Consider the following 144,179-nt stretch of genomic DNA (forward strand, 5'->3'; position numbering starts at 1 on the left):
ATCCTTCACAATAGTCACAAACAATATAAAATACCTTGGTGTGACTCTAACCAAGCAAATGAAATATCTGTATGACAAGAACTTTAAGTCTTTGAAGATAGAAATCAACGAAGACTTCAGAAGATAGAAAGAGCTCCCATGCTCATGGATTGGCAGTATCAATATAATAAAAATGTCCATCTTGTCAAAAGCAACCTACAGATTCAGTGCAATCCCTATCAAAATTCCAACTCAATTCTTCATAGAGTTAGAAAGCAATTTGCAAATTCATTTGGAATAACAAAAAAATAACCTTCTGGGGGAATCACCATCCTTGACCTCAAACATTAGAGTTACTCATAATAAGAATTGTATGATATTGGTATAGAGTTGGGCAGGTAAATCAATGGAATAGAATGGAAGACCCATAAATGAACCCACACACCTATGATCACTTGAAAGGAGCTAAAAACATGCAATGGAAAAAAGACAGCATTTTCAACAAATGATGCTGGTTAACCGGCAGTTAGCATGTAGATGAATGCAATTCATTTTTATCTCCTTGTACAAAGCTGAAGTTCAAGTGGAGCAAAGACCTTCACATAAAACCAGGTACACTGAAACTAATAGAAGAGAAAGTGGGGAAGAGTTTAGAACACATAGACACAGGGGAGAAGCTCCTGAACAGAACACCAATGTCTTATGCTCTAAGATTAAGAATTAACAAATGGGCCCTCATAAAATTGCAAAGCTCCTGTAAGGCAAAGGACACTATCAATAGGACAAAACTGCAACCAACAAATTTGGAAAAGGTTTTTTACTAATCCTACACTAGTAAGATAGAGAGCTGATATCTAATATATGCAAAGAACTCAGGAAGTTAGACTCCAGAGAACCAAATAAGGTTATTAAAAATTGGGGTAGCGAGCTAAACAAAGACTTCTCAACTGAGAAATATATCAAATGGCCAAGAAGCACCTAAAGAAATGTTCAACATCCATAGTCATCAGGGAAATGAAAATCAAAACATCCTGAAGATTCCACCTCACACCAGTCAGAATGGCTAAGATCAAAAACTTAGGTGACAGCAGATGCTGGCAAGAATGTGGAGAAAGAGGAACACTTCTCCATTGTTGGTGACATTGCAAGCTGGCACAACCACTCTGGAAATCAATCTGGCGGTTCCTCAGAAAACTGGACATAGGATTACCTGAGGACCCAGCTACTCCACTCCTGGGCATATACCCAAAAGTCTCTCCAACATATAACAAGGACTCATGATCCACTATGTTCATAGCAGCCTTATTTATAACAGCCAGAAGCTGAAAAGAACCCAGATGTTTTTCAACAGAGGAATGGATACAGCTATTAAAAACAATGACTACAGGAAATTCTTAGGCAAATGGATGGAACTAGAAAATATCATCCTAGTGAGGTAACCCCGACACAACACATTTGTTATGCACTCACTGGTAAGTGGATATTAGTGCAAAAGCTCAAAACACTCAAGATACAGTTCACAGAATATAAAGAAGTAACACAAAAATGTAGATACTTCAGTCCTTCTTAAAAGAGGGAACAAAATACTCACAGAAGGAAATACAGGGACTAACAGCGGCTCAGAGAGTGAAAGACAGTCCATCCAGAGACCGCCCCACCTGAGGATCTATTCCATATGCAGCCACCAAACCCAGTCACTATTGCTCACAGGAGCCCCATATGGATTTCTCCTGAGAGGCTCTGCCAAAGCCTTACTGATTCAGAGGAGGATGCTTGCAGCTAACTATCAGAGTGACACAGGGACCCCAATGGAGGAGTTAGAGAATGGACTGAAAGAGCTGAAGGGTCTGCAACTCCATAGGAAGAACAACAACATCAACCAACCAGACTCCCCAGAGCTCCCAGGGACTAAACCACCAACCAAATAGTATATATGGAGGGACCCATGGCTCCAGCTGCATATGTAGCAGAGGATGGCATTATCTGGCATCAATAAGAGAAGTCCTTGGTCCTGTGCAGGCTTGTTTTCTCCTTGTGGGGAAATGCCAGGGTAGAAAGGTGGGAATGGGTGGGTGGGAGGGGGAGCATCCTCATAAAAGCAGGGAGAGGAGATATGGGAGAGCGGGAACATGGAAATGAGATAACATTTGAAATGTAAACATATAAAATATCCAATAAAAGGGGGGAAAAGGCTGAACTGTAAAAAAGATTAAAGAATAAAAAAATATTTTTTTAAAAAACTTTTTACTACAGGATTGTGCATGTTAACCATTTTGCCACTAGAGGGGAGTATTGTTTCACATCAACTAAGGCCGATAGCAATAGAACCAACAGGGAAACAACCAGGAGAACCTACAAGTTTCTTATCTCCAAGGTGAAAGGCTAAAAGGTAGGTAATTCTGGCTGGGGAAAAAATGCCTAGTGAAGGGGAGGGTTTCTGAAACTTTGTTAAGAGATCAACCATCTTTGTCAATACAAATTCCCATGGGCATTCTCAGTAAGCATTAGGGTCCCGGAGAAATGACCTATAGAATAGAAAGCTAACCACTCAAAGAAAGACCTGATTTGGGATTCCTAACACCTGAATAAAATCAACCTGGCTGCTGGGCTGGAGTGTGCTAGGCCAGACCAGGCAGTGGAAGATACTCCATGCTGAAGTCTGACCTCAATGTAAATATGCTCTGACTCACACACACACACAGTGGGGTGGAAATAGAGAGGGAGACGATAATATAAATAAGTCAGTTATTAATAAATATAACATTTTTGATATAACTAGAGTGTCGTATTTTCTTTGATGTGTAAGTTCCAAAAATGCTCTTAAAATTTAAATATGTCATTACACTGGAATGTCACTCAGGGAAAATGTGAATTTTGTATGGTACGTTAGCCTGTATGCTTACTTGGTTTTCCACTTTTACTCTGACATTATCCTGGAAAAGTATTTTACCAATATAAGTTTGGAATTAGTCCAAAGTAAATAAGGCAATAATTTGAGAAAGACTTAAGACACAAGATCAACCTTATTCTTTCCCATCTGTGGGTATCATTATATATATTATAATATATATCGTTTAATATATATTAAATGAAACAAATTCAATTGACAGCCAAACATGAGAAGAAATCAGCATTGCGATTCACGTAGATACTAACTTGTCAGATTTCACCTTTTCTCTTTTCTCGGATGTCGTGTAACCAGAAGACTGTTGAGCACTTTACAGAGTCCCAGAGCTGGAGAGGCAGGCCTAGGGGGCGCGGAGCCAGGTGATCCCGGCCGACACCGCCCTCTGCCTGCCCACTCGCGGCACCGCCCCTCCAGCTCCAAGGCGCGGGAGGAGCCTTGCGCGGCGTCGGGCGACGCCTGTCCAGTCCCCGCAGCCTAGCGCGGGAGGCGGCGGGCGATGGAGAGCAGAGCCCCGGCCCCCGCCGTCCCACAGCGCGCTCAGCTGCTGCCCTGCAGCTGAGCCTGGAGGCTCCATCCCTGTGCGCCCTACCGCCGCCCCGTCACTATGGCCGGCGCCTGGACACCGGAGCACTCCGCCGAAGCGCACGGCAACCTGTCAAGTACTGCGGACGACTGCGGCTCCGTTTCCGTGGCCTTCCCCATCACCATGATGGTCACTGGCTTCGTGGGCAACGCGCTGGCCATGTTGCTCGTGTCTCGCAGCTACCGGCGCCGCGAGAGCAAACGCAAAAAGTCTTTCCTGCTGTGCATTGGTTGGCTGGCGCTCACCGACTTGGTGGGGCAGCTCCTGACCAGCCCGGTGGTTATCCTCGTGTACTTGTCTCAGCGTCGCTGGGAGCAGCTGGACCCGTCGGGGCGCCTGTGCACCTTCTTCGGACTGGCCATGACAGTGTTTGGGCTGTCCTCGCTCTTGGTGGCCAGCGCCATGGCCGTGGAGCGCGCCCTGGCCATCCGCGCGCCACACTGGTACGCCAGCCACATGAAGACTCGCGCCACGCGCGCCGTACTGCTGGGCGTGTGGCTGTCGGTGCTCGCCTTCGCGCTGCTGCCCGTGCTGGGCGTGGGCCGCTACAGTGTGCAGTGGCCGGGCACGTGGTGCTTCATCAGCACCGGGCCGGCGGGCAACGAGACCGACCATGCGCGCGAGCCGGGCAGCGTGGCCTTTGCCTCTGCCTTCGCCTGCCTGGGCTTGCTGGCTCTGGTGGTGACCTTTGCCTGCAACCTGGCGACCATCAAAGCCCTAGTGTCCCGCTGCCGGGCCAAAGCCGCCGCCTCGCAGTCCAGCGCCCAGTGGGGCAGGATCACCACAGAGACCGCCATCCAGCTCATGGGGATCATGTGTGTGCTGTCCGTCTGCTGGTCGCCGCTACTGGTAAGTAGTTGGTAGAGTGGGGACATTTGTAGCGAGCCGTGAATGGAGGGAGACTTTCTGGAAGTGACTAGCACCCGGAATTCCTGTCGCTCCTGACGCCCCGGGTTGCAGCCTCCGGCCAAGCGCCTCAGCTGCTTGCAGAGCTTGCAAGAACCAGTCGGGTCCGCCAGGGCTTGCCAGGCACTTGTGAAGGTGCGACCAGTTTGGGCACAGAGGTGGGCAGACGCGGCTCAAGCCAGTGCAGACTGACGTTTACCCCTTGAGTTATGAATGGAGACGTGAGGACAACTCTGGCCCAACCTGTGTTTTAGTTTTAATCCGGCTGAGACAGTTCGGTACCTGAGAGCCAGGCAGGTCCACGCTCCTAAGGTTTCAGCTGCGCAGCCACCCATTTCTCCGCTACCAACGCCTGTCGCTCTGTGCCAGTGCTAAAGGTTCTCAGGTAGTTACCGTCTGCGGGGAGGGGCGGGAACGCACAGTTGCCGCAGTCCCTTGGAAGCCGGTAGGTTGTGTGTACACCGAAGTGGAGGACTCTGCAGTAACCCCCCCCCCCCACAATAACACCATCACCCTTTGGCGAGCGATCACTGGGATCCTGTGCCACCCCACCCCCCACCCCACTTCCCCCGCCATGCTTATGGAGGGAGTCGCAGGTCTATGCAATTCCAGAGACAGGAGGTTTCTTGGTTCTCGGTTCCCCATACTATCCTTCACAGAACTACCCAGAGGAAACCATGCTTCCGCATGGCTCCCTATCCCCAACTCTCACATGGTGTTTTTGAGGTTTTTCTTCTGTGGCACTTGTAGCTAGAAACTTCTGTGGATAAGTGTGGTTTGCTAATTCGAGAAGAATGGATGCTTGCTTAGGACTCACACAGCCTGGCTTAATGTGCAGAGCGGCATCTCCACGGTGCAGCACAGTTATTGGCCAATCATAGTAGACATGATTCTCTCCCTCTCCCTCTTCCTCTCCCTTTCTCCACCGTCCTGTCCCCGAATCTGACCAGCCTTAGAGATCCCTGTGGTGACTGGCCTGGGGTTGTACAGATAGAACAGCGCTGCTGGGACCTAACTGCCCACAAGTGACTGAGTGGTCACTGTTCTCTAGTAGCTGGAGCACAGACTGATGTCATCACCATGTTTACCAGAACCAGCACCAATTTTAGACATTTACTGCTGTGGTTGAGGAATGGGGTGTAGGTGGCCAAGCAGAAATGAAGCTCTCAGAATAAACACTTCACTGAACCAGCATGGCCTTAGAGGCAAACAGTGTCCCAACATAGCACAACTCACAGGAGTCCCTCCCTTGGATCCAGAGCATAGAGAGATGCCCGTAAAACACAAGAATGGGATGGCTTGGATGATCCCAACTTGTCACATTTTAGCTAACACGTTATACACTCATTTCTCATAAAACAAAATGAATTCAACATGGGATTGTATCAGAGGAGAAATTCAGTCTCAAAACGGGCATGTTTGTTTATTTCTGCATGTGCGTATGTATGTAAGCTGTACATTCCTGTGTGTGTTTGGGATGGAAAAAAGAGAGCACACACATGGAGATGTGTATACACACTGTTGAGTGCCTTTGCATGTTGTGCCTAGAGGCTGAGATTAAATGTCTTTTTTGATCATGTTTCACCTTATGTATGAGGCAAGTTCTCTCAGTGAAACCTCGAGCTCTTTTATTGCATTAGTTAAGCTGGCTGGCTTGCTCCTGGGTTCTCCTTCTCTGCTTCCCATTCATTCTGATTACAGGGTTACCTTGGCTACCACACTTAACTATCTAGGTGCTAGTGATCCAAACGCTGGGCCTCATATAACAAGTGCTTTACTGACAGAGCCTTCTTCCCAGTCTTGGAATAGGCATATTTTTTAAAAAATGGTTGCAATTTCTTTGATGTACCATCAAAATACACATCAGCACATTGTCAGAAAGATCTGCAGCACAAACTTGATGTCTTCATTAGAAAGACATGAACAGAGCCCCATTTTTGGTAGTTAAGGAGGTTACAAGAACCCCATGACCTATGTTTTTCCCTGTAAATGTCAACATGAGAAATTGTCTTTGCACACTTTCTAACTGTGAGTAAAAAACTTTGCACACTTTCTAACTCCTGCTGTCTTTGGAGGAGTTAGCATAGAATACTGATTTAGAATTCATACTCTGCTTGGCTGTTAATGTATCTTGTTTTGAAGTCTCTCTGATAATAATTGTTACTGTTATTTAAAAAAAAAAAAAGTTGTTCTTTTACACCTGTAAGAAGAGGACAGATACTTGTTCCACCTCACAGACTAAAGCACAGCTGCTGTCTTCCACCACACTGGTTCCCAGGCAGCACTGCAAGATGTGAAGCTGTCAAGGCAATGAAATCTGTGAGAAGTGTCCTGCGGGGCAGCCAGGCATTGTTTAGTCCATGTTAGGTATCAAATTACCGTATAGTTGGCATCAGCCAATTGAGTCAGTAACCCACTGACTTATGATTTTTTTTTTCTTTTACCTTTTATGAGCCATGCTCAGCAGATAGTCAAGTTACTTAGTTCCTTGACTTAATCATCAGATTCCAAGACACAGGAGCCTTTAGGATGCTGCTCAGACAAGGGCAGGAAGACCTTTTGTGTTTGTGTAGCCTGGTGATCCAAAGGATGGATGTAACTGATATTCTGTAGCCACTAAGGAACAGTAAACTCAAAGCTATGGATACTATGAAAGAGGGGGGTCTGATGAGCAAGACTGTTCATCTTCAGCCTGGCACAGCAGCCCTCTTGGTGCTCAAATCCTGAGTGAGCCATATCCCTGCTCATTGTCCACACATCCTCACAAGGGATACTTTGGTGGAGATGTATTTTTAAGTAGTGTTTGCTTTAATAAGATGCACAATGTAGGTAGGCTTGATAGATTATTTTAGGGGACAATATAATTGTACAACATGTTATTGTATTGTCTAGCCCCTGATTATCCCTGCCTGTAACTCCTGCCTTGTTTAGGATGGTGCTCAAAGAGAAAGTAACATACAAATATGCACCACAGGAAGATTTGGCTGTAACTTGTTTTATGAGATGAGAGCATTTAGAATTTGTTACATATGTAGTTTATTTCAATACAATATACTGCCTGGTTCTCTCATTCCTCCCTCTGCTTTTTCTTTTCTTATTGTGAGCACTACTGATAGAACTGAAGGCCATGTGCTAGAATTTGAACTCTAGATAGACAAAAGCAGGCTAAGAGGAGCTGGAGAGACAGCTCAGCAGTCAAGAGCACACTGGCTGCTCTTGCAGAGGACCTGGGTTTGCTTTCCAGTACCTGCATGACAGCTCTGAACGGTAACTCCAGTGCCAAGAGATGCAACATTTTCTTTGGACATGAGCACCAGGCATGCACATCCTACACAGACATACATGCACACAAAACACACATACACATAAGAAAAAAGATATTTTTTAGGAGCAGTAGGACTTCCATACTGTGGGTGAAAAGACCACGATAGGCTAGAAGCCATGCTATTAACTCTCAGGCGAAAGACCCCCTGAAGGAGATTCCACGGCACCGCCCAACCTCATGGCTGACGTCAGCATATCCAGAAGTCCAGCCAGTGAGAACAGTGTGCACAGTGAATCAGAGGGATGCGCGTGACATCTCTCAGACCCAACTTTAGTTTAGTTTAGTCCCCTCACAACAGGATGGCAGGAAGCAGAACCTTCTGTATGAACACTGAGAGGACAGATCGATAGCAGGCTCTGGTGTGTGGATGTATACAGACTGGAAAATGGCGAGGCTAGCTGCCAGTTTATTTCTACGTCCCTTTGCTGTTAGGATAGAGTGAGTGGGAAGACTGGTTAGGGAAGGGAAGAGTCTGTCACCTTGATGGAATACTATGTGCCTTTGCAGGGCTTCATAGCTGCCCCTCAACTAGCTGAGTCCTCGAAGGCTGTCGGCAACACCAGTGAACCAGAAACTCAAGCCTGGGCTTGCATCTCACTAGAGCCCAGGACGTCTACCTCTGACTTTACTTTCAGTTTTGGTTGTGGTTTGCTTGCTGGAGGCAGGGAATTCAAGCCTTAACCACAGCATAAGAAGCCATGTGCCCTCTGATGTGCTGTGCACAGAGATGGCTCTTCTCCGGGGATGGTGCTCTCAGGGTGCTTTCATTTGGGAGAACCACCGTCTGGTGCATCGGCTTTTGAGAATTCGGACAAGGGAGGTTGGTCTCTGTCGTGCACTGACTGGACTGAGTACAGAAGTGCGAATGTATTATATGAATGAAACAGCCGGAGGCCAATGGAACCTAAAGACTAATCAGATAAATCATAACTAAAAGATGCAGACATTTAAATTTGGGGTTTGTGAGAATTCAGATAATTCACTGCTTCTTGAGCACTTGAGGGAGTCAGATGGTTACAGAATAGCAGAACTGTGAGCCACTGTCCTTTCTCATTGAAAGGTTGCAAAGGTTAATCGCACAGGACAAACCCTCAGAAACATGCACAGCAAACATTTATAACAGCTTGTGGCTGCCTTGTAGTGCTGCAGGGTATTGTAGAATCTTCTAGAGCTTAGCTTCTCTCCAATCACCCTTCAGGACAGAAGGAAACCATCCGTACTCTCAGCAGGTGCAGTGTTTCATAGCCACACAGGGTTCCGGTTTATGTTCCCGTTCTGACTCTGAGGCCCATAGCTGGCCTCTGCATCTCCCACCGTTCCTCATCAGGAGGACTTTCTTCTCACCAGCCGTGACTCTTGAGAGACTCCAGACAGGCTCTTAAACTCCTACTTTCTCTCAGAGATTCAGACTTATATAAATAAAGGTGGGAAGGGTTTTTTCCTGAGTTCTCCTCTTAGTGTTTCACAATAACGCAGGTAAATGCAATAATTCATTCCTTCAAGATGTGGCAGATGGATAACCTACAGCTTCTACAGCAAGGGACTTTTTTTTTTAAGCATGAAACAGGGATTTAAAATGCCAGTCCATTTCACAGGTACGTGCATGTGAAAATAACAGGCATGCAGGCTTGAAGCCTCACTGGATGGCAGTATTCACTTTTATCTGACTTATCGAACTTTTTTTTTTTTTTTTTACAAAACTGAAAAGAGGCAAGACATGTTTTATGGCTTGCTTCACTGGCAAAACAAGCCAGAAAATGTGGTGAAGAGTCTAACATTTCCAAAAACAAGAAAAATCAAGAAAAGCGACAAATTACATGCACACGTGTTCCTCTCTTGGATGTGGTAGTTCATCATCCTTTTTCTCTCTACTCTCATCCCTGGACAACTCTCAGGAGACTCCTTCCTATAAAGCTTCCACTTCCCTCTCTTGCAGGACAGGGGTAGTGGGACACTTGTGAGAGCTGGCGGGTGCCTCATCTGTAGCCAGCATTCCCCACTTCAGCAGTCCTTTTCTAAATAGGAGGTGAGCTTGGGCCTCTACTGCTCCTACATCTTCTTATAGGCAAGGCTTCTTTACACACACAGAGCTGACTTTACTGAGAAGTGTGTGCTGTCTTTCTGTTACCTGGATTTGCCGTAGGCCAGGTTCTTCTGCAGACTTCTATGTATGGAGCCTGAAGGGTTAGCTGTACAAGTATTTACAGACAGCAGGGCCAAAATGAGTCTCTACTACTGACTCAAAACCCAGAATGGAATTTGTAGAAGTCTTAAATCAAACCATGTGTGGGGAGCTTGAATGTTACTGTTTCTCGTGCTCATCAGCACATGGTATTTACTATGAAGTGGAGATACATGGTTTCTGTGGTGAACGCAGATGGTCCCAGTCGATAGCCAGCACTCTCACGGCTGGGTCTCAGCACTTACTCAAAGCCCACACACTGTCTCAGCACGTTGGCAGTTATATGAATTACTAAAAATCTAAAACTGGGGGCAGACAGAAACATCACCATTCACCACCCAATTCTGCAAGAAGAAAGAAAAGTGGTTATTTATTTAGGTAAAAGCCATGTCATAAAACATGGGTCATGTCAGAGTTGAAAACCCATTGTATTCAGCAATTATTGATGGGTGAAAAGTATGTTTTTAAAAAAATACACCCTTTCATGCAGTATAGTGGTGATGCATGCATGTAATTCCAGCATGTGGGAGGCAGAAGTGGGTAGATCTCTGAGTTTGAGGCCAGACTGATCTACAGGGCAAGTTTCAGGACAGCTAGGCTACGCAGAAAAACCTTGTCTTGAAAAAACAAAAACAAAAGAAAATAAATAAGTAAATAATCACCTTATGTTGTTTCTGTAATGTTTCTTAAATGTAAATTTTTTATGATTGTCATTTTTTAATGTGCCTTTCTAAACACTGAACAAACTTCACAGTTAAGGATATTGTTGATACTGGATAAGTCATGAAAACTTGAAGCAAATATCTTGGCTCACACCTGAGATCCAAGCACTTGGGAGCAAGCAAGGGGCTGACTGTGAGTTCCAAAGCCAGTCTGAGCTAAGGGAGGGGGATAAATTAGGCTTTGTCAAAAAATAAAAATAAAATAAAATAACAAAAACCCCACCAGAAGAAAAGAAATAAGAGAAAAAAGGGAAAAAAAGTTGTTTGAGGGGAAAGAATTACCTTTTTCAAGTTGAGAGTGAGAGATTCATTAGGCAAGATGATGGCTTGGTGGGAATTCTCAAAATACCAACTGTCTTTGTGTATGGAATTCTGTGCTAGCTCTTGTTGCCTGCTGCTTTACCTGGGCCAGCCTCCTGGCAGATCAAGGATCCCTCTCCCTCTCCCCCTCCTCTTCCCCCCCCCTTCACCTCCCTCACTTCACCCCCTCCCCCACTGCCCTGCTATACCTTCTAGGACATGGAGCAATAAAGGGGACCCATAAAAGCCTTCATCTGTTTCCTCTGTCACTTCTCGGAAGTCCCTTTATCTTGATGCCCCTGCCTCATCGAATCAGTAAGACTTGTTGGTTCTGACTTCCTGTGTCACTGAACAGATAAGTGTGTCCCTGCTGCAGATCAGTGTGGGTTTCAAGGTGAGGGAGAAGTGCTGAAGCCCACATGTGATAGATATGACTGTTGCCCTGTAATATTTACTGAACACTTACGACCATTGGGATCTCTTTCCTCTCAAGGGTTTTGAAAAACACAAGAATAATGTTTGGCATAGCATTGGTGACTGGGAGGGTGGCAGCAGGGAACCAAGTGATGGAATGTCAAGGTGTGGTGCATCCAAGTTGGATGGAAGTGGGAGGAGCCTTGGCAAGTGGCTGCAGAGTTAGGAATAAAAATTCCCATGGCTCCCTGGGTGTGTTGTCTTCTTGTAAACCAAGGGATTCACATAAAATCCCAGAACTCAGGAAGACCATGTAGTAAAAGCAAAACATCTCTTTGATCTCTCTCTGAAGTATTCTTGGTGAAAATCAAGCTTTGTTTGAATACCTTTCCTTAGAGAGTGTTTGGTACTTTACAAGAATAAGATTAACATTCTTAGGATTGAGCATTGTGCCAGATGGTTTGCACATAGGAATTTCCTAACCCCTTACCACCTTCCTAAGTGGTGGACACCAATAGCTGTAGATCACAGATAACAAGTAAATGAAGCTGAGAGAAAAAGGGCAGGACTAGTGGGGCTGCCTAGAGTCAAGCTGGGAGGCCAAGGGCAGGCTTGGGTGGCCCAGGCCATCCTGGGTTGTTCTTTCTACAAGAAAAATCTCCTTGCCCTATACCAGTTGAATCAGAATCTGCCTCTGCCCTTGGATTTGAATACTATTCCTTTTTCTTTTTATATTGTATATCTCATTTTAAAAAATTGACAGCTCAGTTTCTGCAGCATTTAGACAAGTGATCAGCCAATCAATATGCATTCTAGCACCTGACTGTGGATATGAAATTGCTGCTTCAGGGTAAGTGGATCCCTTCCAGGCATTCCAACACATGAGACAGATATAGAAGAACTTGGATACTTTAATTCAGAGAAAAAAAAAAAAAAAAAAACTTTCCAAAAAAGAAAGAGGAGGAGTCTTAATATTTTTAACATTCGAAGCCCAGGAAAACCAACATCAAATAAGCTGATGATTAAGACAGGTCAAAATATTAAGATTTTGTAGTAATTGCCTCTAAGAATCGAGAAGTACGCACATTATGAGGGTTTTTAGAAAGCATCTCAAGTGTACTTCTCAGTGGCCACCAAAGGCCAAAAGCAAGACTGGTTTGCCATGACCCTTCCCTGTTAGGGTAAACTAATGCTTCCCAATCTCAAAGGAAGAGGAGGAGGGTGTGTATAGTTAGAGTTTAAAGTAACATTCTTCACACTTGGCTCAAATAACCTAAAGACAATTTGGTTGCCACTGAATCATAAGTGTTGACCAGATTTAAAAAAAAAAAAAAAAGGAGAGCATCTCAGGCCTCACTGGTGGGAGGGGTTGAGGGATGGGTTAAAACACTCATCACTTTCTAGGAAGTGGAGTCTGGGAGAGTCCACCCATTCCCATTGTACTATGACCCTAGACAACGATCCTCGGGCCTCCCCTGGAGTATAGAGATGACAGTGTGGGTTAGGTGGGATTAGAAGTTATTTTCACTGAAAGAATCCAAGTCAGTTCAGTCTCACATTGAAGAAGACACCGAAGGTAGTTAAAGAAACCCAATTTAAAACCGTTGGGCAAAGGGTTTCCCCATGTCAAGGGGATCTGGACCTGACTTCAGGTAAAGACTACTGTTTGCTGTTATGTTAGGCAACTGGAGCATTTGACAGTAAGGAGGAAAGACCTGACAATGTGAGGTAGAAAGACTAGCAGTCCAAGAAGCTAGGTCCTTCTGCCACTAGATTGCTGTCCATTTGAGAACTACTCAAGGGAATGCACATTCCAGCTAACCTTTAATACACACCTCTTGGTTACTCTCCCAAACTCCTGCCGGGAAGACAACTGATTCTGGTTGCAACAGGAAAACTGCAAGAATGCTTCACAGTGGAGTTTCCCTCTGAGATAGAGGTGACCCAGACAAGGCCATGGCTTCTCATTTTCTGTCCCTGCAGATGTGGTTTCAGGAGAGTATTACTGTTTCTATTTTCGAAGTACCTGGCTTTATTTTCTCAGGATGTTGACACACACAAAGCTTCAGCACCTGACAATCAGAGTGACCCTTGAAGATCCCCCCCCCCCACCCTGCTTCTTAGTGCTTTCCTGACTGAGCTCATGGCTAGAGGAGCGCTGAGGTTTCCAATTTATAGCAATTCACATTGACTGCATGTGAGTTACTGTGTTACAGCCTGGTAGACCCATCCCATGGAATTATAGCCCGCCCAGTGCATCTCTAGAGAAACTTGAGGTTGTAACAAAACTGATACTATTCTCCCCAGTCATGTACCATAAGAAGCTGGGAACTGTTAACAATGTGTATCTACCATGCTACTGTGAATAAAGCCTAGCAGCTGGAGTGCAGGGGGTGAGGCTTCTTGAATTGAGCTTTCAGGAAAAAATGCCTCTGAAAGTCCTATCTAAGCTGGGACCAGGAAGACCAGGAAGACCAAAGTGTAGAGACTCATCTTTATGGTCAACTTGACTGGATTTAGACTCTTCTAGAAGGCTATACCCAGAGGCTTTATCTCAGGTTGGCAGCTCTATGCTGTGGTCTGGAATCCTGAACTGAATACAAAGGAGGAAGTAATTTGGTCTCCAGCACTCACTTCTTAATGCCTTGAATGCTCCTGTCATGATGTCCATGTTCTTAAACCCGGAGTCAACCTGAACCTGTCCTTCACTTGCTTTTGTTGGGTGTAGTTTGTTACAACAGTAACAAGAGTAACCAGCACAGAGATATTAGCCCTTCAACTCCTCTGGCCCAGAAAGATGACTCTGACCAAACCTACCCACAAATGGCTTTCCTGATGCCCTGAGAGGGAGATGGCTGCTTTGGTTACAGCTCATGGGTGCTAAGTCGATGGGTCTTATTTTGCTTTGCTTTGTTGTTATTTTTGTTTTTATTTTTTTATTTTTTGTTTTTGAGACCTGACTCAAGAATACACAGAGACACACAGCCTAGCAAACTTTACTGACAATGCACTACCCTACCCTAAGACACATAAGATCCAAACGGAGTGTATCTGTAACCAAACATTTGTGGAGGCTCTTGATTGCGTTTGTGATTGAAGTAGCTCTTAGGATCATTCACTTTCTTCCACATGGGGAGTGACACATGAGTTCGTATTCCATACATCACAAATAGGGATTGTCTGACTACAAACAACAGAAGCTTATTGAAAACCACTTTAAGTAAAGACGACAAACTAGGGGCCAGGGCAAATGCCTGGCTTCAGTAAGAGCAGGGCTGTCAGTTGCTCAAGTGGTTGGAGACAGCCTTTTCTGTGTATCTCTGACTCTGGTATCCCTGCCAAGTGTCCAAATCCCCAGTTCAGGCTGCTTCTCAGGAGCCAACCTCAGACATCACTGTTCGGCTTTGCTTACAGCTTCAAGTTGCTAGGGTTATATTTACAGTCTGAAACTGGGGCTTTTAAAATTTTTTTTTCACAGCAACACAATATTTCAGTGACTATATCATCTTGAAGTACCATTTAAACTCTCTCTCTCTATCTGTCTCTCATCCTTCCTCTTCTGTTTTGTTCTTTCACAAGAAATAACTAGAGATGACAACCCCCCCAAAAAAACCCCAAAAATCCAAAAAACCCTCACTACCCTGAACTACCTTCAAAGACTTAATGTGAGTTTTCCAAAGCTATGATGAGGGAGTGTAACTTGAGAATCCTCTGGAAGTGAGTGGAGAGTTTATTCAGAGGCTTCAGGGAGACTCCAAATGCTCAAAGCGGATCATAAAAGTGCCATTGGAAGGACGTCACTAAAGGAGAGAAGTTCTTGATTTTTCCACAAAGGAAAACTTGGTGGTCTCTGCCCCCTTTATAAGTTGGGGGCTGTGCTAAGGCCAATGTTCTGGATGGTAGATTAAAACAAATTACTTAGTAATAGTTGTCTCCTCCAAGATTTGCCTGGATACAGAAGTACATTTCTTAACGTTAACTTTTGTTCTACAAAAGACATGAGGGAAATTCTGAAGCCCTTTCCTCTGGCATCCACTTCAAATTAAATCACGCTATTGGTCAATGTCAGAAAACAGGAACATCTTCTGACTTCTCCCTAGACTTGGCTCTAGCAAGCGAACAGCAGAATCTTGGGACAATGTGAGGTCAGGAATGAGAGAAGCTGGAGGCGAGTCTGCTGTTGGCCATGTAGTTTCATTCATTAGAAATGTTCTCTGCACAGTGCTGATGAACAAGCGTTTCTGAAGATTTGGGGCCGATTGTGTCAACGGGTCAGCTGAAGGTACCCTGCCTCTGTTTTTTAAATGGGGGGAAAAAGAAATTTGAACGCTGTTTATGAAAATAACAGAGTTCTTTTCTCTCACTGAACCCATGCTCAGAAAGATTAGCGTGTCATGTGGCTGTCTGTGGGCTGTGTGTTGGCTGGGGAAATGAAGTAGCAGAGGACAGTAAAGAGAAGCAGCCAGGGAGAAAAGGACTCCTGTGTGCTGAGGGCCTTCTGTCAGGCTTGAGAGAATTGCCCTTCATGGTGTCTGGTTTAACCTTCACAAAGACAAGTGCAGAGTTTCCATTCCCATCGTTTTCAGCCACACTCATGAAGTTTCAGATTACAGACCTTTCTGGAACAGACTTCTAGTAATTGGTAGACCAAAGGCTTTTAGGCACTCCATTTCATCGTCCTTTTTCTTTTTATTAGCTTGCTTAACACTTTCAGATCATTTAGTCAAGAGTACTATTGCAAAATAAAATCCCAAAATCTGTGCTGGCCGGCAAACCAGCATGTGTACAGACTTCTGAGATATCAAACACCTCGTCTATTGGTTGGTATTCTTAAGAATACAAGATTTCCAGGAAAATATTTTGAAGATCCTTGTGGAGGGCAGCCGTGAAATAGTCTGTTAAAAGGTTCCATTTTGCCATGATACCTTGAAATGTAGAGAGACATCTCTGTGTGGCTGTGGCACGACCTTCATCCAGCTTCTGTGTGCTTTAGGCTTGGGACAGTCACACAATGAGGAAGTCTTACTGGGCCAGTGTGTTTCAGCTGGTAGTCTCAAATTTTCTCCTCACAAAAATATTGATAAAGCTGGTTACTGGGGATCCTTTGGTCTGGGAAGGTATCTGTCTGACTGTGGTCAGAATTAGAAAGGCTTCATGACACTTGCACAGCTAGAATTTCATCATCTTCTCTTGTGGAGAAGAGAAACTGCCCAGTGTGATCTCAGTGGCTGCAGCTCGGGATCAGGGCATGATCTTTCACCACTGTCTTAGCTACAGTAAGAAGCTTTTGGATTCTTTAATCAGAGAGCCTTGGCTTTGGCCACACTCATAGCCAAAGCTAGTGCTATGTTCCATGCCTCTCTTGTACACCCACTTCATTCATGAAAAACGTGAGTGCCAAAAATAACTCACACAACTTCACACAGAGACAGATATTCTTTCTCCTCCCAAACTTTTCAAACTATCAGCTGGTTGTTTTTTCCTTCAGTGGGCATGACACTTTTTAAACCTGGGAATGATTGGCAGGCCCTTTCCCCCTACTGCTTAGGTGAAGGTGCATTTACTTTGACAGTGAAGAGAGCACCCCCCCCCCCCCGCTGGCCAGTTCTTGCTTTAGAAGACCTGACCTGTGCATGTTGTCCCCAGTCTGTCTCACTTTGTCCTGCCAACCATACCATGTACAGATGATGAAACAGCTTTTGAGATGTTAAGTCACTTTTCCAGGTCACAAATATAAGAAAAGGGAAACTTAGCCTTCAGATCAAATCTGGCTGACTTTATTGCCTCTGCTATTAGCAGGCAAGCTACATGGTCTCCCTCTGGTCAATATCCCTGTCTTGTTTGGCTCACTGTAAAGTATAAATTGCTTTAGAGTGGGGATCATGCATAATTGATGATATATCTGTGTGGCCACAACAGACCCTACATAAATGATTGTGGAGTAAATGACGGGGGGGGGGTGGTTTGTAATGTACTGAAAGGAGGAAAATTTTGGAATCAAAGATTATCAACAAATCCTCATTCAAAGTTTTATATGTACTGGGTGATTTCTAATATTGGGATCAATCCTGAAACATGGTTGGTAGCAGTGCCTTTATTTCCGTTATCATGACTAAAGAACATGCTTTAAAGCCTCCATTCTGTCAATGGTATTTAGTGAACCAAACTGCGACTTTCATTAGTAACTGCACTTGTCTGTAGTGAATGAATATCCAGATGCCACAAAAAGATTCAGGAACACTTTAACAACAACATTATACAGCTTTTCTGCAGAGCTTGAAATTGTTTCAATTTTGTTACATGTAATAAAGACCCTTAGGAAGACAAAAATACCTTTAGAATAGATAAGAGGGGGAAACAATGTTGCTTTTGTAATTGGACTTAATTAGAAGCAGCAGTGAACAATAGAAAACATCTGTTCCGCTCCTGGAATCCACAGAATGAACAATGAAAAGGGGGCCCGGGAAGGTGCTCTGAGTAACAACAGAGAAACAGAGAAAAGCTCATATGGAACCTGGTGCTGGGAAGACACTGAGATTCACTGAACTCTGCTCTCAGCTCAGCGGAAGTGCTGGTTTATTTAACACATAAAGTACAACACCACATAAAGTCCAGATCAGGGTGTCTCCTGAGCTGGTGAAGCCAAGGGCTGAGCCTGGACATTGGGGACCAAGGCTTGCCTGTTCGTTTTGAAGTTCAATATCTGATTGATCCATGGCTTTCTTGAGGGCAGATGGTAGCTAGCATATGCTTCTCGGTTACCCTCCCCAGCCTCAGGAATCTGTGCTGGAGCAATGGCTCATGGTACAGAAACATGGCTGTGCAAGCTTGGGGAAGCTGAAGTCAGCTCCTCAGAACCCTCTAAAAGGCTGGGTGTGACTGTGTGAACCCAGTGTGAGGGGTGGGGTTGAAAACAGAAAGATGGCTGCTGCTTGCTGGGCAGCAGCCAGACTGAAATCAGGCTTCAGGTTCAGTGAAGGCCACTGAAAAGCTGACATGGAATTAGGATGGAGACTTAGTAAGAAGAAGGGCTCAGAGTTTGTGTGTGGTGGGGAGTTACCAAGGGCAATGGGATGAAGACAGTAAATTGCATGGTGTGCATACATGAACTGTCAAATAATGAATTCAACTATTCTTTAAAGTTTTTAGAAGAAGGGGGGTTCTTTCTTGTTTTCTTTTCCTCTTCATTTTTAGACAGGGTCTCATTATGTATCCCTGACTATCTTGGAGCTTGCTGTATGTACAGACCAAACTGGCCTCCAACTCACAGAGACCTACCTGCCTCTACTTCTTGAGTGCTAGAATTCAAGGCATAGACCACCATAGCCAACCACTTAGAGGACTTGGTTGCTGTGTGTGTGTGTGTGTGTGTGTGTGTGTGTGTGTGTGTGTGTGTGTGTGTATACACACATTTTTTTTTACTACTGTGTCATTCCTGACCTAAACACATTTTTATGGCCAGGATACCAAAAAGCAAAATGTAAAACATCTCAATACACTTTAAAATCAATTACATGCTGAAATTAGCATTCAGGTACATAGAATAAAATGAAATAAAATTAAATATTGTTGAGATCAAATCTCAGGGTTTTTTTTTTTTATTATTTGAAAATGAGTCTAGAGGAAGGCTGAAATGTATAATATGGCCCAGATTTGCTGCTTGAATTCTATTCCTACTCTGTAGTACTGCATTAGGCTGGTGGTTTTGTACTTCCATTATTTTAATGGAGAAACTCCTTCAATAGGTCTCTTTAGACAAGCATAAAATTCTGCTTGAATGAACTCAGATATGTCCACCTCCTCCTTTCCCTGATCCTGCTAAACCATTCCTGAAAATATTAACATTACCACTTACAGTGAATTAACCAAAAGCATTTTCCTTGAGATCATAGAACTGATGATTTTGTAATTGTCTGCTTAAGTTCTGCCTTGGGAGGTTAAGTGCTGTAATGAGAATGGATTTCAGAGTTCATACTTCAAAGGGGGGGGGGCTCAGATGATGAAACGTCTCTGCTTTCTTGGGAACCTGAGGTTCATAGGCAGTCAGAATGTGAGCTTCCTCTCCATGTGCCTCCTTCTGTGACCGAACAAACTGGTATTAATTTCAGTGAGCCAATGAACACAGAGAGACTCACCAAGACAGCAAACACAGATGAAGAATCATTAAAAGTGTCCATCTTCTAGAAACTAAAGCAAGTTTGAGTCTTTCTCAAGTTTCTCGAACCTGGTATACAATTAGTAAGTGCTGACCATAACTTAGTGATGTTTAAAGATTTAGTGATATTGAAAGATGTTTCAAATTTCCTGAAAAACAAATAAGATTTTCCACGAGTACCTGAAGTTTGCTATTCATTATGGAAATATCAAATGTCAGTTGGCTTCTACCTGCCACCCATGTAGTGACCAGAAGGAAATGGTGACAGTGGGAACATGGCAGGGTAGGAGATAATGGCTAGAACAGGACTGTTAAGGTCTTGTCAACCATCGTATGTCATAACCTCTTCTCTCCTCACTGAAGTTCATAAACTAATGGCAATGAAGAGACGTGTGTGCATACAGATAACCAGCATAAGACAGCAACCAGCACGTGAGACTTACCCAAAGTCCGTGACTGAGACTCAGTTCGCCAAATGCTGTATCTGTGAGTGAAATCTGTTACAGAATCAGCATCTTTGAGTGCCGAAAGGACTGTCTTTATTCTAATGTCCCCAAAAAGGCAGGGCACTAAAAAATGTTTGTCAGCAGCTATGATCTGGGTAAGTGGTCAATCGAATTCACAGAGCAAGAGAAGCACTAGAAACTGAGTCCCCATTTAGCATCAAGGAAAACTTAGCCACCAAGACACTTTCCACCTCTTAAGCTGTGGGTCTGACCTTGAAGAGTAACTCAACCCCTGCTTACAGTCAACAGGACTGGAGTTAATATGACCAAAGCTGGTAAATTCCATGAGAGTATGTTTGGTGTTAGGGAAAAGCATGACTTAACATGGTCTGGAAGTTCTGGTGTCCTTGATGACTGTTAGCCAAGCTGGCAGGAAGATTTGCAAGCCAGTTGGATTGTGAGGGTGGGTACTATGGTGTGAACAGCCCTCTAAAATCCATGTTGCCATTGTAACAGCATTTAGGTGGGATTAGAGGGGCTGAGGTCTAAGGTGACCACCATCCCTGGTACCTCAAGTCACTGCAGGCCTGGGTACATCCTGTCCTACTGAGGCTAAACAAGGAGGCTCATTTAGGGGAATGGGATGCACAGGCAGGCAACAAATTCAGGGACGGGCCCAACTTCGGTTAGTTGACCTGCATGAAGACCAAGCTGCACATCTGCTACATATGTGGGAAGGTGACTGGGTTCAGCCCATGCTTGCTGTTTGGTTGGTGGTTCAGTCTCTGGGAGCCTCAAAGCATCAAGGTTAGCTGACTCTGTTGGTTTTTCTGTGGAGTCCCTATTTCCTTGAGCTTTCTCAATCCTCCCCGCAACTCTTCCATAAGACTACCCCCTAATGTTTGAACTCCACCTAGTGTTTGGCTGTAGGTCTCTGCATCTCTTTCCATGGGCTGCTTGATGGAGCTCTCAGAGGACAGTTATGCTAGGTTCCTGTCTGCAAGCATAGCAGAGTATATTATTAATAGTGTCAGAGATTAGTTCTTGCCCATGGGATGGGTCTCAAGTTGGGCCAGGCATTTGTTGGGCAGTCCTTCCATCTCTGCTCCATCTTTGTCCCTGCATGTCTTGTAGACAGGACATATTTTGGGTCAAAGGTTTTGTGAGTAAGTTGCTGTCCTTATCCCTCTACTAGGAGTCCTTCTAGGCTACAGGAGGTGCCTACTTCAGGCTCCATATCCCCCCACCACTAGGAGTCTCAGCTAGAATTATTTCCATAAACTCCCCTGTCTCAGGTCTTTGGCACATCATAGAGATGCCCCTCTCCAAAGATGATTTCCATTCTCTCTTCCCTGCCCTCCCTATACACAATTCCCCTCCCCAATTTCCCTCTCCATCCCCTCTCTTACCCAGTTCCCTTGCTCCACCATCTCCAGTGACTATTTTATTTCCCCCTACTGAGTAGCAGTCAAGCATCTTCCCTTGGGCCCACCTTGTCATTTAGCGTCTTTAGGTCTGTGGGTGGTAGCATGGTTATCCTGTACTTTGTGGCTTATATCCACTTATAGATGAGTACATACATAAATAAATCCCTTTGTGTCTTGGCTACCTCACTCGGGATGATATTTTCTAGTTCCATCCATTTGTCTGCAAAATTAATGATGTCCTTGTTTTTAATGGCTGAGTAGTGTTCCATTTATCATGTAAATGTACCACATTCTCTTTATCTGCTCTTCAGTTGAGAAATATCTAGGTTGTATCCAGTTTCTGGCTATAATGAATAAAGCTGCTATGAACATAGTTGAGCAGGTATCCATGTGGCATGTTGGAGCCTGCTCAACTATGTTCATAGCAGCTTTATTCATTATAGCCTGAATATGCCCAGGTGTATGCCCAGGAGTAGTATGTCTGGGTCTTTAGAGAGAACCATTTCCAATATTCTGAGAAATCACCAAATTGATTTACAAACTGGTTATACAATTTTCACTTCCACCAATGTTCTTGTCAGCATGTACTGTGCCTTGAATTTTTTATCTTAGATATTCTGATGGGTATAAGGTAGAATCTCAGGGTTGTTTTGATTTGCATTTTTCTAAAGACTAAGGACATTGAACATTTCTTTAAGCGTTTCTTGGCCATTAGAGATTCCACTGTTGAGAATTCACTATTTAGCTTTGTACCCCATTTTTAATCGGTTTATTTGGGTTGGTGTCTAACTTCTTAAGTCTTTTATATACTTTGGATATTAGCTTTCTGTAAGATGTAGAGTGAGTGAAGATGTTTTCCCAATCTATAAGTGCCTGTTTTGTTCTATTGACAGTGCCCTTTGCCTTACAGAAATTTTTCAGTTTCATGTGGTCCCATCCCATTTATTAATTGTTGATCTTAATGCCTGAGCTATAAATGATCTCTTCAAGAAGTTATCACCAGTGCCAATGGGTTTAAGTCGATTCCCCGCTTTCTCTTTTATTAGACTTAGTGTATCCAGTTTTAGGTTGAGGTCTTTAATCCATTTAATCTTGAGTTTTGTGTAGGTGGTAGATATGGATCTATTTGCATTCTTCTATATGCAGACTGCCAGTTAGACTAGCACCATTTGTTGAAGGTGCTTTCTTTTTTCTATTGTATGGTTTTGGCTTCTTTGTCACAAATTTAGTGTCCATACGTGTTTGAGTTTATTGCTGGGACTTCGATTTGATTCCATTGACCAACCTGTTTGTTCCTGTACCAATACCATGCAGTTTTTATTATGATTGCTTTGAGGTACAACTTGAAGTCAGGGATGGTGATACCTCCTGAGGTCCTTTTATAGGTCAGGATTGTTTTAGTTATCCTTGTTTATTTCTTTTTCCATATGAAGTTAAAGATTGTTCTTTCAAGGTTTGTAAAAACGTTGTGTTGGAATTTTGATAAGAACTGCATTGAATCCCTATAGATTACTTTTGGTAGATTGGACATTTTCATTATGTTAATCCTACAGATCCACGAGCATGGGAGATCTTTGCATCTTCTGACATCTTCTTCAATTTCTTTCTTCAGAGACTTGAAGTTCTTGACACAGGTCAAAGTTACACCAAGATGTTTTATATTATTTGCATCTATTTGTGAAGGATGTTGTCTCCCTAACTTCTTTCTTAGCCTGTATATCATTTTTATAAAGGAGGAATACTGAGTTATATTGAGTTAATTTTGTATAGAGCTACTTTGCTGAAGGTGTTTATCATCTGTAGGAGTTTTCTGGAAGAATTTTTGGGGTCACTTAATTATACTATCTTATTTGCAAATAGCAATACTTTGATTTATTTCTTTCCAATTTGTATCCCATTTGTTTCCTTATTAGTCAAGCAGGACTTCAATCATTATATTGAAGAGACAGGGAGCCACAAGCCTGTCCAAGGTTTGTCTTGTCTCTGATTTTAGTGGAATTGCTCTAAGTTTCTTACCATTTAATGTGATGTTGGCTATTGGCTTAGTGTATATTGCCTTTATTGTACTTAGGTATATCAATTGTATCTCCGATTTCTCCAAGACTTTTATCACCAAGGGGTGTTGGATTTTCTCAAAGGCTAATGAGATGGACATGTTTTTATTTTCTTTTTCCTCTCACTTTGTTTATATGGTGGATTACATTGATGGACTTTTTGTATATTCAACCACCTCTACACCCCTACAGTTTTATTTTGTGAATATTTTATTGAATATTTTTTCATCAATGTTCATAAGGGAAATTGATCTGAAATTCTCTTTCTTTGTGTAGAGTAGGTATCAGGGTGATTGTGACCTCATAGAATAAGTTTGGTAATTTTCCTTCTTTTTCTTGTTTGTGGAATAGTTTGAGGAGTATTTGTATTAGCTCTTCTTCAATGTCTGGTAGTTTTCTCTGCTAAAGCAATCTGGCGCTGAGCTTTCTGTTGTTGTTGTTGTTGTTGTTGTTGTTGGGAGACTTGTAATGACTGCTTCTATTTCCTTAGGGGTTATACAACTATCTAGATAGTTTATCTGATCGTGATTTAACTTTGGTAAGTGGTATCTTTTTAGAAAAATTACTGGTTTCATTTAGATTTTCCAATTTTGTGGAGTGTAGGCTTTTGGAGTAAGACCTAAGGAGTCTTTAAATTTCCTCACTGTCCATTGTTAGGTGCCCCTTTTTATTTCTGATTTTGTTCATTTATGTTGTGTCTTTCTGCCTTTTGGTTAGTTAGCTAAGGGTTTGCTTATCTTGTTGATTTTCTTAAAGAACCTGTTCTTGGGTTTGTTGATTCCTTGTATTGTTCTCTTTGTTTCTAATTGATTTTAGCCTTGAGTTTGATTATTTCCTGCCTTTTTCTCCTCTTTGGTGTGCTTGCTTCCTTTTGTTCTAGAGTTTTCAGGTGTACTTTTAAATTGTTAGTATGAGAACTCTGTAATCTTTTATGAACTCACTTAGGGCTATGAACTTCCTTTTAGCACTGCTTTCATTGTGTCCCATAAGTGTGGGTATGTTATGCTCTTGTTTATTGAAATCTTAAGTCTTTAATTTCTTTTCTTTACTTTCTCCCTGACCCAGTGGTTATTGAGTAGAGAGTTGTTCAGTTTCCATGAGTTTGTAGGGTTTCTGTTGTTTCTATTGTTGTTGAAATCCATGGTGGTTTGACAGGATGCAAGGCGTTATTTCAATTTTCTTATATCTGTTAGATTTGCTTTGTGACTGAGACTATAGTCAGATTTGGAGACAATTTCATGAGGTTCTGAGAATCTTAGATGACATGATCTGTAGATATCTGTTAGGCTCATTTGATTCATAACCTCTGTTAATGTCATTATTTCTCCATTTAGTTTTCTGTCTGGATGACCTGTCCATTGGTGTGAATGGGGTGTGTTGAAGTTTCCCACTATTAATGTGTGTGGTTTAAGCTTTAGTAATGTTTCTTTCATGAATGTAGATGCCCTTGAATTTGGTGCATAGATGTTCAGAATTGAGATGTTATCTTGGATTTTTTTTTTCTTTGATGAGTATGAAGTGTCATTTGCATTTTTGGATTACTTTTAGTTGAAAGTCTATTTTATTAGATATTAGAATGGCTACTCCAGCTTGATTCTGGGGTCCATTTGCTTGGGAAATCTTTTTCTGTAACTTTACTCTGAGGCAGTGTCTATCTTTGTTGCTGAAGTATATATATATCTCATATACAGCAGAATGACGGGTCCTGTTTTCACATCCTTTCTGTTAACCTGTGTCTTTTTATTGAAAATTGAATCTATTAATGTTGAGAAATATTAATGATCAATATTTGTTAATATCTGTTATTTTAATGTTAATGATAGATTCCCCCCCCGTGTGTGTGTGTGGGTGTGTGTGTATGTGTGTGCATGTATGTGTATGTATATATGGGTGTGTGTTTGTTTTTGTTTTTGTTTTTGTTTTTTTGGTTTGGTTGGCGTTCCTTCTGTAGGGCTGGATTAATAGAAAGATATTGTTTAAATTTGGTTTTGTCATGGAATATCTTGTTTTCTGTCTATGGTGACTGAAAGTTTTGTTGGGTATAGTCTGGGCTGGCTTCTGTTATCTCTTAAAGACTGTAAGACATGTGTCCAGACCCTTCTGGATTTTAAAGTCTCTGTTGAAAAGTCTGGTGTCAATGCTAATAGGTCTGCCTTTATGTGTTGCTTGGACTTTATCCTTTGTGGTTCTTAATTTTTTTTTCTCTGTTCTATACATTTAGTGTTTGGATTATTATGTAGAAGAAGGGTTTTCTTCTTTTGGCCCACTCTATTTGGTGTTTTGTAAGCTTCTTGTATATTTATAGACATCTCTGTCATTAGGTTAGGGAAATTTTCTTCTTTAATTTTGTTGAAAGTATTTCCTTTGCCTTTGAATTGGGAGTCTTTTTCTATTTCTATTGTTCTTAGATTTGGGTTTTTCATAGTGTCCAAAACTTTCTGGAAGATTTGTTTTAGATACTTTTTATCCTTAGCATTTTTTTTTTTGACCAATGTATCAATTTCTTCAACACCTGAGATTCTCTCTTCCATCTTTTGTATTCTGTTAGGAATGCTTGTACCTGAAGTTCCTGTTCTCTTTCCTAGGTTGTCCATGTCCGGGGTTGCCTCTATTTATGTTTTCTTTATTGCTTCTATTTCCAATTTTAGGTATTGAACAGTTTTATTCATTTATTTCTCCTGTTTGATTGTATTTCCCTGTATTTCTTAGTATCTACTCATTTCCTCTTTAACAGCCTCTACCAGTTTGATTGTATTTTTCCCGTATTTCTTTAAGGGATTTTTACTCATTTCCTTTTTAAAGACCTCTGTAATCATCATAACATTAGATTTAGGGTCATTTTCTTGCTATTCAAGTGAGCTAAAATTTTCAGGGCAGTATCATAGCTGGTGCCATATTGCCCTGGCTTTTGTTGATTGTGTTCTTATGCTGGTCTTTAGCCATCTGATTGTTGTATATTTATAGACATCTTTCTTTAGGTTAGGAAATTTTTCTTCTTTGATTTTGTTGAAAGTATTTCCTTTGCCTTTGAATTGTCAGGTCTGGTTGTCCCTGATGGGAGCAGTCTTCTGGGATTGCAGGTAGAGCAGGTTGTTCCTCCAGGCAGCCGGCCTCCAGAGATGGAGGCGTAGCTATGCAAATGAATGCGGATAGGGCAGGACAGAACTTGCAGCTGCTGGGTTTGTCTAGAGGAGCCTGCGGGCAGGGATTTGGAGTAGGGGTCTCGTTTGCTGCTCCCTGATGGTTGGAGGCCTCTGGGGATTGCAGGTATAGGTGTGGACCCGCAGATGGAGTGCAGAGAGAATCTGGAAGACCTCAAGTCTGTATGGCTGGCTGGGGAACCTAGCTGGCAGGGGTTTAGGACTTGAGGGATCTCACCTGGTTGTTCCAGGCAGCTGCAGGCTTCCGGAGCTGCAGGCAGAGCGTGGTCCAGGAAATAGAATGCAGAAGGGGGCAGGATAGAACGCACAGCTGCTGGGTTTGCCCAGAGGGACCCTTGTGGAGAGGAAGATCTGTATTTCATTCTTTAGGCAGGAAATTAGCTTCGCAAATTATAGAGTGTGAAGATTCTCAGGAGAATCTGGAAAATGTCATAATTTTGAAAACTCTGAGAACTCTTGGAAATACTGATCATTGTTGCTGAATCTCAAAGGCTCACATCCGAAAACACTGCGGATGAACAAAGGCTTCTAAAATTAAAATAATCAAATGGGGGAGGGGGAAGCAAGCAGTTTCATAAAATGTTCACAGTGGAAAGAGAAGCAGTGTAACTGGGCTCCGTATCCGACTGTGCCTGGGCTATCGCAGGCTTTCTTTTAACTTTCTAGATAAATTGATGTTTCACACCCTCAAAAATGTGAGGCAGACGTACTCAAGCAAAGCAGGAGGATGAGCTTCCCAGAACTAGGGCTCCTGCTTGCAAAGGTCCAAACACAAGAAAAAGCTGGCAGAAATTTAGACATGTTGAAGCTGCCACTCAGAAGCCAACCTAGAGGGAAATTAACTGGAACTGAGGGACTTAGCAGGTAGGTTTAAATATTCTGAATTCTAGATGGAGGGATTGAGGGCAAAACAAGAAGCTGGCTCTGGAGGGCAAATAGGGCCACAGGTGCTTTGACTTCCGAGAGGGGATTTAAGGCTGTGAACAGCTTATGAAATACCCCTGGAGAATGGGCAAAGGGACACAGAGCGGGTTGTGGGGTACAGTTGAGACCATGAGCGTGGAGGCAACTTTGTATATCTGGAATCCTACAGGATGAAGGTGTCTCAGTGGAGACCACAGCTGTCATTTTGACACACTGCAAAGTTAGATAAGGATGTCCAAGCTGGTAAGAAAGAAGTTTTTGAAAATGTCATGATGAAACCTATTACTTGGTATATTAACTTAAAATGTCAGTAAAAAGGAGTAAGGTGATTGCTGTTCAAACAAGAGGACCTGAGATCAGATCTCCCACACTTACAAAAAGCTGGGTACAGTGGCCTGGGTCTGTACGGAACTCTGGTGCTGGAGTTTCAGGAGGATTCCAGCCCAGTCTGAGCAATTAAAGTAAGAGCAATCTGATCACTAATCTATACCATGGGTATGTGTATCATGCTGTGGCTGAAACAGAGGCTATAGCATTTACCACAAAAAGTTCATTGCCTTTTGTGAATCCTAATGAGTATATTGGTTAAGCCAAGTTTTTTGATAAACTACAAACTGTTTTCCTATTAATCGTTGAATTGCACATATATTGACTGCACAGAATTCAAACCAAAATGATCACATTACGATTTTAGGCAGGATCAAGCATTAATATTTTACCAACAAGTTACTCAATTGTTTTGTATAGCTAAGTCATCTAATGATTTGAAGTGAAACATTTTTATTGTAAGTATAAAAACAATTAGTTTATTGTGGAGAATATAGGAAACAAACAAACAAAAACACAGAAAAGATAACAGAAATTGCCTTAATTCTTTGTCTCTGGTAACTGCTCCTAACATTTTGTGTATACACATAGAAATTTCTTCTTAATACGTTGCAGTATGTCTTCTGTTTCCACACCCTTTGAAATCGTGATTTTAAATGGTAGTGTTAGAATTCATTTACATTATGCATCCAATGAAAACCATTTAGGGCTGGGAGGTGGCTCATGGGTAAAGCACTTGCCTTATGAGCACAAGGACTGGAGTTCAAATTCCCGAAATCTATGAACCAAGCACAGAGGCTTGTGTGTTCAGCCCCAGCACTGCTACAATGAGATGAGAGGCAGAAAAAATAATGTCTGCAAGCTCATTGAAAGGCTGGCCTGGGATACACAGTCAATGAACAAAGAGATCGTATCTGGAACAAGATGGAAGGCAAGTACCAATGCCCAGGGTTGTCCTCTGTACTGTCTGGTTTTGTGTGAACATGACACAAGCTGGAGTTATCACAGAGAAAGGAGCCTCAGCTGAGGAAATTCCTCCATGAGATCCAGCTGTAAGGCATTTTCTCAAGTAGTGATCAAGTGGGAGGGCCCAGCCCATTGTGGGTGGTGCCATCCCTGGGCCAGTGGTCCTGGGTTCTATAAGAAAGCAGGCTGAGCAAGCCAGGGGAAGCAAGCCAGTAAGTGACATCCCTCCATGGCCTCTGCATCAGCCTTTGCCTTCAAGTTCCTGCCCTGAGTGAGTTCCTGACCTTATTTTGGTGATAAACAGCAATGTGGAAGTGTAAGTTGAATAAAGACTTTCCTCCCCAACTTGCTTCTTGGCCATGATATTTTGTGCAGAATACAAACCCTGACTAAGACATCCTCTGATCTCCACATGCATACCATAACACATGTGCACACCCACGTGTGTGAGTGCACACACACATGCTAGTAGTGTCCTGTTTTTATTAATTTATTTATCCATTCACTTTAAATTCCTACTGCAGCCTCCTCTCCTCCTAGTTTCCCCTTCACATGGCCCCTCCCCACAACCTCTCCCCTTCACTTCTGAGAAGGGAGGAGGGGTTCTTCCGTGGGTACCAACCCACCCTGGCACCCTAAGTCACTGAAGGACTAGGCACATCCTCTCCCACCAAGTCCAGACAAGGCAGCCCAGTTAGGGGAATAGAACCCATAGTCAGCCAGTAGAGTCAGGGTCCACACACCATTTTTTGGGGGAACCAGCATGACAACCAAGTTGCACATCTGCTACGTATGTGCAGATGCCCTGGTCCAGCCCTTGTATGCTCTTTGGTTGGTGGTTCAGTCTCTGAGAACCCTTTAGGGTCCAGGTTAGTTGACTCTGTTGATCTTGTGAAGTTCCTGACCCGCCAGGGGTTGCATCCTATTATGTCTGTGTCACATAGGACACTTATACCTAGGCTGGCAGTAAAAAACTGGCACTGTCAATAGTATCTTAAGTCCAGCACTTGAGAGGCAGAGGCAGGTGGATCTCTGAGTTCAAGGCCAGCATAGTCTACAAAATGAGTTCTAGGACAACTGGGACTGTTACATAGAGAAATCCTATCTCAAAAAAAAAAAAAAAAAAAAAAAAAAAAAACCTAGCTAAATAAATAAATGTTATATATTTTTATGTTGATGTCAACAGTATGCATAATTAAACAAACATTTTTTTGATTCTTTTAACACTACTAGGGTGGTAAAATTGAGCAGTTTGGGTTTTAGTTAACTTATATTTGAAGAAATTAAAAAAAAAAAAAAAAAAAAGCCAGAACCTGGAAGCCAGCCCTGAAGTGGCGGCCAAAGAGGAGCATGGCTTACAGGCTCACTCTGGATTCCTGCTTATAGAACCTGCCCTGGTTTCCTTAGAGAATGGGATGGATGTAAGGCAGACAAACCCTTTCCTTCTCAAGCTGGTTTTGGCCAGTGTTTTGTCATAGGAACGAAAAGGCAGCCATGACAGGAGGACACGTTTGTCCCTGCAGGTTCCGTCGCCTGCACTATCCTCTCTCTGACTGTCAAGTGTGTTATAGAAATGTGCCCTACAGAGGGACAGAGCCTGGCTGGGAACACGTGTCCTGTGCAGACTGCAAGTGCATAATTACCCAGCAGTCACAATTGCAAGTTTCCTGCCAGATGAAAAGATGACAATGTGCCTACTTAAGTCATGCTTCTGAGAAGGTGAATTGGGAGATCTAGAGCTAAGTGCTTATCTCTGATGGCAATCAGAACTGGGTCTGATTGAGAAAGGACTCTGACTCTTGGGCAGTGTGTTGGCCTACAGCCTTCAGTTGTACTCCGAAGACCACCTTTCCCAGAGTTTTGTGAATTCCCCAGACACAATCTCCAAACTTCGAAGTCCTCCTTCATGTATTCCAAAGATGGGAAGTTTCCCCTGTGAGGAATGGCCTTTCACTTCATAGCTTCTTCCTTTGTGTTTGTTTTCTGTTCCAAATAGCTTTATGCCATAATTAACCAGGGAAAGTCCAAATACATGGCTGTTCACTGGGCCTTTGGTCCAACTGGTAGTTGGCAAAATCCAGAGAGCAGAGGATGGTCCTGAAGTCATAAGTTGTGCCAAAGCTGGCCAAGAGAGTAAAGACACTGCCAGCCTTGTCTTTGGTGTTTGTGAGCTGTGCGTTATCCTGGGTTTAATCAGATAAGCAAGGGTAGCCTCAGAAACAGCAGTGTGGGACCCAGAGGTGACCAGACGCCTAAGCAGAGAGCAGGGCAGCAGCTTGGAGCAGCTTGAAGTGGTGGCTGCCCTTTCCTAATCCTCCAGAGATCTTCCACCTCATGCAATTACAGACTTGAAAGGGCCCAAACTGGTTTTCAGTCTTATAGAGCAACAAGTTCATCAAAGGATAGGAATTTCCAGTGGAGCAGGTTGAGCCACTGCAGCCCAACAGAGTCCAGAGCAAAATAGATAAAAATTGGCTTATGAAGAAATCTCTCTTAAGGAATTACATTAGGAATGAAGTAAGGATGTATAAACGTCCCATCATGGCGCCTAGGAGCAGCTTGCCAGTCTTAATTTCTGCTACACAAATTTGTTTGTCTGGGTATACTTATCTATCATCTTCAGTGGTACAGTTGCCCAACAACTCAAGGCACTTCTGAACCATGAAGGTATGAAGGTTAGTTCTGAAAACCTTTATGTATTTAAAGTCCACACTTACTGCCAAAAAATAAAATAAAATCCAAGTGAAAACCACTCTTGCTGGCTTATGTTCACACACACAGACACACAGACACACACACACACACACACACACACACACACACACACACACACATGAGTAGGACCATGGGATAAGAGAGAATTTGTTTTCCCTTGAGAATGCTCTAAGACTCACCTGTCTGGTCAGGGAACACTGTTTCTGTTCTGTTCCTGCATATTTTTAGGGCAGAGATTTCTCCTTTCAGCTGATACCCAGTGGAGAGTTGAGAAACCAGAGGTGCTACCTCTTGACTCTTTTGACCAGATCCTATATTATATGTAGCTGCTCAGAAGAAATAGTAATTCAAGATACATACATATGTATGTATGTATACCTTATGTGTTTATATATATATATGTGTGTGTGTGTGTGTGTGTGTGTGTGTGTGTGTATGATTAAAAAGAAAAACAAAATACTTTCTCTACCAGTTTTATATGTCCTTCAAAAGAGAATTGCATTACCAGAAATTCTACCAGAAGTTGTAAAGCCATGCCCAAGGTTTTCTCATAAAGTCTCAACAGCTTAAAAAAAAATTGCAGACTCACACACAAAAATCGGCCTCACAGATTAGCTTCTTAAGTATAAGGAAATCCACAGGCAGATACCAACTTGCATTCTTACTGAAGACGAGATGGTAATCTGAGGCCCTGCTTCCTCTTCTGCAGTCAGTTGGAAGTGGAGCTTCTGGGTGCTGCCTTTAACTCCAGTTATCCAAATGTGTTCCAGCACGTGACTTCTGGGAAGAGCTGGTGTGGCCTCCTGGGTGCCAGCTATTGCTTGGAGAGCTTATCACTCATTTTATAATCACTGCATTGCCAGTGAGAAATTATAGGAAATGACTACCACCAACCAGTGTCACAGGAAACCTGTTAGCCCCATAAAAATAATGTTAAATTATTAGTCTCATAAAATTAATTTATCAAGCAGGTCTTTGCAAAATAGCTAAAATCTCATTTTAATAAATCATTTTTTAAGTAGTCATGACCACAGAGAGTTAAAGAAATGCAGTATTTCATTTTATAAAAAAAGTGAAGATATAAGTGCAAGAGATTTTAAGCAGCATGGTCAGAACAATTCCTGAAAAGCAGCCAGTGGCCAAATACATTTAGCTTTTAGATAATTGAACTTCCCAAGGTTTTGTGAGAAGTATACAGAACCTTTAGAGTTATTGAAAATAAGGGGAAAGAGGATTAATGTGCTTGTTACAAAAACAAATAATTGAAAAGAGCAATTTTAAAGCTTTTAATCAATACACTGAGCTCTTACTTACACACTGCTGAGTAGGATGCATTCAGCTATGTTTGTTGCCAACATAGAAATAGTGGTCACCCGAATGAAGGAGCTAGAGAAAGGACTGGAGTAGCTGAAAGGGTCTGCAACCCCATGGGAAGAACAAAATTATCAACCAACCAAACCTACCACAGTTCCCAGGGACTAAAACACCAACCAGTGAGTTCACATGGAGAGACCCATGGCTCCAGGTGCATATGCAGCAGAGGATGGCATTGTCTGACATCATTGGGAGGAGAGGCCTTGGGTCTAGTGGAAGTTTTCCCAGTGTAGGGGAATGCCAAGGCACTGAGGTGGGAAAGAATAGTTAAGAGAATAAATATCTTCATGGAAGCAATAGGAGGGGGGGAAAGGGATGGGACTGGGGGACGTGGAAAGCATCAGAAATGTAAATGCAGAGAATATCCAATAAAAAAAATTGTGGACATTCGGGCAGGAGTTCATGTTTCACTTTCACTTCATAGTTCTTGATAATGTTCCTAAGAAGGTGAAGACTGCAAGCAAGCTTTACCCCTGAGCAAGAACAGTGTTTTCTTTCCTCACTCTCATTATTGTCTATTGGAGCTCAGTGAGCGGGAGTTATTAATCTTCCACTGCTGCTGGGACAAATTATTAGACACTTGGAACCTCAAAGGTACAGAACTGTTTCGCAGAGCTCTGTAGGTTAGTCTGACTTGGGTGTCTTGGGACTGCAGCCAGTGTATCCAGGAGTCCATGTTATTGCTCTATTTTCTGTGTGCTGTGACTAGAGCAAGTGGTCAGTAAGTGGTTACCCTCAAGCTCTTCCGGACAACAAGGGCCTAAGTCGCTGTTTGGGGCGGGGGGGGGGGGTACTCTGGGACACGCCCTCCAAACAACTCAAAGAGAAGTTCCCTGTACCTGGCACTGTGTTCTTTTTTGGTAACTGTAGCTTCTGAGAGGAGTATTATTCCCCTGCCTCTTATACTTGAGGCTCCACTTATACCCTTTCCTGTATACATATATATTTTAGGAAACTTTCCAAGCATCCTTAGTTTGAGTACCCTACTTCCTGTGCACTGCCTTCCCACCCCTCTTCCTTCAAGTCTTCTCTTCCTGTGTTCCACCCTCCTATCTCTCCATGGCTTCTCTCTAGTTACTGGTATTTAACGGCATTTCATGTTAAACCCACTAATATAAAGATTTAAGATGGCACCCTTATGCAAGAGGAGAGATGCAGCATTTGCCTGTCAGGGCCTGGGCAATCTTACTTGGTGTAAATTTCCCAGTTCTGAGCTCCATCCTACAATTACCTGAAAATTTAGTAACTTCATTTCTCTTCACATTGTGTACATTAAACATTTTCACTATATGCCATCAGTTGATGGACATCTCGACTGCTTTCACTCCTCCTTCTGTTGTCAAGAGAACCGCAATGAATATGGATAAGCAGGTGTCTGTCTTTATAACAGGATACTGAGTCCTTTGGGTATATGCCCAGGATTGGTACAGCTGAGTCCTAAGGTAGATGCATTAATAGCGTCTTGTTTGAAGAATCTTCACACTTATTTCCATGGTGTCTACACTGGTTTCCTTTCCCACCAGCAGTAAGAACTCCTTTTTTTTCTGGGATTCCAGAAAATGCATCTGTTGCCATTTATTTTCTTAATCTTGTCCACGGTAAGATGTAATCTCAAAGTTTTGATTTGCATTTCCATGGTTGATAAGGATGTAGCATACTTCTTGGCCTTTTGTAAACTCCATTTAACTCTAGAGTTGTTTGTTTTTTTGGTGCTTTGTGTATTTTTGAGTTCTATATGTATTCTAGATATCAATCTGCTAAGAGGTGTATAGCTGGCAAAGATCTCTCTCACCACTTTGATCCTTTTCTTCACTGTGCAGATGCCTTTAAGTTCAAACAAATTTGTTTTTTAAATATAAAACAATGTAATACAGCTCAAACCCAAAGATACTCTGATTTGATCCCTGCCAGGAGATATGGCTGGAAAACAGAACAAGTCTTTTTTCACAGCACTTCTGTTTCTGGGAGATCAGAAGACCTGTTTGTGTAATAAAAGCTCTGTAATTCCTAACACTGTAGCTTCAAGTCTGAGCTGAAGTGTTTTAAGACAATGTTGTAGGTCTCACATGGTTCGACAAGACACAAGAGCCAAGGCTGCACTGCAGTACTAAAGCCAGCTCGGGCCTGCACATCTAGATATCTGAGACTCACTCACTTTTGGTCATTACACATGCAACAGCCTTATATTTTTTTTTTTACAACTACTACATTCCATGACATGCCCTCATATGGGGTCACAACCCCACAGTTTAAGATGCTGCACCATAAATGACAGGTGTGTATTTCCAATGTTGTCGTTTCCAAGGGGACTCCATGGTCCAGTTGCTTCTTGAGTCAGTTCCCCACAAAATCTAGTTTTCTGTCTTGTAGATGGCCATCTTTACGGTGTATCTGCACAGTCATGATAAAGATCTGCTATCTCTTACTCTCCTTACAAAGACTCTCATCTCATCTTGAGGGCTTCATCCTCTGGTCTCATCTAAAACTGAGTCTTTGTTAGGGTTCCACTGCTGTGAATAGACACCATGACCAATGCAAGTCTTATAAGGACAACATTTAATTGGGGCTGGCTTACAGGTTCAGAGGTTCAGTCCAGTATCATCAAGGTAGGAGAATGGCAGCATCCAGGCAGGCATGGTGCAGGAGGAACTGAGAGTTCTACATCTTTATATCAAGGCCACTAGGGAAGACTGGTTCCTAGGCAGCTAGAATGAGGGTCTTAAAGCCCACACCCACAGTGACACATCTACTCCAACAAGGCCACACCTCCTAATGGTGCCATGCCCTGGGCCAGGCATATACAAACTGTTACACTGAGTTACCCCAGCTTTGGCACTGTTACAGTGGGTATTAGGGCTTCAGATATAAGCTCTAGAGAACACAAACTTAACTGCACAGCAGGACCAGCCTCAGTGACTGTTACTGTTTCAACTCAAATGAATGAGGAAGGGTGTTGATTAGAATGAGACTGTGGCCATGAACTTAAAGTAAACATTTTTTAGAAGAATGTATTTCAAGAAGTAAAAATTTTAATAATGTTTTAATTAAGACACATTATCCTTGGTGCTAGCTAGTGCCTGTGTGCTAGCCTTGTATGCTGGCTAATTTTGTCAACCTGACATAGGCTAGAGTCATCTGTAAAGAGGAAATCTCAATTAGAAAATGCTTTCCTGAGACTGGGCTGTAGACAAGCAAGCCATAGAGCATGCTTTAAATTAATGATTGTGATGTGGGACGAGGCCCCAGCCCATTGTTATTGCATTATCTCTGGGCTGGTGGTCCTGAGTTCCAGATGAAAACAGACAGAGCAACACTGCAGTAAATATTAAATGGTTTTGGCTTAACCTTCTATCAGCCTCTACAGTCTCACTCCAAGGACACTGCTTTAGTGTGGAGCTCAGTACACAGACTCTGTCACACAGTCTGCAGGCCTCCACACGGTTCCCTTCCCAGGTAGTTCTCTCTGCCTGCCCTGTTGCTTCTGTCCTGGGTGGATATGACTGCCCGACCTGTTTCTTTACCCTACTGCCTGGCACAAACATGACTCCAATGCCCGGTAGCTTTTCAAGCAGGTTTGTATATTTAATTCTCAATCCACAAACCCTCTACACAATAATATTACATCCAATGGACAAAGATACAAACTGTCTATATGAGATAAAATGACCTACAGAAACCCTTAAAAATATTCATATTTACTTATTGCCAATTACAACCACCTGGATCTAGATCCTCTTTCTCCAGCTCCATCTTGATTCCCCTTGAATCTCCTCTGCCTCCTGCCTCCACTTCTGCTTCTCAGCGTTTTCTCACCTATCTCTCTCCTATCCAATTGTGTATCACCTTAACATAAATCTACAGAGCAAGCCAGTAAACATCATGATTGTGTGTGTGTGTGTGTGTGTGTGTGTATGTGTGTGTGTGTGTGTGTGTGTGTGATGTGTATATATTAATGTTGGCTTATGTGTACCGCAGCTCAGATGCAGAGGTCAGAATTCTCTGCATCAGCTCTTGCCTCCAGGTTCTGTCCCTCATTATGTTCGTGTCCTGATTTCCTTCTATGATGAACTATGAGGTGGAAGTATAGGCCAAATAAACTTTCCCACCAAACTTGCTTTTGGTCATGGGGTTTTACCAAAGCATTAGTAACTTGAAGACACCTTGTGAGGACATGACTAGTAGTCACATAGGTCATGAAGGTGAAGTCAGTCCCCTGTCTTTACTTATGTTCATAAATTACTGTCTGGGTCATTCCTGTCTCTCACTGTCATAGAAACAGTGCTGTCAGGGATAACAATGGATACACTTCTGCTCAGAAAGACCCAACTATGTGCTTAGTATAACTGGGGTGAAGAGATGAAGGAAGACTACATTCTTCATGCTTGTACCAGGTTTCACACCCATTCCCACTGTGTTATCCTTGCCCCACCTCTCAGTAACATTTCTGGTGACCACAGTTCTTTGTTTACAATGTTATATGGGTTTAAAATGCTTCTCCCTTCACTGTTGGTGTTTTTCTGATGATTTTGAACATCTAATGATTTTTAACATGTTTTCATATGTTTAAGAACTGTTCCATTTTTCTTCAAATGAAAGAAACAGATATTTACCCACATATACCTATTATATGCCACACGTATGTCACATAGTATTGCATTAATATACATATATATATCCTATAATATAGTCCTTCAAATATAAACACTTGCCAAATGTTTGTCTGCTATCTTCTAAATATTGGTCTAGACTTGAGACACTGGGACTATATGAGTCAGGGAATAGCACCAAATGCCCACCTTTCTGGAGTTTGTTTTAACATGTAAATGGAGATACCCACACCAACACACAAAGGGATAAAAAAAATAACTTGTATGAATTTTTAAAACCTACTTTATGTGAACATTTTTATATCTATTTTATATGAATGCATGTTTTGCCTGCATGTATGTATGTACACCGTGTGTGTGTGTGTGTGTGTGTGTGTGTGTGTGTGTGTGGTATGTAACCTTCAGAGACCAGAAAAGAAGATCCTCTAGAACTAGAGTTACAGACAGTTGTGAGCTACCATGTAGGCGATGAGAACCAAGCTCAAATCTTCTGGAAGGGCAGTCAGCATTCTTAACCTCTGGGCCATCTCTGCAACCACACAACTTGTAGTTTTAGTAAACTTAAGTTTGAATTTGGCTCAGCCATTTCACATCATTAAATTGTGTTTTTTGAAATTGTAAGAAGGAAGTGATAATAGTTCCAACCTTTAAGTGCACTAAATAGCTCCCCACAGTACTCACATTAGAGAAACAAAAAACACTGGGGGGAATCATAATATTGTAGTTTCACATATATTTAATGTGTATTTTTCCCTTCTACATTTTGATTCAATGATAGATTCTAGTTGGAATTACTGGAGTTTATACTTAGTGGGTCTTCATGTCATTATTGCTGAAGTAGGTCTCATTTGGGTGCCAGCCTACTGGTGAATTTCGATAATTTTGGGATGTGTTATATCCAGGCTTCTTACATTTCAAAAGCCAAGAACCAAAATCCCATGTGTTTTACAAAACTGTGTCCCATCAAACTGCCCAAAATATGGGGAAATCCATAGAACAGGCTTAACTCAGAGCAGCCAATGTCTGGACCAGCAGCATTCCGTTCAGCATTCAGTCTGGCCCGGGTGCTCTGCGTGTGTCCTTGTCAAGCTTTGCAACAACTCTTTGTGTTTCTTCCTTAGATAATGATGTTGAAAATGATCTTCAATCAGATGTCGGTTGAGCAATGCAAGACACAGATGGGGAAGGAGAAGGAGTGCAATTCCTTCCTGATTGCAGTGCGCCTGGCTTCGCTGAACCAGATATTGGATCCCTGGGTTTATCTGCTGCTAAGAAAGATCCTTCTTCGGAAGTTCTGCCAGGTAGCAAACGCTGTCTCCAGATGCTCTAGTGATGGACAGAAAGGCCAGGCCATCTCATTGTCTAATGAAGTAGTACAGCCAGGGCCATGAAAGGGAGCACAGCTTTTGCTGCCAATGTCCCTAACCCTTATGGACCAAGGCATCTCTGGTATGCTGCTGTTTATGTGTTGAAATGGAATTTTTGATATAAAGCTAGATGGTCTGAGAAACATAGATAATCCTTTCTGTGCCAAAATCCTGAAACACAAACAAAGGAAAATCTGTTAATAACAGTCTAACATTTTGAGCCTCTGCCAGTGTTAGCTGAATATGGGGACATTTATGTGACAAAACCCTGATAAACGACCCTGAGGGACTTTGGGGAGGGACTTTGGGGTAAGGATGGTTGCTGTCCCAATGTGGGGAGTTGGGGGTATAAACCTTAGGGCGTGGGATGAGGCCACATGATTTGTCCTGTCTGAGGACATTAGTCATGTTCTCTTTCTTCATTGTCTATGTTACTTTTCTGACACCCCCTTTCCATTCAAAATTTAAAGCATCTAATTGAGTTTTTTAAAATGTATAGCATATCCACATATTTATTGTCCTGATGCTATTCAAATATTGTTCAATAGATTATTAGCTCATAACCTTACAATACTTAACTTTGGTTGGGTTGGCACGGAAGTTCATTTGTTAATTAAATAAGATACAACTCCACTTGCTGCAAATAAGACAGTTTATGTCTGCCCCCTGTGTCGGAATGTTCTTCCTTTGAATACATTTTGTGTTCTTAGAAGTCTGGAAGAAAGTCCTAACTGATCTATGAGAGTCATGAACCATATTTCAGAATGCTGCTAAAGGCTGGATTGAGAAGTGAGGGTTAGTCCTGTTCCCAGTGTTCTCTGGTCTTTAAATACCAGAACTTTGATTCTAGAACAAATAGAAATTTAGAAACTAAATAAAGATTTCCCGTAGTTTGGCTTCCTTGTAATAGGAATATTAGTGGTAACTTTTCAGACTTTGCCCTGCCTTTGGGCATTCTCACTGGGCTCTGTGGCTGGGCTTGTTTTTCACACAGCTTACAAGCACACAGGCTTGATGCTTTGGCTTAATGTCTCCTTGTCTCACAGGTAAATTACAATCAGAAGCTTTGGGATTCAAGGGCTTAAAAGATACCCCACAAACATTGTGTTCCCTCAGAACCACCCCAAACACTGACTTTATTCATTGGCACCCTCATTTTGCAAGTTCATTGATAATTAATGTGAAGATTCTGATTTGTACTTTATTGCTTCTTAGTTTCTTCAAAGCTGAAGATTTCTTTCTGCTTCTTATATAATGGCATTTTCTTATTAGCATCAGTTTGGATGAGGGTTGATTGTAATTGTTACATTGTATCTGGTAGATTAACTATGCTTACTAGCCTAAGAAGTTAGGATAATCAATCTAAACAATCAGGTCAAACTGAGTCAAAACATAAGTCTAATTCAGGCACTGTCATCATTTAGGATGGCACCATAACTCGGATGTGAAAATAAAGGCTAGAATAAACCTATACTAACCCTGTTATAAAAATCTCCCTTTCATATGCCTTATAGAGTATAGGATAAAACTCTCCTCCCCCAATACTTAAACAGCTTTACAACAAAGAGGCTTTGCTTTGGGGTGCTCCGAGCCCTCCTGTGATCAGGCAGACATACAGCTGGGTCTGAGCAGTGTAATTCTGTTAGTTCCTCCCACACCTACTGTAGCATCTGGAACATAGGACTTTCCAATAAATGTTGTTCGATGAATGAGTGACTGAGATTCTGCCAACAGTCCTGCTTTGGACACATTTGTTACAGCCTGCCCAACCTGTAAAACAAATGACTTCTTATTTAGCTGAGTAAACGGAAATCTGCCTTTAGAGGCATTTGCTCTGTTGTTTTACAGCATGGTGTCATTTGTGTTCATAATCTAAAGGATATATTTCCAACTGGTAAAGGGAGACACTATAAAAAGAACATTAGTTCTCATCAAGGGTGAAACTTATCCTAGGCTATGAAATCAGTTCCTACCCAGAGATTCTGTGGTAGGAGTGAATGAATCGCTACTATTGAACAAACTTGAAAAGGAGGCAGCAAGGGAAGAAATTGTATGTTTTGTTACCTGAGAAGCCATTGGTCAGTCCAGGAAAATTTGATGAGAAGTAAAAGTCCCCAAAGTCTCAGAGTTGGATGGTAAGAGTTCAGTGGTGTGCTGCGAGGTTCTCTGTACAGGAAGCTTACTTCTGCAGACAGAAGGGGGCATCTCATTTCTGAGTACAATTCACTGGCCTGTATTTTTTTTTCCCAATAATATCTCTTATAGACTATTTAGAAATTTCTCGTGATGAGCCCCAAGTTCCCTCACTTTCCAGTCCTCCCAGATCCACCCACAAAAGAAGATGAAGGACAAAAAATAAGTCCAATTTGTGTTGCCCATATATTCACTGGAACATGATCAGACCCATGGTGGCCAGCCCCTTAAGGAAATCTGAGTCCTTCCCTATATTTACCCCATCAGAAGCCACCAATTGTGGAGAGCTACACTTGAGCACCCTTGTCACAACTTTTAAGAATTCTCTTTGATGGCTTTCTGCCTAGGCTATAACTTTTGGGAGAGAGTGGGGAGGAATGGGATTAGGAGTTGTCACAGAACTCTATGTCCCTCTTAGTCATCACTACCATGGCACTCCAAACAAGCTCTCAAGATCAATTCATTGGTTTTGAAAGTCACTCCCACAGAGCTGGCTTATGTATGCAAAGGAAGAAGGATGCTTACATAAGATTATAGCCCATTCTTGAACTTAAATGTATTCATTAGAGTCCCAGAAAACCACATGGAAAGACCAAGTGACTGAAATATAGAAACACGTGCAAAATTAGCTAGTGTCTATGATTTCAAATAAATTTATATTTCATGTTATCTCATAGATGGGATAGACAATATGTTGTCAAATATAAAGAGTTAACATTTCAAATAAAATGGACTTAGTGACTATCTTAAAAATACGCTTCAGTTGGAGAAACAAAATGTTTTATGGTTACTTTAGAGCCAGGCATAGTGGTGCATGCCACTGGTCCAGACTACAGAGGTGTAGACCAGAAGATCGCCTCAAACTGAGGTCCCCCTAACTTATGTTGTGATTTCCTGCCAGTCAGGCAGCACAGACTGCAGTTCAGAAAATAATCACAACAACAAAACAGTAAGATTTGTCAAATTTGCCTAAAGTTGTATATCAAGACATTTTAAATAAATATGTTTAATCACAATAGGCTTAAACTATTCTGAAATGAAAGGCATACATAGGTTTTTCCATAATTCTTCTTTGTCTCATAAAAGATCTCCTGACAGAGCTACAGAAAAATATTATAGAATGTCCTATAAGTTTGTGATGAGACTAAAAACTCACAGACAGGCTGCAAAGAGGTGGCAGTCCATATGGACTTGAAATTCATTGATTATTAGTCAACAGTTTTCACAGTTTTCATTGATTGGAGGCCCCAGATTACTAACTGGCTTTCAGGTTTCCCCAGCATTAAAAAAAAAAAAAATCATTCAATTATTCAATAGCTCCTTTGGGCTAAGGTCAAACCAGTGATGGGAAGTAGCTCTGCTTAATTTGTTGGGAAGTGTGTTGCCGGTTAACTCCAAAGACACCTGTGTCGAGCCACCTGCAAAGCACCTGTTGCTGCAAATGCTGAAATAACTTAACTAGAATAATTACAGTTTTTATTCACCCAGTCATAGACTGTGACGGACTATCAAAAGATTCGTATTTAATGTTTGTTTTGTGATTTTTTTAAATTAAAATATGTCAGTCTGAATATATGTTTAAAAATTGTACATCTTTGATTAAAACCGGAGAAGTGTTTTTCGAGCTGCAATAAAATGCTGAGGAGAGTTAAGCTATAGCTGACATTTTCACAGTATTACTTATGAAGGTATTACAGAGTTTCCAAGGAAATACTCAGTAACAGCGAGTGAAGGACAAACCAGAGAACTAAGGGAACTTTTTACTTTATGTATCATGCTTTATGATCCCTAAGGTAAGGATCATGTCATAGCCTGTGAACGATTAACTCTCACCAGTATGGTATGACACCATGATCAGAGAACGTTCTCTGCAGAGACAGCTCCGCCACTGACAATATTGCTCCCTGTCTGAGTTCCACTGAGACAAAGAATACTATTTTCAGAGCTTCTCATGGCCAGCTGCATGTTCTAAACATTGACTACCCTGTGTGCTGGCTTTCCACACCCACCTTTGAAACTGATTTACTCCCACTACCTCACCCTGCCTGCCTGTCCTCTCACAGAAAGCAAAAAACAGAAGGATTTGCTGTTGGTGAACCTTGCGTTGATTGTTTCTAGTCAGCTTCAGTGGAACAATTTTATTATAAAGTGAAGAAAGAAAGAAAGGAAGGAAGGAAGGAAGGAAGGAAGGAGGGAGGGAGGGAGGGAGGGAAGGAAGGAAGGAAGGAAAGAAAGAAAGAAAGAAAGAAAGGAAGGAAGGAAGAAAGAAAGAAAGAAAGGAAGGAAGGAAGGAAGGAAGAAAGGAAGGAAGGAGGGAGGGAAGGAAGGAAGGAAGGAAGGAAGGAAAGAAAGAAAGAAAGAAAGGAAAGAAAGAAAGAAAGGAAGAAAGAAAGAAAGGAAGGAAGAAAGAAAGAAAGAAAGGAAGGAAGGAAGGAAGGAAGGAAGGAAGGAGGGAAGGAAGGAAGAAAGAAAGAAAGGAAAGAAAGAAACCTCCCATAAAAATTAGCATTTTCATGCTTTTTAAAAATTTTGGAGAGATTTCTACATCTAATGTCCCCTTTTAATTGTGAAGCTTTGGGTGTTGGTGAGAAATGTTTTAGATTTAAAGTATGTTGATTTTTTAAAGTAAGCATATCTTGGCACAGTATGTTGCCAGGCACCACAACTGAGCAATTGTTTGAAAATAGTTTCCTTGTGTAGTTTTCAGATTCTAAAAATCATTTATTGAGAAGCTACAGGATATTCATGTAATTCAAGATTCTGGGTGTTTTAGAAAGGACAGCTATGTGTGTATGCATGAGATGAGGTGGAGAACATGGTAGGGAAGACTTGGCCATTGCACCCTGTTAAAATCGGCAGACCTTTAAGACAGAATTCGGAAGTGGAGGCAGGGGGGGCTTCATTTAACAGGAGATACTGCTTACCAGGAAGACAAAGAGAGTGGCCAAAAGATAGTAAAGGCATTTACTCAGATAATCACTAAAAGAGGGGGGGGGGAGAGGGAGAGAAAGAGAGAGAGACTTAATCTATTGTTACGTTCAATACTGTAGGCTGCTCACAGCTAACAGACAGGAACCCCACTCTCTGAGTTGGGGTACTGGCTGCATCTGCACTTTAAGCCCCACTGAATTGCTCAGAGCAGGAAGTCCCCCACCTCTCCTCCATGCTGCTTTGTCCCCACATGCTTGGCAATGTAGGAAAGTGTGTTTTACTGCCTTGTGTAAACCTTTATGGGTATTTCTTTTCAGTGTATTGAAATATAACTATCATGTGTTTTATAGGGCGATACTCAATACTATGTAGTCAAAGAATGAATGTATAAGATGTACATCAGAATTCTGACGGCATCCAAGGACAGCTTGTTTGTGTATGTAATAAATGTCTGTTATTTATGTTGTCTGTCAATGAAAAATAAAGCAAATGATATGAAATGTCCCTGTTTTTATTTCCCGATCTCAGGATTGTTTTCTTGTTGGGAATATTTTGTTCGCAATGGTATTAAGCATCTTACTGATCTCCTTGCTGTGTGTGGTCAAATAAAAGCCCAGTGTCCTGCAACAGTCCTGTCCTGTCAGGAACAACTCTATTGCTTTGGTTCCAACTCCTTAACACCATGCAGAAAGTCACTGATCCTCTCCACGGTGGAGAGCCGCTCTGTCTGCATTTTCGCATGCTGCCTTTCTCCAGATTGCTGTTCTCAACACAAAACCTCATTCATACATTAAACTCTCTCCCTGCTCTTGTGGATTCTGGTGTAAACTACCACGAGTGCCTGAGCTATCAGAGGCCTTTGACCAGCAGTCCCTGGTGTTGGATTCTGTGGTGGCGGTGGCCAGACTCCACCCCTCCCCTGCTCTGGAAATTTAGACATATTAAAACTAGTGCGTTGAGCTTCCCTGCCTTTCTCCTAAGAAAAGGCTTTTGGACAAAGTCTCTTTTCTGTTCTTCCCACATGGGAGTTGTAAGGCCAGGATCACACTCTTAATTATGCACAACCTCATTATAGCTAGAGTAAGCATGTCTGACTAGAAATCCTCACCAGTGACAGGGAGCCTTCTGGCCATGGGGTGTGATGTCGCTGTGTGTATGCCCTGGGAAGGCAGAGTCAGTTCTTGGTGATCCGGTGCTTGCTGACAGCTGCTGGGCGAATGCAGTGCAGCCGGCACAGGTGTGGAGTCTGAGCCAGTTCCTCAGCTCTGTTCTCTCTCTGCAACTTTGTTCTCCTGGTTCTATCTCTGGTAGGAGCTTTGGCATTCCCAGTGGAATGGCTGAGCAGGTCAAGGCACCGGCTAAGCTGAATAACCTGGGTTTGGTCCTGGAGATTCACATAATAGAGAGAGGAACTAAGTCCTGGAGGGTGTCCTCAGACCTCTACATGCAGCCCTGGCATGTATGTGCACTCACACAGACAGACAGAAAGACAGACAGGTGAATAGACATATACACATAGACAGGGACACATGTAAACACACACACAGACAGGCACACACATACATAGACAGATACACATACTCATACACACACACACACTAAACAATATGTACTTATTACTTTGAACTTACAATCTAGTGCACTTACACACAGACATATACACAGACACACACAGAGATACACATACAGACACACACATTGACACATAAACACAGAGATCCATACACATACAGAATACACACACAGATGCACACACACACACACAAAAACATCACAACACACTAAACAAATAAATATGTAGTTCACACTTGACACTTATAATCAAGTGCACTTACAATCACACATATACACACACATATACATACATACATACATACATACATACATACATACATGCAGACACACACACATATATATATATACATACATACGTGCAGACACACACACACATATATATACATACATACACGCAGACACACACAGGCTAAGCAGATAATATGTAGTTCATATTTTGCACTTACAACCTACTGCACTTACAATCACACACAGACATATACACAGACACACAGGCTAAACATAATATATAGTTCACACATTGCACTTACAATCACACATAGACATAAACACAGACATACACATACATAGACACATAAAAACAAACACATACACGTAGATACATAAACACGGAAACACATACAAATGCATACACACAGACACACACACAAAGATATTATCACACACACTAAACAAATAAATACGTAGTTTATACTTTATACTTATAATCTACTGCACTTACAGTCACACACAAACATATACACGGACACAAACTTTGCATTTATAACATAGTAGGAGAAAGGGAAATAATTCGATCAGAGATACAAAATCACAGGGATATGTGAGGCACCATGAATTAATGGGCAACATTTTGTTGTGCTTTGGAGAAAGGAAGCTGATAACCTGGAGGGAGGATATTAGAAGACACTTCACCCCATTTCTCCAGAACCTCACAGCTTTCTAACTGCTCTTACAGCTGTCTTAACTTTCCACCCACCTCTCTCTAACTCTTGAGCAGAAGTGACCAGGATACTCGGCTTGGCACTGCAGATACACAGGAAAATAGATAGATAGATAGATAGATAGATAGATAGATAGATAGGTAGGTAGGTAGGTAGGTAGGTAGGTAGGTAGGTAGGTAGGTAGATAGATTAGATAGATTAGATAGATAGATAGATGATAGATGATAGATAGATAGATAGATAGATAGATAGATAGATAGATAGATAGATAGACAGATAGACAGACAGACAGACAAAGAGATAGACATAAATAGAGACAAAGATTAGATAGATATTGATTGAGATATACAGATTTAGACATAGACATAGATAGTGGGCTTGTTACACAGCATCTTAGCCTTTGCTCACTATATACCAGGAATATGTCCTTAATGAGGACAAGAAAAATAGTCCTTAGACTTTGGCAGTAGAAACCTGTGATTTCAGAAAGGGGCCATGAATAGAGGTGCGTCTGTGTCACTGATGTTGGGCCTGCAATATGCGTGTGGCTGCAAACATGCAGCACTGCCTTGTCAATAATGCCTGGGTCACAGCGGCCTGACCAGTTTCCTTAAGCCCATAAGTCTATTCATAGAGGGGGAGGTGCACTCTCAGGAGTATTGTCTTTCTACTGAGGCCCCAACATCTATTCTGGTGTCTCTACAAGGGACTGCTAATGGGAGTCTCTGTGTTTTAATTCTCTGTAATTAAGGACACATTTCCTGGCAGGTGCCTTGTAGAGCTTTTCTTTAAAGGGTCTTTCATCTGTCTGTAGTGTGTGAGATAACCACAGAGCACGCGTTTCCTCCTAAGATGATTTGTATCATAGCCAGTGGATATTGAGAAAATGTCTCCAGATAAACTAACCAGGCTAAATTCCTCAGACACTGAGTTGTTTACCAAATGCTTTGATAGCATGTTTGATCCCCTCCTTGTGCACAGTGTCTACACCTCTCCGTGATGTGTCAGATAAAGTACAGCCCTCGCCCCTACCGACTACCACCACCAAGTTTATCTATGGACTCCCTCGGGAGGTGGTGGACATAGGTTAGGGACTCTTACTGAGTTTTTTCATGAGCCAGGAATTGAGTAAGTCTTCCGGTTTTGTAAAAACACTGGAAGCTGAAGCTGTAAGTCTATAAGTTTACTTCCCAGTAAATAGTCACACTCCTTGACATCTTCCTTCAGACCTATGGGAACAGATAAGGTATGTGACAGGGTAAGGTATGTGACCACACTACTGTCACTTTAAAAACTGTCATTGTATGACAACAAGACATAATGTAACACTTAGGGAGAAGGGATGGTCATTTCTCACTCTAAACAAGACGAAAACCAAATACAGAACTTTGTGCTTTCTAGGCAAGCATTGCACTAAATAGGTAATTCCTCAAACAAGTTTTTTTTTTTTTTTCTATTTTTATTTATATGTTTGTCAGTTTAGTTGGTTGGTTTGGTTTTGGCTAGGATTAAAGGTATGCACCACCACATTCAGTCCACCTGAAATGAGTTTTTAAAACAAAAAATATCCAATAGCTCATTTGTCTTAACACAAAGAGGATTCTTTTGCTTCACTTTGTGCTGAGCCAGCAAGAAAGACTTAAAATAATATTCAGAATTCATAAGAATTTATAAGAGGCGCAGCCCTAACAAACTAATGATTAGACTGTGTCACAAATCTATACCTAGTTCTGCATGAACCAAGACTGTGCATTGCTATTTAAAATGCAGATGCCATCCAGGTGTGGTCGTTGATGCTTTTAATCCCAGCATTCAGGAAGCAGAGGCAGACAGATCCCTATGAAGCCAGCCTTGTCTTCAGAGCAAGTTCTAGGACATCCAGGGCTACACAGAGAAACCCTGTCTTGAAAAAGAAAAAGAAAAAACACAGAAAGATGAAAAATGCAGGTGACCGTGATGACCTAGCAGATCCAGTCTTTGCATAGGAATGCAAGACACACACCATTGCACAGTGTGGTGCTGCCTTCAGAAGTCGGATCATAGTTCTGAGTTTCTCTGGGGAAAAGTATGGAGTGCTTTGTGAAACTGATCTCTGTATTGTTATTGCTTCATAAATGAAGATGGAAATGAAATCTTAGAACCTTCAGAAATCCACAAATTAGAAAATGCTCTCTCATATGGAAATGGCCCATGTTTTTGCATGGCTGTGGGAGGATTTTTACATCACACAGGGATTCTCAAGGTTCAGTGGTTTGGAGAAGATTCACCAAACATCGTTTTTTGGAAAAAAGTTATTGCCTATTGTCACCTATTTATTGGCCATTGGAAGCTTTTTTCTAACATTGTAGTTTTCAGAGCCATGAAGACAGAAGTAATTCATGCTGAAAGTAATTGTTGAAGTGTTAATATATGGCCAAGAGTGATTACTACTTACGTTCTGTACTTTTCTAATTAGGGTTTGCTCATCAACAGGTTTCCCCGTGCCATCTGGTATTCCCAATACAATCTGTTTTGGAGATTGATAATTTAAATGATTCTTAACTACTCTTCAAATAAAGTTTTTTCACACACACAAAAAAAATGCCTTCTAAGTTTTTGAGAGAAGTAAAAGAACCCCAGGCTGGACAGGGAGTTAGAATAGCAAGTCAGTCGGACGTGTTATTTGCTGGTTACTTGTTCTTGATAAACCAACAGATTTTTTTTAACTCAAATTCCAGCCAACCTGACATTATTAGGGCAAGCAAACTCCTAAAGTCTCATACCATGGAGAGCGCTCTCCCGGTGGAGAGCGATACTATGTCAGCCTTCTTCACTAACAGAGCACCATCAGGAAACTAACTTGGCAGTTTTCATCTTGAGCTGTGCAAACAGCGTCTGTTTCAGTGTTAGGCACCCTCACTGACACTGGGTATACTCTTAGGAGTCTGGCCCCTGACCGAGATGGGGCACATGATTTAGGAATAATGCTTTATTTCTTTTGGATTTATTTGTCAAATATGGGCTGGATATAGGTGTGCACCACCTTCATACCAAAAAATTAAGGCTTTCTTGGTCTTTGTCCATTATAACTCAGCTGTGTAGTTTTCGTAAACAGTTTTTCTTCTTCAAATTTTTTAGTAAAAGTATATATTTAAAAAAATACACTCGGAGAAAAGGGAGGATGCTATGTGATAAATATGGTTAAAGTTCTTGATGTACCCGAAATCTTGTTTTAAAGCCCTTCGCTATGTGAAATGAATGTGCCAATAAAATGTTTTAAAAAGTCAAATAATGCCAAAGGCTCATTACAAGACCTGACCACCTTGAACCTGCACCTCCACATTGCCAGGAGACTGCTTCTTGCTTGGCCTCTGTCTCGGCATATTTTCACTCACACATTTCTAACTAATGTATATGTTGCTTGCCTTGTTCCACCATTACTAAATGCCCCATCTGACCTTGGCTCTCTCAGCCTTTATTTTCTCATTGTAAATAGAAAAAAAATTTCAACCCACCCTTTCACCTGTCTTTATTGAATTCCCTGTCCTCTAGACTCACGTCTTAATTATTAAATTATTCATCATTTTGATGACATCTGCTTTCAAAATGGGCTTCGTATTAGGAGAATGTGTCAAGAGCCAAACCCTCAGCAGGGCATGGTGGCGTATGGATATTATCCAGCACTTGTGTGGCTAAGGTAAATAGACTCAAAGTTGAATCCAGTACTGACTGTGAGACTCAGTCACAAAGCAAAACACAGATGAACAGAATTTAGGATTTCTGGAAATCTTTAAGGTGAGCAAACTTGAGACGAGCAGAACCAACAGTGTAGACTTCATTTCACAATCCCCTTATTCACAGGACCTACAGATCCTGTGCCTGTGCTCCAAGGTAGGTCTTGTTATCAAGCTTTGCTGAGGTGCTCAGAGGCTCTCTAGAGGTAAAGCTCCAGCCACAAACATTATATGGAATGTGATCTGGGCTTCACACCTTTTCTCAGCTTAAATATCACCTAATCCTTGAACAAAGAATTATAGCTGTAGGCATTTTCTGAGGCTCCAAGTTCACCTCTGAGGACACCTCAGAAGTTCTGCTTAAGAAAGGCTTTGGCTCTACTGAGACTGAGACATTTTGAGAGGCAGACCCATCTTCAGCAGCTACAAGGAGCCAGCCTTTTCAATCGGATTTCTTAGACCAGTAAACAAGCTTCTCATCAAAAATGGGTATGACCACATGTCTAATCTGGGTGTGTGCACAGTGCTGCACCCAGCCAGGCTCTTCCTTGTCAGATGACTGAGCAGTGGAGGGCAGACAGGCTTCGGGGTGGCGGTGGTTGGCAGAAGTGGCAGACACTTCCTGCCCAGGCCTATGGGTTTTGCAAAAGCTAAAAGCTTATTACAATGTGGTTTATTCAAGATCAACATCTTTCCAGCCCCTTTGTTCTTTGCTTCTCCATTTTTTTTTTTTTTTTTTTTTTTTTTTTTTTTAGCATGGGAGCAGGCTTGCAGCAAAGCTGTTGCCTTTCTTTTACAAAGGGAAAACCTGTAGCTTAAAGGACTGAAGATGGGGAGGCAGAAAGGGGGGGAGGCAGAAAGGGTGGGGGAGGAACCTGCCCGAATTCTGAAACTTGCTTTATCTTCTTTCTGCAAGATGCAGTTTTGGATGCAGACTAGTTGTTTTTGTTTTTGTTTTTTTGTTTTTTTTCTTTAAGAAATAATTCCTAATTCTCTTTTTGGGTTTTTCCTCTCCCATTTCGTAACAGGGAGACTCTACCTTTTAAATCTCCAGTTTTCTCCTCAGTACAATGCTCTTCCAACCCCTGGTCAGACTAAATAGAACAGTAAAAAATGTTCTCTACTGGTTTTCTTTCCCCTCAAGGGAATACAATTTCAACATCCCCAAATTTAAATTCTGCTCTCGTTGCTAAGTGAATTCTAAAGGCAGTCCTCCCAAAGTGCTACTGAGTTGAAAACTGGTGCATATTGGAATCTACATATGATCTAATTTTTAATAATATCTTGAGTATTTCAACATAAATGCAATCCTCAGGCATCTTGGAACCTGGTGAAGTTTATTCAGAATGGTTTTAACACATTTCTTATATTTACTTAAAATTTTGTTTTTACTAGCCTAGAGTTAATTAAACTAAATTAAATGAGTTGCTCAGGGAAAATGAGTGATGATTTCCCCGTACTGGCCAGCTTCTACAAGGTTCACATTGGGTATGGCGTCCAGAAGTCTTCATAATAGTTACCAGTAATCTTAAAATTATATAATTAATGAGCCTCATCTCATAAAAACAGGTTTTAATAGGACAATGGTTAAAAATTGAAGTAGCAAGGAAAGACTGTATCTCATGGTTTCCTTGCAGAAAGAACAGTACTTTGTCTCTCCGAATAAAGTTAACTAAGAGTTAACCTTGTTCCCATTTCCCTACACAACCTTTGGGGAGAGAAGAATATGCTAGAGGCAAGAGGCAAGCTGGATGCCAACTTGGTTGGTGGGAGTCTATGTTTGGAAGGGAAGTGTCTCAGCCAGAGCACCTCCAGGACTATGGGAACATGTGTGTGTGTGGGGGGGAGTCCAGATGTGAGTATTTGAAAGAAACTGTGTATGAGCTAATAAAGGTTTTGTATGAAGCAGTGAGATACTTGAATTTACCTTATAGGGCAGCTGTGATGATTAGAGAAAGCAATGTAAGTCTTTCAAACGAGTGAGGGGACACCATCTGGAGAGAGAATGGCTGTATTAGCCACAGTGCACAAAGTGACAGCTGCAGTGTACTAACCTGAGAAATCCATCATACCACATGGCCATGTGGAGAGAGACTTCCTGACTCCAGAGTTTGTGCCTTGCCACATGTCATGTTGTATTTGAGAGCACGGACCATAAAACCAGCTCTGTTAATTTACTCATTGACTGATCTTAATCAAGTTAATGTCATATTTTCCAATCTTGAGGTTAACTATAAATGGATGTAACAATTTTATATAAGGAAACATTGTAAGCATTTCATGAAACAATGCCAGCATAAGCACTGGATAGAGTTATTTCATTTTTGTAAATTGTTAATATTGAAGAAAGGCTTAGAAGACAAGTAGCCCAGTCTTCAAAGGCTAAGTGTATTCACCAGTGTATAAAATCTGTCCCATCATCCAACTCAGGATAAGAGAGGAAGGAAAGATTTCCATAGGAAGTATGAGAAATTATAGGAAATGGCAAAACAAGCATACCTGGCAGCTTTGTTTTGGTTTTATTTTACCTTACCAGGCTATTGCTGAGTAGCTGAGGCTGACCTAACTGTGACCCTCCCACCTCAGCCTCCTAAGTGGTGGGACTATAAGTATGCACCACGTGCTTGGTTTATAATTAAAGTTTCAACCTGTCTGTGAGATAAGGTACCGTGTAGCAACCCAAAAAAGGTCATTTGAGAAGTGCCTGTATCAGCTTCCTTCGGCAGAGCTGAGGTTGCCTGACCCCCTCTGAGGCAGATCAGTGTGAACTTTTCTCAGCATTAGCTGTACAGACAGGTGTGGTATGCCTGCCACTTCACTGCCCTCCTCTGACAAGGGACACTAGATCCATGAATTCTAGTTTATAGGGATTGTGAGTATTTTGGAGAGGCAAATCTGTTGACACACAGGCCAACATTAAGTAATGTCACATGGAATCAGTTGTGGTTTTTTTCTTCATAAAGTATTTATCACCTTTATTTCCTGTGTAAAATCACCAACAGACCTGTCAAGACCCAGGCAAAGCAATGTATATACAAAGTGTATACATAAGATCCTTTTTGTGTGTTTTTAGTCATGGAGTAATTAGCAAATAGAACTAGCAAAGAGATTTTGGAACATATTGCATTTGAGAAAAACATAAGGTCATTAAATGTGTTTGATTGGGACAGAAACAATCAGATTTCTCTTAGCATTTGGATTCTCAGCAACCCTTTGGTCCTGAAGGCCCCATTTCTGCTATGGTTTCAATGCTGTACAGAAAAGGGATATTTGATGTGTGTGTGTTTGGATTACCAATTGAATACATGATAATTTGGTCGCTTTGGTCTCCACTTATTTTTACTGAACATTGTTAATATAGGGCTCCATCCCTGGGAACTAAACTTTGCCATCATGAATTCCAGATTTAAGATTATATCACACATTCCAGACTTCAGATCACTGGATTCTTTCAAAACAGTCTCAGTTTTTATTAATTTTATTTAGAGCTTTAATATTTTCAACAAAATTTAAGTGCTTTTCATCATAATTACATCACAATTATTCAAGTGTGAAATCTCAACAATGGAGAAAAGCACAGAGCAGAAGAAAATTACTCGAGGCCACTCAGAATGAGCCACCACTGTCCCTTGAAAAGCTGGTCTTTGAAACTCTCTCCTTGAGCCTGACTGTATCCAAGAGACAAGATGGGGTGTCTGTGTATTAAAGGACTGTCACCTGGAATCAGGTGTGTTTCAGTGCTGTGAAAGGTGGGAAGTAGCTACAGAGAGAGTTTCAACTGATATTTAAAAAGAGAGAGAGAGAGAGAGAGAGAGAGAGAGAGAGAGAGAGAGAGAGAGAGAGAAAGAAAGAAAGAAAGAAAGAAAGAAAGAAAGAAAGAAAGAAAGAAAGAAAGAAAAAAGCCAAACAGATGTGGCCCAAGATAGAAGTATGCACTTGAAGACATAGTAAGGTACTAACCTGTCTGAGTTCTGCAATGGCTGGGCTACCAGATGGAAGCTAGGAGGAAATGCAAATACTTCTTAAAGGCTTCTTACAGTCCAGGACTTCAGGATCCCATGAAACAAATAATTTATAGAGTGGCTACCAAGTCTGAACTGGTATGAACAAAAATGGATGTTTTAGAATTTAACAGTTGAACTTAGTGGTGCTTTTCGATAACCCTTTTTCCCCTGAGACACATCTGCTCTATGTGATGCTAGACTAATTGTGCCAGGCTCGTATCACAAAGGTAGTCTAGCGTGGTGGCTATGTTTCAATTAGCCACTTTGTAGTTTCATACAAAAAGGACAGACAAAAATTAAAAAGCCACAGTGATGATTTTGCAGTAGTTAAATGAGAACACCCAGTGATCAACAATATCAGAGACAGATTCTCTTCACGGTGAAATCCCCATAACAATATGCACTTACTCCAACTTAGCTAATTATTTCTTATGATCATTTTATTAGGTGTATTATTCATAGAGTTAATAGAATAAATCCATTGCAAACACCTCTCACCAAATTTTTAGCATAGTATTACCAAGTCTGTGGAGTGATTTTATGTTAGAGAGAGGAGGAGAGGGATAGCGGGGTAGATTTTAAATATAGAAATGAATAAATCATTTGATTTAGCTCTTTGGGGAACTAATACTTTTACATAATCATAGTGGGTTCTGTTTTGTTTTGTTTTGTTTTTGGTTTTGGAGTCATGGTTTTTCTGTGTAGCCCTAGCTGTTCTGAAATTCTCTCTGTAGACCAGGCTGGCTTCAAACACAGAAAGATCTACCTGCATTTGCCTCCAAGTTCTGGGATTAAAGGCTTGGGCCACCATGGCAGCTTGTCTCTCCCCCCCCCCCCCCCAGATCAATAAAATTGTTGTCTTCCTGTGCATGTGTGGGTGTGCTTGTGTCCTGGTGCATCTCTGCAGGACAGGCATCCACACACATGAGCACATGCATACAGAGACCAGAGGTCAGCCTCAACTGTTTTCAGATTGGACATAGGGTCTCTCTTGCTTGACTTGGATCTTGCTGATTTGGCTAGGTTGACCAGATAGGTATCGAGGTGAATCTGCCCTTCTCTACCTCCCCTGTGCTAGCTTTCAAGGTGCATTTCATCCAGCTCTTTCTGGTGAGCCCAGAGATTGAACTGAGATCCTCATACTAAGAGAGGTAAAATGAGCCTCAAGAGGTGTTCTACTTGACTATTCAGTACCTCATTACAGCATAGAATCTGGTGTTGATGCCAGTTTTGTGTTGAAATCTGTGCTGACTTTACAAATTCCATGAAGACAGAATCTCCATGCAGTGTACCATGCACTCCGTGAGGTCACAACATCATCAAAGGAAGCCAAGGGCTACATGTAAAGGGCCTGTTATATTCGCACATGCATCTGAAGGTGGTTCTTTTAATTTAATTTAATTTTTACTTATTTACTTTATATCCCACTCACTGGCCCCCTCCCAGTCACCCCCCTCCTACAATCTTCCTTCCACCCCCCTCCCATCTTCCTCTAAGCAGGTGGAAATCCCCTGGGTATCCCCCTACACCTGGCACTTCAATTTCTGTGCAAAGCTAGGGACTTCTCCCACTGAGGTCAGACAAGGCATCCCAGATAAATGAAAATATCCCACAGACAGGCAGCAGCTTTTGGGATAGTCCCCCATTCAAATTGTTTGGGACCCACATGAAGACCAAGCTGCACATTTGCTATGTGTGTGGGGGGGGGGGACCTAGGTCCAGCCTGTATGTGTTCTTTGGTTGGTGGTTCAGACTCAGAGCCACAAGAGTAGAGGTTAGTTGACTCTGTTGGTCTTCCTATGGAGTTCTTATCCCCTATGGGGCCTGCAATTCTTCCTCCTATTCTTCTATAAGAGTCCCCAAGCTCCATCCAGTGTTTAGCTGTGGGTGTCTGCATCTGTCTGAGTCAGCTGCTGGGTGGAGCCTCTCAGAGGGCAACTGTCTGCTGTCTGCAAGTATAACAGAGTATCATTTAATAGTGTTAGAGACTGCTGCTTGTCCATAAGATGAGTCTCAAGCTGGGATGGTTACTGGTTGGCTGTTTCCTCAGGCTCTGCTTCATCCTCCCATGCCTTCATTTCTGGGTTAAAAATTAGTTGGTGGGTGGCATCTCTATTGCTCCACTGGGGTTCCTGCCTGGCTACAGGACAGAGGCCTCTTCAAGTTCTAAATTTCCAATGTTGTTAGTTATAGTTAAGTTTCCCCCATTGATTCTTGGGCAACTCTCTTATCCCAGGTCTCAGTTTTGCCCTGGAGATGCCCTTATCTCCTCCTCCCATCAGTTGCAGATATCCACTCATTTTATGACCATCTGGCCATGGCATGCCCTTTCCCACATCTGATCCGGAATCTCTCATCCCTATTACTGCTTCCTCCCACTTTCCTCCTTCCATCCTCTTATGACTATTTTATTTCCCCTTCTAAATGAGATCCAAGAATCCTCACTGTGCCTTGCTTTTTGTTTTGCATCTTTGGGTCTGTAGAGTGTAGCATGGTACCTCTATTTTATGGCTGATATCCACTTGTGAATATATACCATGCATTTCTTTTTGGGACTGGGTTACTTCACTTAGAATAATATTCTCCATAAATTCCATCCACTTGGCTATTACAGATAAAGTTGCTGTGAACATAGTTGAGCAAGTATCCTTGTGGGATGTTGGAGTATCTTTTGGGTTATAACCCAGAAGTGATATAGCTGGGTCTTGAGGTAGAACTATAGCCAGATTTTTGAGAAACTGTAAATTGATTTCCAAAGTGGTTGTACAAGTTTGTACTTCCATCAGCAATGGAAGAGTATTTCCCTTGCTGCACAGCCTCACCAGCATGTTTTATCTCTTGAGTTTTTGATCTTAGCCATTCTAATCGATATAACCTTAGAGTTGTCTTGATTTACATTTCCCTGATGACTAAGGAATTTCATCATTTCTTTAAGTGCTTCTCAGCCATTAGAGATTCCTCTGTTGAGAATCCTGTTTAGCCTTCTACCCCATTTTTTAAATTGGGTTATTTGGGTTGTGGTTGTCTAACTTCTTGAGTTCTTTGTAATTTTTGAATATTAGCTCTCTGTCAAATGTAGAGTTGATGAAGATCCTTTCCCAATCTGTAGGCTGCCATTTTGTCTTATTGACAGTGTCCTTTGCCTTATAGAACTATTTGAATTTCATGAGGTCACATTTATTTATTGTTGATCTTAAAACCTGAGACATTTGTGTTCTGTTTAGGAAATTGTCTCCTGTACCATTGCATTCAAGGGTATTTCCCACTTTTTCTTCTATGAGATTTAGTGTATCCAGTTTTATGTTGAGGTCCTTCATCCTTGTGGTAAATACAAATCTATTTTCATTCTTCTACATGTAGACATCTAGTTAGATCAGCACCATTTGTTGAAGATGCTTTCTTTTCCCATTGTATGGTTTTGGCTTCTTTAAAAAAAATTAATTGTCCATAGGTGTGTAGATTTATTTCTAGATCTTCTACTTGATTCCATTGAGGAATGTGTTTGTTTCCGTACCAATACCATGCATTTTTTATTACTATTTCTCTGTAATACTTCTTTAGGTAGGGATGGTGATTCCTCCCAAAGTTCTTTTACTGTTCAGGATTATTTTGGCTATCCTGGGTTTTTTGTTTTTCCATATGAAGTTAAGAGTTGCTCTTCCAACGCATATAAAAATTGTGGTAGACTCTTGATGGGGATTGTATTGAATCTTTAGATTGCTTTTGGTAAGATGGCCATTTTCACTATGCTAATCCTACCTATTCATGAGCATGGGAGATATTTTCATCTTCTGATATCTTCTTCAATTTCTTCCTTCAAAGACTTGAAGTTCCTTTCATAGAGATCTTTCACTTGCTTGGTTAGTGTTACACCAAGATATTTTATATTATTCATGGCTATTGTAAAATATGTTATTTCCTTAATTTCTCTTTCAACCCATTTATCATTGGTATAAAGGAGTGCTACTAATTTCTTTGACTTAATTTTTTATCCAGCCACTTCACTGAGGGTGTTAATCAGCTGTAGGAGTTCTCTAGTAGAATTTTTGGAGTCACTTATGTGTACTATCATATTATCAGCAAATAGCATCTTTGACTTCTTTCTCATTTATATCCCCTTGATCAAGGGGGTTCTTTTTTAAATAAATAAATACACTACTTATTATTAATGCTTTCAGGAATTTGTTCATGCTTACAATGTATTTTGATCATAACCACCTGACTCTTTCTAAATCCTAGATCAATCACCCTCTCCTTCTAGACTTCATATCATATGTGTACATACATACTGTTTAATAGGGATGTGGACTCAGGAACCACTTTTCAGTTCATGCTAGGATATTCACCAGATGAATCTTATACAGGTCCTGTGCAGGCAACCACAGCTGCTGAGAGTTCATGAGAACAATGCTCTAACTCCTATAATCTTTCTCCTCTCTCTTCCCCGATGGTCCCTGAGCCTTGAAGGAGTATATGTATAGATGTCCAGTTGTGGCTCAGGATTCCAGAGACAGTGATTCTGTGCACTCAGAGTTGTGAGTTTCTGTCTTAACTACCATCTACTGCACAAAATGTACACTGATGATGTCTGTGCTGATCTATGGGTAAAGAGGTAACAATTTGATGTTAGGTCTGTTTAGCAGAATAATAATACGGATTCATCCCTGGGGCCTGTGAGCTCCTGAGAAATGGGTTCTCGGGCAGATTTACAGTTTCTGCAGAGAGAGTCATAGATATGACCAGAGTGTATTTGTTTACTCCCATGTATTTGTGCACCTCTGGGCACATCTTACCAGGGAACACATTGTGTAAAGCTATAGGGTGCACATCTGTATAAAGTCACTGCTGATTTTTCCCAGCAGCATTTATAGCGTTGGGTATGAATACAAAGCCTGGTTCTTGATGATATACGCAGTGCAACTAGAGAGGTGTCTGCTCTTGTCTATAAGTTAGAGATAATAACAGATATATTTCCCAAGGTATTCAAAGGAAATGAAATAATATCTGTAGGATTCACAAAAAGACCCTGATCCCTTATAGCCAACAATCACACTAAATAACACCAATGCATCTGTAGAAATGCCTTCATGGTAATTTTAGGAGTAATATTAGTAAATTATGGGCTATGATAGTAATAAAATAGCAGTGTGCTAGTCATTTCTGGTCACAGAACTCATGGCTATTAAGGCATTTAAACATCTGTAATTTTGTTTTATCAGATGTTTTAGGTAGATAGAAAAATTATTTGAATTTTTATAGATAAATTTAGAAGATAATATATCAACCTGTGGGATATATTACAAATATATAAAATTGCTACTTGTCCATTAAGATAAATAAGATATAAAGAAAAATAACACTAAGAGTGGATGCAGTTTTGAGTCACAGTTTGCTCAAATGCCCAGTCCCCATTTGCTAGAGTGAGTGTCTCATCCAACTAAGCCTTGTTTTTCTCATTTGAAAAGCAGAGATTGTAGTTCCCTCAAAAGCCTCTGGTATCTACACTATGCCCCAAACTGGACTGTTTTACTTTATCTAAAGCTAGTAGGAGTTAGGCTTAATCTCCTGTTCCTGGGGTGTCTAGAAGCTAGGATCCCAGCCTCTCTGGAATCCTGGCAAATTGGTTGCTCACATCTCTGTATTGAGTTCCTTAATTCACATGTTCCCCTTAACTGGAGACTTTCTCCTTTTTCATGAAGTCCTAGGTAGGCAATGCTTAGACTACTCGCTTTTTCCTCTTGCCAAATTCAGAGTCAGTGGCTGTGTTCAGTCCCTCAGTTGTGTCTATGATAGTTTCCTTCTACCCCCGTGTGCATTCTGCAGCTGGACCTGCCTCCCCGCCACCTCCCTCTAGCCCCTTGAATAACAAACTACATCTTTAAGTTTGGTGGTCTAGCCTGGCCTGTGTCCTCTCCTCCCCACAACCCCAGCGTCTATATTTATTGGGGCTTTAAAGTAGAAATACTTAGCATCTGTGGAAAAGTTCACTGAGTTGAAGAATCACACATAGTGTTGCACATTAATAGGTACAAGAATATCTGGGGTGCCTAGCAGAAAAAATAATAAGAGTTCATGAAGTTACTATAGTACTAGGAAGAGTCCTAGCCTACTTCAAAAAGCAGTGACTGACTCCCCATGGTGTGGTTGTAGCCCTGAACTTCTTTGCTTCCTGCTCACAGCACCATCGGTGGCAGAAGTTTAGGTTGAATGAGTTCAGATCTCTGAGCACAGCTTCACGTCACGTTTCTGAGGTAAGGTGAGGGGAGAACGTTCCTGTAGAGACTGTGTTCCTAAAGGAGCCTCAGCTGGGAAGCAGGTCGCTGAGAGGAGCATACTCAGGCCAGAAGAGAGGGGTGGCTGTGGTGAGGAAGCCGGCGCCTTTGCTACATCGCCACTGTCCACTGAGCCCTGGACTCAACACCCCTACTCCCTACCCACTTAGCAGTTCAGGTGTAAAGTCAGAGGCTGCGAAATCATTTCCCTTCCTGGAACACTTTATGAAACCACCGTGTGGCAAGGCTGTGAAAGGCAGACACTTCCAAGGTGTTTCCTGTTTCTGTCCATAGTGGGTCATGGATCTTAGTCCTTTATTCATAGATCCAACTCATGCTGGGCTTCATACTGTCTTCCTCTTATTGCTCTGCAAAGCCTGGAAGCCACCAGAACAGGGCTTCTAGTCCCCAGAACCACAGCGTTTCCTACACTCCTTACCCTTGACCTTACACAGGCGCTGAGCCACAGACACACGGCTGCTGCTGTAGCCTAACTGCCCCAAATGTGGATTTCTGTCCAAGAACAGTTCAACTCTTCAGCACGTTGTGAATTCTTCAGAAAGCAGGTCTAACGCAGGGGTCCACTGGCTCTTCAACCATCACGTAGTCTTCAACGTCCTCTGCTGACATATTACTTCACACAGCAGACATCCCTTGTTCCTGTTGGAGTTTTCCCTTTAAGGACAGATCGTGGGGACCTGAGAAAGACAAAGGCACAGCAATGATACCAGAAAGCACTTAAATTCAAGATGTATGTTTCACTATGAAGAAAGGAAGAGTGAAGTTCTTAAAGAATATCTGGTTTGGGGAAGAAAACAATATATCCATTGCCAAGATCCACATCCAGTGTTAGGAGAGGAAAGGATTTAATTTTAGGGGACCTCTGGTATGCCTTTGCTAATAAGGACAAGCAAAGCTAATCCACTATGTAAGGTGAACTTTTAAATTATCCCCTCAGTATCTGAGTGCTAATGGGAAACTGATGAAGAAAATTAAGCAAGTTCCCTTGCTTACAAAAAACTCTCCTGTTTTCTGGGGACTTGAGGTTTTTTCTACTGGACTGCAGTGTGGTGAGGAGGACAGACATTGGGATCTTGCTGTGGGGTGTGTCCATAGATTTCTGCAGCCAGATGGGGCAGGAGAGATCCCCACATCACTGTGCTCAAGCCATCTGTAGGAACTGTGGTGAGCTTATGTTCTTTAGAGTTGAGATTTCCTAAGTTACTTTGCAGAGCTGTGTGTGTGTGTGTGTGTGTGTGTCTGTGTGTGTCTGTGTGTGTCTGTGTGTGTGTGTCTGTGTGTGCACACATGCGTGCACAAAGGCATGGTGTCTGTATATGTACCTATATGCATCTGTGTGTCTCTTTGTGAATGTTCACTTGTCTATGTGTATCTGTATGTGCCTCTGTGTGTCTGTGTACACATCTATGTGTCTTTGCATAAATATGCATGTGTGTGTCTGTATGTATCTGTGTGTGTGCCTGTGTGTGTATATGTCTTTGCATATATATGCCTGTTTGCACATGTGTGTCTATGTGTATCTCTGTGTGTGCCTGTGTATGTGCCTGTGTTTGTGTGTCTCTCTGTGTGTATGGCTGGGTAGATAGAGGGTGGTAAGTGCACTTTAAGTCAGGTGACTTTTATGGTTAAGGTAATCACAAGACAGTTGAGCCACTTAGGCATCTGTTGGATGGGAGCCCTGGAAATCAACCAGAGTTCGCCAAACTGTTTCCCTTTGAGACAGATATTTTTCTTACTTTCACTGTCTGTGGAGCAGAATCACGTCATATTTTATTTTGCTACACGCAAACTCTTCAGGGATAAAGATGTATGTTCCCATCAGCTTCCTATTGACTATCTCTGGGTGGGGCCTATAAATAGTTTCAGTGATTCAGATCCATTCACTAGCAACTGAAGTCACTCCAATATTTTGTAGGTCTAGAGCCTTCTAATAGCAGTTGATAATTATTCAGCGCTACAAAAAGAATTCTGTTCTGTGAGATGCCTGGATTTTTGATCTGGGTTATAGGAAATGTGTTATGTCTGGCATTTAGATTTCAATTGCTGTCACATAGTTCAATCAAGCAGTTTTTCCCCGAAATTAGCCAATATTTTTTCATTGTTTAAAAAGATGATTATATTAGCCAACTGCTCATTGCTAGTCATAACATTACAGTTTAGACAGTCCCACACACACTACTGTTAAGAACTCACAATTCTATAAGTGAAACTTCTCTTCCGAATTATAAAAGTAGGAGTAGAAAGGAAAGAATGGCTGAAAGGTTATTTCTCCGATATGTAAACAAATGCTGTGTAGGTAGCCCAGGGCTGAGCTGGCCATCCCCTGGTCATCAGAGACCAAAGCTATTCCAGCCGTCATTTTCATTCACTGCCACATGGTTCAACACAACTATGTGAGTGCCGGCCATCAGTCTACTTTCTGGTGGGGAAGAGGAAGTAAAGAAAGGCCTACCTCTCCTCCTTAAGACTCTGCAGAAGTCTCATCTGCTTATATATGATGGTCCCGAATTTCAGCACATGACTATTCCTAACACAGAGAGAGCAGGGAATGCAATGTATTCATTGGTATCTAGCTAGTAATAGACTCTTTTACAAGGAAGGGAGAGTAGCTGTTAGTGTTGAGGGGCCTTGTTCTCTGTGTGAGTTATTTGATGTCAGAAACCTGTTTGTACTTCACCTAAGAGTTATAGTTACTGTGACTTTCAGAGTAAGAAATGCCAGGCAATAATGCAGGTTTACTGCATTGTTTTGTATTTAAAACTGAGATTTTTTTTTTTTTTTCTGGCTAAGACTCTAGATCTTCATGCTGGAGCTGATGTTGTGTTAGCCATTTTTTGATAGCTGACCCTATCACTCTAGAGGAATGGGGGTAAGTACACTGAGTTTAGACTCATAATTCTTCAACTCATAGGATGTATATAATACATAGTGGTCATGTACAATTTATAGCAATTTCATTGTTCTTGAGTGAAGATCTTTTAGCTGCCTAGACAGCATCTTATGCAAGATCTGGTCAAGTTGACCTTCACCATAAGGCTGAAGTATTTGTCTCATGCCTAAAGGAGAGCATCTAGTGGAACCCACACATTACCCCAAGTGGGGACAACTTAATATGGGTGTTGAGTGACTGTGGTTGATTATGATGCACAGTGTGAGCCAAGGTGAGTCACTTTGGTACAAATGTTTTGCAGACAACAGCCACCTGCCTGAGGACCTGACACAAACCCTACTCTCCCAACCCCCAGCCAGCATACAGAAGTGCAGAGGTATTAAACAAACCTGTTCTGAACTAGAGATAACAAAGGCTGATCTATCATGAGATCAATGGCTCGCACACATTACCACATCCACGGCAGTTTTTCATCTTCCTTGAGCCTCTCAGCTACTGACTGGTGATAAGGGAGAGCCTACTTCGGTTGCTTGCTTTTTGTCTGAGCTGAATTTCCTGATCTGTTTGACATAGGAAATTGCAAGGAGATTCTCAATCACTCTTGCACGACAAGTTATTAAAAAAGCAGAGCACATACCTTCTGTCAGACTTAATTTGACTTTATATCTACATTCCTAGCTTGTTTGGAATTAGGGCAGCCTTTTACAATTTGTCACTTGAGGCAGTGGTTTGAATTTCTTTCTATTTAATTGGGGAGGGGGGTTGTGTTCACATTTTTATAGTCCTGAATTTTTTTCAGTCTCAATGACATCTTTTTTTCTTTTGTTGTTAACAGGAGTGGGGGGGGTGACATGCATTGCCCACAACTTAGGAATTACTATGTCTGTGACAAGACTACGTTGTAAATGAGTGTGATTTTAAGAATAGGAATTTAAATTTAAAAATGTGTATTTTTAAAGTTTGTTGTGTAGAACACAACATAGCCACTGTGTGTCCTTAATGACTTAGACCCTTTCTTTTTGATCTTGGAGTCCTTGTTCTTGCCTCCCTCCATGCCCTCACACACACACACACACACACACACACACACACACACACACACACACACACAAACACACACGTGTAGTTTGGTGTTGTGGCAGCCATGCTCCGCAGAGGACATCATCCCCTGCCCCTTACTCCATGTTATATCCTCCTCTAAGTATGAGCAGGTCTCTGCAAGCTTTGCTCTGCCACATGGCTGCATTCCCTGTCTTATTTCCATTAGGTTACAATCGCAAAGGGTGTGCATGTGCAAGAGCAGAGAACAGTACAATCAGTATTTTCATACAATATATCCTGATCAAGGTTTCTCCTCCCCCTCCCCCACTCAACTCCATGCCTTTTCTTTTTCTATTTAGATGAACAAGCAAGAAAACAAAACAATTTAAATAGATAAGACAAGTAACACAAAACATAGCTCATAAAAACAAAACATTGAGAAACATAATATAAAAGCAAAATATCAGTAAGACAAAAATAAACAAAAAACAAAAGTCCTATAAGACAAAAAGTACAAAATACCATTGAGTTTAGCCTATTAGCGGTGGTGCACACCTTGAATCCTAGTATTCGGGAAGCAGAGGCAGGTGGATCTCTGTGAGTTTGAGGCCAGCCTGGTGTACAGAGGAAGTTCCAGAGCACCCAGAGCTACACAAAGAAACCCTGGCCTGAAAAAACCAAAACCACAAAACCCACAAACAAACAAAAAGAATGACACTGAGTTCATCTTGTGTTTTTGTGTTGGCCACTTATGGTTGGGCAGAAGGCCAGTTCTTAAGTGTGTTTAATGTACCCAGAGACACTCCATTGGAGAGAATTATTTTTTTCCTTTGCAAGCAGTTATCGATTGGAGATAGGTTTTTGGATTGGCATGGGTGATAGTGATCACTTCCTCCTCTGTACTGGCACCCAATGTGGCCTGAACCCGCACAGGCCCTGTGCGCCACCACAGTCTCTCTATGACTTCATTCACATATCAGTCCCCTGGTGTATGGAAGGCACAATATCCTTAGTGTGATCCATAACTTTTGTCTCTTACAGTCTTTCTGCCTCCTTTTCTGATCTATGAGGAAAAAGTTTGATGAAAACATCCCATTTAGGACGAGTGCTCCAAAGTCTCTCAAATCATCCAGTTGTGAGTCTCTGTATTAATTCCCATCTACTACAGGAGGAAGCCTCTGGTTATCTCTCAGTAAGACATTGATCTATGAGCATAGCAGAATGTCTCTAGAAGTCACCTTATTGCTATGTTTCTTTAGCAGAAAAATAGAATTTGGTGTTAGGGACATTATTTTTAGCAGCCCCAGAAAATATTTTTTAACATATTCTGTATATTTGAATATTTATTTAAAGATATGAGGGTATTTGTGTTATCACCAACACATTTCCAATCTTTGTAATCTGTTCAACTTCTTTCTTAGCTATTTGATAAAAAAGGTATTTTCTTTTAAAAATATTTTTCCATTTATGTGGATGTTATTGATAAGATGTATCCCTGCAAGGTCATATTTTGAAGAACTGGTCCCCACTTGGTGGCCATGTTTTGGAAGACTGTATAGCTTTTGGACCTGGGGCCTACTTTCAGAAGTAGGGCTGTAGGGCTGACTGGAGCAATTCCCAAGCTCTGGCCTGAGTCCTCTACTTTCTGGTTTGTAAAGAAAACTAACCAATAAAGTTGATAGCCAGGCCATTAGTCTCCAGATACTCTCATTGGTCATTTCTCTCATTTTTCTCTTGTTTTTGTGAGAAAAATCTGCTAGAAAGCAGCTCATGGGAGGAAGGATTGATTTGTGCTCATGGTTTATAAGACCTGGTGCATGATGATATGGTGGGAAAGACATATTGCATGTCATAACAGCAGAGCCTGTGGCTGGGACTCCTCACAACTGGGTGAGCCAAGAAGCAGACTGAGAAAACTTAAGATGCCTTCCTCCATGACCTACCTGGGCCAGCTGTGCACTCATCAGCCTCCCAGAACCAATGCTGGAACCAAGGGTTCTATGTCTGAGCCCCAGGGGACATTTTATATCCAAACCATGTCACTACCTTCCAGGCTCAGACTCTCAGGAGAGAAAATCTTGGTCTTGCGTCCTGGTTGTGCTAAAGTAGCTTACACAAACAGCTTAGGCAATACCAGATTTATTTGGGCTCATAATTCAGGGAAATAATCAACCATGGCAGAAAAGTTGTGTCAAAAAGGTGTGAGAAATGTGAGGTCACACTGCATGTAAAGTCAGGGTGCAGAGAAAGTGGTGCTGCTGCTAGCTTGCTTCATTCTGAACATTCATTTCTGGTCCCATAACTGTGAGTGGCTCATGAATGCTATCACTCATAGCAAGATGGTTCTCCTGCCTTAATTTACCCTCGTAGACCTCACAGAGCTTTCTTTGTTCAAACCATCAAATCAGCAATTTGCTCCTTGATTGGCAAGATCACAGGTCATGATTTATGACTTGGGTTTGCATGTCTGAACAGTCTAATTGGACTGTGATGAACAGAAACCTTATACAAACTGTGTGTAGAAAGACCCATGGATATGTCTTCAGCAGAGGTGATAGCTATGGGCATCCCCTTACAGGGGCCTGATTGCAGGCAGGGTAACAAATAGCACATCCAACGTACCTGAAAGGGAGCTCCTGACTCTGGACCCCAGGAACTCTGTCAGTTCTGTTTCAAGCAATTCAGACACACTTGTCCTTCCGATCTAGCCCACAATCATATAGAGTGTCTAATTTCTTCATGTTATAACGAAAAAACACTCCCTAAATAGCAATTTGGGCAGGAAAGAGTTTATTTGGCTCTCACTTCAGGGTCACACTCAGTCCCTGAGAGGTGTCGATGGGACCCACAGAGGAAACACTGCTTGCTGGAAACACAGGAGCCAGAAGTGGGCACTTAGAACAAAGATCAGAGGCAGGAAAGCCATGTTCTGCAGGGACTTGTGTCAACATGATCGTGCAGGGATGATAAAGGAGGAACCGAAAAGTCCTGCGGTTTATGGAAGGAGATTCCCCAGCAGGGGTATGTGTATATGTAATGTGTGTGTGTAGTGTGTGTGTGTGTGTGTGTGTGTGTGTGTGTAGTGTGTGTGTGTGTGTGTGTGTGTGTAGTGTGTGTGTAGTGTGTGTGTAGTGTGTGTGTGTGTGTGTGTGTAGTGTGTGCAGTGTGTGTGTGTGTGTGTGTGTGTGTGTGTGTGTAGTGTGTGCGTGCAGTGCGTGTGTGTGTGTGTGTCTCTCTCTGTGTGTATCTGTCTTTGTTTTTTTCTTCCTTTCTTCTTTCTCCTTTCTTTTAGAATTAATACTAAAGAGATGGCTCAGCATCTAAGAGCACTGCTCTTACAAAGGACGCAGCTTCTGTTTTGGGGACTCATGTGGCATTTCACACCTATAAATCCAGTTCCAGAAGATATGATGCCTTCTAGCCAACATATACTTAGGTGTACACACACATACATACACACATATAATGCACAGGCATATACTTAGGTACACATACATGATGCACAAATATATATTAGAATCACATACATACACATGATGCACAGACATATACTTAGCTTCACACACATATATACACACATGATGCATAGACATATAGTTAGGTGTACATACACACATATACACATACATGATACACAGATATATACTTAACTGCACACACATAAATATTTAAAAAATGAAAATAATTTCAACTTGATAGTTGGAATATGAATTTATTTTTTTTACATTTTGTCTGTTGATGTTTTTAAAATTAAGATAATGTTTGAACATTGATTCATTAAAACTTGTTATTAAGTTTAGATTGTGTTATATATTATATATTTATCTATTATAGTGGGTTGCTTTAGATAGTGTCCTACATTTTTGTTAAATTTTTTTAATTAAAATATTTTTTTCATCTAGACTTTCATATGTCCTCCTCCTTGCTCTCTCCTGAATTCCTGGCCTTTTTCTTTAATTGTTATTATTAAATATATTTGAGTGAACATATGTACCTTAATACATAAGCATAAACTACTCAGTCTGTTTAGAGTTGCTTGTATGAATATAATTTCAGGGCTAATGACTTGGAAGATGGATATTTTTTATTGCTCTTGCTTTTTTTCTTATAGTGTTTTACAATATGGGTTTTTTAATGTCATAATGTTCAAATAACGCGTGCATATTCTCTTGGAAAATAACCACCTAAAGGGGAAATGAAAACCCACAGCAGTACAGAGATGACTGGCTATGTGGAAGCATGGGATCCGAAAACTGTTTATCACACTCTGTGGAAAGCACAGTTTACTTCTTCACAGAGAAGCACTGAATTATCTGAAACCCTGCCTCTGGACACCCCCCCCCCCCCCAATGTGGCTTCTCACACCTTACACTTGCAAGCTGTCCCCTTTGCTCTCCATGATGGTATTAGGGTTTTAGAGGAAAACACCAAGTTTCTCACTTCATAATGCAAAGTGAAGACCACGCTGAAGTGAGGGGTATGCTTGGCACATAGGTTCCTTGGGGCCTGTAATGAGATGGTCCAGGTATGCACAGAAGTTGAGAGGTGAGGGCTCAGTTTCTTAGCCTTTTCCTGCTATCTCCCAGGGGGCTCCTCCTACAGGGGAACTGGTTTCACCCTGGACATTTTTCTTTCTGAGGCTTTTGACACAGAGTTACTGCATGTGACCCTCGATGTGTGTGAAAGTCTTGGGCACATGGGAGAAGAGGGGCATTGTGTTCTTCCATCACCTCACAGTCTTAGCACAAAGGAAAATGCTGTGGCAGGTAGCATTGGCTCAGACCTGCCACTGTGCCTTTAAGAATTTAGCCCTTCCTCTGCAGCCCTCCTCACAATGCTTTACAAGCCCAGAAAACCCACGTCTCCTAAATCACTTGTACATGTCTTTCTGTAAGTTGTCAAAGCATTGAGAGCCTAGGTTAGTGCAAGGAGAGCAGTTTAATGATTTATTCTGCTTAGAGTACATGTCAGTATTCTGGGAAAGCGTAGAAGCCCACTGAAAACACCCGGGTTCAAGTAAACGTGCTGCAGACAACCTGCAGGGTGAGAAGAGGCTCTGAGCCCCAGACCCCAGACAGATGCTAATCCACTTGTAGCTGCCTCAGGCTTGCAGCAGCCAAGGCCACCGAGACTCTCTTCCTCACCTCAGAGTCATTTGGATTGTGACAAGAACAGGAAGAAACTAAGTTCTGAGGAGCTGGAAGGTCCTCAGCTTCCTGAGCGTGGGCCAGAAAGACTGAGTCAACAAACTTCCTGAAAGCCTGTCCCTTGGCTGAGGTGCCTCACTGTCCTTATCCTTACTCTAGAATAATTTACTAACACTTTTTGGAGGATGACATGGCACATGAGGACCCAATGACCTGGTTTCTGGTTGTGGCTCAAGATCTAGATTTCAGCAAGTCACTTGCTTCTTGGAAGCATCGGATTAACAACATTTGCCTATGAATGGAGCTAATCTCTATTTACAGATACAGTGTGAAAACCCAAGGTCACTAACACAAATACCCAGGAGTAATCAAGCAGCACTAGGATAGAGGCTAGACACTCAGAGGGCATCAACAAACAAACACCCATGAACTTCTGGGGAGTCCCTTGTCAGTTTCATTCTGGTCAGTGGTTCCCATTCTTTTTCCCTCCAGTCCGTAACCCCTCCCTTCCTCTCGCCTCCCCTTCTATCCTCTTCCTCTCCTCCCATCTCTTCCCCTCCCTTCCCCTCTTCTCCTCTCCCCTTTCCTTTCCTCTCTTCCTCTCCTCTCCCATCTCCTCTCCTCCCCTCTCCTCCTCTCCTTTTTCTTTCTTTTTTTATGCTCTTGACTGTTTATAAGTAGATAAAATCTGCTGATCTATTCTTGGGTCTCGTGTGGGACAAAAACGAGGAAACTGGATTTCAGACAAAACTTTACCAAATCCAGCTATGTGACCATAAAAGCGACCTGGATTCACATCCCCATGTGTAAATTCGTTGGATTCCATGATCCCCAAGGCTCCTTCTAGTTTTAAAAAGGTGCAGTTTTGTATATTCACAGGATCACCAACTTGCTCTGAGTGGTTGGTTCTGTGTGTACGAGCTGACCCACCTTGGGACGAGCTCTGAGTTCCAATACTAGTTAAGAACAGACTCCATTATGCTAACATTTCCTGCAATTAGATCCCCTTCCTACTCTTTCTTGTTATCCCAGTTGACTTTCTACTATATTAAATACTTTTCAAAGCAGAATTCAGGCAGTATAGTCTGCATATTATTGTCTGGAATATGAAAAGCCACCGGCCATGACGGGTTTGGATTTCCACTTCAACATCCCAAAATATCCCTTCAATTCCATTTCTATCATATATTTTAGTTATTAATTATTAGTTGACTAAATGACTAATTTCTCTTTTTAGTATTATGAAAAAAATTACTTTATCCCTCATCAGAAAAACGAGTTCATTCCAGATAATAAGGTTTTGTTAATTTTATACAGAAAGGAAGGGCCAAGTTTATACAGTCCAGAGCTTAATTTATAACACAGATAAACTCATCTTAACTGCGTACCAGTGGTGGTAACCAGTAAGGAGAGTTACTGACAGGTTGAATTTTATTGACATTGAGGGAAATCCAGTGATGGGCATAAGAGGAAGCAGTGTGTGCACAATATATTAGCTATAAGTTGGTAATGTAAATACATGTGTGCTTTGAGCCAGGCTCTAAACATTTTGTAGGTGACCCTGGCTACTACTTGTCTGTGTCTCAGTTTCCCCCACTGTCAAGGGAAGGAAATAATAATCCAGTGAATTAATATTGGTAAGATGTTTAGAACAGTGTTTGTCAGGAGAAAGGTACTTAAAAATTTTGGTTGCTTTTTACCAAAGGAATCAAAGCATGTAAGTCATTTCCAGAATGGATTGAAAGCCAGTGAACAGTAGACAGAGAAGTATGGTTGTAATAAGAACATAGGTATCTAAAAATGATGAGAGAGAATTCTAGAGGTTTTCTCTCAGAGCTCTTCAAAACATGAAGCTAATGTTTGTACTGGCCTCAGTGTAGACTGTCCTGGCCCTGAGGTGCCAGGAATAGGCAAGTGGATGGAATAAATCAGTTAACTGATGAGCACGCAGACAGAGCCCTCTAACTACGGCACCTCATAGACAGAGGCAGTGTCAATATAGGTGTCACTCACCCTCAGTTAACCCTCCAACAACCGCAGGGCTCACAGGACACCCATAGAGAAGATTTAGTACTGGCTGTTTTAAGGTGTCAGTAAGTGACTGGGATGTCAACACAGTCACCACAAAGAAGCTGACCTTGGGTAGATAACATTCAGTATTCCACCTGGATTCTTAAAAACTGCCCTTGATATGTCTTCATGAGTTACAGTTTCTTCCATGTTTGCAAATGATATATTGTATATAAGACATCCATAAAACTCTACCAGAAAAATGTCTAGAAATACCACTTTCAGATAAGCAGTAAGATACACTTTGAACTAAAAACCTTGGGCTCTTGTACTCAGAGAGAACTGGGAAGATTCCATTTGGTGGTGTGGAAACACTTGGCCATCCTAGAAGCCAGAGGAAGGGCTTTGGTCTAGGAAGGCCTTGGACAGCATAAAGCCTGAGAGGTCCATTCAGATTCCTATACCATTTCGGAGGTGCTGCAGGAGACACTTGAGGAGTTAAACCCAAAATGATATCAAAATCAAGAGTCTGGTACCATGGGCATAGGGTAGGCATAAGAGGAATGTTTCCATCTACCATTCCTTCTACCCTAAACAATTTCATATTTCATTCTTCTTTTCCTGGTAAAAAAAATTAAAGAGAAATATGTTTTTAGCAGAAGTCTTTTCTTAGTTTCTCAGCAACACCCAATGAATCAGGCTGCACTTTGGTACTGCTATTGAGGATAAGTACTTGGGATCAATTCAGCAGCATCATCTATGTCATAAACCCTTACTGTCATAACCTGAAGGTCATAGACATAGCAGCAAATAAAAGCAGATTGTCCCCTCCTGTGTAAACTTTCACCCTTAGACAGTACCAAACAAATACTCATAAAGGCCATTGGTGTCCAGCAGCAAATTCCTGAAGACACTAACTGCAAAAATTAAGTAATGGAAAAGTCCAGCATGGTGCTATGAGGAAGCAAGTTTTCAAGCTGAGATCTATAGGATGAGTAGGAGCTAGCCAGCTAATGGGGGCAAAGATGACTCAATAGGTGCAAAGACCCTGAGAGGAAAGAGGATGACTCAGTTAGTACCACTCAAGAACAGCTAGTGGAAGCTAAGGATACCAGAGCAGGGGGATGTTTAATATGAGGCTAGTCTTTCAGTGAGAGGCTAAATCAAACAGGGTTTGTTGGTGTCTAGTTAAGAATTCTGGTCTTTTCCTAAAAGTAAGCAGAAGTGATGAGAAACCATGAGCTGCAAGGAACAGTCTTTAGACCATTGTATTGCATGTGTTTTGATTCAACTGTGTAGATTTAGAAGTCTTTTCAGATGTGAGCATTGAATGGGAGAAGTAGAATCTGAGTCTCAAGTTTTCGTATGACAGTAGGAGTGTGATGGTCTTGGAAAGATAATTTAAAGCATTTTTCTTCTTTTCTCATGAACAGTGTGTATCCAAGTATGAGCTTTGGGGTTCTTCCAGCATTGTTGAGGGAATATAATCTGATGAAGAGAGCTGAAGTCAGTAGCTCTGTCCTGATACCTCTGTCTGTTCACAGATCAGGAACCACACCAACTATGCTTCCAGTTCCACCTCCTTGCCCTGCCCAGGCTCCTCAGCCCTGATGTGGAGTGACCAGCTAGAAAGGTGAGATGGAAAGGCTGTCTGCTTGACAGAGAGGCTTCCTAGTCCCCTGCTCAGGTCTCAGTAATGCTACCAAGACGGAAATATCTCTGAGAATTAAAATGTGTAGCAAGGACTGGGGAGATGGCTCAGCCTGTTGGTGCTTTCCTCAAGCATGAGGACCTTTGTTCAACCTGTACAACCCATTAAATGATGGTTGTGATATGCACCTATAATCTCAGTGATGGAAAAAAGAGAGGGGGATAGCCTGAGCTAGCCTGGCCAACATAATCAAGTTTCAGGGTCAAGCCTCCAATGGAAGACACTGTCTTAATGAAAAAGTGGAAATTACTTGAGGACCAGCACTCACAATTGTCCACTGCCCCCACCCCCACCACACACGCTCATGCATGCCCACATGCACACTCTTTCACACACACCTGGATGTTATCACACTCACCTTAATCCAGAAAAATAAAACTCTTCAGACATTTCCTTTTCATGAGGGCCAGCTGAGAGTGGTTCCAGCTTGGTCTCATGATAAATCAATTCCTCTACCGTGTCACTGAGTATTCATAATAAGATGCATAACAAGTGTCTTATGACTGAGTCAGTGTCTTAATTAGACACCAGAACCCAATGTTTTCCCACATGGCCAGCTCACTCTCAGTTCCTCTTTGGATCTGATTTGATTTGTATGAATTCTGTCTTTTGCAGAATGAGTGCTCTGGAAAGCAGAGCACAATGAAGACTGAAATGTCTCTTGAATTTAGAGCATCATTTCTTCCCTAGCACTGTCTTCACCATGTCTGTTAGGCACTCCCGAGCCACAGGTAGACTGAATGAAGTCAGCCAGCTTGATTTTGGTCTGTAGCCTATATCCAGATGAGAGGATGAGAAGGAAGAGGTTTTATTGTTTTTAATGACAGCACATTTGCTTTATTAAGTAAGGAGAAAGCTGGTGTAAGTAGAAAGTTTTATTTCATCTTCTGGAAATACCTCTTCTTAGTACACAGTGTTACTATGAATGTGATTGTTCAAGAGTTTAATGCCTGCCATTTATCACCTCCTGGTTGTGATGATAGAGAAACCCTTCAGGTTTTTTTTTTTTTTTTTTTTTTTTTGGGGGGGGGGAGGGGGAGAGAAACTGAATATGTTTTTCTATGAAGTTGGAAACTAGACCAGCAAAAATATGCTGGTGAACTCTGGAAAAGCTTAAAAATGAAAAGACTGGAGCTCTAGGGATAGCTCAGTGGTCAGAACATTGACACCTCTTATACTGAACCTGGCTTCAGTTCTCAGCACTCATGTTAGAGGACTTACTGTAACTGCCTGTAATTCTAGCTTCAGGGATCTGACTCCCTCTTCTGAACTCTAAGGGCACCATACTTATGTGTGTGCACAAGAGCAAAAATACACACTCTACATATACATATGCACACACACAAACTAAACTAAATATTTCTAAATGTCATGAAACCAATATAATTTTTACACAAGTGACATTTATACTCCACATCCTTTATTTAGCATCTGTGAGATTAAATGTGTTATTCTAGGCACATCGTTGTATCCTGGGCACATCATTGCTCTGCATTATCACAGAGCATGAAGGGAAGAGAGAGGGACACTTATTTCCATTTTCTTCTTATTGTTAGTTTCACCCTAAGGTTTTTTTAAAAAAATCATTCCTTTTTTTTTTTTTTTTAGTGTGTTTATGTCTACACATGTGTCTATGTGAGTGTATCTGTAAGGTTATTAAAAATAATTTGTCAGTTATAATCCTGATGCAGATGTCTGTGTGGTCTGTGTGAGTGTATGTACAGATATATGTGCATGCTTGTATATATGCATGCATATGTGTGTACATGAGTGTGCATGTTTGTGTGAGTGCATATGTGTTCCTATTTGTGTGTGAGTATGTGTATATGCATCTCTCTCTCTCTCCCTCTCTCTCTCTCTCTCTCTCTCTCTCTCTCTCTCTCTCTCTCTCTCTGTGTGTGTGTGTGTGTGTGTGTGTGTGTGTGTGAGTACAGGTGCCTGCAGAAGTCAGTGGAAGGCAAAAGCTCCTGGAGCTGTAGTTACAGGTGATTGTGAGGTGCCCAATAACAGAGTTGGGAATTGACTAAGTCCAGATCTTCTGGATTGCAAGAAGTGTTCTTAACTGCTGAGCTATCTCTCCAGCCTCCCTCTGTACATTCTAAAAAGTCTGTCTGGTACATTTATTACATGCATTTTAAGGCATTTATTACATGTGATTTGAAAAAATAGTGTTCTTTTTTCTTCATGTAAAATATGCACCTCTAAGACTATTGGCAAATATTTTAGAAAGTTAATATACTGTGTACCCAAGAGTTTATCAAGGAGCACATAGCAGTTCACTCAACCAGGATCTGCAATCACCCTGGGTACCAAGGCAAGTATCTACACTGTAATTGCAAGACAGAATGTGAAGGGGTTTGTAGTTGCTGTTTTGTTTATTTGGTGTGATTTGTTGTTATTGTTTTAGTTAGTTAGTTAGTTAGTTCATTAGTTCATTAGTTAGTTCGTTAGTTAGTTAGTTTGACAGGGTCTTTTGCAATCCTGGCCAACCTCAAACTCTAGGGAGCCGAAGGTTGCCTTGAACTCCTGATTCTCTTCTCTCAGCCTCCTGAGGGCTAGAATTCTAGGTATCACACTCAGCTACGAGGTTGCTTCTTCTTATGCTTGCACTTTCTTCCAAAGAGTGTGCAAAGTGTAAACTATAATGCTCTTGAAAGCCACATGCAGTCAAAATGCCTTCTAAAAAGAGATCTGAAATCCTCAGTGAGATTCTGAGTTGCTTTACTCTAAGGAGCACTGGCAAGTCTTTGACCGATTGATGGAAAGCTGCATTTTATGGGGTGTTCGATGACACCCTTCCTGCTTTTAAAAGCACATTTATATACTTATTGGGACTTGTGTGCTAACCTGTATTTGATGTACCTTTAATAGACCTTATTTATAAAACATACCTCATTTCTACACACGTGTTTTGCCTGTACATGACATATGGATTCTTTATGTATGTGCTACTTTTACTTCACACACAAACATATTAACAATCATCCCTACTATACTTACAGTCCTTTCTCTGTGTTAACAGATGATGAACAACCTGAAGCCGACTTTCACTACAGTACTGGCTTCCCTGGGTCTGAGAATTTCTTCCCCTCGGAAGGATAACTGAACCATTTTAGATTGTATCTTCTTTTGGCCTCATATTTTAAGTTTTCCTTGCCATTAAACCCACTGAGACAAGATCTCTTATGATAACATGAAAGTCGGGCCATTAGATGGTTCCCGTGAAGGATCGAGACTCTGCATCTGAGGAGGGCAAGACTGCATAGAGAAGCACAGAGACTCGGTGCAGAAGTGTCTCCATCTCCAGCTTCCAGAACCTTTGTGGACATGGATGCCATTGTATGTTTGACAGTCTGTGTCTACTACATAGATCTAAAAAAGCAGCACAACTTTTTAACAGCGAACCATCAATGTGTTGAGAGCAAATGTCCATTTAATAAGTCATGAGCTGAACAAGACACAAAAGCCTGCGTGAGAAGGCAGGAGAGCATGTGCAAAGGGTGTTTTGTGCCAAGCAGGTATAGGGCACCACAGAGTTGTGTCCTCAGCGAGACTGGGAAAAAGGTTTCTAACTTAATTCTAGTTACTGGCCCCTCGGTAACTCAGGAATCATGCCATTGTTTCTCTGTTTTTAAAGGGAGAAGTTTAGCTAAAGACACATTCCAGGTGTCACTGATAGTTCCAAAGTTAGGTGACTAAATGTTCAGTTAGAGCTGTTTAAAGAAAACCAGCTAATTTTTGTTCCAGTTCAATGTTATTTTTTAACTACTATCTACTTAAGATTTTTCATAATTTGTGCTCAGGCAGCACAATCAAAGGGGGGGGGGATTACTGAGTGACAGTTATTCTATATCCAAGTCTGTGACTTTTTTGTGAAATAAAATGATTTTGTCTGTGTTAAACAGTGGAGTTTGAAAAGATATTTGCGTTATTTAATAGCTTCCATGTGCTTGTGAATCCGACAACCTGTTCTCCCTTCTCCCACCTTCTGACTCTCGTCCTTTCCCCTGTTCAGCCCTTAGTTCAGCAGATATTCAGTATCTGCTTCAGCACTGCCACATCACACTTTCCTGCGATGTGTAGTTTGTCCTGTAGCAGGATTTCCTCTCAGTCCATCCACCCTTAACTACACGATGCCTCCCGTGAATCAGCTATCAACTCCACTGCTTTATTTTGGATCTGGTGGTTCCTTCTCAGATTTATGTTCAGTGGCCATTACTGAGCACAGGGTAAAAAGACCATCATCAGAAGAATGCCCACTTCTGTGGGTATCGAACTGTTTCTTTGTAGCAAGAGAGAGCTCTGTTCTCCACAAGTCTCACCACTAAGATTCACTGCAGTGGTAATCCACTGATCGGACCAGGTGATGTAGCAGTCCCATGGTCTTTGATGCAAAGTTGGATTTGACTCTTGATACACTATGAATACTCCCTGTGCCCTTGAGAAAATTTCCGCATGTCCCGTGGGTCTAAAATGAACCCATCTAGGAACTGAAAACAGTATTTTCCATAAGGTTATTGTCTTGATATCTAGGAAGTGTGTGTGCAATGCACTAGATACCAGTTAAGCATGACAGCAATTAAGTCTTTGTTTAAACTTATTTCAAAGTACTTGATATGAGCCTTTTTTAAAAGCTTTTCCTACATTCACAAAACAAACTACTATCACTTACAAATCAATAAGTAAGCAATTTTTAAAACCAAGACCTTAGCTTATGTATTTTGACCTGTCTACTTCTCAATCTGGGCACCAGATCTTTAATTATTCATAACTTCTCTAATATATGTCTCTATCCACCCTCTGTGGTGCACAGATCTCTATCAAGGAGACACCTTTAACCTACAAAATTCATCACTATCTTGGAGTCAGTGACTAATTTTTTCTGTCTAATTCTGAACCAACTTTTCATACATTTATTAAACAATTCTGTAAATCTAGGACCTTAGCCCAAAGTATTTTGACCTGCCTTTCTCTCAGTCTGGAGAATCAGATCTTCATTACTAATATCTAACCTAATATTCATCTGTATTCACTCCTCTGGTGTACAGAATTTATGTTAGTTCAGACAGTGAAAATTCCCATGTGATTTGGATAAATTCTATACTCTATTCTTCTGACTAGAAAACCAAACTTGACTTGTTTCTCAATTCTTTATACCATCTTAAAACAAACAAATAATCTTTTTAGTTTTTAAAAACAATTTTTAAGGAATCAAATAGTTACTAATATCTCTTTTTCTCTCTCTCTCTCTTTCTCTCTCTATCTGTGTGTACCTGGGTCACCTGCCTTTTTAGGCACAGGACACTACAGCCTGTCAGCAAAGGCTGTTGCCTTAAGGTTCCTGCACTTGAAGCACGTGACTCAAAATGGCGCTGCCCCACTCTTACTCGGAAAATAAACACCTTTTAACTAACTCTCAGGCTGATAGCTGTAAACCTTTTAGTGGAAACATATCTAACATGTTGGTGTGCCACCTGTTGTAGTGGATATTAAAAGTAAAGATAGTTTATCTCTTTATAGGCCCAGAGGTCTCACTAGCAAACACTCTCATCCCTATGTAACAAGATTACAACAAGGGCTAATCCTCCAAATAAAACAAGTTCCACTGAGTTGCTGTCCTGATTAACCATAAATCTTAGGGTTAAACACACAAAACTGTGCAACATTAATATGCTAATTGGATGTGTAGGCATGCATTCTTGCTCTTTTTCACATGTATGCAGTGGATTCTTTGCAATATATTATGTACTGCATAGGTGTTAGATACTTGTATAAGATATTGCATGCATTGTGTGTATGGCTCCTTATAATGTATTACACATATGTAAGTTACTATGTGTGACATATGTCTCATGTGTCCTGTGTAGTGTATTGGACATAATTTGTTCTGTGGTGACTTCCTGAAGACTGCTACTGTCCTCTTGCACCATCACAAACCAGTGTGAATGAAAACGAATAAAGCAAATATCCACTAGGCTGCTTCTGCAGTATGAGGCCAGGGAATCAGGAAAGTTTGACAAGCCTGCCGTCAGAGCCAGGCAACAGAAAGCAGTTGTGCTTGTCTCAGGAGACTGGGCTTCCATTAGAAACAGATTCGTCCCAGTCTCTCAGAAAGAAAGAGAAAGGTAGATCCCAATAGGAAGAATCACCTGGGAAGAATTCATTTGATAAAATGCAAAATTTCAGACTCCATATCAAACTGACTCACAACCTCAAGAGTAGCCAGAATTCTCTAACCAGCTCTGAGAGACGTGGGTAAGTGATAGGTTTGGTGATATCACATTGAATCCCCATAAGCTTCCTTTAGCTTCTAACATTTTCCTGATTGACACCAGTCTGTTTTGTAGTCTAGTACAGTGATAGTGTTGTCCAGAAATGGTGAATGATGCTCTGTGGTATGTCTCACAAGGATAGCTTAAACAGAGACAACTTAGCCCCAGAGTGTTGGGGATTAAAAGCCTAAGACCAAGGCTCTGGCACATTTAGCTCTTACCATCGGCCATGAGAAAAAGTATGTTTTGTGACCTGTTCCAGCCTCAGTAACACCCTGTAAAGTTCTTGGCATGCAGGAACATCACACTGTGCCTTCACATCTCACAGTGTCTCTGCTCAGAGGTCTCCTGGATTAGGACCTTCTATATCTGATTCGTGTATATGCCTTACACTTCTTCAGCATTCACGGAGGAAGAATGAAGCTCATCACTGAAGGGACAACGGTTCACAAAGCCTGCCATGAAGATTGCTTGTAGGATATAGTGAATGTAGGAATAGAATAAAAACTCTAGCATTCTATGGCAGCCTGGGCTGCAATTAAGATAGACAATTCAATTGTAATCATGTATCTGATTCCAAAATACCTGGAATATTACCCCATAAAAATAAGTAGTACACATTTCATAAGTGTGTTGTAGAAAAGGTGTTTGTGTTATTTATGTCAAATTTTATTTATTTAATGTATATATGTACACTGTATCTGTCCCCAAATGGAAGAGGGCATTGGATCCTATTGTGGATGGTTGTGAGCCACCACATAGTTGCTGGGATTTGAACTCAGGACCTCTGGAAGAGCAGTCACTGCTCTTAACCAATGAGCCATCTCTCCAGCCCCCTTATGTCAAATTTTAAATGACCAAATTAAACTAACAGTTGGGAACACAGGGATTTCTAAAAATTCTTTGAGTTAAGTTTTAAACTCAAGTTGACCTCACAGCTTTAAATGTCAGATTTATTCCTGATAGGTTCCAAATCAGAGCTATTTACTTGTGTAGAGGTTGAAGTGTGAAGGGAAGCTGATGTTACATACTTCAAGGAAGACAACTAAAGATTTGTATGACCTTTTATACAGGGCTCTGAGTCCATGGCCGTTCCTGGGTGCAGAGGCTGGAGAGCTCCATTATTGTCTTCTTTGCTCTAGCTTGTTAAGGTTATAACCAACAATTCTGCGCTTCTTCACAACTGAACTGCAATCACAGATCAGAGTCTTTTTGAGTTTGATCATCTGTCCCTCTCAGCCCCTCCAGACTCCAAAATTAATTCCTCCTGGGGCCTTGGTGGCTTCTCAGAGCTACTGAGAGCCACACAGTATGTCTCTAGCGGACATACTGCTGAGCTTACGTGATGTGTAGTTTGTGGCCGCCTATCCCTCTGTTGTTCTCCATTTCAACACCATGTTTACAAACTCTGCTCCCACTTTTAGAGGGGAAATCATTGTTAGAAAGACACGCACTGTGTTCTAAGTGTGGGTGCAAGTGCTTTTGGAAAAATAATGATTCCTTGGGCATATTTGTAAAGTTCTTTCTGTATCTACATGCCCTGCTCTATTCCCAGTTACCATGGTGTTTGCCCAGTGCCAGTTGCCAATAATCTGATACCAGGCTGAGCATAGTTGGGGCTGCAGCTCTTAGTCAGTGGCAGAGAACTCATCCAGCATGTGCAAGACCCTGTGCTCACTTTCCAGCACCACACGCTGAGAAGTAAAAGATGAGCAAATAGATTCTTCAAAATGGCCTTCCCCAAAATGTGCAGAGGCTGCACATGCTACAAATAACAAGACCCAGTCAAGATCCTCTGCACATGAGTTGTTGGAGATGGTTCCCTCCCATCTCCTCTCCTTTTCCTTTCCATTCCCTTCTCTCCTTCTTTGTCTCTGTTCTGTGTTCCTATTGGAAATAGAAATCAGGGACTCTAGTGTCACATGGTGTGGAACTTTTGAACAGCTACTTCCTGTCCACCCTTTCTCTGGTTGTCACCTTTCTATATTACTACCGAAAACTTCCATTTTAGGGTCTGTTTTTTCATTGGGAGGTCCATTTACTCTCCCAAGGTTAGTAGCTGTACATGATTAAATTAGAATTAAAATCTACTTGCCTGACCTCAAATTCTATTTGTCTATCTGTCTTTATGTTTTGAAACAGGCTCTCACTATGTAGCTCAAGCCATAAACTCAGGATTCTCTGACCCAGCCCCTGGGTACTGAAATCACAGGGCTTCACTCCCATGCCCCAGCCTAAGTCCTGTTCTGAATGTAACTTTTAAGATGTCACTAATATTTAGAACTTACCAACTTTTATTTAGTCTCAATGCTACTTTACTTCCTGACTTAAGGCTATTAGGAATTGCATCAGTCATAAGAACACTCTGATAATTTCTTATAGACATGTTATTTCCAACAGACTTTTCCATTTCTATCTCTTCTGTCCTGTAGGCATAGGTAAGGGTATTTTTGGCTAGAATATAGATCTCTCTGTACACCACCACCTTCACATCATTTAAAAAGGTTATTTATAGTTTATTTTCTTCCTTCTTTTCATTCCTTTTTTTTTCAGTCATTGGATAAATATAGAAAACAGAATAACACTTTCCTACTACATGACTAACAAGAACTGTCTTCACTGTCCGGGAGTGAGATATTGCCTAGACAATATTGAATTTTCTTGTCTAGACACAAAAAAATTCAATAGTAAGGGGAGAAGGAATAATTAGATTGACACCAGAGGTACTAGCTTTGGGTCTGAACTTTTTCACATATTCTCTATGAAGAGTGTAACTTAAAAGCTTTGAGCTGAAGATGGCTGCAGGGACCAATGTGAAGATCAGCTAACGCTCTGTCACCTACCAGGAGCTCCTCAGACACATGGCAATAGTACTCTCTCCCCTTATGGCTCCCCAAACTCCCTGTCAGCTTCTCATGGCACTTGGAGCAAATGCAACACATTTCTGTTTCTTAAATCTTTTCTAGAGCCTGCTTCAAAATAACTACATAGTTGAGTATCCTGACACTGTTTTGCTGGAAGACTCAGCTCAGAGGGTAAGGGAGGCACAAGGACCACCATGGCCACTTAAACCCAACCAGAATTCTCACTTTTTGTCAATGTAGCATTTTCTCATCTGGAAATCTGTGAGTCCTTCTTATCCTAAATGTGAAGGAGCCTGTGCCTGTTAAGACCAGGTGACAAGAGGCAGAGACCATAACATATACCACAAAACTGAAATCTTCCTGTTTTCAAATGGTGTAGGTCCTCAGGTCCTACATGAGCATGTGCTGGGACTGGGTGGACAGGCTAAGACCACACAAAAGAGCTTCAGATCTTGGTAGATGTCCTCACATGGCAAGGGAGAGACTCCAGTGTAGTTTAGCAGCATCCCCCCCATCCTACCCACCATCCTATCCACCATCCTACCCACCATCCCCCGCAAACTTGAGAGGAAGTCTCTGCCAATAGAGAAGGAAGAAAAGAAAAAATGCAACGTTCTAAGCAGTGTGAACCCACACCAGAATGTCATCAGAAACACAAAATAAAGACGATGAGTACACTCACACAAGGAGGTTCCATGTCCCTGTCTGCAACTCCAAGCCCACTTACCTTAGGGCTAGTGACCCAGCAAAGGGCAGCTCATTAGCAACCAGGGCTGTTTTAAACAGGGGCAGATCTGAGCATATTTTTAGCAAAGTTGCAAAAACAAGTTGGTTACTTACGACCCAGTTCAGGCCTGGAGTGGTGGCAGCGTGGGTTCAGAATTGCCAAGACATCTGCTCTAGGCAGGGGGAAAATGTCCAGATACAGCATAGTGTTGAAGCCTCAACTGGAAGAAGTATAGGGGTATTTTGACTTATATTGTATAGAGAAAATGTATCTGGAGTGCTTAGGTAATCTGGTGACCCTTCCTATAAAAAAAGTCTGTGGGTTCTTAAACCAAGTAGCTAATCTTGGGTGTTGGATGTAGCATATTCTGACTCCAAATTTTGCACTTGACAAAATACTTATTTCTAAAATTCTATAAAACCCATGTTGACCTTTAGTTGCAAAGATGGGGAGTGTGTTGTCATAGAAACTGCTGCCCCAGCAGTGATGTCCTTAAGATGAAGCTCATATAGAACTGTGATGGTTTCTTTTCAACTGAACACTTGTTCTCTATCTGAAGAGGCTGACTCCAGAATAAAGTGGGTGACAAAGGGAAAGTTTAGCTAGAGCACATATTACACTACTCACCCTTCCAACTTTCAAGCTTCTTTCCATAAACTCATTAAGCAGAATTGTCACACCCTTAAAGCGAAGCAGATGCTACACTGGCTATCACGGCTTTCCAACAAAATCAAACTTAATGCATGAAAGAAAACCAAACACACAAGACCACAAGCTGGCATCTGTTCCACAGAGAGCTAAAACATATAAGTTTCATACATATGGCTCACCTTCTAGACATAACACCTGGTACTTCCTAATGCTTTATGCTGTATATTAATTTTTCTCTTTGTAAATAAAGACACTACTACTGAGTTGATTCTGATGTGTGTAAAAGAATTAAATGTTCACCTTTTGTTACAAGCTTAATTTACCAGAATTTTAATTGCATTTCTGATTTTTCTGAATTTTTTTATCAGCAGCTTCTTCAACTTATAGATTTATTTTCTAGTCACCTTAAACAGTAAGAGAAAGTATTGACAAGCTGACTCAAATCCAACCCACTCAGATTACAGTGTGCCAGTCTCAGCAAAACTCTTTGACAAGCTCAGGATCAACACTCTTGGCAGTTCTTCAGCTCTGCCACATTCACCATGGTCATCACCATACATCCACTGCATGATCCCCTCAGATCAGCCCTCAGTCACCAGTAGTGGCATCTCCTGTCATGATCTGGGACAGTCTTTCCATCCCCTTAGTGTCTCAACTCTGGTTTTACAGGACATTTCAAGAGGAGGCACGTAATCCTTTTGGACAACATAGACATATAGGTTTTTGTTTAATATTGGTTAGCTATTCATATAATTTAACATCAGGAAATAATTTGGGGCAAAAGGTGGTGGCGGGTCTACTTTGTACATAGGACATTATGAAACACTTCAAAAGGGAAGACTGCTGAACCCTGGGGACTGAGGCTGTTCTCAGGATTTTGCAAGAATTCAGTCTTCTGTATTTCTATCCGTGTATGTTGGTGTGTGTGTGTGTGTGTGTGTGTGTGTGTGTGTGTGTGTGCATGTGTGCAGTTACTCCACATGGAGAACTTTTCTCTCCATCCTTCATTCCACATAATAGATCAGCTCCACAGATAAACTGGAAATGCATTTGACGTGACTCTGAGAAAATGTTTCAATCCAAGCACGAAGCTCTAGCCACAACTGTGCTGTTCTATTGGGCTGTGCAGTCCTGTGGCTTCTGTTATGACTGCAACTGTCTCCCATGGTATGGAAACATTAGCAGAGCCCAGCTGAGTACTAGAATAAAACAGAAAAGAGTTGGAGTGCCCAGGACAGCCCTTAGAAGACTACTAAAATCATATCTCGGTCTGCTATATTTGAGTGAAGGACCTCTCAAGGACACAGGGAAAACCACTCTGAAAATCAATAAAGTACAGCAAGTCTGGAAAAACAAGACATGTGACCATCACACCGAAGTCCTGGGGACAATCAGGACTCCAGCCAAAAAGCTAGGGGTAGGTCTGGGAAAATCAAGGGGGAAAATGATAACAGAAGCCCAGGTGTGTAAACAGAGCCTTAGAAGGTTTTGTTGGCAAGCAAAACTTGCCCACCCAGGAGCACATACTCAATAGCCAATCTTAGGGCCCACAATGGATGCCTTTGCCTATTCCACTGTAAGATACTTTACATGAACTATTTCAGATAAGTGACCCATAGAGAAGAGGAAGCACATGTATCCAACTATCCATTGTAGTTTAATGACAGACTGTGTAAGGACAAGGAACATAATCTCTGGAACTAAGCTGCCTGGTCTGCCTGCTGCTCCTTCTGTATCTACTCATTTGTAAGCTAAGCATACATAATGTTTGTTTGTTTTTTTCAGGTTAGGATAAAAAGAGTTCCAAACGGGCTGTCTCAAGAACTTCCTAGGTATAGATATGTACATTGCAAACAAGGAGGAAGCTGAGCAACTGTCTGGTGTCAAAGTAATGTATGTGGATGTGGAGACTCAGCTCCACATAGAACACATGCCCAGAGCTCTGCCCATGTAGTGTGGGTCTTGAAGGGAAAGAGTCCAGTAAAGACATCTGCCTGTGAATGAGAGATCTCAGGAATCTTCCCTGGGAAAGGCACATATCAACATCATCCCAAGATTCCTCATTTCTTTTACTTCAGTTTGGATGCTGCCTCAATGGAAATATGAGCTAACTGGAGGTCTTTCTTAAAGTCTCTTCTAGAAACGTGCCCCAGTGTTCACCATATATTTAAAAATCTCTACATTACTGAACACACCTCCACATTTAAAAAGAAAAGATTTATGTTTTAAAGGTTTATTTTTTTTAATTTTGTGCACGTGAAGGTTTAATCTGCATATACATGTGCACACTATATGTGTGTAGTATCCATGGAGATCAGAAGAGGGAATCAAACCCCCAGGAACTGGAGTTATAGAAGGCTGTGAACCAGCCCTTGGGTGAACTGAACCCAGCTCTGGAAGAGCAGCCAGTTCTCTTAACCTCTCACCCATTTCTCCAGCCCCAGGATATTTTAATGTGTGTGTGTGTGTGTGTGTGTGTGTGTGTGTGTGTGTGTGTGTGTGTCTGTGTCTGTAGTTTCAAGTAGGTAAACATGTGTAGTGTCCCCTCAACAAACAGAAAAAAGTATCTGATTCACTAGAGCTGTAGATAGTACTAAGCCACCAGACATAGGTGCTGGGGTGCTGAGTGCTGGGTGCTGGGTGCTGAGTGCTGGGGTGCTGAGTGCTGGGTGCTGGGGTGCTGAGTGCTGGATGCTGGATGCTGGATGCTGGGTGCTGGATGCTGGGAATTGAAGTAGGGTCCTCAGGAAGAGCAGAAAGGACTTCTAAGAGAAGAGACATCTTTACAGCCTTCTCCACCTCCATCTTAATTTAATATTTAGTTGCTCTGTAGCTTCTGAGAAATTTTCAGTTAATACCTGAAGAATCCTAATAGTCTATACAACAAATTCCTTCTAAAGCAAGAGAAACACTTTACACATGTATTACGGGATGGGATTTCAAAGAGTACTAAGCCCCTTTTTTTCAAAACATGTTTCCACGAATAGTCATCCACAAATGGGAAAGATATCTTTCTGTTAGGAATTTTTTTTCTTATGAATTTTTCTTGGCAGATATTGTGGCAGTGCATAGCAAGACCTGCTTGCTGTTACCACGATAGCATTTGAGAATGCAAAGCTGTGTTGTTTAAAACCTGCGCCAGTTCACATCCTATAAGGCTATGGCCTGTGACTCCCCCACTGTCCCATATCCTGTGAGTTCCTCTCTTCTAGTGTTCTCAGACACACATCTGAAAGGCAGAGACACAGCTTGCACTGATTATGGGAATCTGTAATAGAAATCATAGCCCACTATTCTAGAGGAAAGAGAAAGAAACCCCATCATATGCAGCTTCTTGCAAGGCTGCAAATGGCCCGTAGACATGGTATGAGAGGAATTCGTGGGCATGCATTTTGAGGAACAGGAGTCTTCATTGTTACCAGTCCCTCTAAGTCAAAGGGCACCGTCATGTTTTCCAGCTCCAGTTCTGTAAATTGAACATGGAATGACACAGGTAAGAAGAAGTCAAGTAAGTCCTGTTTCAGGCTGTCACTCTAGCCACTGAAGCAGTTTCAGAACTTCCACTCGATACAGTTCTTCAGTACTTCCTCCAAATGTTACTGATAAAATATTGGTTCAGCCTGGGCCACAAATTCCTTTGTAAACTGATCCCTTACTCTAGCATTGGTCCTGGTGAACCTTGTGGTTCAGAGTAAAGTGACTTAAAAGGAACATCTGAAATGTGGTTATCAGACTCCTGGGAAAATTCATCAGGTGTTTAAAGTCTAAGATGTCAGCTACACCAAACAATGGACTTAAGCCAGTAATGGGAATCCATTGAAGTAGCTTAAAGCAAAGTGAAATTGTTCCAAGAATCCAGTGGAATCTGAGAGTAGGAAGTGTGGTGCCTAGGAACAATAGTGAGCCCCCCTTCTTTTTCTACCCTCCCTATTCAGTCTTTTCTCTACACTTTCTTTGCAGTGGGTATGTCTCCTTTCTGTCTGGTGCTGCTACTTCTCAAATGCTCAGAACTGCCCCACAATCCTGGAGTGGTTTCAACTATACAGAAGAAATCAGCATCAGCTTCTCTGGCTTTCAATTCAAATTTCATGGAATAGAATTTTATTATCAAACAGCTCAAATGTAGCACAGAGCTTGGAGGAAAAGCAAGCTGTAGGTGTGGAAGGTCTGGCCTAGGGTATGCCCCTTTACACCTTCTACCCTGATAACAGAATCACAGGACACCAAGAAGTAGCAACTACAACACCACCGTCACTAGAAAGAAGAACTCAATGCTAGGAAGCTGAGCTCACCTCTGTGACTCAAGAAGTGCACAGAATTGTGGGAGGAAAAGCTTTACAGAGGCAGGCCAGAGACTATGACATGGCCACCAAGTGTCAAATCAGTCCTGTCTGGTACCCAGGGCATATGCTCAGGTGAGGTAGACAGTGAGAGGGACCCCAACACTGAATTTCTTACTGCTCAAGGCTTCAGAAATTTTCCTCCACATTGACAGCCTAGTCAGGGAGTCAGACAAGGGCACTAGGGGGTGAAAAACATTTACAGTAAATGATAATATGGAAACTAGGGACACTGAGCTACAGAGAAGGAATGATCCGCCCCTGGGAGCTGGCATGGCTGCATCACTGAATACCACAGGCCGAGCACTTCCCACCACGGTGGAGGCTGAAGTCTAACATCACATGTCAACAGTCATCCTTAGAAGGAGGATCATCCTTAGAAGGAGGGATGTCTTCTCTTCACTCTCTGTGCTTGTCCATCATCAGTGTCTTGCTGTGCCCAAAACTCGTTTCTTATGAGGACGACAATCAGACATTTGTCCTCCTCGCAAATCTCATTTAACTTTAATTACCTTCTTGAAGTCACATTTGGAGACACTTGGGGTTGACTTCCCGACCTGGATATCCTGTAGCTGGCTGAGCACTGCACTCAGCTATAACCTGAACATGAATCCTCGAGGCCTTCTCCTTCCCTGAAACACCTAGTGACATCTGAAGAATCTTTTGTCACAGTGTCCCTATGTGAGCCTCCTCAGGTCCCCAGGTCTCTAAGTACAGTTCCAGTAGTTTAAGTCATCATTTTTATTACTCAGACTAATGCTTTTTTCTACAGTATAGATTTGGGGAGGGACATGGGATTTATCCCAAAAAAATGGAATGAGGAAAATTCTAGTCATGCAGGGAGAGTGTGTTCCTGTAGGCAGAAGAGGAGAAACAAAGGCACAGAAACAACGACATGCATGGCTGAGCTTGGAATGCTGCCTGCCTGGTTTGGTGGAGTTTAGGACACATGAGAGTTAGAAAGTGGTAAAGGAATGAAGTTGCAAAGATAATTAAGGTAATTGATAAATTACCAGGAAGTTTGTGTGAAGGTCATCTTTTCTCCTCCCCAGCTTCCTGAGTGGTTGCTTGGATTACTGGCAGGCATGAGGGACTACATCCAGCTCAGTTTTAGTTTTAAAATATATTGCTGCTACCACCATGAAGAAAGGTTTAAAGAGCAGGATTCACAGCAAATACATGATCTCCAGACATGGTTTTGTTAATTCTGAATCAGAGCAAGGCTGATTGACAGGGATGATGGTAAATGATGGAGCAGAGAAAGAATGATTGACAGAAATGATGGTAGATGATGGAGCAGAGCAAGGCTGATTGATAGGGATGATGGTGGATGATGGAGCAGAACAAGGCTGATTGACAAGGATGATGCAGATGATGGAGCAGAGCAAGGATGATTGACAGGGATGATAGTGGATGATGAAGCAGAGCAAGGCTGATTAACAAGGATAATGGTAAATGATGGAGCAGAGAAAGAATGATTGACAGAAATGATGATAGATGATGGAGCTGAGTAAGGATGATTGACAGGGGTAATGGTGGATGATGGAGCAGAGCAAGGATGATTGACAGGGATGATAGTGGATGATGAAGCAGAGCAAGGCTGATTGATAGGGATGATGGTGGATGATGGAGCAGAGGAGCTGACACTCAGAAACAGAGTTCTTGGGATCACTTTGGAGGGGACAGGAAGAAGAAAATTTTAGAAGTCCATAGCATCTGGCTTAGGTGACAAGATTTTGGCAATGTTATTGAAGAGGAGAAGTTGGAAGGGCCCATTGTAAAATACAGTGAACTTAAGGACTGGGTAGGACCCAGATGACCTCTCCAAAGAGCTGCAAATACAAAATACAGAATCACAATTTAGGAAAGAAAAAATAAAATTTACAGTTACCAGGAAATTAATAAAGGATGCTGTACACATGTGGATGATGTCTTCCACAGAACCCATGGACCCTGGGACTAGCAGAAGAACTCTGCCTCACAATTCCCATCTTAAGGCCAAGCCGACTGGCTCTTAAGTGAAAGAAACAGTTTAAATATGTCTAATCACAAATTACTGTTTTAGCTATTTTCCAATTATTTAATGTCAAAATGAGAAAATGCATGCTCTCAACGATTTGAGATTCAAATATTATAATAAGGTGAATCCTACAGAGCGTCCCTAGTGTCTATACAGTACACCGAAGGCAAGTGTTGCTATGAGGTGCACAACTAAGTATTAAATCTGCACTTATTAGAAGCCACTGAAAAGGAAAGAGAAAACGAAGAAATGAAGAAAAGGGTAAAACAAAACAGAACATTCTAAAATGAAAACCCAGTAAGTACACCACCAAGAGGTGTCTATGTCCCTGCTGCCCCCCCCCCCCCCCAGCCCAGGGCTTCCTGGCTAGAAGCAGCTTCTTTCTTGAAGCCATGAGCCACTAAGTACACATTTTCCTTAACCTGCTCAAATGAGAGTAGCAACAAGGTACCACTACCGGAGGAAAGACAGTCATGTGACTCCTGAGCTAGAGAGGTGATCCAAAAAAAGATCATAAAAAGTGACTGTTAGGAAGTTTGACATGTTAATATGAACAAATATAAATATCTTTAAATAGCACTGTTAACAGGCATTTCCTCAAGTAATTATTTCAGAGAGGAATATTGAGGTAAATTGCGTAAGCCATCAAACATAGCAAACATCACCTACAAATTATATTTGACTTAATTGTGATGAAAACCCCTGCATTTCTTGTTCCATCTAACTAATATCTATCCTGAGATATTTGGGGACTGATTCTTGGATACTAATTTAACTCCCTTCTGCATTTTGATTTTCTCTTTTTAATATCATAAAGTGTATTAAATAAGACATTTTAAGGGTTGGGGATGAAGCTCCATTGGTAGAGTACCTGCCTAGTATGCACAAGACCTTGGATTTAATCGCCAGTAACGTGCAGAGTTGCTATGGGCTAACCTGAGCAACATAAAAGTGTGTTAAAACTAAGTCTAAAATGCTCTTCTCTGAGTCTGAAGTGATCCTTCTTTTTTTGTTCCTAAGGAGTATAAATAGCATTTCATACTAATCTATCCTGCACAGTGTTTGAATTGTAGGTTGTAGTTTGGCCAACATGTCACACTTCCTCTCATATTTCCAGGTCCATATCCTGCATACGAGCTAGCATTTACCCCCATGTACTTCCGTGTTTCTCATTGCTGTGACCAAATAATTGTCATGGACAGTGTCTTAGTTGCTATTACTGTGACTTTTTGTTAAGATCAAAGTCTATAAAAATTGTCACGGTCTCACAGATACCTGTAAAAACTCTCAGTTCCACATGTCAGAAACAAAGTCAACGTATGTTAAGGTGAAACCATGGTTTTTCCTGGCTCTAATCCAACTCACAGGAAATATCACTGCCCCATGCACTTTCTCCCAAACCTCTTTTACCAAGTAACAAGTGACTCTGTTAAATTCAATTTTTTCCATATAGAAAAATTGAGACAATGACATTCATTTTATTGTTACCAAGAATAGCTCAATTCCCTAAAAAAAAAAATCGCCTAAACAACAAATGGAACCCGCTAGGATGCCTGCCAATAAATTTGTTCTTTCTCCCTTCTTCAAAACAAGTAGAGAAACTGAGTTAGGAAATTTTGAGAGATTGGGGGTGGGAGGCAGAATGCTTCCTATAGCCCCATCTCTTCCTGATGTCTGAGAACACAACAATCACAACCCTTCCATAGCAACAAGACCAAAGAAGACTGGAGTGACTTGGAAAGGAACTCTCCTGTAAAAGAACTCCCATCCTCTTCTGTTCACTCCTCTGACCCCTGCTCTGTCCCCTCCTCTGTCTCCCCTCCTCTCTCTCCCTTCCTCTGTCCCCTCCTCTGTCTCCCCTCTTCTCTCTCTCCTCCTCTGTCTCCCCTCCTCTTTCTCCTCCCCTTGTCCCCTCCTCTGTTTCCCCTCTTCTCTCTCCTCCTCATCTGTCTCCCCCTCCTCTGTCTCTTCCTCCTCTCTTTTCCCTCCTCTGTCTCCTTCTCTGTCCCCTCCCTTGTCCCCTCCTCTGTCTCCCCTCCTCTGTCTCCCCCTCATCTGTCTCCCCATCCTCTGTCTCTCCTCCTCTCTCTCCCCTCCTCTGTCTCCTCCTCTGTCCCCTCCCTTGTCCCCCCTCTGTCTCCCCTCCTCTGTCTCCCCTCTTCTCTCTCCCCTCCTCTGTCACCCGTCCTCTGTCTCTCCTCCCCTTGTCCCCTCCTCTGTTTCCCCATTCTCTCTCTTTCCTCCTATGTTTCCCCTCCTCTCTCTCCCCTACTCTGTCTTCCCTCCTCTGTCTCTCCTCCTCTTGTCCCCTCCTCTCTCTCCCTTCCTCTCTCTTCTCTCCTCTGTCCCCTCCTCTGTCTCCCCCTCCTCTCTCTCCACTCCTCTGTTTCCCCTCCCCTTGTCTCCTCCTCACCCCCTTCTCTCTCTATTCTTTTTCATATTTTGGGAGTGCTTTGGAGTAAACATGGTCTGTGATGACTTACTTGGTCAGAAACATAATGGCTTAAATGACACTGCCCTATGCTCATGAATGATGAGTCCTCAGAATCTCCACCACACACAGCACCTTCAGTCCAGGTGGTTTATGCTGCAGTGTGCACATTAAGTTGCAGACATTGAAATATTTACTTCTTAGTGGCAAGAAAATAAGTGATGTCCTGAGGTTTATCAGGAACATTGTGTGCTGTGTTAAAACGGAGTTTCAGGTGTCTTTGAGATAATAAATGAACCCCACAGCAGCTTAGTGCATACCGATTTCAGCTCCAGCTTGCAGCTGCCCTGGTGATCTGTGTCTGATAATCCTCCCTCCTCTGAAATTTACTGTGTTTATAACAGTAATTTCTGTTCTACTCTGAGACTACTATCAATCTCCAACGTTATACTGTCATTAAATGATGTGAACCTTGTTTGGGGCCACAGGAGCCCCAGTCAGGCATGTGAAATGGGAGGATATATCTTGGACATGAAGATCTTCTAAAGTGTTGTTTTACTGTATTTTATTCATTTGCTTTGGTCCTTTATTCTTTTCTCCCCTGATGAAGACTGTTGCTTTTCTACTACTTTTCAGTTACTAAAACATTATTAGATTTTAGCTGATAGGAGACTTGCTATCCCAGGAATTGGTGTGAGAAGTCCACACAAGATTTTTAGAACAATGTAATTTTTAGAACTAGGCTAGATATGAGGTAGATATTCCTGGCAGGTGGGGACGCCTTTCAAATAGCACAGCTCTCACTATGATGAGCATGGTTTAAATACTCAACAATAGCTTAGCAAAAACTAAGGTTCCTCTGTTCACTTCTGTCATGTGGATTAAAATGCTTGCTTCCCAAAGCCCTGTGGACTGGTTCTTTTCTACGGTCCAGCCGAAGAACCTACAAGGATGTAACCTACTTGTTGCATCCTTGGGAGTTAATGTCTCCTCCTGCTCCGCAATTGGATCTTCCTAGTGTCTCCTCATTTGCTACAAGAAGTATGAAGAACCTAAATGTCTTGAATTCTGGAATTACACTATAAGATTAAATTTTCTCAGTAGGGCCACTACCCACAATTAATGCTCTGCTACTGAGCTGTGTGATTCAGTCACGAGTCATTATGGAAGGAAGCACCACTGTGCTGGCTCTGCGCGTGCCACTGAACACGGGAGAACATAATGGTATGAAGCAGTCTGTCCTGACATTGCTGGCATTGTCTTTTTTCTGGAAGACACGCACCTTGGAGATGGTTTTTCCTCTTCCTAGCTTGCTTTCCAGCCTTCCCTAGTGAAAGCTGAGGCCTCCCTGTGCTTTCCTTCTGCAGAGGTTTCTTCGACTGTCCTGGGTGTCATTCACTCACCCCATGGCTTCCCTCTCTCTAGTCTCTATGTGAGTCGACCACTACAAACACCTGTGCAGGTAGATTCTGAATGACCAAAGGTAGGAGGCAGGCTATAGTTATATTCATATCCGGAGTTCCAACGTCGTGTCTTGCTAAAGGTGTTTTCTAATGACCCATTTATTTGTGAGATATGACAACAAATTGAAAACAGGACAATAAAAGCAAAGACAAACATTACCAAGAAGGACACACTCTATATAGAACTTACTTGTGTTTCATGCTCAACGTTAAGAATCAATTCAATGAGTCCAGGCAGTCCTCCCACTAAGGCTCAGGTCCAGGTTCTATTTCTAACGTAAGCTAAAATACACTAAATAGCTGAATGATATATTTATTGCTATGTCTGTTTATAAGAACTGAGCAGGAGGAGAAAGAGCAGGCAAGAAGGACAAAGACACATTGCTGCAGTGAGCTGAGAAGAGGTTAAAGCTGACTGGCTGTGAATGGCTTCTGCTTGAATGTGCTTTTCCTCAATCTCAGGTCGGTCTGAGATTCCTCAATCTGCTTCACTTTGAGACTGAAGCATTTTTGGTGCCTTCACTGTAGGCACAGTTTTCTACTTTTATCTCTAAAATATAAACTATATTTCACGTTGATGATGTTTAATGTAAGACAGGTCTGCTTGCTATCAAAATCAAATGAATCCCAAAGAGCCAATGCGAGAAAGTCTAGAGGTGGCCAACCAAAAGAAGTCAGTTGAGATTACAGTTTAACAGTGGTTCTTAGCCTATGTATGACCCATTCACAGGGGTAGCCTCAGACCATCAGAAAGCACACAAATTTACATTGTGATTCCAAACAGTAACAATATTACAGTTATAAAACAGCTTAAGAATAATTTTGTGGCTGGGAGTCACCACAACATGAGGAGCTGTATTGAAGAGTCCCAGCATTAGGAAGGCTGAGAACCACTGGCTTATAAGAAAACTTATATTGTGAACGTTTTATTGCTAAGAGTGTTTTGTGTTTTACAAAGCACACTTGGCAAGATTTGGGTGGTAAGTAGAATGACCACATTTGTGTCTGTCCTCACTGCAATCACACATCTGCAAAGAGACCTGCATCTCCTTACATGTTATCATAAGCAATGCTATAGACTGTGATTTTAAAGTTATGTTGGGGTAAACAGATGATTTTGCTGACATGGAAACCAAGTGCCCAGAGGCAGGAATTCCCACATGCAGAACTGATGCAGAACAGTGCACACTGAAGGAAGGTCAGCTTTGCCAAACTTCATTTCCTTAGCATAAGTGGCTATGATCCTGAGGCTGGAAACATCATGATACGTGTGTTTGAGTCATGCTGCACATCTTGACACTGATATCCACTCTTCATGGGGCAGGCTGCTATGGACTAATTCTGAGAGACATAAGATAACATAATAGACTGATTTTGCAGCTTTGGTCAGTGTTGGCTGGGGTTAGCTAGTATTACCCTGGTTTGTGGTTAGTTCAGTGTGTGGTCTCATGAGTTCCCTTTTCTAGATAAGTAAGTGTTGTACATTTCTTAATGCCTTTGGATGAGTTTAAAGTCATCCTTTTAAGCCACTGTGACAAGTGTGGGTCACTTACATACATAGTAGATCCTTGAAAAGAGTTGATTTTTCACTGTGAGCTTTGGTTAGAACTGAACTGTGCCCTGTAGTAATACCCAATACTGTGTGAACTGTGATAAATACTTCATATTGGGTAAATTGTCGAACATTTTTGAGCCTTACTTTTCTCACCTACGGGAAGGATCCTGTGATACTTGTTTCAGTGTTGTAAAGTGAAATAAATAAGAAACTTTGCGAGACTGGCCTGAGTCTAGAACATAAAGTTTTCCATAGAAGGTGCAGTTGTGCACATTGTGAGGGAAATGAGATGCTTACAGGTTTGATTCTTAATAGCAGGAGCTGTCTGTTCTTCCATGTGGTTGTTGACTCTAACACACAGAGCCTGTTTAGATTTTTCAGTCATCTATCAAAAATGTTTCCTCAGCTATTTCTCATATCTGGAAATATTGTCCCCTCTGGGAGTGTGGGTGGGATAATGCACCATCACATTAAAGCAAACAGGCCAGACTCAGAAACATTATCATCAAGTGTATTCTCTTATTTATGGATTATAGATTTTTTATAGGTGCATAAAATCCTTCAAAATGGTATTTTATGAAAGCAAGCAGGAGATGGTGGCAACAGAAACTGCAAAGAGGAACTGGGGAAGTGGCTGGGGGAATATGAGAACAGTTGTTATAGTTGAGAGAGACTGTCTTAATAAACCCAGTACTGTATGCAGTGAAAACATATCAAGCACTGAATTTAAAAATAAACAAACAAGGCTGTTAATGTCACCATGCTTTGTAAACTCGGTATTTCCCGGAGGCCCTGAAGGGAAAAAAATTGAAGACCAAGTATCTTTTAAAACTAGGAAGCAGCCAGCACCTGCTTTATGCCTTGTTTGGTAAAGGACTCCTTGTTGTGACATAGGTAGAGAGTTTGGGTCTCATGTTCTCAACTGCTCACCTTCCCGGTTTCTAGAACCAGTCTATTTGGCTTCTGCAAATATGAACGGGTCTGAAGCCATGTCTGCATTGTTGACTGTCTTCTGGGAGAGGGGCAAAGACTGAAATCTGTAATTGTTTCCACAAAAGACATTTGCAAAGCATAGAATGATACATGGAGACAATGACAAGAGACTGCACAGCCTTTTGCTAACAGGGTAGATTAAATCCAAATCAGGGAAGTCGATGACAGTGAGAAGCAGTAAATAGAGCATTAGAGGCAAGGGAGACTCACAAAGCTCATGAAGAACAATGGCCACCCATCCATCTATGCTCATTCAAGGCTTTGATGAACTCCAACTCAAAGAAGATGAGATGAGGGTTGGAGAGATGGCTCAGCAGTTAAGAACACTGACTGCTCTTCCAGAGGTCATGAGTTCAAATCCCAGCAACCACATGGTGGCTCACAACCATCTGTAATGAGATCTGATGCCCTCTTCTGGTGTGTCTGATGACAGCTATAGTGTACTTATAATAAATAAATGAATCTTTTAAAAAGGATGATGAGATGACAGGAATGGAGGCACAAGGATATAGTTCTGCTCCTTGGGGGCTTGTGATTAAACCATGGAATTCATTAACATGAAAATAAATAGTGCAATGGACTAATATCAAATATGACACACGACCTACAAAACACAGATCCAATGAGACATGACTGCATGGCCATTGAGTAAAGAGGAGGGGAAGGAAGTGGAGAAGGAGGAATAAAGCTTGGCCCATGGGTTAGACACGAAGTAGAGAAAGCCAAATGCATCAACAGTTAGAATGGGTACAGTGTCCAAGGAGGCTCTCTGGTGACTGAGGCTGTCGGAGGCAAGGCCAAGCAAGGAGAGCAAGATCTCCAGGTGGAATCCTCTCTGTCTTCCCTTTCAGGCACCATCTTTTCCCAGCTACAGCCTGACCGGCTGGAGGGAACAGGGGGCTTCATCTTTGGATATAAACACAGGTCCAAAAGTCTGAGGCTATAAAACAAGTCAATACAGGTAGACAACAGATATTTCTTGGCCAGCACTGAAGAGGAGTGTCCTTCACCCAAGTCAGAAGCATTCTTGCCTCTTACCCATGTTTCATTTACCGCTGTAATTCAGCCACTGCCCCCTGGTAGAAAAATTCTTCTCTTTCTACTGGAGTTCTCAAAGACCAAATAAACCCCTAGAAGTGGAAAGTGTTATTTATTTCTCAGTTACCAGTAACTTAGAGGGCAGCTGAGATAAGGCTGCTTCCTTGGGACTTCTGGGAACTGGGAGGGAATTATCTCCTTACTCACCATTATTTCTAGCTCACCACTGGGCTGTAAACAGAGACCTGGCTTAGAGCAAGAGAACCATTTCAATACCAAGTGTATCACAGGGTGTTTGATTAACCAGGCTGGCCACGACAAAGTTAATGATGTGGTCAATATTTCACAAGGTTTCCAGCTATTACTCATTTAATTTTAATTACTTTATTTTCCTCCTCTTCCCACATACACTTTTGATGTTTTCCATAAATTTGCCTAAATTATAAGGAGAATTACAAAAGCCAGAATGAGGATTAAAAGATATTTCTTTGGAAAACAGTCTCATTCTTTTTGAGCTTTAAGTATGAGAGTGTATGAGAGAGGGGGGAAGGGAGAATGGGAGTATGAAGGAGAGGGGGAGAGAAAGAGAGGGAGGGAAGGAGGTAGGTAGGAAGGAAGGGAGGGATAGAGAGAGAAAAAAGGGGGAGGAAAGGAGGGTCAGTATGAAGGAGAGGAAGAAAGGGAGGGAGGGGGAAAAAGGAGGGCCTGAATGGAGGAGAAGGAGAAAGGAGAGGGAAAGAGGGTGGAGAGAAAGGGGGAAAGGGGGGAAGAGAAAGGGGAAAAGAGAGGGAGAGAGAAGAAAGGCGGCTAGGGTAAACAAGAGGGGTAGGAGGAGAGCAGGGAGGGAGTCAGGGAAGCGATGCAGAATCTGAAGAAAAAGCTAATAGGCTTAACTTGAGTTTCCGACATTCTCCTTTCCATCTCACAGCAGACAGAAGAACAATGCATACAAAAGACTCAGCTCTTGTTTGAAGACAAATGAGAAAATCCTTGCAGAGAGCGCAGAGAGCAACTTCAAGGAAAAAGCTGGGAATAAAAAGACAGCAGGGGTTGTTAGCCCTTACTGCTGATGACCTTGGACTATTAAAAATGCCAAAGGTCTTCATGACCATTGAGCCATCTATCCTGTCCCTCACCACACCAGATCCTGAACCCGATCCCCTTCCATCTCCATCTTCCCTCCCAGTTCCCTCCCTCCATCTGCCTCTTATGACTATTTTATTCTCCTTTCAAAGTCAGATTCAAGTTTCCTCACTTGGGCCTTCCTACTTGTTTAGCATCTTTGGGTCTGTGGAGTTTAACAAGTTACCTTGACTAATATCCACTTATATGTGAGTGAGTACACACTGTGCATGTTTGGGAATGGGTCACCTCACTCAGGATGATATTCTCAAGTTCTGTCAATTTGCCTGAAAAATTCATGATATCTTGGTCTTTAATAGCTGAATAGTATTCCACTGTGTAGATGTACCACAGGTTCTTTATCCATTCTTCAGTTGAGGGACATCTTGGTTGTTTCCAGTTTCTGGCTATTAAGAATAAAGCTTCTATGAACATAGTTGAGCAAATGTCTTTGTAGGATGCGGAGCATCTCTAGGGTATATGCCCGGGAGTGGTATAGCTGAGTCTTGAGGTGAATGAAATCTGCAACTGACGGGGGTGAGGATGTGGGAGGCATCTCTGGGATGAGACTGAGACCTGGGATAAGGAAGCTGCCCAAGAATCAATGGGGTGGTGTTAACTGTGACTCATAGCATTGGGAATATGGAACTTGTTACAGCAGTGTCTCCCCTTCCATGTGATCTCTTAACTTGCCTAAATAGTCTGTTTTTACTTTTATCATCTCCTCCATGAGAATCCACACATGAGAGCTGACACTGAGAAGCCATGTCTCTTTTGGGCCTGTCATTGCCCCCATGACCTATAGCTCCATCTGCTTTGTTCTTTCAAAATTTTAAGGAAGCCTTCGGAGTGAGTGTCAGAGCTGTATGGAGTTAAAGAGGCAAGAAATGGTTTATAGTATGAAGGTTGTGTGCCTTCAGACCACGGGCACAGGTCTCTCTAAAGGATCAGCTATTGTACATGATGGGACTCACATAGACATGTATCTTGGGGTTGGGGGGATAGAGCAGTATCCTGTGCCTGGCACTTAGTCACTTGGGAATTTCTTGGACTTCTCTTTGTCAGTCTTATTTACAACAGTCACAAACATTTTACTGCATGGTGTATCTCAGCTTACAAAGCCATCCTCCCGCTGGTGAGCACTTCGGGAGCCCTGAGTCTGAGCCTCGGATCGGTTCTACTCAGTCTTACAGAACTAAGCTAGTTAGCCTCTATAGGCTCCACATTTCCTTGTGGGAAATGAGTCAACTTTAACATTTTTTTCTGAGAATCCAGTTACTACATACTGAGTACTTTCTGACCTGTGTCACAAGCACCTGATAATATTTATTATTTTCAAGAACATATACATTTGGGCACAGATGTGAGTACAGTTATATGTCAATTAATGGTAGAGATACATTTTGTATGTGTGGATACTGAGAGAGTACCAACCCTATAGCTATGATATCAATAGACAAGGTAATCTTTTGGGAACAGCGTTTTTCCTACAGCCTGTTGTCATCCTGTGTGTTGTAATATGGCACATTGCTACATACTGATTCCTAGAATTAAAATTATTAGGGAGTTACCAGGCTCCTTTAGAAACAGACACTGAGACACAGGTACAAATACAAATGGTTATTTGGGCACCAAAAGAGTTTAGCATGGAAAGGCAAATGGGACAAAGAAGGGAACTCACACACACACAAAAGGTACATCATCAGGTTGGCCAGCCTGCGGTGAGTTGTGGGTGAGTGCAGTTAAACCCTGCTCAGCAAACTCTGGAAGCCTGCAGAGATACCTTCTAGGGTGAGCAAGGTGGCATGTCAGCGCATGACACCAGTCCGGTGGGTGCTCACCAGCTGATGGTGAGCAAGGGACTGCTGCCTCCAACGACCAACAAGATCATCTTCAGGCCCATTTAAACAGAACAGTCTAAAGCCATTCAGATCTTTGCCACCACCGTGGGAGGAAAGTTCTGTATACCTTGTTTATAAGATCCTAACTCCTTTTAGCGGCTGGTCCGCTTGGCCTCCCTGCCTTCCCTGCCTGGGAGGTATTCATTCAGGTCTGGACAAAAGTGCTCTGCGGTGGTTGGAGTGGTGGCAGGCTAGGCTAGAGAGGACACAGTCGGGCCACACTACGCACATTGAAGGGATGGACTCCACCCAATTCACACTGACTGTACGTGGCCAGAGGGGCTTCCTGAAGCTCTTTCCACGGGTCACCTTCACCTGTCTGCTGTCTTAAATGGCCACCAGCAGTTAAGGAGACTGTTGGACTTAAGCAGTCTGCTTTCAACGCAGAGACCAGCCATCTGTGAAACTGCCGTGATTTTTATCTCCTGACAGACAGATGTTTATGAGAACCCTCTGTGAGGTCATATCTGTGTCCCGAGGGAGAGATATTGCTGTAACTAGTCAGGTAATGGGTGGAGCTGGATACCAGCTGACATAATTTAGTGTGCCCTCCAGGCATGCCTGGCATACTCTTGGCTCGTCACGAGCTTGGCATCCACTGTATAATGGGCTATTGCCGTGCCTGCACAACTTATTAACTCGGAGGACTTGACAGCAAAGAGCTCATGGAGAGCCACCTGGTCACATACCCCATTAGTATTCCATCCCGGGAACATACCAGGCTGCATTTTGAGTGACTGGTAGCTTGTATTATTTTCTTCTCAATATACTGGTGACATTAAGAGCCACCAGTTAGCGCCACTGCCAGTTGGTTCTCATCCCACTGTTAGCACTCTTCTGGGCACGTGGTGTAAGATGGTGCCGGTCGTCCTGAGGTTCAGCAGATGACTGTGTCTAGGAATCAGCATGCAGCAACCTTACAGCACAGAGCTAAGGCTGGGCATGGAGAGCTTCTACCGCATGGCTGAGTTACCGCCACGGAAGCTGCTCTGGCCTTTGCCCTGCATCCTCTTTAAGAGTACTCCCACTTTCTCTGTGTGCCATCAGACACTAGGCCTTTGGAACTTTGAGGGATCTGAAGCACTTTGCTTTTCTTTTTATGTGTGTAAAATTGCATATATTATTACTTGGACAAAAAGCTCTGATATCTCCCTGTAAACACTAATGGGCAGTACTGACCAATCTTTCTGTCTAACTGGCCATTTTTTAATATGTTTTTAAAACTTGCCTTTCGATTCAGGAAACTAATGACTTATGAGTTGTTTTCCATTTCCATCCTTGCCTTGGTGTTTATGAGTCTTTTTGCTTTTCTGAAAGATTTCTTCCATATAGCTGCAACTTAAATCTTGAACACCTCTCATTAAATGCTCATTAAAATATTTCCACTGAAACCATTATAAAGCAATTCTGTTTTCTCTACTACTCTATATTATTTTCATTATTTACCTATATTCTTATAAGTAAGTTAAAGTAGAATCAATTTTATTTTCAGGAAATAGGCACTCACTCCTTCCCACCCACCTTCTCATCTTTCCTGTCTCTATAACCCGGTATCACACAGTGAGTTGCCTAGTGAAGAGAAGGTACCTTACCATTCTTGCCTTCTCTGAGAACAAACACATCCCATAGACTCAGCTTTACTTTTAAATAAATTTTAGAGCTGTTTTTAATTTACAGAGAATCTTCCAGCATGCTGCCTTCTATTGGTATGGTCCAGTTGCTACAGTTATAAGCTAGAACTGGTGTGTCATAATTAGCTAGACCACACTTCGACATCCTCTGACCTATGCTTCCTCATCTCCTGCCGCAGGACCCCAGCAGAATCTTGAATCTCAGTCTCTCACTGTGTTTTCTTTTAACTATTTGATAATTTCACATGTGCATATAATGTATTCTATCACCGTGTGTGTGTGTGTGTGTGTGTGTGTGTGTGTTTTCAAACCCATCAAATCCATTTAGTGTTGCCTGTGTGCACACGGGTACACCACAACCATCTTGGGTGTGGAAAGCCTTTCAGGAGTCACTTCCTTGCAGAAAACTTATTCCCCACCCCTCAGGCAACCATGACTTGAGAAGGGGACTTCATGTGGCCCTCCCCATTCATGCTATGGTTGCAGGTGGCCTGATCTAGGGAAGGTCTTACACAAACAATGAATTCATAAGTAGGACAGCACTGCCATACCTGGGAACACTGTCCCTACAGGGGCACACCTCCACTGGTTCTTAGAAAGTCTCTGCCCCTCTTCTGTGATGATCCCCCAGCCTTTGGGGAGGAGGTGGTCCACATTCTCTTATTCTCTGCTCATTGACTTATGGGTCTCTGTACCCGCCACCTACTACAGAAAAGGCTTTGTGAGAGATGCATTTAAACCATCTCTGCAATTTCTTGAACCCCCCTTTTTTGACACTAGAGTTTTAAAGACTGGTGATAAGTCTTAAAACACTCTTCTCTTCTAATTGTCTCATGTTGTCTGTTATTACTCCGGGTCTGTGGATCCTTGGGAAGAAGACAGTGGCAGAGGGCCATTTTCTTGTTTCAGTGGAGGAGCATGCTCTCAGTATGATCTGACACAGCAGAGGTAGATAGATCCCAATTAACTCCTCAGAAGTCTTCATTAATTTCTCTTTCTTTCTTCATATCCAAACTGTACCGAGAGAAAACCACTGTGAAAAGTGTAAAGTTAAAGACTGGAGAGTTATGCCTACCTCCTTGGGTTGAGGCATCTTGAAAGGGATTTAAAATTCTGCTCAATAGAGTCTCCTTCTTGCTTATTTGTGTATCTTTTTATATAAATGCAGACATGTGGTTGTTCCTTTTGCACTTTGGTTATATCTAATACTGTTTTATTTATTTTATTGCCCACATTGAACCCCTTTGATTGGTTTCTGTAACACTGACACCGGTCAAATAGAAATAACAACCGGAAACTAGGAATTTCTTGTATGACTTTTTAAATATAGAACTGAGTGACCTCTTATTAACTCTAATTACAAATCAGATTCTTAAAATATGACTCATTGTGTACATGACATGGGGCTCCATGGAGTAAGTGTGTACAGGAGCTGGTGAGAAATTCCTTAGAGAAAAGAAACAGTATTTCTAATTCTTTACAGACCCCAAAATGAAGGCAAAAATGAGATGCATTGCAAGATACGGTTAATATTTCAAAACAAAAAACAGAAACTGCTGACAGACATCTAATACCTGAACATCTCCCCCACTAGACCGTAATTCTTACAGGGATCTAGCTCTCCATGACCACAAATGTCCTTGACTGGGAAGTGGTATCTTGTGACTTTAATGAAATCCAGTTTACTATGCACAGGAAACAGTTGGCATTTTCCTAGGGCACTGATTAATGCAGAAACACTTAGTCTCTTAGTTAATATGAATAATTATAAAAGAAACTATTGACTTTATGGGAAATCAATTACATGTGATCAGAGTCTATATGCAACACAAGAGCCACACCTCCTAAGACTTCATCTCTGAGAACATGCAGCACGGGGCTAATATTCAGATGTGTTCGTAAGGGGTAAGCACAGCCCTCAGTTTCCAGCTTTCTGATGTGCCAACATAAGAATGGTGTTAGGAGCCAAACTAGCATGTAAAACACCTTTTAATCAGTTCTGAAAAAAACTGCATGGTAAGTTAGCTAATCTTTTAAAATTTTTTCTCTCTTTTTTCTTTTTTCAAAACAGAGTCTTACAGGGTGTTTACAGAGTGTTTATAAAACAAAGTGTTACTCTGGCTGTCTTGGAACTTATTCTGTAGACCAGGCTGGCCTCAAACTCAAAGATCCACTGACCTCTGCCCATGCTGGGATTAATGGTGGACTACAGTGTACTGGAACTTGGGAGGCAGAGGTAGGTAGATCTCTGAGTTTGAGGCCAGCCTAGTCTACAGAGTGAGTTCAAGGACACCCAGGCTACACAGAAAAACCAAATTAAAAAAAAAAAAAAGAATTAGCTGGTCTTGTTGCCATTTCACAGTTATGGGTGCAGAGCATTGAAGAGGTTTGCATTAGTAATGTTTCTCATTGCTGTTACAAATCCCTAACGTAAGAAAGATGGGTTTATTTTGGCTCACGGTTGGGATACAGTCTGCCACACAGGGAAGGCAGGACTGTGAAGCAGAAAGAAATGAATGTTAGTGTTAAGCTTACTCTCTCCTTTGTACTCAGTCTGGAGCCAACATGGGATCGTGCCACCCATAATCAAGATGGTTTTTTTCTGTTGTCTTGTGGTGGTCCCTGTCTTTAATTCCAGTCCTCAGAAAGCAAGACCATTTGAAGCTCTGTGAGTTTAAGGCCAGCCTGGTCTACAAAGCAAATTCTCTCCAGTCAAATCCATATAGTTCTCATAAAATAGCAAAATAGATGGGTGTCTGCTCAGTTGACTCTTTCTGAAAACACCCTTAGACACCTCCAAAGGTACATGTGTACAGTGATTCTAATTCCTACAAGTCGACAGCCAAGATTAATTTACAAAATAAGCAGTTGTTTTCCTCATATCACTGAAGCTGCAGATTGGAACTTACTGTTGTTTTGTGAGAATCATCCCTAGATAAACTAAACTCTGCAGCTCACCTTTCTCCACTCCACTGGGGGTTCTCAAAACTGGCTGCAGGTATGACGGTAGTTTGGAAGATGTATAAATCATATTGCTGAGGTCTAAGAGAGCTAGGATCTGCTGTCCTGGAGTGCTGGGCAGGCAGGAGCTGCTGAGCAGTTCCTGAGAATTCCCCTGGGAGGGCTGCCTCCTTTAGCCGGTCTAAGTAGAATGGCTATTTTGTAACTTCCTCGCAGACTTCAAAGTTGTTTTACACAGTTCTTTAATTCTTAAACCAATCCAAGTAGGAATTAACACTCATATTTCATAAAACAGAAAAAGAAAGACTCTAAGAGTCTGAAACTCTTAACCCAATATTGCAAAATCTGTATCTGAGACTCAGGAAGCTTGGGAAAGGGCTCTTTAATCTCCTACTAATTTACGATCTACGCACTTTCCTCTATACCTCTCCAGTTTTCTTTCATCTATCTGCCAGTTCAGGCCTACAAGGACCATTTGGATACTGTTCAAAACGATTGAAAACGGATGAGTGGCAAGAAGAGAGAGTTCTTGAGAACAGATTCATTTTCTGGAAAAAAAAAAAACAGCTGGAGACAGAACAACCTTGAAAAGTGTTGTTATTTCTTTAAATCTCAGGTTCCTGGACATCGCAGAGCATCCCCTGTTTATGATCAGAATAAGACTCCGCCCACAGGGGAGGTCTGTAAGGGTGTAATGCCGGTTCAGGCCATTACACTTTCTCTTGCCATGTTCAAGATTGAGAGTTGTGTTAACCTCAGGGACACAACAAGCTCCCCGAAGCTTCGGTGACTTGTGGAAAACTCTCCTCATCCAGTTCTGGAAAGACAAGCTGAACTGGAGGTATGGACAGGCCACGCCTCTCAGAAGGCTGGAGAAGAGAAATGCCCTGCCCTGCCTCTTCCAGCTCAGAGCTCCTGGCTTGGGACAACATCACTTAGCCTCACCCATTTGTGTCCTTTCTCTCAACTCTCACACCACCTTTGTCTGCTTTTCTCTTTTAAGGTCTTGTGCAGTCGGATTTAGACCAAGCTGGGTGATCCCATATAACAAAAGCAATGTAAAAGTGCTTCGATTAGTCTCCACAGCCTACCATGGCGGAGAGGCAGGGCAGCTAGAACACAAGACGTCTGCTCACATTGCATCTGTAGTTAGGAGGTGGAGACAGAAAAACAAAGACTGTCAACTCACTTTCTCCTTCATAGTCGGCTCAGACCCTGGCTTCTTGGAATGAGCATGCGCAGATTTAGGGTGGGTGTCAGCACCTCCACTAGCTTTATCTGAATAATTCTTCACAGGCACACCCAGAGGCTCCTTTCCCTAGAGAGTGATTCTAGATTGTGCCATGTGAGTCTAGATTAGGCAACACATTCATTGTTTGTCATTGTTGGCTTGTGGGCTGCTTTTCTTTTTGTTTTCTCATTCTAAATTTATCTTGTGGAGATTAAATTCCACATATAGTGCTTTCTTCAGTGCAAGTTACTTTCCTGATGGAGAACTTGTAGCCTGCTGTGCTGCTACAGAGTTGTTAAGTTCACCTTCTTCCTCCCTGACACTCTGGGCAAGGCAGCAAGGCCCGCAGAGGACCACATCAACCTGAGTTGGTATTTATGACCAGTGACACACGTTACTAATAAAGCATGCATTGGTGATTTTCAGATATATTTGAGAAAATGACAAACGGTAAGCAGACATTTCATTTCTATATCACTAATTCCTTTATCTTGTCATTTCTTTTCCAAATTTTATCCTCTGTATTCAATGTTGACAAGTCAAAAACAAAACTGAAGTAATGCTAGTGAAGTCATGTGGAACCCTGTGTGTGTGGACGCTTCCTATTGGGAGATGAACTCCACAGCCATGGCTTTATTATTTATAAATGGGGATCAATGGCCTCTGTGACTCTGAAGTTCAATCCCCAATCTCTGCTGGTAAAAGAATTAGAGGGAAAAGCATCAAGAAACAGAATCGTAAACAAAATTTTGCTCAAAAAGAAGCAACAGTCCACATTTCACAGGGATTCTCATTTGTAGCAGCATTTTATTAAAATATTCTAATTTTTATTGGAACAATTACATAGCAAACTTTTGGGAGGGTGGAAAATGGAATTTGCTTTTCAGAATTATAGAAGACGACCAGCTCCCCTTTATAACAGACACCCAGAAGGTTCTGCTAAGTGTTACACTATTTAAGGTCATTTAGGAATTTGTTAGTTAACAGAAGTAAATTGATGACCCCAAAGCTACATAAGAAAATTAAGTTTATCTGGCTCTTCAAAGCATTCTTTCCATTTTGATTCTTCTTGATATAAACAATTTCACTTTTAAATTAAGCAAGTGATGTGTAACCAGTTTTCCCATCACATATATATTATCTTTATTTTAGGAATAATATTGTTCGATTTAAGAGATTTGAAGAACATAGAAAGTATTTAAACAGATACCTGAAACCTATCCACAAGTTGCCTCTTGTAGTAATTTTGTATTCAGAATCAGAGGGACTTGTGAACAAGTGAAGAATTTTATCAAAAGTGATACTTAACATTTTTCTTGAATTATTTAAACATTGTGTACAATAGCATCTTAATTATTCATGAGAAAGTACTATTTAGAGACTAGTTCTTATTTGTGTACAAAGCATTTCAAATACCTGCAAAAACACCCAGTACAAACATGAACGTAGAAACTTAGGAAGCTGAATCAAGCTGTATTATTATTATTATTATTTATTATTACCATCATATCATTTTTACAGGTTCTCATATAGTCTAGGATCAATTCAGACTTGCTAAGTAGTTGAAGAGAACTCTCAAGTGTTGAAGTATACACATGTGCCCCTATGCTCAACTGGGGGAGAGGTACCTAGCCACTAGAAAGTCCCAGATGCCAGGGAACCAAGAAGTTCCCAAGACCTGACATGGAGGACATTAGCTGAAATACCCAACAAAGGGGAGTTAGAACCTGTAGAGAGCATATCCAGTGGATAGGCACTGCCCCAGGTTGAGGATGGGGCCACCCACCCACCTCAAAACTATTAATCTAGAATTCCTCCTGTTAAAAGGAAACACATAGACAAAGAGTGGAGCAGAGATGGAAGGAAAGGCCACCCAGAGACTGCCTCACCTAGGGATCCATCCCATCTGCAAACACCAACCCAGACACTATTGTTGATGCCAAGAAGCACTTGCTGACAGGAGCCTGGTACTGCTATCCCTGGAGAGGCTCTGCCAGAGCCTTAGCAATACAAATGCAGATGCTTGCAGCCAAACTCAGAGTGTGGGGACCCCGTGGTGAAATTAGGGCAAGGACTGAAGGAGCTGAAGGGATTTGCAACCCCATAGGAAGAACAACAATATCAACCAACCAGACCCCCAAAGCTCCCAGGGACTAAACCACCAACCAAAGAGTAAACATGGGGGAGGGGCATAGCTCCAGCTGCATATATAGCAGACGATGGCCTTCCGGGGCATCACTGGGAGGGGAGCTCCTTGATCCTGGCTCAATGACCCAGGGTAGGAGAATGCTAGGGCACTGAGGCAGGAATGGGTGGGCAGGTGGCAGAGCACTCTCATAAAGGCAGGGGGAGGGAATAGAGAGTTTGTGGAGAGGAAACTGGGAAGGAGGATAACACTTGAAATGTCAGTAAATAAAATAACCAATAAAAACTGAAAAAAGTTAAAGTTAAAAAAATATTATGAAAGTATTGGTTTCTCTCTGTGGTCTTGTCACATGTTACACAAGGCAAAATACTCAGCACTCACAAGAACACTGTGTGTATGAAGCAGGTCTAGGCAGGCTGCACCACCATTCCCAGCCAGCAGTCCTCTCTCAACACTTACTGCCACTTCATTCCTCCCTCTGAAACCAGGCAGCACTGTAAACTGAGGAGAAGCAGCCATGCATTCCAGAGCTAACCCAACGACTTAGACCAGTGTCTCAGCTACCCACAGATAGAAACATGTGAGGAACCAGCCACACAGTGGGGAAGCCAGTTCCTACCACCAGATCACTGCCTGCATCAGGGAGAGCCAGGCAGACAAAGATCTGAAATGCTGTGGGCCTGAGCTCATAGACCAGGTACTGTTTAAGAGACTAGTTTCTGTTCTTTGTTCAAATCTAGTGTAAAATATGGTTTCTGCTTTCAGGGAGCAAGTCATCTTACCCACTGATGAAATATACAATGTGTGTTTCAGGATCTTCAGTGGGCGTGGCACAATGCCACCTGCTAGGTAGACACAAAGGTGAACTACTGAGCTACCTCAGGAGGACTGCAGCCGACAGAGGGAGAGGAGCAACCTCTGGAGATGATCCTTCACTCCCGGTTTTCTTTGCAGGCTTCCCATTGAACAGGGATCAGACCTGTTGGGGGTGTGCTAAACAAATGTCAGCAGGTGGAAACCAGCCTGTACCAGGCATCTGTCTGTGTCAGGCAGTGTCCTGGGAACCTGCGAGCAGGGTTATCAAGAGCAGCACAGGTGAGGAATCACAGATGTGATATAGTCCAGTCACAGCCAATGAGTAATGGAGTTGAGAACAAAGCACAAGTCTGTCTTCCCCAAGGCTTCTCCCCTGGAAACTCATGTTTGCTACTTCAGCTCTGAATTAATTCCATGCTAACCTTGTTGCTGTGCAAAAATACCCAACAAAACCAACTCCTGGTTGGAGCAGTGGCAGGGGCAGGTGTGGCACTTGATGGTTCAGCCAGATGTTGACTGGCTGAACATCTGGGCCGTGGGCCTGTGGTGAGCACATCAGGGCAGCAGGAAGACAAGGCAGCTCTTACCATGGAGCCTCTCATCTCAGGGAAGACGGGAAGCTGTAGAAGAGCCAGGAAAGGGATAGATGGAAGCAGAATATTCCCCTCAAAGGCACACCCCCAAGAACCCACCTCCTCTAAGCAACAATAGTGCATTTTGCTATAACCTTTGCAAAACTTTGATACCAGTCAATCCACTGGTATCAGGACCCCTGTGATCCAAGTACTTCAGTACCACAAGCCAGGAAGCAGGCTTCTTAACATAAGCTTTTAAGGTCATTTCAGACCCAAACTGCAACCCATACTGAAGGCCACACATACTAAATGGGACTCCCAAATAATTATTCATAGGAGATGTGAAAAAACCGCCTGGCCCAGGAAGCACTTGTCAGCACCTATCCTGCTCTGTTTTGATTTTCCCTTCTTGGGGAATGAGATTTGGGATCACAGACCATGCAATACGCCAATGTTAGCTGCTACTCAAATGCCCCCTCCCAAGACTCACATCACAAGCCTTTTCTGCCTCTGTTATAGCATTTTCCACATTGAATGAAGCATCTGCTGAGGACCTGGACTTTTTGATCTCCTTTGTGATCTAACATTGGCACAATCTTGCATCATTCCTTCCTTGGACTATGAGCAAGGTTGTAAGAGTCCTTGCTATTTTTATGGCTGCTGTAGTTAGAGCTAAAGAATGCTATTCGAGACTGCAAGTGCCCAAACAAGCGGGCTGTGCCAAGCACAGCGTTCCACCCATAAGGACCGCTGGTCCAACAACCATTCACTTCTTGTGGTGGTCTTAGGCCACTATGGGAGCACCTGTACTTAACAGGTGGAGAGGCTTTGCCTTCTTATTCTCTCTTTAGCATTCGTTTTCATCAGTTAAGTAGCATATGAGAGAATGTGTATCAAAAACAAAACAAAACAGGAAAAAGCAAAGCAGTGGAGCATCAGGCCAGAGGTTACTAGGGTGTCTCTGCTAGGTCACATCTGACAGTGTCTGCCATAGCCGAGTTCAGGTCTGCCACGGCTGTGTTTGTTCTAACTGTTGGTCTCGTGTATATTACTACAGGCCTGCTATTGCAGACTGCAGGCATATCATCTCCAACTGTAGTTTGTATCTCATTATAGATCCATCTTATATGATTGATTGTAAGGCCACACCTTACTGTGGCCTGTCACATCTCACCACAGGTCTGTCACTTTTATCTTAACTCAGGCTTAACGAAAGGAGAATTGAAGACATCCATTCCACAATGAAGTGCAAACAGCAGAGAGCTTCATTCATTCTTTCATTGATCATCCCTTGAGTGCTGGTGTGATGTGTGGCAGTCCCGGCCTGCACCATGCTTGTGGTCCAGAGCTAGGAATAGACAGCTGGCTCCCATGGACTAGGCTGCTTTCTCGTGTATATTACTACAGGCCTGCTCTAATTCACAACAGAATTACAGACTGTGCTCACAATTCAAAGGAGTTTCTCAGCACAGCTAGGTGAGGTCAACGAGGGAAATCCAACTGAGAGGAGTGTGGATAGAAGCCACCACGGCAAGGCTGGTTTCAAAGATGATGGTGTGTAAGTTCGGGTAAGAAAGCACAAGCTGGGCATGCTAATGGAATTAAAGGAAGCAAACGCATCCCTCTGGAGGGATGTTTAATCATCAGGTATCTCTAGAGGCCAAGCCAAAGAGAATCAAGAGCCAGCATGAAGAGAGATTTTTCCTGGTAAGACTGGGGAGTTTAGGCTTCATCCTAAGATAAGTTGTTGCAGTGGTTTATTGTATCATTTATTGAGTGATATAAGCTCAAGGGAACCTGGTAGAGAGGTGCTCAAAGCCAACTAAGGCATGCATGCCTCTGCTTACCTGAGTTTAAGGTCAGGTAGTATATACCTCTCTTATCACCATCCCTAGTTTCTTGGACTTAGATGCTCCATCTGTGAAGTCACTTTGAGTCTCAAACCTATCACTTATTCTCTTGCCAGCTTTCTAATCAGAAGAAACACACTTGGCCTCTACAATTGCTATTGTTCTTGCTGGTAAGATAATATAAGAACATTCATGTGGCGGAGTTGTGACGCTCAAGGCTGAAAAGAGTAAATGTAGCAGACAGATGCCTATTTGGGCCCTGAGGAAGTAGATACCAGGACCGTGGATTCAGCTATTTGTAGAAAGTTCACTTAGGGGGCAGGTCTGCATTCCCTTCCCCCTGTCCACTAGTCAAGTGAACAAGGGTCAGCTGAAACTCACTGGACCCAAGTACCACAGAACTTGGTTTACCTCTGAGGTCAATAACCCATAATATGCAATTCTCATTGAGAAAATCAGAGAGAGGGTGGGGAGTTCTAAGATGAACAGAAAGACATCCATGATAACCAAGAAGGAGGGTGAGTCCCAACAGAGAGCAAATTAATTCCAAGGAGAGGAGAGTTTGTGGATGTCTTTCAAAGGGTGTTAAGGAGCTGACAGTTTGCTTTCTGCGCTCCAAGTTTCAAAACACCATACCAGAAACTGGTAACACACTGTCCCTCCAATAAGAAAAGCATGGGACAGGAACCACAGGAAAAAAGTCAACCACTAGCAGAGATTAGAACCTCATCTAGCACATGCTTTTCCTGTTGACGCTGTTCCCACAGTCCTTTTACTTATTTTCTCATCATTAAATTTTCTTTACGCAGGAGCCACCCACCCATCCAGGAATTCTGGTCTAGGTTTTCTGGTTCCTCCTGACTGAGAGGAGCTTCCTGTACCCTATCTAGGTCCCTTGTGATTTCTGGAGACCTATGGGGCATTCTTGGACTCCCAGAAACACAGCCTGAAGAAGGCTGTGTGGAGCTGGTCACTGCACATCCTGATTCTTCTGACTTTCAAACCATCAACATCCACAGCACTACAGCTTTAATTGACATCAAGATAGAATAGAGAGGCTGGACCACTTCACTGTTTCCCAGTTGGGCTAAAATCCTGGAACCTGCCTCTCCCAATTCTCATTTTCGGTTCCCCCGACTTCTGAATAGAATCTTATGTCCAAACATAATAAAAGAAAGAAAATATTCCTCTGATCTCTGCCCTTGTTTATGTACCAGTAAATTACGAAATAGCAGAGCCACCCAGATAGAACATGATAGATGATATAAATCAGCCAACTCACGTGTAAAACAGATCCTTTAAAATTCTGCTTTATAAGATCTTAAGAATTTGGAAATTTAAATATACAGAGACAATTATTTAGACACTTCATTAGAAACTATGGACAAAAATAGTAAACCATCCATCATATTAGGGCAGAGGCCTGAACTGAAATAAACTTCAGTTTCTCCCCACTCCTCAACACTCCAGGAGTCATTAGGGTCTGAGAATTAGAGCTTCCTACCAGCCACGTGCTAAAGCGGAGGGTGCCCACTGCTAGCAATGGATTCCTTAACACATAGCTTTGCATCTACAAGTTTATTTCCAACCTGAGCATAAAGTCTCACAGACTGGAAGTGTCCTCGATTCTTTGTTATACATAGATTTGGTTTAACTGTCATTGTGCTTACCATGGTCTCTCAAAATAGAGCCTAGTTCTTCGGAATCAGACTGATAGGATGCCAGTGTTTTCAGGAAAACAGCCTTGTGGAGTTAGATGCAGTGGCACATCACTTTAATATGTAGAAGAATGGGCAACCGTAAGTACAGACCCCTGGCCCCCAGTTCCTACTTGTGAGAGCTTAGGAACAGGATGTTGCATCCACAGGTGAAGATGTCTAAAAGCTCTGAAGAACTCAAAGGCCAGGAATGAGGAGAACATCCCAGCTGGGGACTGCATTTGGTTTCCATCACTTTCTAACAAACCACAAGCTTAGGAACTTAAGGTACCTGGGCTTTAAGATCCCATGGTTTCTGTGGGAGGAGGGGAGGCAGGTTCTCCGTTCAGATGAAGCCAAGATTTCAGTCAGCTGTGATGTCCTTGTCTGAGACCCCTGTTTCTCAGGTTCACTTCCTAGCTCTCTCTTGTGTATCTCTCTTTCAAAGCATTGCCTATTGGAGGCCTGACCCCAGGGAATTTGCCTTTTGGATTAACGCCAAACCAATTTGGTTAAGAGTTTGGATTGCATCTGAAAAATTCCTCTGGGAATATAACGTAGTTACCACTGGCATGACAGACCCTCGTGTTCACACAGTCTGCCTACAGGAGAGAGAACTAAACAGGTGAGACTGATCAGGCAGCTCCCCTGAGAGCCAGCAGTACTGCTCCAGAGTGTCAGAATCACAAAGGAAAGCAGGCACGCAGGATGGTGACGCTGTCTCCTTGTCATGGTGACAATACTCACCATTATATATTGAGAACCCAGGCATCCAGACAACTGTGAAATGTTTGTATCTAGGAAGCTGTGCTCACCTAGAATTTTAGTTTTTAAAAATTAAGTTTGAGAAAACTCGGGCCTTTAGAGCAACAGTTAGCTTTGCAGCTTCAGGTTAAACTTCAATTTAGTTGGGTCATTATTTTAGAATTACAGCCTCAGACTGAAATCTTACTCACATCACTGCCGAGAATCTGGTCCTGACACACCGAATATTCATTTATCAGGCTTATAAGACCAAGTACTTAAGAGGTCTGTTAAATCAAATGAGTTGATACACTTAAAAAGCAACACAAATAAATTGCATTAATGAAAGTGGTTATGTATTATGGGACTCAAGTTGGGCTGTAAATTAAAATAATTACTCCAAGGTAATTGTAATATTTTCTAATTTATGAATGTGTTAATAGTAATCAAAAACTAGCACATAAACATGAGTAACACTTTATAGCAAAATAACCTTGAAGAGTTTTTGTTCAAGGTATAAATACTGCCCTTGAGAACATAAAGTATGCACATTTAATATGTGTGGTGTTGCTAGTGGGTAAGTGGGAACACTTGACTGTTCTAGCCACTTTCCTTGTCCACCAGGAAGCCACTATGATAACCTTAGAACCTGCAGTCAGTACCCAAAACCCACATTTAAAAAGCTGGACATTATGGTCCATGCCTGTAATCCCAGCCCTGGGAACTTGGTACTGGGCAAAACATTGGAACTTGCAAAGTGGCAAGTCTAGCCTAACTGACAACCTCCAGACCAGTGAGAGACCCTGAGACCCTGATTGTATTCTGGACGCCCCCCCCCCATGTGCACACACATATAATCAAACACACAAATACACAGCATATTAAATGAGACACTCCAATAAAGTATTCAGGCCACAAGTTTCTCCTATACACATTAGAGGTTTCCTCTGCTGTCCATACATGGCACCCCAAGCCCTTAGTGCCATTTAGGTGGTTAACTTCCTAGGCACAACTGTTATTTATAGAAATATGGCAAGGGTAGCACAGTGAGGCACAGCGGCCAACCCTCTCTTCCTATGGTCACCAGACAGTAGCGGGAGGGAACTGAGAGCACCAATTATGCCCATAGACAGTCCTTAAGAAATCAAGAGCTGGGGGGACAGGACAAGGCTCCAAGGATTTTGTGTAATTGTGTTCTTATGCCAGTATCTCAGGCCATAAAAACAGTAGAGGAAAGAGAAGCAGGGTATTCCCTCTGGGCTTAGTGTGCCTGGCGTCGTAGCAGCAGAGGAATGCAGTCTGTCTGGGCAAAAGCTGAGAAGAAAGCCCAGAGGACCACAGCCTGCAGCCCACTGTTTGACTTGTGATGGTTGGAGGGGAACAGACAGAGCCCACTCCACTTTCCCTGGTGCCTCCAGAAGATTGAAAACTGTTTCCAGTGGGGGGGGGGGGGGGGCTGCTAATCAGACCATTCCATATATAAAGATTTATCAGTCTGTCAAGTTTCTTGGAAAAACACAATGATTCTGGAGGGGAATAAGCATAGATACAGAAAGGTGAGTGTGTGTGTGTGTGTGTGTATGTGTGTGTGTGTGTGTGTATGTGACAGAGATGAGAGGAATGGAAAGAGGACTACAAGAACAAAGAATCAGGGACTGGCTTGCCTGAGGAACAAGGAGGGAGAGATAACTGGGCAGTATCCAACTTAATCAGTATTTATTGAGGACCTGCAGGGAGCATGGCAACCTACTGGGACCTAAGTGGAAGTAAATTCAATTCTCTCAAGCTCTGAAGAGCTGGGAGAGACACTAGGGAGCTGCCTAGGAGAAAGCTGGTGTGAGGACCCTCAGGGCTCTGAGCAGCACTTGGCCTTATCCTGGCTTCCTGGACTAATGGTTGGCCCAATAATAAAAGCAATGGCTTTTCTTTATGAGAACAATCTGTGATCTCAAAATGAAAGCTAGAAATATTAAAGTTTAAGGGAGTTAGACAGAAAATGTAGTACATTTCTCCTATCTCTGGCATGTGCTGTGCAGAATTTTAAATCTCTATTTCATAAAATTCAGTCTAGAAATGTATTCTCAAGAATATCAGTGCACAATACATATCAGAATGAAATGTCTTTTGATGGCTTGTGGGCAGAGAAGTACAGACCCTCAGCGCTCAGAACATAGCAATAAACCAGGAGGTTAGAAGAAATACAGTGATCCTGGAAATGGGATTGTAAACTATACTTTCAGGGAAAAGACAACATCACAGTGTCATCACTCTTTATTTGTGGGTGCACACTCCTGCACATCAGCTGTCTAGTGAGACACAGAAAGGCCTGTGGGAGATTCGTTCATTTTTGCAGAGTACAGAAGCAAGAGAGAGTTGAGATTTGTGCGTGGATCAACTAGAACTAAGAATGCAAGACTATGCTGTGATTATCCAGATGGTGGGGCAAAGAGAGTCACTAGGGGACACCGAAGATGATGGAACTGGAACTGTGGCTCCCAGGACAGAAAGGGAATCGAATCCATGCAGCCCTTCATGTTGGCATGGTATGGGCCTCTGGTGTGCCAGGACACAGTGTGGTACTGCAGGTCCCAGAGAGCCCAGCCATGCCTGTGTGAGGGGGAAGAGTGCAGGTTGGAAGAATCAAACCATGGGCAACATTCAGGCCCACAGTGGCACCTTGTGGGCCAGCACCAACTACTGCGTCTCGGGTGATATGAGCAGTCACACACACTCAGCACAGCGACACAATGTCCCTAGAGCAGCCATAGTTACATCTTCGTGAAGCAGATCAAGGAGCCATTGGTGACTTATAAACCAAAGGTCGCTTTGTGTGCTTCTTTGCAGATGTGACCAGCAGAAGAGCAACACCTTGTCTGGTGTGTGGCTATAACACTCAGCTTCTCCAAGATGTATATAATGCAGATGACCGTGGAACTTAGTCTACCAGAATTGTTGTTAGGAGCAAAGATTACAATGGACATAGTTTAGTCCCCAGAACACAGTAAGCAGCCAGTAGTGATCATACATTTTACTCAGCTTGAAAATGGGTTTACTAGAAGTGTGGCAAAACACTGATACAAAATATTTGGACAACAGTTGCAGAATTGAAAAGGCTGTCTGCCATGTGCACTATCTGCCAAATAATAAGGCATGAATAGTTCTCCAAGGAAACATCCCGGCCTTTGCAGAAAGAACTGCATGAGAGCACAGTCACTAACTAACCTAGTACATGTGCCCATGGCATCTCAGGTTAGGATGCTTCAGGATCGTGGGAAAGAGCAGCAGAGAAACCATTCAGGCTCCCCATAGCTCAATAGTATTAAAATGCCTTCTTTCTCCCATTCCTTCCCCTTCTTTCCTTAAACATGACCACACTTGAGGCTAAAGAGAACTTCAATTCCCCGTGACTGAAACTGTTGACGAGCAGGCCGGTGACCTGAATAGATATTTATGGGACACGGCCACTTCTCTAAGAGAATGTGGGAGGGAGGAGAACACACCAGGATATTTGATAAGCTGAAGTAGCACATTAGAAATCAACGACACCACCCGGTTTAATGGTGAAGACGTTTCTAGTCATGTGTCTCCAGGTGCAGAACCAGGTCAAGACTTTGGCAATTGGACCTTTTGCCTTCTTATCTCTTTCCCATCTCTCCCAGGCTCAAGCTGACTTTTGCCTCTAACTCTTACCGTGGCTGCAAGAGCCCCTCATTCTGACCCAGAGGGCATCTCTCAGCATGGAGGAGTTTTACCTTCCTGTGTCACTAGAGAATAGCTACAGCTCACACTTTCATAATCTCCCCGGTCCATCCTACTTTCTATTGGTGGATGTTCCTGCATGAATTTTTACCATTGACTCAATCTATTGGATGGAACCCGGTGTTGCATCCTGTTTGAAATAGGTTCTAGAAGTATTCAGAATTCTCTGTGGTGTTCCCAGGTGGATTGAGTGCATGGGAACAGAAACATGCCGTTGTTTACTAAGAACGTACATATATCTCACTTTTTGTCAGTCTGGAACCACAAACTTAGAAAGAGACAGACTCTGTGGAAACAATGGACAGAAGTACTCAAAACTGCAATGAGCACTTGGCCGCAGGGATGACTCGGTCTGTTCTTTCAATCCTTAGAGCTGGTGTCAAGGAAGGTCTCTCTTGTGGAGAGAAAAAAAGAAAGCATTAACACCAACTAAGGGGTCAGCAAGCCTTGACAAAGGTGGGGGGGTGACTGTAGAGGGTCTTGCCAAACAGCCTCAGACAAGGTTGCTGTGGACACACCTCTAATGAGGTGAGCATATACTACAAGTTAGAAATGGGGCAGATGATCATTTGGAATCCTGTAATGCATTCACAGCCAAGAAGGTAAGCCGGAAATAAGGACATCCGCCGTGTCTACTCTCTGAAGGAAATATGGAGATTCAGGGTCAAGTTCAGCTTTCCTCTCAAACATCGTCAACTGTTGTGTTCCTGTGATAACAGCTTCCAAACTGACTGAGCTGCCATCGCCCTCTAGTGGCCCATGTGTCAACACAAGCCTTCCAATCCCTCAGCCCTTTTTCTAAATTCCCACAGCCACTGGGTTTTCTAGGATAGCTGCGCCCCCATTCACAGATCTGCAGGATACTGGCTTTCTCTGGAACTGCACAATTCCCTCTTCCCGTGACACACGGATGTGAACATGTCATTTGTGTGCTCTGTACAACAGGAGTTTGCATACAAGCATGGTTAATTAATTCTTGGAGGAGGGCTGGTGCAGATTTGGCAGGATTAATGGCAGGAAAGACCTCCTGGAGTAAATGGGCTAAGCTAGATAAAGACTTCATATGGAAGTTAGCAGGAGACAGGATTTCCATAGATTAGCATGGGTTATTTGGAGGCTTGAGAATAACTCCTACTAGAAGCAGTTGGAATGGAATCAGTGTGTCTTCTGTGACTTTTTCTGAGAGAGTCTACACAACCCCAATCACTTCCCTAGTGGCCCTGTTTTCAAGTCAAGAACCTTAAAAATATCCTAAACTTGACTCTTATTTCATCCTGTACCCAGCACCCTCCCAAGACTGTAGCATTCTTAATTTTTGTGACTGGTGATGGCAGCTGCCTTCGATTTCTCCCCTCCCCCTCTTTCCTCTGCTCATCCCTATTCATTCTGCCCTTGGTACTACACAGAGGTCTAATCATGGATGCTGTCTCAATGTCTCCTAACCTTCAGGCTCAAGACTTGAATCCATAAAGTGGCAGACAGCCCTCTGCTGATGACCGGTCCAGCAGCCTCCTATATATTCTCTAACTCTCTGACTTTAAGTATTCTCCAGAGACTCCAAACCCATCCCATATCACACCCCAAAGTCCAGTTTATTCTCCTGCCTTGAAAGTCTGACCCCTAGGATGCCCACCATTACTTTTTCCACAAGCAAAGTGCAATATCTCCTTCAGTGTTCCATCATACATGCTTTCCTGAGGCTCCTTCCCTGGTCATCTCTCTGGACAGACAGTCTTCTCTGTCAGTTGTAGGTTGTGTGTGCACAGCTGAATGGTATCATTTCTTGAGTGTTTGTTTCCTGTGTCTCAGTGTCAGGCAGGATCTAGTACAGTGCATGAAAGATAAAACCAAACCCCAGCTCTGCCACTTACAGGGTGCTCAGGCAAGGCACTTACTCGGTGTAGCTCGGTTTTATTATTTGTAACAGCAATAACAGCTTTTGCCTGCCTCATAAAGTTATCAGAGTAATGTATATAAAGTACTGTAAGCAGGAGTTGGTTTCTAGGAAATGTTATCCAGTTGCCAACCATGTCCTGTTAGGACACCATGTCTGAGCCATGTCACTTTCCCGGGTCCAGGACAGTACCTGGCCCAGAGCACATGTGGAATAATGTGTATTTAAAGGAAGCATGGTTTTGTATTTGTTTCATTGGTTGCTCTGCTTGGTAAAACCCGAGTCCCTCTGGCTTCCCTTTCTAAGAATTCTTGCTCTGAAGTTTTCTTTCTGTGCTGTCACTAATCCCTCATGCATTAAACAGCATTGTGTGAGACAGGCTGGATTGTGAAAATGCACCTGAGAACAGCACACATTCCTTCTGCTGGACACAGACACTGAATAAAAGCACCACTAATTATCTGGCCATGAAGATGCTATCAAATTTAGGGACCTTGAGGGTCAATAAATTTTGCTGAAACATGAGACGCTCGTAGCCCCAGCAGTGCCATAGAAACCATGAGAGACGTAGGCAGCACGTGCCACACATGTTAAGTCCTGCAGCAGGAAGAGGGCAGGTTTACATAGGCCTTGTTCCTCATCTGCTGCAACTGCTATCTGGTTATTGCTTGGAGGAGCCTTCTGCACAGCTCTCAGATGTCCTGACACACACCTCTGAGAGCAAGAGCCTACTGTGGTTCTCTGCCTGCAGAAGGATGTTGTTACTCATGAGTTAGCACAATGGTCTGGTCAGGGTCCAGTTTCACCTCCTATGTTACAACTGTGTGTGCTGAGGATAGCGATTGTGAGCTTCTTGATAGATTATATATATATATATATATATATACACACAAACACACACACACATGCACACACAAACACACATATACACACACAAACACACACACATGCACACACAAACACACACACATATACACACACAAACACATATACACACAAACACACACACAAATATACATACATATACACACAAACACACACACAAATATACATACACATACACACAAACACATATACACACAAACACACACACAAATATACATACACATACACACAGACACACACACACACACTCATTCGCTCACCATTGACTGGGGTTGTTACTGTCACCACAAAGGCATTTCATCTCTGTCCTGGTCATGCATGGTGATCCCAATGTTCCTTTGTTCTAGGTATGAGGTGCTTTGACTTTTTTTAATCCTACTTTATTCTAGCCTTTTCCTGGCTATTTTCAAAACAAGTGTGTTGTTATTCACTGAGATGATTTCACAACTCATTAGTAGATTTTGCCACTCAGCTGTAAACACAATCCTCATTAGCCTAAAATCATTTACAAAGGCCTGTGCTCCTTGAAGGAAGCTGGCTAGGGTGGAAGCTGCGTTTTGGATTTGGTTTGGTTTGGTTGGGTTTGGTGGTTGAATTCTCTGCCTTACTTGAATTCTGTCCTGAGGGTAAGGCGAGGTTCTGTGCAGACCTGTGACCCTGGGGGATGTGGAAACAGTCACATGCTTCCGTATCTGTAGATGGCATTACACTTCAGACAGTGCTGTCAATATTCTGAAGTTACTGTCTTGAACTGTGCCAGGTCACACACTGAGCAAAGATGAATGAGGAAAAAGTATTCAGCTTCAAGAGGAAAAAATAACTTCCATTAGCAAAAAATCCAAGACAAGCAGGGGAAGCTACCACTCCTCTGCGTAGCGAGTGACCTTTGCGGTTAGATTGGCTTTAAAATTATACTGAAGGAGAGTGAATCTTTATGAAAATTACTCCCCAAGGGATCCAGGCTGGAAACTTGTATTACATCTTTTTTAGTGTTCATGTGGAATGTTTCATTATTACTTTCATTTTAAATTTTGCATCTTCAGCTTTAATATGGATAAGAATTAAATTCCAAAGAAGAATTAAAAACAACAGAGCAAGGAAACTGTAAATCTCAGCAGCTGCCTGGAGAAGGAGAGAAGGAGAGGAAACCTTGGTTTCTGATTTAGCCCTGGACATCCACAAGCAGCAGTAGCTGAATGGCTGGGAGGGAGGAAGGGCACTTTAGAGAAGGAATGGAGAAGCCATGAAATTACACACACACAAGTGAAGTTATATAAACTAAACACTTTTTTTTATATATCTAGATATATACACATATCAACGATTAAAGAAAAAAAGAAAGAGGGTACAGGAAAGAAGTTAGACAGAGGAAGGGAAATGATGTAATTACATTTTAATTTCAAACAAATAAGAAAAAAATACATAATGTTTAAGAATTAGTGCCCCCCTTTTTGTATCAGAAAGGAAGACAAGACCTACCAGAAGCCCAGGAAGACTCTGGGATGACTTGTAGGGCACACTTTCTGTGGTGGCCAGTTTTACGTTAACATGGCACGAGCTTGAGTTATCAGAAAGGAGGGTTCCTCAATTGAGAAAATGCCTTCAGAAGATCCGGCTGTAGGACATTTTCTTAATTAGTGATAGATAGGGGAGGGCCCAGCCTTTTGTAGGTGGTGTCATGCATGGGCTAGTGGTTCTGGATTATAAAAGAAAGAAGGCTAAACAAGTTATGATGAGCAAACCAGTAAGCAGCACCCTCCATGACCTCTGTATCAGCTCCAGGTTCCTGTCCTGACTTCCTTCAATGATGGATTGCAACAGGGATGTGTAAGCCGAACCCTAAACCTAACTTTAACCCTAAGACCGACTTGTTTTTGGTCATGGAGTTTCATCACAGCAACAGAAATCTTAACTGTGACATTTATCTAAAAGGATAATTACTCCTTCCTTGGTCATGTGACTGACATGCCCAGTGGAATTAACCTTTATGGAAGACCACCCATTGTCTCCACTCAGAGGTAGATGTGGTTCTTTTGACCAAGAGGAAATAGCTTTCCTTGAATGGGCCTCAAGTGCTAAAGTAACACTGTGTCAAATAAAATTTTACAACTTGCAAGAGATATAAAAACAAAGCCAAGAAATCATAAGGCACATAGGTGAAGAAGCCATCAAAAGGACACTGCAGAAAACTAACAGTAAATAATAAGTAGGGTCCTTTAGGATGTGGAATGGAATGTGGAATAAGTAGATAATTTCTCTAGCTCTCATTAAGAAATTGACCAAACTTATGGACATGCTGTATAACTTAAAGGGTGCCATTGTACATTGTGATTATTTTGTCTGCTCGGTTATTCAGCTCATCCCTTTCTGACTGGTGATCCATGACTGTAAGAAGCTGAGGTTAGAGTTTAGTGTGAGGGTGGGTCTATCACAGATCTCTCTGTCTGTCTCTGTCTCTGTCTCTCTCAAGGCCAAGGCCTACAGAGTCGGCCTTCCCTGCTCTCGGTGCAGCTGGAAGGCAGCAGGTGTTGTTCCCATCAGTTGAGTAAGTGGAAAAAGCTGAAAACACAAAGTCTCAACGTCTGCTGTGTGTAACACCACACTGTTTGCTATTGCTATCTAGTTTACAATAGTTATCAAGGTTTTGACGTATGCAAAAGCATTCACGTGAGAAAAACAAATAATTCGGAGATTTCAAAACTTCTCTAGAACTTCAGTGAACATTGATTCCTCCTGCAATAGTGAGAGGTAATTCTGTTGCTGTCTTTGTTCTGCAGAGATCTGTATTGGGCAACTGAAACAGATACCACTGTGCTTTACACTGGCACAGCCACAGTTGCCAGGGTCTGGCTACTTAGGTTACACTTAGATACAGAATACCAACTGATCCCAGGCATTGCAATAAAATATTTCTCTACCCTCTCTCTGTAGGTGACATAGTAGGTCACTACTATCTCATATTCTTTTGCCTCTAATCACCTATAAAAATAAGAGATACCAGCTTAGAACAGCTTACCGAAGTTTCCGGAAGTCTCTGGCAAACACGGTCCTAACTCTGTTGTACAGACACCCTACGCAGCTTTCACTATGCTGGGCATTGATCAAAGTTCAAGGCTGAATGTCTTTATTCATAGAATAAGAGTTGAAGACACATTGATAAGTTTTCAGGGTATAACAGGATAGACATCAATTACAATTACTGCTTACCTTGGGCACTAGATTTTATTTTGTGCTTTTCCCTCTCTACATATTCTTCCTGAGGATGATATACAGTGAAATGAACACAAACCAAGGGAAAGAGCAGCTATGGCGTTCAGGCACTGAAAGCCCACTGTGTTTTTCCTCCATTGCTCTTTTTATAGAGATGGAAACAATTATAACCTTCCAGGCAAGAGGGAAGGTGCCCCTTCTTTTGGTGATAAGTCTATTATGATGAACCCAAGGAATTGGTATTTCCCCAGAAATCTCATACTGGGAGCCTGATGCCAGCCATCGGGGGAACTTGTCTACCAGAAGGAGATGTCACACAGTTCTGACAACTTGTTCGGACCCCTTTGCAGAAGAGGCATGAGAACAGAGACAAAGACAGAAGGAGCTGCATCTTTGCCCTGACCAGTTATGCTCACTTCTTACCCTCTGTTTAAATGCAGACCTCCTGATGGGGCCCTACAGATGGACTTGGAGGTGTGATTACTAGATTTCTTTTACAGTTTCTCTTCAGAATGAGACCGTTGGATACGTCTCTTTTCTCAGCTTTTCACTATTAGTTGTCTCTTGAATTGATGTATTGAGGAAGTCGCTGAGCCCAGCCTTTTAGACCTACCAGAGCATGGTGACACTCTGAACTGTTTAGCTGAAATTTCTAATGCCACAGAGCTCAAAGTTAGCTCAAAATAACACACCAGCTCTTCTTGACCATTGACTTGATGAGTTTGTACAGGCACTTGATGTTTAACAAAGTGGCAGATAGGATCTTCCACAAGGCACCAAGACTTTATGCTGTGTGCCTCGTATTTTATGTGCTGTTAATGTCCAGCAAGACAAACATTTCCCCACTAGCTCAAATATGAAAATATGCCACTGAAATATAAATTTTAGGAATGAATCCACCATTTCTGTGGATTTCAGACTTACTTCTTCTTCTCTTGCTGAATAGCAAAACCAACCAAGGCTGCAAAACACTGTTAGATTTACATCCTACCCTTTAGGGGACGTCGAAGCTTACCAAGATGCTTCAGAAAGGAAAATTAATCAAGGGTCCTGTTCCCCATGTCTATTGTTCTACAGAGGTCAGGCTAGATTGCCTATAAAATACAAATTTTACATTATCTTATTTACTATTTTTTACCAATAATTTAATATTAACTGCAAATTAGCTGGTGGTATAACTGCATCGTCACTGACTTCTAAGTTGAAGTTTCTTTTGAATATTTCCTGCTCTTTTCAGGTCTGTATGCAGGCTTTCCCACATCTTTCAGCCATAGAAGACTCTCCCTTCTGAGCCTTCTCAGGAATATTTCTGTGGTTCCCACCTAGAGTGAGAATGAATATCTACTGTAATGTTTTTGTCTCCTGGGCTTATGGGTTCCACAGATAGTGCTGTTCATTTCTCCACATTCTATCATTCAGTTAACTTTATTCTTCTGTTCTCGGGGTTAAACACCATGACCATGATCTTAGTTACATAAAGAGTTCCTTCTGGCTTTATTTGATGTGCCTTTGGTAAATGCCTCATTTGCTCTTCCGATTAGCTTATTTTTCAGGAGGAGCTTGTGAGGAATTTAAAAAACCTATGTTGCTGTCAAGACCACATTGCTTGAATTTATTCTATTTTACATGAAGGAAAAGAAAGAAAAGGCACAGCTGGGCTCCCTACCCATTCCTCTCCACCCGCTCTCCATAGGTGCTAGTGTGCTTGCTTTCTACTTTCCCTGCATGTATATGCATATTAGTCAGGTTTCTCTGTTGTGACACAACACCACAGCCAAAAGTGACTTGAGGAGAATGGATTAGTTCATCTGCGTTTCTCAGGTCACACTCTACTCCATCACTGAGGCAAGCCAGGGCAGGGATTCTAGGCAGGGACCTGGAAACAGCTGATGCAGAGGCCATGAGGGGTGCTGCTTACTACCTTGTTCCCCACTGCTCCCTTGGCCTGCTTTCTTATACCATTCAGGACCACCGACACAGGGTGGCACCACCCCTGTGACGTGGAAACTTAAGGGTTCTTTAAAGAGTCAGTTGTGTTGGATGGTGTTTTGGGGGGACAAACACATGAAGAATTGTTTTCCTGAAGTGGACAGAGGTGAAGGACTAAAGCAGACTCGTGACGGAATGTTCCACTGAAGCAGACACAGGAGAGAGGATGTTCTGCTAAAGCAAGCATGTGAAATGACACCCGATGAAGGATTCTTTGCTGATGACACGCATGTATTGTTCTGCCTGACATTTCGTAGTTGAGCTCCATTTGTCAGGACTCTGAGGACTCGGGCTGCTCGCATGCACAGGCTGAGGCAAGACTTGTGCTGAGGCAGGGTGCACGGAGGACACATCATGTTTGGCGGGTACAAATAGGACTAGATGGAGTGACAGATGCTGAGTGAGGCTTGCTGGTACAGCTAGCCATGCAACGCTTGTGAGTCTCAGTTCTTCACTGATCTTCACTTCCCTGAGAGGCTGCTGGTTCTTCTGCTGACTCGAGCCAAGGCTGAGGCAGCCTCTGCAGGTCATGTCACCTTTGTTGCTAACCTGGCTCTACCGAACTGGACTACTAGTGTACTCATGTAGTGTTTGTGAGTGTATCCAGCAGCCGCTACCTCCTGATCTGTGAACTGAGCTGCCAATTTTCAGATAACACAGATGGGACAGAAGAGTATCTTTAAAGTTGTGGGGATTTTTTTTTAGTGTGTTTGTGAGTGCATTCAGGTATTTGCATGTTACGGCAAGGGAGTGAAGGTCAGATGACAACTCCTGACAACTTGTGAGATCTGGGTATCAGCCTCAGGCTATTAGGCCTGCCCGAATCCACTGGACCATCAGCAAGTACTTTTACCAGCGTATCAGGACATCAAGTTGTGGGTGGCAAGAGGTTCAATTGGAAAGATGGCTCCCTTATTCCTTTAGCATCTTTGTGTAGATTTTTACCCAGATCTAGCACTGATTTGTTTTGTAGAGGATGAGTCCTAATGTCCATTTTGCTTCACTTAAAAGGTTATGGATCCTGGTTAATTTTTCCTGTGCTAATAGATTATAAATGGGCTCCTGGCATCTGTCCCTGTTCAATCTTCTGCGTTCTCCCCCATGGTTAGCTAAGGGGAAGTAGGGACATAGCAATGAGGAGGGAGGAACTCTGGGCCTGCCACCCATACTGAACACAACTAAAACAAGGTGCCAGTCAGGTCTGATTCACATTAGATGCAGGCTCAGGTTGGACAATGGGTTGCCACCTGCTCTACTCCAGTCTAGTGAACACATCACAGGTCCTCAGAACTAATAGTCTAATCTAAAATTCCTGCCTAAGGTTAGGAAGGAATTGAAGCCCAGGTCAAGACAAGAAGGAAGAAGTGCTCTCATGAGCCCAGAACTCTCTTGGCAAACCCTGCCTAGAGAAAAATGTAGCTCTCAAGCAAATTTGTACATATCTTTCTGAGTTCTGTATAATATTCAAATGCACTCACATAATTTTAAGCAAATCCTGGTTGAAGTTTCATGGATTAGGGTTTATTTTAAAATTACTGAGTCGGGCTAACTTTTGTTTGTTTAAGAAAGGGGAGAAAGAAATAGCCTAAACTTCAAGCTGTTGGTGTTGAAATTCTGAACAGTATAAATCAAGACAAGGGGATGTCCCACAGTCTCTGCCACAGTAACAGCAAATGTGTGGGGCTGAAAGATTCAAAGGCCACCACAAGGCAGAAGGATGGGATATGTTTTTCTTATGAAACTCAAATTACTCCTTTTTATGGTAGCTCTTGCCAGGTCCCAGGGAAACTGGGGTGGTTAACAGCCCCTCCTCCACACTGATGATTCGTCAAGAAGCTATTCTTCCTCCCTCAGAAAACCAGCTTGTGAGTAGCACAGAAGACAGAGTATAAAGCTGACCTCCCCCCGGAGCTTTGGAGGGCTCAGACGTGCTGGACAGAGCAGGTGAGTTGGCAGTGAGATGTGCCACACTCTTAATCCAGAGGTCAAACACTTCCCCCACTGGAACTTCCCACCAAGAGCTTCATGCTAGAACTCCACAAAAATCAGACTCAGGAGAGCTGCCCAACCAAAAGGGTTACACCCAGCATGAGTGACAGCTTCCTATGGCTGCATTGATAGAGCCCCTCAGCCAACCTCCCAAGCCTGTATTTCCAAGTCTCTCCCCTAGACAATTACAGCCTTCAACACGCAATTAAGGCCCAAGTACATACAAATGGCTGGGGCAAAGTGTGGGGGCTGATTAGACACATTCAGGTGAGGGCCTACTCCTTCCCTGAGGAAATGCTAACATAGGCGTACTCCTGAAGGTTTCTTGAAACCAACAATTTGCACTGAGGATAACAGTTTTTAAGACTAGGAATACGTGTGTGTATGTGTGTATGTGTGTGTGCGAGCGCACATGTGCACACTCACACATGGATCTGTATATATGTGTTTGTACCTATGTACAAACATAATAAATTTATATATGTGCAGCCATGTATCACTTAAGAGATCTATATGCGTGGTAAGAAATGCAGCACCGGGTTTTCCATTGTACAAACACCATGAGTGTTACACAAACTAACAAGGCTATAACGTCATTAAGTATTATATAGTTTGTGGAGTTATGGGCCATCAATGAGCAATATATTGTCACGTAGCAATAACTGGATAGGTGTGTGTGTGTGTGTGTATGTGTGTGTGTGTGTGTGTGTGTGTGTGTCATGCACATGTGCACCTTGAAAAGACCGTAGGTAGCCAGAGCATGGCAAACAGCTCTGGTAGGCTTTGCCCTTCTCCCCCATTACCTCTGTCTTCCTAAAAACTGATTGTATTACTAAAGCTAGCCCCAAGGTCTATTCCCTTATTTGGTCACTTCTTCCTTCTGAGATTGACTACCAAGTTCCAGCTATCAAAGTATTGAAGGCAACAATCAAAAATCCCCTTTGTCTCACCTATTTGCCTGTGAGGCTTGTCTGTAACCTCTCTACCCAGAGTAAGTACTTTGTCCTTTCCCCTTCTCCCTTGTCTTCTGATCTCCTGTCTTTGTCTTTTATTCCCTGCTCTTTGTCCCTCTAGGACAAATATATCTCCTTTGTGCTAAGAAGTTGTGCTAAGAAGACCTAAGGTCTTCTAGGTCTTGAGGGTCTTGAGCACACTGATCTCTACACAACTATCTGCCTGCACTTCTAGGCATGCAGGCAACTAGAGTAGATGCTGATTTAACTATACAGCTAACATGGTGTTGACAAAACTTTACAGTGCATTCCTTTACTCTTCTTTCCTTCTTTCTTCTGTTTTTGAGATGGTCCCCCTGTCTAGTCAAGACCCAGAGATTTCATTATTATTATGCTTTTTAAAGGAAATAAATTTCAAGCTGGGCATGGTGCATACTTTTAATCTCAACAGGGAGGAAGCAGAAGCAGGTGGATCTCTGTGAGCTTGAGGCCAGCCAGAGCTACATAGTAAGTTTTAAGACTGACAGGGCTATACAGAAAGATCTTGTATGGGGGGGGAGCACAATTGTTGTGGTTTTGATATAATATACCCCTAAAGTCTCAGGTACAGAAGACTTGGTCCCATTAATGTGTTATCCCTTTGATACATTTATAATTTAATGGTCCTTATTAGGCAGTAGACCAAGTTCAAAGAGATATACCCTATATTCACTGTATTATATCCCCATCTGTCTCCCTCCCCTTCCCCTCCCCCTCTCCTCTTCCTGCCTCTCTCTCACTTCCTCCCATTCCTGCCCTACCATGAGTTTAGTGCCCTTCTCCCCCAAATGCTCACATGGAGGTATTTTTTTTCTCACCTCATGCCTAAAACAAAAATATCCATATAACTCTGGACTAAACCCTCTGCAACCAACATAAATCTTTCCTCCTCTGTTACTTCTTTTTGGTTCTCAAGGCAGGAAAAGTCCTGACACAACTCTTTGTTTGTGACCCTCTGTGCTGAGAAACAGCTGACAGTGGGTGAGGACAGCCTTGGCAAGCCCTCTGTTCCATACTGTGTAACCAGCTAATCAGCCCTCTGTGATTTAACTAGGACAACAAATAGCACAGAGGTCAATTTATGACCTTTGGATATTGACATGTTCATCCTAAAACAAAGCTGTTCTGCTCTGTAGACCCTGAGGTCAATTGGTGCACACGCTCTTTGCAGGGGAGCAACTGGACCAGGTACCCCAAGAGCTACTGCAGGCAAGGAGGTCCCTGGAGCAGGAGTTGACATCTTGCAAAATGGAAGATGTTTACCTCTTCAATCTTACCCTTCAGAGGAGGAAACCGGGCAATAAGGAAAGCTGACTCATGAGTTCTCTCTATCCTCTTTTTTTCCTAGAGAAGCCACAGGGGATTTACTCTGTTTATAGAATTCTGAGACTCTGATTTGCCTGCCAGCTTAAGTTACAACACTAATGCTCCTGATAAATGTTTGTGGAACACAGACATCTGCACATCAGTCAACTGTGCTTGGATTCATACAGATGCTCAGAAACGTTTTAAAGGCAAATGTAAGGGGATGCATCACTCTAGAAACAGCAATCCTGCAGAGGAATGGTGTTGGGGTAAGGCTGAAGAGAGCCCCTGGACAGGGCTACAGCCTTTTTTTTTTTTAACCTTGTGGTGGCCTCTGTGGATCTAGAACAGTTTTAATGAGGTGACACAGGAGACAGTCCTTTGTCACTCTCAGCTTTGTATGCTTTTGGTGCTCGCTGGCACTCCATTTTGATTCTAAGAATGCTCATACTTCCACAATAAATGTGTCCTCTATAGAAATCATATGTGAGGCCTGTCCTTCCTTCCTTCCTTCCCTCCTTCCTTCCTTCCTTCCCTCCTTCCTTCTTTCCTTCCTTCCTTCCTTCCTTCCTTCCTTCCTTCCCTCCTTCCCTCCTGTTTTATTGTTATATTATGTGTATAAGTGTTTTGTCTACATGTAGGTCTGTGCACATGTGTACAGTACCTAAGGAGGCCAGAAGAAAGTGTGGGATGCCCTGGAATTGGAGTTACATGTGTTTGTGAGCCACCTTGTGGGTGCTAAGAATTAAGCCTGGTTTCCAGGCAAGAGCAGATAGTGCTATTAACCACTGAACTATCTCTCAATCCTTGCCCAGTTTTTTTAATGACTATCATTCAGTGGTGAAAACTGTTCTTTTTTTGCCTGAGTATGACATGAGATCCTAAACCAACCCTGTAAGAGAAGAAGAAAGGTAGAAAAGCAAGCAAAGTGGGAACTGAATCTGCAGTCAGCAGATACTAAGACAACAAGGTGTGGATATCAATCTCTTCCTTTCAGGAAACCGCAGAGTTACATTGTAACATAAGCACCATAGTTACATTGTAATGTTAGAGGACAGTGGGTAGAGGGTGTATAAGCTTCAACACTGTATTAATAACTCTCTTAAAATATAAAAAAGTACTCTAAAATAAAGATCTTAAGGAACAGTATGGTCTTTAGAGACTTTTACTTATGAGTAGATTCCAAGGACAGTGGATACAATGTGGTAGGCCTGGGGAGATGTCTAGAGCTCCTCTTCTGTTGTTATAGAATGAACTTGACAACAGTGCTCCTCACCACAGTCAACAGAAAGTGAGATTGGCCTCTCAGAGGAGCTCAAACATGTCAGTCAATTCAGTGGCTCCACTGGCTATGACCAATTTCTTACATTTTTGTAAAGTCCAAACTATAGACACTTAAGAGTTCCCTTGCTATACACCACACTCCTGGCTCTACTCTGCTTTGCATATCAATTCAATATTTGTAAATGAGACATAATGATCAAGTAGCAACTTCTCCAGAATCAAAAATAACAGGGAAATATGGTTCTGAGCTTTGAAGTCAGGAAGGGCTACACTTAAATACCAGATGTGTCCTTCTCTAGACAGCTTCCCCAAAGCAAAGAATTTTGTCTTAGTATTCTTATACTTAAAGTCGTGATAATGAAGACTGTATTGCTTTTCTTGTTTTGGAGACTAAATACCTCACAAAAATAACTTAAAGTAGGGGCCATCTCTCACTGTTGGAGGGTTGATTATATTGTATCCACAGTCTGGAAGAAGAGAGATAGAAATGCTTGTGCTCAACTCAGTGTGTTTCATCTCAGTTTACCTGACTTAGAAACTCCCTGGTAAACATGATCAGGTTAGTCTCCTCTGTGATTGTAGAACTTGTCAAGCAGATGTCACTGGTGGGTGTGAAATTTTATGACACCACAGAAGTTACCCAGTTCCTAGAATGAAGTAGTATCTAATGGACTGCTCATACATCCTCTGAAAAACTGCTCAGGTTGTCAGTAGTGTAGCTTTCAAGTATACCCATAGACGGAGGGGGTAAAACATGGTCCATTTAAGAAACACAAACTTACAGCTAAAAGCACTTTGCTGAAAGATGTGTAGTTACCCAGCTGTACAGAGCTGGGTTGTAATCGCAGCTGTTGTGCACAGTGCCTCTACACAGTGTGTTTCCATTCCCACCCTCTGCTAGCAGAATCAGTATTCAATACAAAACACGCTGGGATGGTTACAAATGGCAACTACTTCTATGTTAATCATACACAGGCATAGCAGTGGGAATGAACTGGGCAGGCCTGCTCGAAATCTCTGATCCCCTCTGAGACAGAACAATTAACAAGACTAATGAATATGGCATACAAGCTGCCACCATCCACAGCTCAAATGGAAAGCAGTCTGCCACCATCTACCTAACAACAGGGTGGCTGAAAAAAACATCTAGGAAAACTACTCACAGCGGTAGGAGTTTGTGTTAAATGCAAGAGCCCTGAGCAAAAGGCTCCAAAGCCTCATAAAACCAATTAATGATGTAATGATGTTTGGCTCTGTTAATTACCATCATAATGTAATGTAATTAAACCCAGTGGCAGGGGAACAACAGTACCAAGATGTGGACAATTAAGTTATCCACAACATATGTAAGCTGTATTTGTGCACCACATAAATCTGAGAGGAAGGGCCTATGGCCGCCTTAATTACATCAAGCCTTTTTCTTGTACATAATAGTCCTTTGAAGACCAGGTCTTGGTGTCTCTGTTTCCAACTTTGGTGAGAAGGCCTCTAAAAATGAACAAATACTGAGAGGGATTTAAATAGTCACTGTCAGGCTTTTGCTGAGAAAACCTCATCATCTTCACTTCTGCATCTTCAGCCCTGAACACAGCGCTTCATACATGAAGCCCACACATACATGCAGGCATGAAGCCCGTGTGCAGAAGTGTTGAGATGAGGAAAAACTTTTTTTCATTTACCTTTCAAAGAAAACTTTTAGTTCTAAGTATAAAAGGAATTAATCACGAATGAACGCTCAGTTTTATTATTTATCCTTCATAGATCGCCACAGATTTAACACCTTCACTGATATCACTAACACATCTCTTTCTCCCACTCTTGCTGATTGGGAAGCATGTTTTTAAATATTGTAGAATTTATGTTGCTAATGTTTTAATGCATTTCTATGTCTGGCAAAAGATTGGTCTATGTTTCTCTAAATCTAATTGTGTGTGTGTGTGTGTTTATGATTGTGACATTTAAGTTCATTTTGCCAATTTTCACTGTTAAGTAGGACATTTTATTTTATCTACATTTAATTACTGACGTGATCACTGATATGTAAGATTTTTATGTCTGACACTCTGCTATTCATTTTCTGTGTATTTTATATCCTAATTGTTTCTGTGATCTTCTTCTCTTACCTGCTTTTGTGCTATGTGGATATTTTCTACAGTAGCATTTAAAGTCCATTGTTTCTCCATCACAAGACTGAGTAAACTGGAAAAGGAGGAAAGGAGGTGAGTGCCCAGCATCACCTCTGCTTGCTGGCTGTGGCTTCAATGTGACCCGCCTCACACTTTCTCACACACGTGTTCCCCATTAGAACAGACTGTGCCCTCAAGCTGTGAGCCCAAGTGCCTGTGACTGCTCCTCCCTCGGATCAGGTGTCATTCACTGTGACAAGGTACACTCTAGTTATTGTTTGCTTTCAGATATAGTATGTTTACATATAGACCTTGTTGCTTGATACTTTCATGAATGCCTAGAAAGTACATTGATCAAATCCACCCACTCCTTCCCCTTCTGCTCCTCCTCTATCCCTCACCACCATTTCCCCCAGTTTCATTCGCTTCTTCTAACCCACTGAGCTCACACAGTGCTTCTGGAATGTGCCCAGAGTGCCTCTCAGGGGTCATATGCCTGGAGAAAACGGACTCTCCCTTTCCTGTAGCCATCAATTACCAATGACCCCTGAGCTAGGGGTGACTGCCTTTTATCAAATCAAATGTATCAAGTTAAAATCCATTCATTTTTAAAAATTAGTTTGCTCTTATATCATACAGTTCAACTCACATAGAATTAATCTCAGCATGTTACAGTGAGAAACCCAACCTGATCTTGTCCTCACTCACCAGTTTTAGAGCACAATTCATCTAATAATCTATTTCATCCCATCTGGTGACACTTTTTTTCTGAATTTTGATTACATTCCTACCAGTATATTATCTTGACTGATTACTATTTTATTATATATATTATGTGTATGTATGTATGCATATTTGAGACAGACAGGAAGGCAGAGAGAGAGGGAGAGCCTCATACTATAGCCCTGTCTGAAACACACTATGCAGACAAGTCTGGCCCCATGCCTCTGGTGCTCCTCTTCCTCCTGACGGTGTCTACTGAGTGTTGGGTTATGATGCTGCTCTACCACACCCAGTGTTTCATACATAATGTCTGTTTGTTGATGCTAAACAAATGGTCAGTACAAGGAGTTAATATTAGTACAAGCCGGTCTGTGGATCTTATTTGCTGTGAGGGCTAAAGTTTTTGCTCTTAGAGCCTGGAGCTGGCAAGCAGGAGTAGTGATGAGAGTTTCTGGTCATTCAAGCTCAGTAAAATTTCTCTGAAGAAGCAAATCAGTAGCATACTTTTCTGACATTCGGGTGATGGAGAGAAAGAGAGCAGGTGCCAGTGCAGGGGTAGTTATCACAAATCTAAGAAATGTTACAAATTTTGAAAAGAAAATAATTATTAAATACAATTGTCAGCATGCATTTCAATACTGTCCAGCTAATTTGATGTGGTTCTTTTCCCTGTTAAGCTCTAGTAAAAAGTCTGACTACCATCATTTGATATCCTGAATCACTGATTTGTTTATAGCAATTGGTCCCTAATGATTAAAATGCCCCTGTAACCTTTCTCTGTTGCTAGCTCTATTTGCCAGTCAGTCTGCAGACCCCACAGGAGGGCCTGGAGGTCTCTATAGTGCTGAAATGAGTCCCCATTGAACACAGCAGCCTTATTGGGTGGAGAGAGAGGGGTTTAATCTTTAGATATACCTTCATATCTTCACTGACCATCTGGAACTGTGGTTTTCAATTATAGCATTCCCAGGAAGCTGGTTTTGCTGAAATAGCAAAATAGAGATCACACTGACTAACCTGCAAACAGACCCAGACTTCTGTACAGGTCTGATCCTCATTTCAGCATCTTTCATAGGAACTAATGCTTGAACCTGAAGGAGATATCTACATGTATTTGTTTGCGTGTCCATGTGTGTACAGGTGTGTGTGGGGTGGTGCATACACACACACACCATGGGTGAGTATATCTGTGGAGATCAGAGAGTTACTTCTGATGTCATTCTTAAATGCCATTAGACCTTCCTTCCTTTCCCTCTCCCTCCTTCCCTTCCTTTCTTCCTTTCATTCTTTCGTTTTATTTTGTTTTAGACAATATCCCTCACAGGCTGGAACTCACCTAGTAGGCTAGGCTGGCCAGCCAGTGAAGCCTAGTGATCCACCCATCTCCCTCTCCCTTGAGTTTGGATTACAAGTGCATATGGCCGCCTTGGCCATCTACCCACCATGGGTTTGGGAGAATCTAACATGGTTTCTGGCAAGCATTTCACCGACTGAGCTATCTCCCCCACCCTTATATTTATATCCTTGAAATTAAGTTGTCAAATGTTATTTTCAATCATCTCTGAGCCATTAAGAGTGGTGATACAGTCCGGCATTCAAACAAATGAGAACAGGGACTCACATTGTGGTGAGCTTTAAGAGCTCGGCCATAAACTTCACAAACAAAAGAAATTGTCCAAAGAAGAATTCACACTTACAAAGCTTCATAAACTGGTACCAATTAGTTTCCCATTAACCCAGCCTAAGATGTTACACATGTGTTACTGGCAAGCATGTCTATGCTTCATGTTAACCTAATGACCTAATCTGGAAGAGCCTAGAGTCCTTGATCCCCCAGAGCTTCCTGTGGCTTGTGCTTCCTGTGGTCATGTGTCATTACATGGTTTAAGATGAAGTGCTCTAAGCACTGACTGGCCACACAGGAGTGGGAAACCTGATACAGGTTTAAGATGCAGCTCAGCAATGAGGAACCACTAAAAACCCTGCTTCCTGTTCAGCGCAGTCTAGTCCAGAGAATTGAAATACATTTCCTCTCTCATTTCCCAAGCAGTGCTTCAAAGTTTTGATTCTCATAAGGCAGAAATACTAACATTTGGTTTTAAGTGAATAACGAATGTTGTGTTTCTAGTGATACTAAGTCACCGTTCTCTCTGCTGCTCCCTGTGCCAGCATGTCTGAGAAATGACAACTTCTTCAGGTAATGAGGTGTGTATTTGGCATTGGTTAATCTCTCTTACCCTGTGACTTCTTCCAGAAAAGCAACACCATTTGAGTTGCATGTCACACTTACAGATGTCTGCCTTAAGAAACAAGCAACAACATAGGAAGCATCTTGCTCAAATACAACCTTCCTAAATGTGAAGCTCGCTGGAACCCGAAAGAATTTACCTGATTATTTTACCAGTGTCTTCTTACTTCAGAGAAACCTGAGAAAGAAAATGCAAGGCCTTATATAAGCTGGCTTCTTTAACCTTCTGCAAATAACTCATGGTTACCTAGAAGCAACCCACATGGTGTAAGAGGAGAAAGACACCTGTAACACACGACCTGCATCCTTCTAGAACTTCCTACCACTGCAATACAACAGCAGCCTGACCTCTCTACCTGATCAATTTCAGTGTTGATATTTGTGTTAGCACAAACGCCTCTTTCTCAACACGGGTGTTCTCTAGCTCCTAGGATTAAGACACTTCAATTTTCTGTTTTGGGTATTGGCAAAAAACCAACGAGTTCTTTCTTGTCCTGTCTTTTCCCATTGCATTATAAGCAAGCACACAATAGCACCATGGCTGACTTGCCTAAAGTTATTTTCCAGTCCCCAGCATTCCATCAACAATAAAAAATTGCTTGCTGGTGGGCTGGTTGCTCAGTGTGTTGCATACACGTGCAGTGAGCTTCTGGATAGAGAAGCACCATATTGAGTGAGTTCTTGTACGTAATATAAACCCAAGGACATGAACAGGGAGAATAGGAAAGAGAAGAATTTTTCCCATTTTACAGTGAGACTCAACACCATTCCTGCTATTTCTGGATTCCCCACTTTTTCTATTTCCTGTAGCCTCTTCTTTGAAAGTGATGGGCAAAATAACAAAATCAGATAAAACCTTATTAAAATCCTTGCCATGTGGCCAGCACATGGGGCTCATACTGATTTGTTTAGTTAGGATTACAACTGTCTAGGAGAGAGACTATTAATATATTTATTTGTGGGGGGGGGGAAAGGACATTGGAGCTTGGTGCATCAAGTGATGAAGATATTCACCAAAACCCCACAGGTTGGATGTAGGGAGCTAAGTCAACTTAGCTCATTGACATACAATAGCAATGTCAGAAATGTTTCTAGGACTAGACAAACACTTGGCTAGTTTTGTGGAGAGTATGAGAAGTAGTCTTCTACAACCATCACACACAACTTCTCCTTGTCCTTCATCTTCAATAAGAAATACTTAGTTTTACTGCATGCTTTATTTCCTTTGTATTTAGAAGAGCCTCTGTGTACTTCTAAATGTGCGTGATGAAGCACACAGTGAGACTACTGTCACAAGCACATATTTCAGGTGGTTTTGGTGTCACAGAAATAAACAAGAGGAAGTAAGTGACAGCCACAGCTACAGGAGTAGGGGGAGCACTCATAACAGCAAGAATGCTAACTGGAGACAGGAACATGAAGCTGGCATTCACTAAAGGCGGGAGAGCAGGCATGAGTGTTGGAGATGTGAAATGCCCAGTATTACCAGGCAGTGAGTGGTCCGCCATTGCTAGCAAACTCCAACAGACTTGGTAAGTTGAAGGAGAAGATGTGGAGTCACAGCTGGAGAGTCATGTTTTACCAGGGTGGGCTGAGGATGTTCTGCATTGTTTTGTAGGTGTTTCTCAAATTACACGGAAGAATCATAGGATTTGCCAGCAATATATGTTTTCAGGCCTATTTTCTGAATTAAGTGCTGGTCCTAGGTGTCTGCATTTAACATAGTGTAGAAGTAGAAACTTTAGGAGCAAAATTCAATCTTAATTTCCATAATTACTAAATATAATGTTCTCAGAAATATATACACCCATTTCATCTGTAAACTACAGGAAATGACTTCAACATTGCAGGGCTGTACTTTTCAGGGGAGAAGACAGAGAAGTACCCAACACACAGGAGGAGGCAGTGTGCAGAGCCCACCAATGCTCGAGTTCTTTAGAGCAAGCGTTCCTTAAATACCATCCTTACTTCCTTGTTGTCCTTACTTTTTACCTCAGAATCACCATGAACAGGGCAGCAGAGGCTGTAGGTATAAGAAGCGAGGGAGGGCATGAGGGCAGAGGGTGGCATCCACAAAAAGACCAAGTGAGAAAAGCCAGACACAGGAAGATGAATGTTGTGTGATGTCATTCATCTCTGGAGTCTAAACATACCACCTTCACAGCTGAAGAGTGGAGTTGTCTGGTGGTTGTCAAGAATGGGGATTGGGGGTGGCCAGATACTAGTGACAGCCACAAACTTTCACATACAAGGCCAGTTATTCCCAGGGATCTTATTACAGTGTGGTGAATAGTCAGTGCTGTTGCCTGACTTATTTCTTTTTTGTTAAAACAGCAAAGTTTGAGTCCTCAACAGACACACACACACATACACATGCACATACAAGCATGAGTAATGAATACATTGATTTGGATGAACAGAACATAGGTCATACATAATTAAGCAAAGTTCCCACATCAAGTAAACTAATCCCTGAAGAGCTGCCTATGTGCCAAGCGTGAAGGGTACACCTGCAGTCTTAACACATAGGTGGAGGCAAGAGAATCCATGGTTTAAAGTCAACCTAAGTAACATGAAACATGTCTCCAAAAAAACCTGCACATGTGCTTTAAGAACAGCACTGGAGGAGGAGTGATGGCAGAAAGGCCTGCACTCAGAAAGGGATAAGAAGCAGAAGAGGGTAGAGACCTGGCTTCAGCTCTGACTAGTGACAATAATGCTAAAAGGAAAATGGTGTCCTCAAATCCTCTGGGAACTGAGCCAGAGTCCCTCCCAGTTGGTTCTGCTGGACTGTGCACCCTCACTTTCCCCACTTCCCATATCTACTTCCTTAGCAGGTTGTCTTATGAATTTTTCCCGATGACTCTTATTTGAGCTCTGCTTCTGTACAATGAAGCTGAAAATAGCATAGAAATCAATGGTTGTATCTTTTCTCTTCATGGAAACAAGACTTGAGAAGCACAGTCATCTACAGAGAGATGGCTCACAATGCCTGATGTCCATCACTCCATCTTCACCGTCAGATGTGCTGACAAACTCTCTTTCATGCCATGGCCACACTGAGCTTGATTTACCAGCAACCAGGAGACACATCCGAGAGATGCAATATGGTTCCTTTCTTTCTCCCATCCAACAACAGCTATTGTACAGTAGCAGAGGAGCCTGTGCGGCCCCACAGAGGAGAATCACTGTTTTCTTGGATAGGACCACAGACCCCTGGGACAATCACTATGCTCTCAGTTCCCTGGGCCCAATGTATGAATTGTAAACCAAGTGTTTTTTATTAGAGTTCACTAAAGTGTTTCCAAATTTTCTACTGATCAATAAAATGAGATCCAATTAGTATAAACAATGTCTGTATCATACATCATGTCTATGTTAAGAAAGGAAAAGAGGGTGTTAAGGAAAGACTAAGAGCAATTTCTGCAAGATCTAGGAGAGGACTCAGACTGGGTACCCAGCACCTCTATCTAGTGGTTCACAATCACCTGTAACTCCAGTTCCAGAGGATCTAACATGCTCTTCTGGTCTCTGTAGCACACAAATTCATTCTTTGAGCAGGAGAAAAAAATTCTAGTACACAAAACAGATTAAAACCCATCTATACTTCTGCCTTGTCTGGGGGCTGTAGTTCAGGAGCCTCTGACTTGGTGTTGTATGCAATCTGTAGCCACCTTCTTCTACCCCTGGGTCGTGTCATGATGAGCACTTTCAGCAATGTGAGCTGCATGTTCTTCCTCAGCCCTGAACCCTTGCTCCCTCACTTTCTCCTTACACCCATACCCTGATAATCTTGGTTTTCTTGAATTACTGATGTTTCAAGTTTCTCCAATACTATTTCCACAGAAACCCTCTTTGATGTCCTGTCTCCTTCCAAATTTAGAGCAGTGCTTTCTCCTAGGTATCCTCTGTGCCCCTTCCCTTCCTATATTATTATATAATATGAATAAATGTGTTTATTTTAAATAAGACCATATATACAAGAACTATAACAATTTTTCTAAAACCAGTGTAGGTCTATTAAATATGAACTTCCAATGGTCTCCTCAGAATAAGTGTGTCGATGGGGAATGTCTGTGTATATAGTCTTCAACTCTGTCTCCTAGAGTGTCAGTCATAGCTGCACCTCAGAGAGCTCTTGTGATTTAACATCTGGATATATACTTCGTTTCATATTGCTTTTCTTCCTCCCATAACAGCATATTCAAGCTTTCTTAGGAATCAGATATCTGAGATGAGTGTCCCAGCACAGAGAGACAGGTTGATTGCTCAGTGTCTTTATTGTTATATTAAATTACGAATTAGTATCCAGAGACAGCTAACTCTGAAGACTGCTCTTAAAAATAATTTAATTTCCAAACTTACCTAATTTAATAGTCAGATAGATATATTGGTAGATAGACACTGAGTTATGGAATGAAGAGCAAGGAAGACCACATAAGAAAGTTCTGGAACTGTGAGAATGGCAGAGTAAATGGTGATTGACAAGGGCTTGACTTATAATTCCATAGCTTTATAAGGGCCCAATCAGTAGAAAGTGTACTTTGGGTTTTAGATTTTGATTTGTTTTTCCACAGCCAAGGGCAGAAAGGACAACACTTTCTCGGTGCTGGGCAACGGCAGAGAGCTACGGCTCTCCACCAGCCAGAGATTGTGAGAGTAAACATCCAGTCAGCACTCTTGGTGACCCTGTTGCTAGGCTCATGTTCTGCAGATAGGGCGCACTGGGTAGATTTTTGGTACACCACATTTCATCTTATGTGTGTTTGTCAGGATGTAACCCCACTGAACGCTAAAGGAGGGTACACCACTGCATGTTGCTTCTTACACATGAGAAAGGCTAGCCTGCCTACCAACAGACAGCACTTGGGCAGCAAACTGAGGAAGGGCGTTGAGAGGAAGATGAAGACTTCCTTTAGGCACAGACAGTGCACACAGTGTGAAGAGCTTGCCAGCAGGCACAAGAAAGGCAGCACAACAAATGCTCGTCCACTGCAGAGATGCCTGGCCATCTCTCAGCACAGTTCATTGGTTTAAATGGCCAAGTTTTACCACAACCCGATGATTGATTATTCTGGATGTAGATTAGCCAACCCAGAAAAGGAGAACATGACCAGCAAGGCCACTTTTCTGTGCCACCCATGTTCCTGTCTAGCATCAGATTGATGAAAACACTCATTTCCTTGAGAACAGCATCAGCTGAAGTGTGCTCGTCAGCACCCTCCCCCAGAGCTCAGCACTGCTGGCTGAGACCAGGTCGGCTCAGGTCATAATGCTGTCTCTGAGGCTGTGGAGCTCTTAAGAGGTCAGCATTGACTGGAAGTGAACAAGGATAAGCCCCTTGACCCAGGCTATTGGGCTCCATGCTAGTAGTCAGCTCTCTGCTTTTGCTTTGGTTAGAGACTCTGCCCTGTCTTCTCCACCACAACCCCCAGAAACTGAGACAAATTAAACCTTGCCTTGTTTCTTTTCTGTCAGGCATTTTGGTAACAACACAAATGTAACTAACGTGGACCGTGAAGTTGGATTTGTAATTAGACACTCTTATTTCCTGAGACTCCATTATGATTATAAATGCCAGAGTCTGTATGCTTCATGGATCCCAGCCCAGATAACACTGTTGATCTTCAAAGTCTCCAGCGTGATCTGCCTGATGAGTTCATCATTCTCTCAGTAGACATTTGCCCCTTCCAGTTTGATTTGAGGAGGTTTGGGTTTCTATTTCATTTGCAATGAATTCCTCCCCACAAAGCCTGGCATAGATGGCCCCAAATCTTCAGAAATGAGTGCATTCGTGCAACATATATCACAGGATAGATGGATGTGAGACCCTCCTCCCTTCTATGTTTCTCATAGGATAAACTCACATTTCCTGAGTTTCATTAGCAATTGACTGTCAGGTACTGGGCAATATGTGTAATGGTAAGGCCACTGAGGAATAACAAACACCCTACTGGGTTGTTCCCGATACATACACCCGTTTTCCTCAGGATTAACTCACAGTTCATTTCTGCTCCCTGCTATAGACAGGCCCAGGCCCAGAGAGAATTTGGTTTTTTTTTGGTTTGTTTGTTTGTTTGGTTGATTTATTTGGTTTGTTTGTTTGCTTGCTTGCTTCCACTTTCCCCCCATTGTAATGTAAACTGCAAGTCCCATTCTGCCTTCAGGTTACAAATGTAAGCTGGAGAACCTCCTTGAGTGACAGCCAAGAAATTGGCTGCATCTTGGGAGGAAGGAAGGACAGCTACCTCAATGCATGGATTCAAGACTCCCTGTCCCTGAATGAGCCCCTTAACTGGTGCCCATTCCTCTGGGAAACCAGAAATAGGAATGTATGGGTGGCAGAAATATTCCTCCTATGAAACTTTGGGGCAAAATCCATTTTCCCTTTCTTTTATTTTGGAAGAAGATGGCTAAGAGATGAATAAAGGACTAGGGTAAAGTTAAGTCTCATTCTCTTTATCTCCATCCACCCCTATACCCACATTATTTTACCATTTGTGTTCAGAGGACACAATACTCCACTAGCCTCTAGCAATGCAAGTCAATGGAGGGTGGTATAGTTATCAGTAAGTTAAACTGTTGAGGTGAGCATGACTTCTAGTTCACACTTGTAAAATCTGTCTTCCAGGACACACATATGCACATACACAATCATCCAAATTAACTATTGCATGGTAGGGGAAAGCTAAACTTTGAGAGTTGGGAGTATGGGTGGTGTAGACTTGGCATTTGGAGGAACTTTAATAAGCAAAGGTGTGGAGAAACAGTTGTGAGTTTAGCAGATTTAAAAATTGTTTTTGCAGGAATAAAATATAGGAAATCACACAGGCTGACCAAAAGAATTGGAACATTTCAGAAGTGAAAAGGAATGCTAGAATAAAGTTAAACAACTTTCAATCTCCAGATATTCTATTAAAATTGTTCAGCAAATGTGTTAAAATTAAAAATGGTGTATGTCTATGTACATTGAAGTATAAAACATATTCATATATCTACATGCTGGAGATATAGGCAGGATATTTATTCTTGATATGAATGTTTGAGCTCAGGTTTACATGGGTGCTAAACACACATCTAATAATGAGATATAAATGATTTGGACTGTTAGGACATAAAGTGTTGTGTCTGGATGTCTACTGACAAGGCAACCTTGCATTTGGCTCTTAATGGAAACTTCTCAAGCTTTAACAGCCTTGAGAAGTCCTTACAGTGTGCTGCCTTCAATATTAAAGGGATATTCTGCAGAAAATGTGCCCCTTCCGTAGACTACCTGGACTCAGTGGGGGTGCAAGCCTTTCACCCGGACTCCTTTTGTTCCTTCAACACCACTATCACTTGCAGGACCCTGCTGCCACTTGGAAATGGAGCCTGGGTCCCTTGACCCATGGCTACACTGGCCTCCATATACCTTCCAGGCTCATCTAGGTTTGCTTTTTGGTGGCATTAGGCTCTC

The 144,179-nt window shown here is 42.2% G+C and overlaps 1 protein-coding gene across 3 annotated transcripts; it reads left to right on the plus strand.

Annotated features, from left to right (window-relative positions):
• Positions 1 to 3,342: 3,342 nt before the first annotated feature.
• PTGER3 (prostaglandin E receptor 3) lies at positions 3,343 to 77,111 on the plus strand. 3 transcript variants are annotated; one of them, XM_080916577.1, is made up of 4 exons: positions 3,343 to 4,319; positions 38,597 to 38,776; positions 73,125 to 73,213; positions 76,314 to 77,111. In XM_080916577.1, exons 1-4 carry the CDS (start codon positions 3,492 to 3,494, stop codon positions 76,315 to 76,317), a joined length of 1,101 nt encoding a protein of 366 aa, XP_080772703.1. In that variant the 5' UTR covers positions 3,343 to 3,491; the 3' UTR covers positions 76,318 to 77,111. The 3 variants fall into 3 exon arrangements, with proteins under 3 accessions (XP_080772703.1, XP_080772705.1, XP_080772704.1); XM_080916579.1 differs by lacking the exon at positions 76,314 to 77,111 and adding an exon at positions 63,283 to 63,361 and having other exon boundaries at positions 73,125 to 73,207; XM_080916578.1 differs by lacking the exon at positions 73,125 to 73,213.
• Positions 77,112 to 144,179: the final 67,068 nt, after the last annotated feature.

Source organism: Micromys minutus (genome assembly GCF_963924665.1).
Source record: "Micromys minutus genome assembly, chromosome: 4".
Lineage (NCBI taxonomy): Eukaryota > Metazoa > Chordata > Mammalia > Rodentia > Muridae > Micromys > Micromys minutus.

What these genes read in the sequence shown, in the direction of transcription:
- PTGER3 (XM_080916577.1), top strand. Translation starts at nt 3,492, where the DNA reads ATGGCCGGCGCCTGGACACCGGAGCACTCCGCCGAAGCGCACGGCAAC. An exon ending in TCTGCTGGTCGCCGCTACTG is followed by an intron (nt 4,320 to 38,596) that starts GTAAGTAGTTGG and finishes TTTCTTCCTTAG; the next exon opens with ATAATGATGTTGAAAATGAT. An exon ending in TTCTTCGGAAGTTCTGCCAG is followed by an intron (nt 38,777 to 73,124) that starts GTAGCAAACGCT and finishes GTCTGTTCACAG; the next exon opens with ATCAGGAACCACACCAACTA.